This window comes from Cnephaeus nilssonii, assembly GCF_951640355.1.
Source record: "Cnephaeus nilssonii genome assembly, chromosome: X".
NCBI classification, from domain to species: Eukaryota; Metazoa; Chordata; class Mammalia; order Chiroptera; family Vespertilionidae; genus Cnephaeus; species Cnephaeus nilssonii.
The window spans coordinates 48,116,212-48,259,169 of NC_137071.1; the positions used below are offsets into that span (position 1 = coordinate 48,116,212).

A 142,958-nucleotide genomic window follows, 5' to 3' on the forward strand; every position below is an offset into this window, starting at 1 on the left:
AAGGCTTGGTCTTGTTTAAACCTCGCCTCGTGATGCGTCCTGTGCCACTATCCTACCTAGTCCTTTGCCTTCAGAAGCTGCCGTCAAGCACTGTGACCCCCAAGCAGGGTCTCCCTGAGACTTGCTTAGAAACTGATGAGGCCCTCCAAGCTGGTGTCTCTCTGGTTGAAGGAGAATAGTGATTCTATAACCCTGGGAACTGAATTTCTAATAGCCTGTCTGCTTGATTCTCAGGAAAGCTTGGGAACTGTTGAGAGGACCCAGGATTCTGAAGGTTCCTTCCAACTGGAGGATCCCACAGAAGTGACCCCAGGATTAAGCTTCTTCAACCCTGTCTGTGCCACTCCAAACAGCAAGGTAGGTAGGCTAAAAGGCAGGCATTTCCAGCTATATTATGGTCCATCTCTGCCTTAGCTCTGACCGACAGTGGTGGGGGAAAGGGGAAAAAGTGCCAATGTGCTTGTTGGGAACGGGGAATGGAGCATAGAGTCTGTTTCTTCCTGCTTCCTGCAGAGCAATCTTATGGAACACCTCATACTATTGGAAGTGTCCTTGGCCTCTGTGGGGGCTAAGTTGGGCTGAGCCTCTGCCCCCACCTGAAATGTAGTCATATCTGTTTCTGTCCTTCCTAGATCCTGAAAGATATGTGTGAAGTAAAGCAGGTTCTGTTCAAGACTTCTCCAGACACCTCCTCCCTTGGCCTCCCAGAGTTGAAACATGTAGCCACAGAATCCCAAGAAAATAAAGCTCCAGGGAAGAAAAAGAAACGAGCTCTGGCCAGCAATGTCAGCTTCTTCTCTGGCCGCTCCCCTATTGAAGAAGAAGCCCCCTAAAGTTGGACTCATCTCTGCCCTAGTCTGGTTTACAAGACGCCTTCTGGTTACAGCCAGAGGAGGTTTTTTAATGACTCCTCTAGATTTCAGGTTTCTTGCTGTTGATAAAAGGGACAGCATGTTACTGAAAAGGAAGGAATTTTTTTGGCTCTCAGTCCTCAGTCTCTAGCCCTCCAGCCCCAGATTATTGATTGCTCTCTCCTCTCTAGAAGGGTGCTAAGCCGCCTGCTGAAGACAGAACCAGCTGACCTTCCTGCTGACTCTTTGGGAACCAGTCCCCAGTATAGTCTAGCTCTTCCTGATTTGCCAGCAGTTCAGGCTGCCTCCCAGAGCTGTCTTATCTCTAGGCTCTCTCAGCTGAATGACAGAGCCTGCCCTGGGTGGGACGCCTGACACCCATCTTTCAACCCACCTCAGGAAGGGGCTCTCCATGGTGCTGAGGTAAATGAAATATTTTAAAATGTCAATGTTTTTTTTAAAAGAAATAAAGCTTAGTGCTTCTATTGTTTGGAAAGATCCTTCTCTGCTATACTTTCAACCCATGTTCCTCTGCCCCTGGAATGCCAGGCAAGTAGCCAGGTCCCACTGCCTTGTCGTGGCCCCTATCCCCTGAGGGCCATATGGAGCAGTACATCATGTCTTCACATCACTCTGCTATCTCAGGAAACTGGAATAAAACTAGCAAGGCCAGTGGCTCGATCTCCACTGTACAGCCTGCCCAGCCTCTAGATTTATGAGGAAGGGACATATTTACTAGGCATCCCCATGCACCTGCCACAGTTTTATTTGAAGTCACAAAGTAAGTGAGTAATAGAGCTAGAACTTGAACCCAGGTCTAACACCAAAGCTTCGTGTGTTACTAGAGTGGCAGTGGTGGCAATCCCTAAAGCCCTGCATCCTGGCTTCTTACATGAGCATGGGCGTGGGGCCACACTGCTGCCTGCTTTCTCCTTTGAAAGGGGAGCAGAGGGCTGTGGCTTACTCCTTACTGGGCATCAGAATTCTCCATCTCTGCTTAAAACTGCAAGGGGGCCAGCCCTAAAACGCCAAACACAGGTTGCCGACTGGCCTTACAGCCTTCTGAAGAGTTTTCAAGCCCTGGGCCTCTCATATCCATGCATTCTGAATCCCAGCCTCCCCCTCCCCCCCCAGTAAAAGCTTCCAGAGTTCCCCCCAGAACTCAGCACATGAAAGCCCAGACTCCTCTAAAATCCACCAGAGCCAAGCAAAGGAAACTGAAGGATGGCCTGCTGGGAATGAAGCCTGCAGGAGGACTAACTGCCCTGCAGCCCTCTCTGGCCTTCTGCCAGCAGGCAGCCCTACTTCTCTGCATTTTAATGTCCAGGAAGCAAGAGAGCCTCTTCCATTGCCAACTAGAGGCCCTGGATACAATGAGAAGGCAGAGAGGGAGGAGGGCTGTCTCTTGGCATAAGAGAGCCAGTCGTCTCTCCCAAACCCAGTGTGTGGGGGATAATGGGTAAGCAAGCTATCCCCAGAGAGGCATCCTTTCCCACCAACACTGCATTAACCTACAGGCTTTGAGCCATCACATCATAGAGGGAAGGTCAGTCCCACCCAGAGCCCTACATTTTAGCGCTAAGCTGACTACAAGTGCTAGCCAGTGCTGTCTGCTGATGGTGTAGTAACAGTATCTTTTGTACGTTGTGGACAAAAAAGGCCACATAGTAAACCTGACAAGCTCAAGGGAGGCCTGCGTGGTGGCCTTACAGACTCCGAGACCTAAAGTAACCACATAGGATGGTCTGAACATAAAAATTCCTAACTAAAACCAGTTTATGAGGGGAGTCACATTCTAGGCCTGTATATCTTCTTTGACATAGTTCAGTCTTTACCCTAAGTGAGCCTGTATATTGTCTTTGCATCTAAGATAACATACCCTTGGAATGTCAGAGTAATCTCATCCAGACCCTTCAGGGCACACCAGAGCAGAGACTATGAACCCTTCATTGTTATCTTGTTGCCTACATACCATCTCTATGTGCTGTAAATGCTAACTGTCCTGTACCCACCAATGTAAAAGAGTCTGAAGTCTCTCCATTTCACTCTTTATCCAATCTTAGAGATTTTCCTTCTTTTCTTTCTCCTGACCCCTTAATCTACCACCAATGGATTTCATGTAACCCTCTTTAAGTCTCCTCCTTTGATTCTAGTGTGTAAACTAGGCTGTGAAACTGCCATTCTCCAGAGCATTTTCTCAATCCCTTCAGATTTTGCTTCCCAGCAATTGTCGGTTTGGCTCAAATAAACTCATAAAAATTATCTACAGGTTTGAACATTTCTTACGTCAACAATGTGTTCATCTTTCACAATCCAGTGACCCTAACACCCGACACTCCTCAAATGATTCTTGGAAGGATACTTTAGATGCCTTGGAGATAAAGCAGCTGGAATGATGCGAGTCTCAGCCATCCTGAATGAGCATATACTGTCTGGGGTGATGGATGGGAAGGGTAGGAGCCACAAAGCCCATGGGGACCTCTGGCCTAGAAACAGGGTGATCTGCTATCCAGATACCAGAAAGTAACTTGCAATTCTCTCTTCTTGGTGCACTTTGCAAAAGTGGAAGTAGACTCCCAAGAGGGAAGGGAGGCTGATGAACGAAGGCTGTCCTCCCATGAAGCTTGAGACCAAATGCTGGACTCCCTCACACACACCCCTTCCCAGGGGGCTGGCTGGGCCCCTTCTCTGGCAAGTTGCAAAGTTGTGTAGTCACCTCCCCCCAGCTTCCCTCCCGCCTGCCAGTGCCCTAAGCCCCCGCCTCCCAGAGGCAGGACAAAGCCCTGGCAGTGACTGAGGGGAGCAGGAGGAGGGAGAGAGGGACCGGGAAGGCTGCACAAAAGAATTCCTCACCCCAAAGCGGCAGCGAGTAAAGAAGCAGATCTCTCCCTCCCATCTTCCCACCCTGAAGGCACAAGCCAGAGAGCAGCTGCAGGCCTTCGGAGAGGACCCACACAGCCTCCTGTAGGTGGCAACAGTGCCACCTGTTTGACTGGTGGGGCTGAGCGGTGGACTGAAAGAGAGGAGACAGACAACTCCGAGAGGATCTGGGAAGCAGTGCAGTGCAGAGCCGAGAGCAGAGCTGCCGCTGAGAAAAGGTGTGAGGGTTGGGAAGGCTGGGGGCTACAGGCGGGAGCAGCGGGGCAGAGGCCGGCTCCAACCAGCAGGGATCGGGCAGCACCCCTGCTCAGCTTCCCTGAGGGGTTTTCAGGCTGCTCAGACCTGACCCCATCCTCTAGACAGCTCCTGGAGGGAGGTGGGGCTCTGGCAGGCAGTGCCTGGGGTATGGGGCCTGAGGGGAGGCAGGAGGTGCTGATGGAGCCCAGGGCAGGCTACCATAACCCAGTCCCAGGGTGGGAAGAGGCAGAGCCTCCCTTTGGGATGACTTTTTCCTGGGAGGCAGCTCAGGAAGCAGAGACGTTTCCTTCCCCCAGCCTCAGGCCCCCACCCCTCCACAGCCTACCCTAACCTCCTTTCCCAAGGCAAGCATACTGTAAGGAGGGCAGTTTCAGGAGTAGCTACACCCTCCCTCCTTTCAGGGGCCCAGCCACTGTGCACCCCTCTAAGACTCCACAGCCTCAGGAGAGCCCAAATGACAAGGGGTTGTGTCCCATAGACCACACATACTTTGGGTATATTTAGGAGCTCCTTTACACACCAAAGTCATCAACAAACCCATTTGTACTGCCAGCCACTAGTACACACGCACAGACAAGTGCTGACACAAATCGCACCCCTTCTTTGGAGAATCACCATCACACACCCAGCCTAGTTTGGGATCAGTTAAACCAGCTCAGTCTCAGCCTGACCCAAAAGCACAAGGTACAGGGATCGCCTGCCCCAGGACAACCACACCCCCCATACCTTTGGCCTGTATTTGTTGCACTTTCACCTAAGGGACCTCAGAGGGTGGGGCCCTGGAAAGGAGGAAGTGGAGACTGGGTTACTGAATGGGGTGGGAAGCGGGGGGATGACTGGGCGGCAAGTGATCAGACTGGGGCAAGAGGGCTTGGATTTTCCAGGTGTGCCGACAGGAAAAGAGCCCCTTAACAAATCTGGGAGTGACCCAGACTGCCTGTTCCCCTGGCTTCCTCTTATTGGCCGTGCCCCCTGCCCCCTGGAAGGTGGAGACAGAGGATCTTTCAGTCAGGGCTTTGTGATGTGTGTAATCTGTATCCATAGTAACTGGCCCATTAGCTAGGCCTCCCTTTAGCTCCAGGTCAGAACTGGAACTTCAACCTCATGTTACTCCTGATTCCTGGGGCTGCCCGAAGCTTGGTTAAATCTGCCTCAACTTGTTGAATTGAGTTTGCCCCACCCCAGGCAGTTTCTCCTGTTAAATGGGCATGCTGTTAAGTAGGAGAGATTGCGTGTTCATCCTGCAGGCCAACAGAGTGGATGTCCCAGGTGTCCCAGACTGACCAGGTATCCAGATTAAAGGGAAAGACCCTGGAGATTGTCGTCCTTTGCTCACCTCCTTATCCACTCTGGCACACGGGGCCTGCTCCATGACCTCCATTGCTGGGCAGCAGCCCAGGCCTTTGCTTCTCCATCAGGCTCCTCAGATACACTGGGAGGAAGGCTGGGATCTGCCTTCACCAGGGTCCCTGATGGCAGAGTATCTCTTCCCCCAGGTCCTCACCATGGCCAAGTACCCCAACTGCTGCTCCGTCTGGGCCCGCAGCGTCCACTGCCTGTATAGCTGCCACTGGAGGAAGTGCCCCAAAGACAGGATGAAAACCAGCCAGGTGGAGTAGGGATGGGGGCACCTGAAGTCCAAGGCAGAGGCCTCATGAAGGGGAGAAGGAGGCTAAGGAGGCCACTGCGCTCAGAGGCAGCTGGGGGTGGAGGGAAGGGGCTTTCTCTCCCCAGGAAGAAAATCTCTCTCAAATATGGCAAGAGCTTCTGGCAAAGCAAAGCAGCCCAACACCTGGCAGGAAGTCCTTTGAGCTGCCATCTGTTGGGGACTTTGAGCTGAAAGTGGGAATCGGCTGTGAGCTTCTCTCCTGCTCCTTTACAGTGTGAATATATGTGGTTTGGCCTGCTCTTCTTCACTGTCCTCCTCTCCTTGGCCTGGCTGTACATCGGGCTCATCCTTCTCAATGACCTGCACAACTTCAATGAGTGTGTCATGGACCCCCTGCCTCAGCAAACATGTCAACCTATTCCCCACCCTGGACCCCTGGGTGCTCAGTCATCCCCAGCCCTGCCCATCTCTCCTGCTGCCCAACATCCTTAGAAGACCCCTCCACAAAGGCTCCCCAGTCCTTGGAGTCCCTGGCCCTGTGAAAGGCTGCCCCTCACTACCTTGTCCTCCTTCTGGGTCCACCCACCCCAACTTCCCTCAGGCCCCTGCTAACACCCCTTCCTGCACTCGGGTGCCACCCTCTCCCCTCCCACAGATTCCTGTTCCGCCACTGGGGACACTGGATGGACTGGTCCCTGGCATTTATGCTTTTTGTCTCTCTACTGGTCACATATGCATCCCTGCTATTGGTGGGTACAGGGGGACATTTGCCTAGCCCCCGCCTCGGCCCTTCTTTCTGGTTCAGCTCTACCCTGCCCCACTGTGGGGAGGGGAGGAGGGAGGTGTCAGCCTGGGAAGCCCACCTCAGTGGTCCTCCTCTTTTGGTGCCTCATTACTTCCAACACCCTCTACCCCCAGCTCCTGGCTGTGCTCCTGTGGTTCTGTGGCCAGCCTCTACACCTGCACAGTGTCCACAAGGTAGAGTGGGAATGGGAGTGAGCAGGAAAAGGGGCCCCTGAGCCCAGCATTTGGTTGGCTATTTGTCGAAAACCTCACTATTCTAACCCCGGGCTCAAACTCGAGACCCGAAGCCCAGTAGATATTTGTTAACTGAAAGAAGGAAAGTAGAGGAGTCAGAGGAAGAGAATGGTTCTGTTTTCATGGAATGAGGAGCAGCCCAGGTAGCCTCTTCACCCCGGGTCCTCCAGGTGCTGCTGCTCCTCATTGTGCTTCTTGTGCTCGCTGGCCTTGTGGTACTGGACATCCAATGGCAGGAGGAGTGGCTTAGCTTACGTCTGTCACTGTGGGTGAGTGGCTGATATCCACTCCCTGGTTGGGAGCCTGGGCCTGTGGCCAACCCCAGGACCTATCTTGCTCCCTCGTCCCCCAAAACTGCAAGTAGCTCTAAATTCTAAAAGTCAGGTCCTCAGAGGAGAAAGGGAGGACAGAGCCCTCCTCACCAACTCTCCTCCATAGGCCACAGCCCCGTTCCTTCACGTTGGAGCTGTTGCTTTCATCACCATCCTGGCCTGGCCTGTGGCTGATAACTTCTACCATATCCGCAAAAGAGGTGCCAACTCCACTCCCACACACACCCTCGCTGGCCATCCATGCTTCAGCCTCCTGCTGCCTGATTCCCTGCACCTGCACTCTGCTTTCTGCCCCCAGAGCTTGCCCACTGCCCTTTCTCCACAGCTGGTCCTCCACTCCTCACAGGTCACAAGATTGTGATACTGTTCATGTATTTTACAATTGTACTGGCCATCTACCTGGCCCCCCTATGCATCTCCTCAACCTGTATCATGGAACCCGGAGACTTATCCCCCAAGCCTGGGCTGGTTGGACACCGAGGAGCCCCCATGGTGAGTGTGGGCAGAATGCTGGCAAGGCAGGGAGGGTCTGCAGTGGTTAGGCCTATGGGTTCCCAGGCTCCTACCCTTCCCTGTGACCTCTTCACCAATTCCCTCTTCCAGCTGGCCCCCGAGAATACCCTGATGTCCCTGCGGAAGACAGCAGAATGTGGAGCCGATGTGTTTGAGACTGATGTGATGGTCAGGTGAGGGAAGCTGGGGGCTGACAGACATAGCAGGGGAGCTCCGAAAATGAGAGCAGCCCCAGAGCTTGGCCCTCTGACATCCCTTGTGCCCTCAGCTCCGATGGGATCCCTTTCCTCATGCATGATGAGCACCTAAGCAGAACCACAGATGTGGCCTCTGTGTTCCCAACCCGAATCACCGCCCACAGCAGCGACTTCTCCTGGGCTGAACTGAAGAGACTCAATGCCGGAGCCTGGTTCCTAGAGGTGAGGACAGCATCCTGGAAGAGATAGCCACCTGCAGGGGCCCTCGGTGCAGAGTTCATTCATTGATAAGCACGTGCTGAGAGCTGTGCTGGGCAATAGGAATACAGTCTCTGCCCTCAGGTCATAACCTCCTAGTATAAATGAGAGCTTGGGCAACAGGCTAACAGAATATGAAACCCAGAGCGGTAACAGCATCGTTACTGAGTAGAGAGGTCACTGTTTGCAGGGTGTGTGTGGGAGAGGATCAGGCGTAGTTTCACAGGAGAGGACACTTGAGTTGTTTTTAAGATGGACAAGGCAGGAAATGGAAATTCTAGTCAGAGGCAAGAGCATGGGTAAAGCCCAGAAGTATGAAGAAGTGTTTCCAGGGAACACAAAGTGGCTGGCACCAGGAGATAAGAGCAGTGGGAGGGGAGACTGGCGAGGGGAGCAAAGGCTTGGTCTTAGAAAGCTTCAAATGCTAGGCCCAGGTGTGTGGACTCAATCCTGCAGGTGATGGAATACATTGCAAAGGATACTTAGTTTTTTCAGTTCCTCTTTTCCTGATTATGAAAGTAATACATGTTCCTTGTAAAAAAGTAAAACATCAGAGAAATAACTTAAAAATTGAAAACTCTCTCATAATCCAATCCCTCCTGAGATAGTCACTGTTAACAATTGGGTACATATTCTATATATACATATGTATACATACATACAGATATATGCACACACACATATATTTTTCATTTTGCACAAATAGGACCACTTCACATATTCTTTTGCAACTTTCTTTTTTTCCCCATTTAACTATATATTTACATATCAGAGTGTTAAGAACAAGGGATATCTGGGTCGAATCCTGGTTTCACCACTTCCTAGCCTTGTGAGCCTGGGCTACATTCCTTAGTCTCTCTGTGCTTCATTTTTTCTCATCTGTGAAATGGGAATAATAAGCGTACCTTGCAGGATTATTGGAAGGATTAAATAAATTAATACACATAAAGTACTTCTTTTATCTCACATTTATTTTTGTATTCATTTATTTGCTCATGTAAATATGGGCATATCTGTTCTTATTTTACACAATGAGTAATATTTATTATGACTATGCTCCAATTTCCTGCTGGTGACAAATCCACCCAATAATCACTTATCTGGAAAAGTCTTTTTTTGCACCATTATTTTTTTTATTAGGACTTTATTTGAAAATGTGAAAGTATGTATTAAGAGAACACGTGTATTATCACTTAACTTTTTTATTGAGTTTATTGGGTGACATTGGTTACTAAAATTATAGAGGTTTCAGGTGTACAATTCTATAATACACCATCTGTATATTGTATTGTGTGTTCATCATCCTAAGTCAAGTTTCCTTCCATCACCATTTATCCTCCCTTTGCCGTCTTCTATCTTCCTCCACCCCCTTTCTCTCTGATAATCATCATATTGTTGTCTGTGTCTATGAGTTTTTGTTGTTTTTTTAAAATATTTTTATTGATTTTTAGAAAAAAAGGAAGGGAGAGGGGGTGAGATAGAAACATCAATTATGAGAGAAAATCATCATCGATCAGCTGCCTCCCATGCCCTGACTGGGAATCGAACTGGTGACCTCTTGGTTCATGGGTCGACACTCAACCACTGAGCAACACTAGCCAGGCATTTTTTGGTTGTTTTTTGTTTGTTTGTTTTATGCTTAATACTTTCACCTTTTTCACCCAGCCCTGCAACCCCCATCCACTCTGACAGCTGTCAGTCTGTCCTCTATGAATGTGTTGTTGGTTTATTTTATTCATTAGACTCCACATATAAGTGAAATCATATGGTACTTATCTTTCTCTGACTGGCTTATTTCACTTAGCTCTCTAGGTCCATCCATGCTGTTGCAAAAGTAAGATTTCTTTCTCTCTTTTTTTTATGGCTGAGCAGTTTTTCATTGTGTAAATGTACAACTGCTTTTTTTATCCACTCAGCTACTGATGGGCTCTTAGCTATTGTAAATAATGCTGAAATGAACATAGGAGTGCATATATTCTTTTAAATTAGTGTTTCGGGTTTCTTCAGGTATATTCCTGGAAGTGGAATCGCTGGGTCATAAGGCAATTCCCTTTTTAATATTTTGAGGAAACTCCATACTGCTTTCTACAGTAGCTGTACCAGTCTGCATTCCCACCAGCAGTGTACTAGGGTTCCCTTTTCTCCACATCTCTGCAAGCACTTGTTTGTTGATTTATTGATGGTAGGCATTGTGAGGTTATATCTCATTGTGGTTTTAATTTGTATCTGTCTGATGATTAGTGACCTTGAACATTTTTTCATGTCTATTGGCCATCTGTATGTCCTCTTTGGAGAAGTGTCTATTCTGGTCCTTTGCCCATTTTTAATTGGATTGTTTGTCTTCATTTTGTTGAGTTGTATAAGTTCTTTATATTTTTTGGAAATTAGCCCCTTATCAGATGTATCACTGGCAAATACGTTCTCTCATTTGATGCGCTGTTTTTTTCTTTTTGTTAATGGTTTCCTTTGCTGTGAAAAACCTTTTTAGTTCAATGTAGTCCTATTTATTTATTTTTCTTTTGTTTCCCTTGCCAATATGGCAAGGGATATATTAGAAAAAATATTGCTAAGAGCACTGTCCAGGATTTTACTGCTATGTTTTCTTCTAGGGGTTTTATATTTTCAAGTCTAACATTTCAATCTTTAATCCATTTTCAGTTTATTCTTATGTGTAGTATAAAATGGTCCAGTTTCTTTCTTTCTTTCTTTCTTTCTTTCTTTCTTTCTTTCTTTCTTTCTTTCTTTCTTTCTTTCTTTCTTTCTTTTGCACCTATATGTCCAATTTTCCCAACACATTTATTGAGTAGGCTATCTTTACCCCATTGTATGTTTTTGTTTCCTTTGTCAAATAATAATTGACCATAAAAGTGTGGGTTTATTTCTGGACTCCCTATTCAGTTCCATTGATCTACATGCCTGTTTTTATGCCACTGCCATGCTGTTTTGATTACTGTGACCTTGTAGTATAGTTTGATATCAGGTAGTATGATACCTACAACTTTATTTTTCTTTTTTTTAAAATATATTTTATTGATTTTAGAGAGGAAGGGAGAGGGGGAGAGAGAGAAACATCAATGATGAGAGAGAATCATTGATTGGCTGCCCCCTGCATGCCCCCTACTGGGGATGGAGCCCGCAACCCAGGCATGTTCCCTTGGCTGGAATCGAACCTGGGACCCTTCAGTCTGGAGGCCGATGCTCTATCCACTGAGCCAAACCAGCTAGGGCTACAAGTTTGTTTTTCTTTCTCAAGATTGCTGTGGCTATTCGGGGTCTTTTGTGGTTCCATATAAATTTTTGGAATATTGTTCTAGTTCTGTGAAATAAGCCATTGGAATATTTTTTAAAGTATATTTTTATTGATTTCAGAGATGAAGAGAGAGAGAGAGAGAGAGAGAGAGAGAGAGAGAGAGAGAGAGAGAGAGAGAGAACATCAATGATGAGAGAGGATAATTGATTGGCTGCCTCCTGCACACCCCACACTGGGGATTGAGCCCACAATCTGGGCATGTGCCCTGACCAGGGATTGCACCATGACCTCCTGGTTCATAGGTCGACACTCAACCACTGAGCCATGCCAGCTGGGCGCATTGGAATCTTGATAGGAATGGTATTGATTCTATAGATTGCTTTGGGTAGCATGGACATTTTAATGATGTTAATTCTTCCTATCTATGAGCATGATATATGCTTCCACTTGTTTGTATCTTCTTCAGTTCTTTCTTCAGTGTGTTATAATTTTCCAAGTACAGGTCTTTTATATCCTTGGTTAAATTTATTCCTAGGTATTTTATTTTGGCTGCAATTGTAAATGGATTTTTTTTTTTAGTTTCCCTTTTGTTGTTGTTGTTGTTAATCCACACCTGAAGATATTTTTTCCATTGCTTCTTTTAGAGAGTGGAAGGGAGGAAAGGAGGGAGAGGGAGAGAGAAACATTGATATGTAAGAGACACATTGATTGGTTGCTTCCTGCACGCACCTGACCAGGGCCAGAAATTAAACCTGCAACCCTGGTAGGTGCCCTTGACTGGGAATTGAACCAGAGATCCTTCAGTGTGCAGGCTGATGCTCTAACCACTAAGCAAGCTGGCCATGGCAAGTTTCCCTTTCTGATAGTTCATTGTTAGTGTATAAAAACACAACCAATTTCTGAATATTTATTTTGTATCCTACTTTACTAAATTCGTTTATCAGATCTAGGAGATTTTTAGTGGAATATTTAGGGTTTTCTATATACAATATCATGTCATCTGTAAAAAATGAGTTTTACTGCCTCCTTTCTAATTTGGATGGCTTTTATTTCCTCTTCTTGTCTGATCGCTGTGGCTAGGATTTCCAGTACTATGTTGAACAGGAATGGTGAAAGCGGACATCCCTGTCTTGTTCCTGTTCTTAGGGGAAATGGATTTAGTTTTTGCACATTGAGTATGATGTTGGCTGTAGGTTTGTCATATATGGTCTTTATTATGTTGAGATATGTTACCTCTATTTCCACTTTGAGGAAAGTTTTTATCTCAAATGGGTGCTGGGTTTTATCAAATGCCTTTTCTGAGTCTATTGATTGATCATGTGCTTTTTATCCTTTATTTTGTTTATGTGGCATTTCACGTTCATTGATTTGCAAATATGGTACCAAACTTGCATCCCCAGAATAAATCCCACTTGATCATGGTGTATGATCTTTTTAATGTATTGTGGGATCTGGTTGCTAATATTTTGTTAAGGGTTTTAGCATCTATGTTTATCAGGGATATTGGCCTATACTTTTCTTTCTTTGTAGTGTCTTTATCTGGTTTGGGGGATAATGCTGGCTTCATAAAATGAGCTTGTGTCCACCATTATTTTTTATTCCTTTTTAAAAATCCTCGCCTTAGGATGTTTTTAAAAATTGATTTTAGAAAGAGAGGAAGGGAGAGAGAAAGAAACATTGATGTGATGTGAGAGAGAAACATCAACAGGCTGCCTCCCATATGTGCCCCAACTGGGGATCAAACCTGTAACCTAGATATGTGCTCTGACCGGGAATTGAACTGCAACCCTTTTGGTACACCACAACCTTTTGGTACACTAGATGATGCTCCAACCAATCAAGACACCGGCCATGGCCGACATTATTTTTGAAGGATATTTTCACTGGATATAAAATTCATCAATGATATTTTCCCTATAACTTTAAAGATGTCATACTTGACATCTTTATTATATTCAAGAAATCAATCATAATTTTTACCTTTTTTTGCCATGTTCTTGTTGCTTTTGTGGAAATGTGGATATATGGAAGTCCTTACTATGACATTCCAGAGTGCTTCTTGTCTACCTAATCTTGCAACATTCAAAGAGGAAATTTTCACCTGCCTCCTAGACAGGGTCTATTGCATAAAGTACTTCTAACGCTACCTGGTACATAGTAAATACTTAATAAGTGCTAGGTGGCTTGCTTTTTCCAGGTCAGTGATTAGGAGGTAATTTGTTCATTACAAAAGGAGGAGAGGAGAGTGACCCAGGTTTGGAATAGCCTCTAGGAGAAATGGGAGAGAGAGTATACCAAGGACAAGTAAACAGATGGCTAAGTGGCACCAAAGAGAAAAACAGGACTGCAGTGCCAAAAGTCCACATAGTGTGCTCTGCCCACTAGGGGCAATTGTAAAATTGAATCAAAATTTGGGATCTGTAGAACAGGTGGGTTAAGAAAGCTGTTGATGGTGCTGTGAAAGAGTAGTTCAAGCTGTGGAGGGACCATGGGAAGGGGATGTAGGTGTAGCCAGAAAGCTGCTGATATTGGGAGAAAACCAAGGGGTCACAATCCCAGAGATCTTCATGAAACCAAAGAGAAAGTGACGTGGGAGAGAGGAAATTAGGAAACTGGGGAGGTAGGAGGGTGGGTTAAAAGATTAAGGCATTAGAAGGTCTGGAAAAGGCCATAGTTTGAGGAAAGAAAGACCCCGGCAACGATGTGGGCAGAAGCTGGACCCCAAGTCAGGGAATGAGTGAGATAATGGGGATGGGGGAATGACCCAGAGGCTTCTTCTGGTCTTGAAATAATTTTTCTATTCTTATAGAGGCCACCCTTCTGGGAGGCCACACAGCTATCGGGCCTTGATCGGAAAGAGGCTGAGAATCAGACAGTACCAACATTGGAAGAGTTATTGAAGGAAGCTGCAGTCCTCAACCTTTCCATTATGTTTGATTTACGCCGCCCACCACGAAACCACACATACTATGACACTTATGTGAACCTGACATTGGAGACTGTGCTGAATTCAAGGGTCCCTCAAGCCACGGTGATATTGCCAGGATCCCAAGTGCCCCTCACCACCCCCCACACTGCCTTCCCTAGGCCACGGTGACAATCTTGAGCTGTCCCTGCCCCAGGGCCCCACCCAGCTCATTTACCCCATTCTGTGGTCAAATCTTTCTGCTTTGCCCCTGCCCCTGGAATCCCCAGGCCTTCCCCAGCTTCACATCCATCCTCCCTGAACCACAGGTCCTTTGGCTCCCGGATGAAGATCGGGCTAATGTCCAACAACGGGCACCCAGAATGCGCCAGATATATGGACAGCTGGGAGTCAACAGAACTGAGAGGCCCCTGTTTCTCAACCTCCCCTATCACGACCTACCACAGTTGGATATGAAGTAAGTGCCAGAGGAAAGGAGCTGAGGTTATCACATGCAGCTTAATGGTGGGGAAGAGCCAATGAGGGGAGGGCAAAGACCATTCATTCATTCATTCACTCATACAACAAATATTTATCAAATGCTACTGTATGTCAGGCACTATTTGTTGCAGTCTTTGGGCATACAAGTGAAAGAAAAACAATAAACCATTGAACAAAATGTATGCATATTGGACACTGATAAATGATATGAAGGTGATAAAATGGGGAAATGCAATAGAGCAATTGGAGTTGGGAAGGAGGGGTTAGGGAAGGGCCACATTAGGAAGAATGGTTAAAGAAGTGGTGCCTAGGTTGAGACCTGATGCATCACAGGAGTGAACAATGAGGAGAGCTGCAGAAGAGTAGGAACAGCAGCCTAATGAGCAAGGTGGAGGTGAGGCTGGAGAGTTAGGCAGGGAACAAATTGGATAGGACCTTGTAGGTCAAGAGAAGCGTTTTAGCTTTCATTCTACACCAAGGAGATAAGTGCTAGAGAGGATGAATGCAAGGGAGAGAGGTGATAGAGTCACTGATGTGAGCTAGGCCCTCAAAGCTGACCCATCCAGTAAACATGATCAACCTCAAAACATTCGGCCGCCAAGATCTCTTCTAATGTTCTTCTGGTCAGATAGGGGAAAAATGTGTACTGAATGATAGATAGCCCAGTTATGATAAATATTTCAAAGACCTTTCCTCAAGTTGTCACCATGGAGGGAGACAACATTGGGGTGGCCCTCACCTTAGTCTTGTCCTGGTCAGCACTGACTGCTGATCACATTTCCAAAACATGTGAATTGGTAATGAATACACCAATGATGAAATCAAGGCCCTGAAACGTCTAAACACTCTGAGATGATAGGCCAAAGGTACCAAGATGAAATGCAACAGGGATAGATGTAAAAACCTATATTTGGGGCCCAAAAGAAGCTCAGTTGCCCAAAGACAAGATAGGAGACACTGGCATCAGCAGAAATGTGTGCAAAAGACCAGGGCTTTGATTGAACACTGTGCATAATGAGTCATTAGTGCACATCATATTGCTGAAACTAACCTGACCCTGAGCTGCCTTCATACAGGCATAGTGCCGAGAAGGCAAGAAGAGTTTTGTTCTACTCAAAGCTTATGCAAGCCACCTGGATATCATGTGCAGATGCAGACCCCATACTTTGAAAGGAACATTGATAAACTGGAGTAAGATTAAGTTAAATGGGTTTGTATAGTGAAGGATATGATAAGCCAGGGTCCAAGCCCCAGCTAAAAGGACAGTGACTGTTGGGCCTACAAAAGAGAAGACTCAGGGGGACATGATCAATGTTCCTCAGACCACTGAAGGGCTGTCATGGGACAAAGAGGAGAGATACATTTGTGTGACCCCAGACAGCAAAATTAGGAATCCACCAAAAGACAGAGTTCAGCTATGCAAAGAAAATCACTTTTGGTCAGGGGCTGACAAGCAAAGGTTGAACTGATAGCTCCTTTGCAGTGACACTGGAGATTCAAGCCAGACAGGAGCTGCCTCCGGTGCCTTGTGCCCCACGGTTCTGGATGTCACCTGTTTCTTTTTTGCCTCCATAGGGCACTGCATGAGGATAATGTCTCAGTGAACCTATTTGTCGTGAACAAGCCCTGGCTCTTCTCCATACTCTGGTGTGCAGGGGTGAATTCGGTCACTACCAATGACTGCCAGCTGCTGCAGCAGATGCGTTACCCCGTCTGGCTTATTGTGAGGACTCTAAGACTGTCACCCTCCTCCTATTTCCCCTTCCCTGATTCTCCTTAACCCTGTCCCTCTCTTCCTTTCTCCCCATATACTACCTTTGGGGCTCTGGCCACCAACAGGGGCCTTTTTTAAATTCTCACAGCCCCCTAAAACCTACCTAATGATATGGCTCCTCATTGATTGTGTCTCCACCCTGCTGATTTTGTGGCTGTTCCTCCTCCGTGGGTGAGTGTTTTGTGCCTTAGCTTTCTGGATCTTTATTCTCCCCAGGGTCCTAGTGATGGGACTGATTCAGACTCTTGCTGCCTGGAGTTTGGGGTTGGGTCTGTTTGGTTCCTTTGAGATTCTTAGACCCTTCCTTGGACACCAAATTGGCTTGAACCTGGGAAAAGCAGTTTGGGGGAACCCAGGTTCAAAAGGTCATGCTTGAAGGTGGCTGACCTCACCATGGGAAGCTTTTCTCCCTGTAGGAGATGTGCTGAGAAGAGAGAGATAACAGGTAAGAACTTTCTTCCTTCACCTCATTTTTCTTTTCCACTAGCATTCCCATTACTCACTCTTGCCATGTCCCCCTCCTCTCTCCAGGCTTAGAAACAGCTGTGCTGCTGACCAGGATCAACAATTTCATAATGGAGTGAATGCCCTGCTCTAGGCCCCCACCAGCCAGAGTCTGAGGCCTGTCTACATCTGTCAAGAGCAAGGAAGGGAGCATGGCTACAGTGGAATGTTGGTGGGGTGAGGGTGGAGTGAACTTTGAACTATGAGGGAAATGGTGGATATGCCCCAAGCTTCTATGGAATCTTCTTCCCTTTGGGTTTTGACCTGAGGTGGTGGTGGAAGACAGTAAATCATGAGAAATTTCTCCCAAAATAAAACGTTCTAGAACAGGGGAGATTGCCAAGAAAATGTTTCAGACTTGTGTGCACATGTTCTTGTGTAGAAGGCACAGGGTGTGTCAGGGATGGAACAGCTGGGAACAGTGACTGAAGGAGAGATGAAAACGGCCTTCCTGGAGAACCCACCCCACTCCATTCACTGTGTCGCCCCGACCACAGCAATTTAGCTGCTTTCCTGCGTAGAGGCTGGGGGCTAAAGAGCCCATCTAACCATGTAGTTCTTTGCCTACGGGTGGCTTTTTACTGCGTACAGCCTTTGTCTTCAGGACACCTTGGTTCGTGTTTCTTGTCTATTAATCCTTTTATGAATGAATTTAATTTCCATTTGTCCACAGTCTTATCTTTTCAGCACTGGTGCTAGGGGGAGGATACACCCTCCATCTAGGGTTGTATGTGACGTGACAATGAGGGGTCGTCGTGAGGAGATGTATGGGTTGGAGGTGGGAGGAGGACCACTTGAGGCAATGAAGGACTGCAAGAGGGGAGTGAGGGAGTCACTGCCAAGGGAGGGGGTCAGGTGGCCCAAGGAGCGCAGTATAGAGTTGTTTTGTAGCTCCACCTTGTGGTCACCTTCCCCAAGAGGAGGGCCGCGTCGGTCATCGCTGTGACGTGTTTGCTGAATGACACTTGTTTCCCCTGCCAGCTGGGGATCTGTGTCCTTGACTCCAAACCCTGAGGGCATAGTCGTAGTTCCACACGTTTTCGCTTATCTGGGCTGCGCGCAGGGTCTGGGTCCCCGGCCTGTCTTTCCCTCGAAGAGCAAGTTTCCAGTGTGTTTTCTGCTTGTGAGTTCCCGGGTGACTAGCGCGGAGCTGGCCTAGGATAAGCAGTCAGATAGAAGGGGTGGGACTAAGGCAAAAAGATGAACAGGAGGGGCTCTATGGCTGACTCTTCGGTACCCCACCGCACCAACATTCGCCCCAATTTGTGTCTCCACACGAAGCCAAATCGAATTGAGGCTTTGGCAAAGGAGGTTCGATTCTCCATTCCTCCCCTCTACCCAGACTGGAACCTGGGAGCGCACTAGCACCTTGAGACAAGCCCCTACTCGGTCGCAAGGAAGCCCCTGAAACTATATTTCCCAGAATCCCCGGCCACTTCCGGCCTCAGATTTAGATTAGGACGAATTTGAATTTTTGTTCCCACCCCGACTCCTCCCAGACCTCGTCCCTTCCCCCTCTCCCCGCCCCTCTCCTCGCCCCGCCCCTACATACACACTCACATAGGCAGCTGTGCGCGCCAACATACCTGGCCTGCAGCTGGCGCGGTGGGCAGGGCACGGCGTGCTGCGCGCTCGCAGCCACAGGCGCCCCGGGAGCGCGCGCCGCGGCTGTTGCAGTCCCGGTCCTTTCGGGTCCACGCCTCCTGCTACCCAGCAGATCTCCTTCACACAGTACCTTTCTGGGCTGCATATCCTCCCTAAGTTTTGCCCGTTCCAGATCCCGCCCCTCAATCAGGCCGACTGCCCGCCTCAGCTCTGGGGCGCCAAGCCTGTCAGGTACTGCAGGCTCTCACCTCTCAGCATGTACCTCTGCTTCCCATCCCTACTTTTCTTTTCTCCTCCCAGTAGCCCAGCCTCACAGCCCAGCAGCTTCTTCCTCCCCTCCTCCTTCCTACCTAGCCCTGACAACCTCCAGGGTCTCCAGTCCCCGCCTGCTAAACCACCAGCTCCCAGACTCTCAGCTTCCAGACCCCCAACAGAATGCAGAACCCAGCCCCAGGCCCTAACCCCTTGCCCCTAGCCTTGGGTACTCAGCTCTGAGTCTGCCACCACAAATCCTTACTGCCTTTCCAGAACTGGACAGCACACTTAAGCTCTGTGAGGCTCCGGACTGGAGACTGAAACTGATAAAACCTTGAGGGCGGAGGGTCAGGGGGAGCTGCTCATTGGAGTTCGGGTGCAGTTGCTCTCCTTTATTTTTAACTGCTGACTCACAGCTTCTAGCATCCGGGTTTGGGGCAACCAGAATGGGTTAGGGGGGTTATTAATAGAGCTGAGGCCCAGTCCCGACCCAGTTCAGTGTGGAAGCATATAGAGCAAGGAGCCTCCCCCTGCCATCATGCCTTGTGGAGGTGTGGTGGATTGGGGCAGTAGCTGGACCAGTACCTCTTTGGCTGCTAGTATCTTAGCATGGTGTCTATACCTTGAAACTCTTGAGTAAAAGCCCACCATGAGACTCCTGGGCACAACTCTCCACCAAATTTGCAGTGGTTTGGGGCTCCACCACAATGACATTCCTGTTTTACTAGAAATGAGTCCCAAGTGGAGGGGTTTTTGTGGCCCCAGCCTTGGACTGCCTAGACCTACTCCTGGGCCAGAATGCTAGGTTACTAGTAGAAAAAGCTCTGGTCCTCAAAAGCTCTCATGAAGACAGGGTGTGCCGCATGCTGGTAGCAGAGAGGAAAGGCACAGAGCCAGGAATTTGCTAGCCCCAAACCAGACACAGCACTGGAAAGCTGCCTAATTCTTTGTTTACCATCCTTCCATTCTTTTTATTTTTCTCCTCTTATTGGGCTCTGTACCTACTCACAGGGGTCAACAGACCTCAGAATCTTTCTCTACTCCATAGAGAAAACTAGTTCAGGAAAGCTCGTGAGAAACTTGTCTCCACCAAGGTAAGAATGATCCTTTGTATACTGCCATTCCTATGAGGCCTTTTATTTTTAACTAGAGGCCCGGTGCATGAAATTCATGCATGGGTGTGTGTGTCCCTCAGCTCACCCTGAACCCTCTCCAATCTGGGACCCCTCAAAGGATGTCACAATCCAGGACTGCTGGCTCCTTTCTGGGCTGCATATCCTCCCTAAGTTTTGCCCGTTCCAGATCCCAACTGCTCGCCTGCCTGCCTTCCTGATTGCCCCTAACCGCTTCTGCCTGCCAGCCTGATCACCCCCTAACCACTCTCCTGCCAGCCTGATTGATGCCTAACTGCCCCCCTGCCAGCCTGATTGGCCCTAACTGCCCTCCCCTGCAGGCCTGGTCACCCCTAACTGCCCTCCCCTGCAGGCCTGGTCCCCCCGAAACTGCCCTTCCCTGCAGGCCCGCTCGCCCCCAACTTCCCTCCTCTGCCGGCCTGGTCACCCCTAACTGCCCTCCCCTGCAGGCCTAGTCACCCCTAACTGCCCTCCCCTGCAGGCTTGATCACCCCCAACTGCCCTCCCTTGCAGGCCTGGTCCCTCCCAATTGCCCTCCCCTGCTGGCCATCTTGTGGCAGCCATCTTGTGTCCACATGGGGACAGCCATCTTTGACCACATGGGGGCAGCCATCTTGTGTGTCGGAGTGATGGTCAATTTGCATATTACTCTTTTATTAGATAGGATGAGCTAAAGTAGGAGTTCCCTAATTTATACATGGGGAATGATGGGGAAATCTTGATATCTTACTGGACTAATCACCCAAATTATTCACACCCATGCCCGATTTGCTAGAATTCCCATTGACCAAGGATGTACACTCACAGCAGTGCCCTCTACTTGCAAACCAGAAACTTCTGCATTCAGCGACCCCAGACTCTGGTTCCCAGGTGAAACCAGATGGCTTTGGGGAAAGGGTGATTATTTTTCCACATACAGAGACTGAGGTCACTCAACGAAGCTCTACTTTTAAGAATGAGCCAAGATTATCAGACAGCAATGGGCTGTGCTGCCCCAACTCCATCAATTTACTTGAGGGTGCCAGAGAGAAGGTGAATGGGTTGAGAAATGGTCTCACTCTTCCGAAATCCCTTCCCCATTCATTCATTGCCTCAGTCTGAGCAGCCTACCAATCATAGTGCCTGCCAGTGCTCAGGGCTTCTTTGGACCTGTAGGGAACTCCTATCTTCCTGGTGCCCCAGGCTCTAGCAGTTGGGAGGGAGTTCCAATATCAAAGCATTTCAGGGTTGCAACCCAGTCCAGTCTGAGTCTCAGAGAGCCTGTGGAGTGGGGAGAAGTTCACTATGAATCTCAAGGGATTTTACTCAGATTCATTAAAAAAGAAAAGATGAGAGAGAGAGAGAACCAGTCAATGGGGATGGGGTGTGGGAAGGATAGTTTGACCCTCTCCACTCACTCCAGGCTTAGCAATGCTTATTGCTCAATCAGAGCAATTCAGAGGGCCCAGGCTATATATAGCCCCTGCCCCAGCCACTTTGTATTGACAAACTGCTGAGTATATAAAAGACTTTAATCTCCTGGGTTATCAGTCTAGCATGAAGGAAGATATTCACTCGTTTGTTCATTTAACAATAATAATTAACTCTAACCCACTGTATACCAGGTATTGTGTTAAGGGTTTTACGGGTGTACCAGTTCATAATGTGGATTTTGTAATCAAAGAAAACACGATAATGTCAAGGGAAACATCAAAAGTGCTTTATTCAAAGTAATGTCCATCGCTAGCTACACATTTCCCCCATTTTTCAGGTAATTTGTGGATACTGTCCCAATAGAACTTTTCTTGTTTTGAAGCAAACCATTCAGAGACCCAATTTTCCACTTCTTCGTACGTTTTGAAGTGCTTCTCAGAAAGTGCCTGCGCCATCTATCGGAACAAGTGGTAATCTGAAGGAGCAATGTCTGGTGGATACGGTGGGTGGGTTAATACTTCCCAGGCAAGATCTCTTTAAAAATATATATTTTATTGATTTTTTACATAGAGGAAGGGAGAGGGATACAGAGTTAGAAACATCGATCATCTGCCTCCTGCACACCCCCTACTGGGGATGTGCCCACAACCAAGGTACATGCTCTTGACCGGAATCGAACCTGGGACTCTTCAATCCGCAGGCCGACACTCTATCCATTGAGCTAAACCAGTTAGGGCCAGGCAAAATCTTTGAACGTGTCTTTAACTGGTTTTGAAGTGTGTGATGGTGCATTATCAGGAAGCAAAATTACTTTGCCATGTATTCTGGCCCATTCTGGTTGTTTTACAATCAAACATGGTTCAAATCAATTATTTGTTGTCAGTAGTGATCAGTATTAATGGTTTCACCTGGTTTTAGAAGCTCATAATACACCACACCTTCCTGATCCCACCAAACGCAGAGCATTGTCTTCTTTCCGAAGTGATTTGGCCTTGCAGTCGATGTTGATGGTTGACCTGGATCAACCCATGATTTTGTGCATTTGGGATTCTCAAAATAAATCCACTTTTCATCGCCAGTCACAATTTGATGCAAAAAAGACTTTCTTTCGTGCTGTTGAAGCAACATTTTACTGATCACTTTTCAGTTTTCCATTTGTCTTTCATTCAGTTGATGTGGCACCCATTTCCTTCCTTTAAAATTTTTCCCATTGCTTGTAAATGATTGGAAATTGTTTGCTGAGCAACGTTTAATCTTTCTGCAAGTTGTTTTTGAGTTTGACACGCATCTTCATCCAATAATGCTTGTAATTGTTGGTCTTCAAACTTTTTCAGTTGACCTGGATGTTCTTTGTCTTTCACATTGAAATCATCACTTCTAAATCATTTAAACCAGCATTCACAAGTATCTTGAGATGGAGCATATTCACCATAAGCTTCCCAAAGTATACGATAACTTTCAGCAGCACTTTTCTTCAAAATAAAGTAATAAATTAAAACTTCCCTCAAATGCTCTTTTTTTGGCATGAAATTTGACATTTTTAAGCGTAAAAAGTATCTATAATGCTAACACCTTCAGAAAATTGGACATATGAAGTTTTGAAGCTTGCTGTCAATATATCAAAATAGCAAATATATCAAGTTGCATATACATCAACATATGTGTAACTCCAGCTATTAAAAAAATCCACATTATTAACCGGTACACCCGTACATTTAGTCCTTACAAAAACCCTATGATTATTCCATTTCACAGATAAAGAAACTGAAGCTCAGAGAAGTAAAATAACATCCAAGGTTGCCCTAGCCGGTTTGGCTCAATGGATAGAGCATTGACCTGGTGACCAAAGGGTCCCAAGTTTGATTCTGCTTAAGGGCACATACCTTGGTTGCAGGCTCCTTCCTGGCCTGTGTCCTGGTCAGTCCTCATGCAGGAGGCAACCAATTGATGTGCTTCTCTCACATAGATGTTTCTATCTTTCCCTCTCTCTTCCACTCTCCCAAAAAAATCAATGAGCCGAAACCGGTTTGGCTCAGTGGATGGAGCGTCGGCCTGCGGACTCAAGGGTCCCAGGTTCGATTCCGGTCGAGGGCATGTACCTTGGTTGCGGGCACATCCCCAATAGGGAGTGTGCAGGAGGCAGCTGATCAGTGTTTCTCTCTCATCGATGTTTCTAGCTCTCTATCCCTCTCTCTTCCTCTCTGTAAAAAATCAATAAAATATATTAAAAAATCAATGAAAAAATATCCTTGGATGAGGATTAACAAAAAATAAAATAACATCTAAGTTCACAAAACTAGTGACTAGGTTGGGTCTGACTGCAACCACTGTGTGCCAGGGTCTAAGAATGTAGAAAACAAGGCACTTCTCTCTTTCTTCTACCTAATGAACACCTAGTCACCCTTCAGGATCAAATAACAAATGTCATCTCCTTTGTAAAACTTTTCTTACATTCTCTCCTCACAAGTAGAGTTGATAACTTGCTTTTCTATACACTCCTCTGAGATAGCACTTTTCACAGGTATTGTAAAAATTGGCTTCCATATTTCTATTTCTCTAACTTTGAGCACCTCAGCAGCAGGACCTGTTTACTATTCATTTTCACTTGGAAGTATAATAGGCATCTCAAAATCAGCATATCCAAATCTGAACACCTGATCTTTTCCCCCAAAATGACCCCTCCTAAAGCTGTCATCATCTCAGTTGATGGCAATTTCATCTTCCAAGTTGCTCTGACCAAAAACCTTGGAGCCACACCTCATGTCCAATTCGTCAGCAAATCCTGTTGACTCTCTCTTCAAAATACCTCTGAAATCCAACCACTTCTCATCACCTCCAGTGCTGCCATCATGATCCAAATTACCATCACCTGTCATCTAGATCAATGCAGTAGTCTCCTGACTGGCCTCACTGTTTCCACCCTTGTCCACTATGACCTATTATCCATACAGGAGCCAGAGATATCCTGGTAAACCCAAGTCATGTCATGTCAGTTCTCTGCACAAAACCCTGCAATGGTTCACCATCCCCTTAAGAGTAAAGCCAAAATCTTTACAATGGCCTACAAGCCCTACACAATTTGGTCCCTACTAAATCTCTGATCTCAGTTCTTAGTACTATCCTCCCTCACTCTGTTCCAGCTACTTGGACCTCCTTGCTGTTCCTTGAACAAGCCAGGTGCACTGCTTACCCAGGACCTTTGCACTGACTGTTCCCTGGCTAGGTTTACTTTTCTGCATGGCTTATTTCCTCACCTCCCTCAAGTCTTTGCTCAAATGTCACCTTCTCAGTGAGGCTGACTTTGATAAACCTATTTAAGATTGCCTCTATTCTAATTTCCAGTGTACAGTACATACAGGGCATAGAGCAGTGATAGCGAACCTATGACACGCGTGTCAGCACTGACACACGTAGCCATTTCTGATGACATGCGGCCACTGAGGCGGCCGCATGCCGAGGATGAAACATTTGCTGCTCCTGAGGATGAAACATTTGCGAAATAATGTTTTTTTCCTCAAAGTGACACACTACCCGAGTGCTCAGTTTTTTGGCGAAGTTTGACACACCAAGCTCAAAAGGTTGCCCATCACTGGCATAGAGGAATGAGATAAATGACACCATGGGGGGGGGGGGGGGTGGGCAGACAAATCAAGAACATAGGCTATTCTACAAAACAGCTGATTTGTAAACTTCAGAAAGCTAATTAAAAGAAAAAAGATGAGACTTCTAGTTCTTGGCCAAGCTGGAGTAGACACACTTCTCCCTATCCCTCCTGCTAAAACCCTCGACATTATATATGAAACAGACATAAGATTCTGAAAGAACGAGAAAAAGGCAGACTGAGTAGGAACTCCAGTGATCTGAACTCATGGTGGTGAGTTCCCTGGGTTTTCTTGATGCCTCTTATATCCCAGACTGGGTACCAGAGAAGTCAGCAGCCTGGAAATACCAGTGATCACAGACCAAGAAAGGCCTCAATAAAAGCCTGCTCTCTCTAGCTAAAAGACTAGGAAATGGGTAGCATAGCCAGACAGAAAACTCTTAGACAGTAACCATTTTACTGCAACTGAACATCACAGAAAAAACTTCAGCCCCACCTATACCAGAAAAGGCTAAGTAGAAACCCAGACTTCCACTCTCATCAGACTCTCCCAAACACTCTCTGGGGTGGTGCCAGAGAAGGCTGAATAGGGAGTCTGGGCTTCTATCACCACAAAGTACAAGGCTTCTCCTCCCCACCAGGTGGTAGCAGAGTGCCAGAGGAGGCCTAGGGGAGCACCAGGACTTCTGCCCCTGACATATCCCTCCTTTCCTCCCCACCCCATTTCTCTACCACCCTCACACCTACCATGGTCAGTGGAAGTCCCCTGGAGATCAGGAAGAAGGCACTTCAACCACTTCCAGACAGAGAGGTGTCACTAGAGAGCTGGAACTTCTACCCCTGCCCAACAGTAAGGAGGAGCCCCCGTTTTGGAGTACCAACTGGTGCCATGGGGGGGGGGGGGGGGAAGGACACTTGAACTTCTATCCCTACCTGGCAACAGTGTCAGAAGAAGCATATCAAAAAACAAACATTTAGCCCTAACCGGTTTGGCTCAGTGGATGGAGCGTCAGCCTGTGGACTGAAGGGTCCCAGTTTCGATTCCGGTCAAGGGCATGTACCTTGGTTGCGGGCACATCCCCAGTAGGGAGTGTGCAGGAGGCAGCTGAATCAATGTTTCTCTCTCATTGATGTTTCTAACTCTCTATCCCTCTCCTTTCCTCTCTGTAAAAAATCAATAAAATATATTTAAAAATAATAAAAAGTTGTAACTACTTTGCAGAAGTAAACTTTCTAAAAAAACATTTAAATAAGTTTCAGAGTCTCATAACATAATATCCAAAAATATCTGGAATGCAATAAAAAAATCACTTATCATACCAGGGATCAGGAGATTTTCAAGTTGAATGAGAAATAATCAACAGATAGCAACACCAAGATGACAGAGAACTTTAAATGATCTGACAAGGATCCTAAATTGTCCAATATAAACCAAAAAATACTTCAGTAAACAGTTACAAACAAGATTAAGACAAATGAAAAATAAATAGAAAGTCTGAGCAAAGAAACAGGAGATACAATAAAGAATCAAATAGAAACTTTAGAACAGAAGGATACAATAACCAAACTAAAAATTTCAGTGGATGGGGTCATCAACAGGATGGAAAAGGACAGAGGAAAGAATCAGTGAACTTGAAAGTAGAACATTAGAAATTATCAAATCTGAACAACAACAGAAAGATAGACAGAGAAAAAGACAACAACAAAGACGACGAAGAAGAAGAAGAAGAAGAAGAAGAAGAAGAAGAAGAAGAAGAAGAAGAAGGAGAAGAAGGAGAAGAAGAGCCTCAGAGAAATGTAGGATTATAACAAAAGACCTAACATTTGTGTCATCAGAGTCCCAGGAGAAGAGAAAGCAGGTGGGGCTGAAAAAGTTCTCAAGAAGTAATGGCTGAAGATTTCCCAAATTTGGCAAAAGGCATAAACCTACCTATTTAAGAAGCTGAACAAATCTCAAATTGGATAAACTCAAAGAAATCCATGTCAAGACACATTACAATCAAACATCTATAATAATAAAAGCATAATATGCAAATTGACTGAACGGCCAAACAGTGGAATGACCTTCCGGACGACCATGCTATGATACCCACTGGCGCCAGGCCAGCCAAGGCAGGTGCAATGCGATTGGTTGGGGGGGGGCCCACCATCACCCCATGATCACCCCACAGAGAGAAGCCCAGGCCACTGGCCAGTGGGGCGATCAATTGAGGGGCTCTGTGATCGCCGCAAAGAGAGAGGCCCAGGCCACCAACCGGCGGGCTGCAGCGGGTGGGTGGGGCCTCTCTCTGCAGGGGCAATCCATCACAGGGCTCCTGGACTGCGAGAGGGTGCAGGCTGGGCTGAGGGACCACCCCCCCCCCCGAGCGCATGAATTTCGTGCACCGGGCTTCTAGTCCTATATAATAAAGAGCTAATATGCTAATTAGACTGAACAGCAGAACGACCATCCGGATGACATTCCAGACGACCATCCGGATGACCTTTTGGACGAAGCCAGGGCTGTGAGGGCCAGCTGGGCTGCAAGGGCCAAGTCCCTTTCATGAATTTTGTGCATCGAGCCTCTAGTTTGAAAATAAGACAAAGAAAAAATTGTTAAGTAGCAAGTTACCTACAGGGGAAAAACAAATGTCAGTGGATTCTCACCAGAAACCATAGAGGCCAGCAGGAAGTGGCACAACATATTTCAAGTGTTGAAAGAAAAGAATTGCCAACCTTGAATGCTATGTCTAGTGAATGTATCCTTCAGAAATGAGGGGGGAAATCAAGATATCCTCAGACAAAGGAAAGCAAAGAGAATGTTGCTGGTAGATCCACCATAAAAATGGTTAAAGGTAGTTCTGAAAACAGAAAGGAAACGATAAAAGAAGAAAACTTGGAACATCAGGAAGGAAGAAATAATAGAATAAGTAAAAATGTAAGTACATAGACTTTCCTTTTCCTCTTGAGTTGTCTAATTCGGTTTGATGGTTGAAGCAATAAATATAACATCATCTGATGTGGAGTTCAATATATGTAGAGGAAATATTTAAGATAATCATACTATAAATGGGACAGGAGAAAGGGACTTAAAGGGAGGTAGGGTTTCAATACTTCCCTCAACCTGTTGAAATTATGACATTACTAGATCTTGTGGCGACAAAATAGTTCTGTATCTTGATTGCAGTGGTTGTTACAGGAATCTCCACAGGTGGTAAAATGGCATAGAATTATGCACACATTGTACCAGTGTCAATTTCCTGGTTTTGATATCCTATATAATAAAAGGGTAATTTGCAAATTGACCCTAATGATGGAACAACCAGGAACAACCAGTCGCTATAACATGCACTGACCACCAGGGTGCAGTCACTCAATGCAGGAGCTGCCCCCTGGTGGTCAGTGTGCTTCCACAGGGGGAGCGCTGCTCAGCCAGAAGCTGGCTCATGGCTGACCAGTGCAGTGGTGGTGGTGGGAGCCTCTCCCGCCTCCGAGGCAGCGCTAAGGATGTCCGACTGGGAGAGGGCCTAATCCGTCAGTTGGACATCCCCTCAGGGCTCCTGGACTGTGAGAGGACACAGGCCGGGCTGAGGGACCGCCCCCCCCCCCCCCCCCCCGCCGGCAGTGCATACATTTTTGTGCACAGGGCCTCTAGTTGTACTATAACTAAGTAAGTAAGATGTAATCATTGAGGGAAACTGGGTGAAGGGTACACAGGCCCTCTCTGTACTATCTATGCAACTTCCTTGCAAATCTATAATTATTTCAAAATAAAGTTTTTTTTTTTAAATTGGGGTTGTTCTAGATTAAAAGTGGCTAAAGATACAAATGCAATGTGAGAAACTTACTTAGATTCTTGATGTTAAAAATATAAAAGGCAAGTGGGGGAAATTTGAATACAGAACTGGACATTATATGATATTAGATTATATAAAATATTGTTAATTTTCTTTGATGGCATAATAATATTGTGGTATGTAGGTCTTTATTCTTACAACATGCCTGCTGGAGTATTTAGAGGAGAAGTGAAATGAAATCTGTAACTTACATTTGAATGGGTCAGAAAAAAAGTGTTGGTAGATTCATAGAGCAAATGTCACAAGACATTATTTCAACATTTCTTTTTTTATTGAATTTATTGGGGTGACATTGGTTAAAAGTATACAGTTTTCAGGTATACAATTCTACAATACATCATCTGTGTATTGTATTGTGTGTTTTCCACCCCAAGTCAAGTCTCCTTCCATCACTATTGATCCCCCCTTTACCTTCTACCTCTTCCCCCACTCTGGCAATCACCATACTGTTGTCTGTATCCACGGCTCTTTATTTTTCCTTTGCTTAATCCTTTCACTCTTCTTGCCCAGCTCTCAACCCCCTACCCTCTGACAGCTGTCAGTCTTTCTCTGTATCCATGAATCTACCTCCACTTTGTTAATTTATTTATTTTTTAAATTTATATTTATTGTGGAAAGTATTACAGTTTCTCACATTGCATTTGTAACTTTAGCCACTTTTAATTTATCCCCCTTATCCCCCATTGACCTCCTCCTTCCCCTTCTGCCCCCTCCCCAGGCCTTCACTGCACTATTGTCCGTGTCCTTAGGTTATGCATATATGCATATAAGTTCTTTGACTAATCTCCTCTTGACCACCCCCCCCCCCCCCGTTCCCTCTGAGAATTGTCAGTTTGTTGCATGCTTCCATGTCTCTGGATCTATTTTGTTTGTCAGTTTATTTTGTTCATTAGATTCCACATTATAAGTGAGATTGTGTGATATTTGTCTTTCTCTGAATGGCTTATTTTGCTTAGCATAATAGTCTACAGCTCCATCTATGCTGTCCTTCTTTTTTATGGCCGCATATAATTCCATTGTGTAATTGTCCCACAGCTTTTTTTATCCACTCATCTACTCTGATGGGCACGTGGGCTGTTTCTAGACCTTGACTATCCTATATAATAAAAGCCTAATATGCAAAACAACCAAACAGCAGAATGACCGGTGGAATGACCAGTCACTATGACGTGCACTGACCATGAGGGGGCAGATGCTCAATGCAGGAGCTGCCCCCAGCCCGCAGGCCTCAGGCCCCCCAAGGTGGGTGCTGGCAGGGGCCCCCCAATAGCTTCCACCGGTTGCCCCACAGAGGGAGGTGACCAGCAGCAGCAGTGGGGGCGGGGCTGGCCAGTGGGCGGTGCCAGCAGGCCCCCCCCCCCCATCACCCCGCCAATAACCCCACAGATCAGCCCTGATCGCCGGCCAGGCCTAGGGACACTACCCGTGCATGAATTTTGTGCACTGGGCCTCTAGTTGTAAATAATGCTGCAATGAACATAGAGGTTAATATATTCTTTCAAATTAGTGTTTCTGGTTTCTTCAGATATATTCCTAGAAGTGGAATTGCTGGGTCATAATTCAGTTTCATTTTTAATTTTTGAGGAAACTCCATACTGTTTTCCACAGTCTGCCTTCCCACAAACAGTGCACTGCATTCCCACAAACTGCACTGATTAAGGTTCCTTCTTCTCCACATCCTCACCAACACTTGTTTGTTGATTTATTTATGGCTAGAGGCATGGTGCACAAAATTCATGCATGGTGGGGGTGTCCCACAGCCCAGCCTGCACCCTCTCCAATCTGGGACCCCTCAAGGGATGTCCGACTGCCCGTTTAGGCTCGATCCCATCGGGCCTAAACGGGCAGTCGGACATCCCTCTCACAATCCAGGACTGCTGGCTCCTCCCAACCGCTCGCCTGCCTGCCTGCCTGATTGCCCCTAACCGCTTCTGCCTGCCAGCCTGATTACCCCCTAACCACTCCCCTGCCAGCCTGATCAAAGCCTAACTGCTCCCCTGCTAGCCCAATTGCCCCTAACTGCCCTCCCCTGCAGGCCTGGTTCTCCCCAACTGCCCTCCCCTGTAGGCCTGGTCCCCCCCAACTGCCCTCCCCTACCGGCCTGATTGCCCCCAATTGTCCTCCCTTGCAGGTCTGGTCCCTCCCAACTGCCCTCCCCTGAAGGCCATCTGTGGTGGCCATCTTGTGTCCACATGGGGGCAGCCATCTTTGACCACATGGGGGTGGCCATCTTATATGTTGGAGTGATGGTCAATTTGCATATTACCTCTTTATTATATAGGAGGATAGCCATTCTGACAGGTGTTAGGTGATGCCTCATTGTGGTTTTAATGTGTATTTCTCTGACAATGAGTAACATTGAGCATGTTTTCATATGTCTATTGGCCATCTGCAATGTCTTCTTTGGATAAATAGCTATTCAGGTCTTTTGCCCACTTTTTAAACTGGATTGTTTGTGGGGTTGGTTTATTTTTGTGTGTGTGTGTTGAGTTTTATAAATTCTTTATAAATTTTGGATATTATCCCCTTATCAGATGTATCACTGGCAAATATGTTCTCTCATTCAGTGAGTTATCTTTTCATTTTTCAGCATTTCTGTATTTTTGCAAATTTTCATTTTTAAAAAAGTTGGAGAGGCTATGTGGAGGATTGATACGTGATAAATGCAAGTGTAGTAAAATGCTAATAAGAATCCTGATGGCAGCCCTACTGGTTTGGCTCAGTGGATAGAGCATCAGCCTGCGGACCAAAGGGTCCCGAGTTCAATTCTGGTCAAGGGCATGTACCTTGGTTGCAGGCTTCTCCCCGGCTGGGGCCCTGGTCAGGGCTCCTGCAGGAGGCAACCAGTTGATATGTTTCTCTCTGTCTTTCCCGCTCTCTCCCATTCTCTCTAAAAATCAATGGGAAAATATCCTTGTGTGAGGATTAACAAAAACAAACAAACAAAAAATAAAGGTGATTAAATGTTTGTTTGTTTTTTAAAAAAGAATCTAGATGGCAATTTGGTGTTTGTTCCCTGTAAATTTCTTTCAATTTTTCTGTATGTTTAAAATTTTTCACATTAAAAATGTGGGGGGTAGCTCAACTGGTGTTGCTCAGTTGGTTGAGCATCATCCCGTGCACCAGGAGGTTGACAGTTCAATTCCTGGTTAGGTCACATGCTGGGGTTTTGGACTCAATCCCCAGTGGGGATTGTGTAGAAGGCAGCAGATTGATGTTTTTCTCATCAATATTTCTATCTCCCTCTTCCTTTCTCTCTCTGAAATTTATAAAACATATTTTTTTAAAAACGTGAGGGTAAAAAACTCTAACAAAAATTATCACAACTAGCACTCCCAATCCCACTTTCTCTACTCTATTTTTTTCACAGCACTTATCATTATATAGATTATATAATTCATTTCTTTATTTTGCTAATTTTTGTCTGTCCTCTCACTAGAATGTAAGCTCCCCAAGGATAGGCATTTGTTGTGTTTTGTTCTGTGTGTGTGTGTGTGTTTTTTTCTGTATCCTCAAATCCCAGAACTGTGTCTAGTACATGGGAGGTGCTTGATGAATATTTGCTGAATTAAGAATGACTTTCTGTATCCCTAGGACCTAGGTCAATGTCTTGCACAGAGTTAGTGTGCAATGATTATCTGTTGAACTGAGATCCAAGTTCTGCAGAAAAACCTTAGAATGGACCTGTTGAACTGGAGTGGTTCAGAGCATAGACTCTTGAGGCAAATGGCCAGGTTTTGCATTCTGATTCTGTCACTTCCAACTGTGGTACCTGCCCGAATTAACACCTCTGAGCCTCAATTTCTCATTGGTGAAATTAAAATAATAACAACCTTGGTAGGGTTTTTGTCTGCATGTGAAAGGCACTTAGGATTTTGTAAAGATTCAATACTTGGAAGCTAATGACAAAACAAGAACAGGAAAAAGATAGTCTTTTGGACATGTCATCCTACTTCCATCCTCCAGCAGGCTGAGCCAGGAGAGGCTAAGGAGATTACCAAGTTCCTCAGACCTCTGAAATAGTTTCTCTTACTTCATATCTCTTCTTGCTTTTCCTTCTGCTCTGTACTCTCTTTCCTCTTGCACCCTGAAGCTCTTTCCCCCATCATAACCATGCGGAAGTTGGGTGGAGGACACAGGAGGAGTCTGTGGACCAGGGACAATAAGTTAGAGCTTTCTTTTCCTCCTGTTCTAGGCTTAAGTGCCGCACTGGTAATGGAAGCAGGTCAAGTAGGAGGGTACTGGAATTTCAGGGCCTAGAGATTGAGAGAACAATAGTACTGGAGAGGAGGCACTCACAGGAGAGAGGCCTCATAAGCTGCCCTCTGCCCTGATCCCCTGTTAGGAGAGAGCACTTCCCCAGTATCCCTTCAGTCCGTTCTTCTACCTCAAGTCTTTATTCCTGGTGGAACCCAGCTCTGAGCAAGCCTGGGGACCCATTGGGTATCTTTCTGCAACTCCCTCTTGGAAGTGGGGTGGGGTGGACTGGGCGAAGAATGGGCTGAAACTGGGAACATGGGGGCACGAGATTGGGGGCTGAACTCACCTATGGCCCAAGTCCTCCGCCTCGGCCCTACGGTTGGCAGTACCCCAGATATCTGGGGAGCTGGTGCTGAACCTGGGGGTGACACTGCTTCTGTTCCTTTAAGGAGCCGCTGTTTAGCATTCCTGCCGCTGCCGCTGCCTGACTCTGCACGCTGATTGGCTGGAATCAACTGAGAAGGGAGCCAGGGAGAGATGCTCTTGACTCCACTCAGATCCATCCTGGGGACCAGTGCAGGAGCGGTCCTCGCAGCACCCAACCTCTGCCCGGGCTCCCGCTTCTTCTTTGCCGCTGGGCCTAGGCCCAGGAGCCACTACGGGCGACACGGAGCCACCAGTGCTGGAGGGGGAGCCGTGGGTGCGGGGCAGCGTGGGGGCAGAGGCCCCGGGACGCCCGCCCGGCCCCAGGCCCCGCTCCGCCCGGGCGCCCCCACGGGTGCCCCCCCCTTCCTGGTCTGAGCCGTGTGAGTGTGCCCGGGAACCTGGCGGCGGCGGCGGTGGCGGCGGCGGCGGCGGTGGCGGCAGTGGCGGCGGCGGCGGCGGCGGCGGCGGCAGCGTGGAAACCGGCGTTGGCTGGGGGGTCCGGGCCGCGGGGGGCAGTGCCATGCACAAGCACCAGCACTGCTGTAAGTGCCCCGAGTGCTACGAGGTGACCCGCCTGGCCGCCCTGCGGCGCCTCGAGCCTCCGGGCTATGGGGACTGGCAGGTGCCAGACCCTTACGGGCCAGGTGGGGGAAATGGAGCCAGTACGGCATATGGGGGCTACAGCTCGCAGACCCTGCCTTCGCAGGCGGGGGCCACCCCCACCCCACGCACCAAGGCCAAGCTCATCCCCACCGGCCGGGATGTGGGGCCAGTAACCCCTAAGCCAGTCCCAGGCAAGAGCACTCCCAAACTCAACGGCAGCGGCCCCAGTTGGTGGCCTGAGTGCACCTGTACCAACCGGGACTGGTATGAGCAGGTATGAACCAGTGGCGGGTGGGAGGGGGAGACGGCGGTGGGGCAACTGGGGGGGGGGGGGCGGCTGGGGAGTGAGGGCCTAGAGGCCTGGGGTGCAGCACGGGTTCGTGGGGCTCCAAGCCAGTGGACCCTAAGCCCTAGCATTGCAGCTTGGCCAGGAGAGGCGATAGGAAATGTGTGCTTCACAGTGTGTCTGTTTGGGGGCCTCCGTTTGGAGGGGGGTTGTGAGGAGCTGTGTGTGTCAGGGGGTGAAGGTATGGCGGAGGAGCACATTTTCCTGTGTGGGGAATTGGGTTTGACTCAGTGCGGGGGCTCAGCAGTGTCTCTGTGTCTGGCAGGGGCGGGAGGTTCTGCGGGGGCTGTGTGTGGTGTGTGTCTCCGCGGGAGGGGAGGAGGGGGCATGGTGCTCTGCGTAGGGGGGACATGTGTGATGTGTGTGTGTGATGTGTGTGTGTGTGTGTGTGTGTGTGTGTGTGTGTGTGTGTGTGTTGAGGTTTGTGAAGAAAGGCAATGAAGCTCCTGTGAATCTATGTAAAGCCCATGTGCCCAGCTCGCTGAGCTTCATCCCTCGATGCCATGAGTCCCTCTCCGTCCCAGTCCCTTTGTGTGTGAATGTGCACATGGACGTATGAGAATGTCTGACCGCGGAGGTGGTTCTGTATATGAGGCTTCAGGGACGGCTGTGTTTCCCCATGTGTGGCTACATGTATATGTGTGTGAGCATATGGCTGCAAGTATGTGCACACATGTGCGTGTGTGTGTGTGTGTGGTGTCCCTTTGAAGAGGTGCTTGACAGGCAAGGGAGGGGAGGGGGTGCGGAGAGAGAGACATGTCCCAAGCAAGGCTGAGAGGATGGCGAGAAGGACAGACTCTTTTGTCCAAGCAGCTCTGAAGTGTGTGTGTATGCTGGAGGGGGGGACTGAAGCAAGCTTCCTCGCTCCAGAACAGGCATGATGCCTGGAGCCGGGCACAGGGCATCTGCTCTGGTGTAAGAACTGGCCCCAGTGGGGCATGCCTCATTGGATACCCCCAGACATGGGAGAACTTGGCCCCCCAGGTCTGACTTACAGCTTGGGAACCCCTGGGTGCAAGGCACAACTCTGGTTTCCACTCAGCCTAAACTGCCAGCTTAGAAAATGGAAGGAGCATCTGTGGGAGAAGCAGCAAAATGGAGGCTGGACCGGCAGAGCCAGGTCCCTGGCACACATGGCGGAGGGCCTGCCTGGTTATTTGGCTCTGCAGTCCCCAGGGTAGGGAGAGAGGAGGAGGTTTTGCTGTCGAGAGCAGGTAGTGACCATTCTGGCCACTTCTGTCCTTCTCTGGGGATAGGATGTGCTCTCACTCAGAAGCAATGATGGGGACTTCCTGGGGAGAGGAGTCCTTCCTTGGTTCTGGCCTTCTGTCTGTCTACACTTACTATTTCTTGTGTCTCTTTCCTTGGCCCCTTGCCTTCTCCAGTGAGTCCACCTCTCTCCTTTTCCTCTCTATCCAGGGGCCCTATACTTGCAAACACTCTTATGCTTGTCCTGCTCAACTAGGAGATGGGTGACAGTTGGCAATGTTTCTTTGCTGGGGCTGATCCCTGGATGCCTTTTGGCCCTGGGAGCAGGGTCCCTGAGGGGGGCAGTGGGAGGGTGGGCCAGTTGGGAGCAGGAGCCTCTGAATCTCACTGGAGCTGGGCTTGAAGCATGGCTTATCATATGTGGGCACACATGTACCCCAGATGCATGCAAGAGCTGCATGGGTGTTCTTTTCCCTGCGTTTCTGTCACATGGTACTTCAGGCAGCTCTGTTGGTTTGGGGCCTCTGAAGAACCATCAGTTCCTCCTGGGATCAGGGACCAGAGTGGGGCTGCAGCTGGAGTCCTCCCACCAACTCCTAAAGCTGCAGGGCATAAAATCTTGGGGTCAGGCCCAGAAAAGGTAGAGGCATGACTAGCCAGCCCTCTCCTCATCTCCTCCTCTCTACTTCTGAAAGCCAAAGGTGTGTGGGATGAAGGTGGGAGAGAGAAGCAGAACAGGGCATGTGGAGGAGCCGCCACCCTGGGTTCCCAGGTCCCCTTTTCAGAGGAGGAGACTAGGGGTAAGGCAAGAGGTAACACAGCCAGAGAAAGATGGGGAAGGAGTGTCAGGTTACCTGGAGAGAGAGGCAAGAGGGTTTCTCCATTTGGGGGAATGATGAGAGTGGGAGCCAGAAAGCAGATGCTACTTGTCTGTCCAGAATCAGATTTTCACTTGACAATGGTTACTAGTATGTGCTGTCTGGGAGGCCACCTATCTGGGCTGGTCAGACTAACCCTAAGTTTCTCTCCCCTTCCCTTGTGTCTCCTCCCATGGCTATTGCATGTTGAAGGCCATGGACTCTGCTGCCATTCGGCCCGTGGTCATCAGCTTCTCCCTCCTGGGGAATCTTGTCCATTCTGCTCCTGTAGTGTCCCTGGCTTTGCCTCTGACTCCCGGCCAGATCCTACCCTGGCCCTTTCTGCTGGGAAACACAAAGGGTTCTGTACTAAACACCTCTTGGTAGAAAATGGATTAGGACTTTCACTCCTTCTACCCATGTAGACTTGGGTTCCTGGGGACACATTAGGAGATGTAGAATGAGGGTTTATAAGGTACTCTGAAGGAGGCAACTTCCCTTTTTTCCATGAGCTCTGCTGGGGGAGGGGATGAGTGGCCAACACATCAGTGGCCTTGGCAGCTTGCTTTAATACAGATTCCAGTCTCTGCTCTGCCACTAACTCCCAGTGTGCCCTTAGCACCACCTGTGTCCTCTCTGGGCCTCGGTGTCACCATTTATCACATGAGGGAGATTGGACAAGATGGTATCTGCTGTCTTTCTACCTCTGACACAGTGGGAGTCTATGATCTCCACCATGGAGAGCTGTGGTTAGGAAGGCAAGCAGGTCCTGGGTACCCCCATGGATGCTGGGCGTGGCTTGGTTTTTCTGCCATGTTCCATTTTTGCCACCCGCCTCAGGCCAGCTCCACATCCCTCCTAGTGAACCACAAGGCCCTGGAGCCCAGTCTCTCCTTGAGTGCACCACTGGCTGGCTCAGTCCCAGACCATTGATCTGAGCTAAATAAACAGCTGGGTTTGGCATGATATGGCTAGAAGCAAGGGGAGGGGCGTGGACTCCTCAGGGTCAGCCTGTCCCCATCTGTGGCCAATAGGTGTCTAGGATCTATTTGGGCTCTTCCACTCTGTGGGGAGTGTGGAGGAGCAGGTTGACCAGGGGGCATCTGGCTGGGGGTGTACAGGAGGCATTTAGGGAACTGCCTGTGTCTTCCCCTAGGTAAATGGCAGCGATGGCATGTTCAAGTATGAGGAGATAGTGCTCGAGCGGGTGAGTTTGCCAGTGGGGCGGGATGAAAATGGAGGGGAGGGATTGAGCCAAGAGAGGGGAGGGCCTTGAACCTGAGTCTTAAGACTCAGAGGGGGGCCTGCATTGAAAGGATGGGGAAACAGTGGCCCTCAGAGGCCGCATCACTGCATCAATCAGTCAACCGACTAACAAATATTAATTGACCTTGCTTGCTGAAGCCTGGGGAATTGGGGAGGGGGTGGCTTTACTGAGGCCTTTATGCTAAAATGATCAGCACAGGCTGGGAAGCCACCAGGTTTCTGACGAATGTGACCTGGTCTGCCCTGGCCCCTTCTGAGGCCTGGAGCACCTGGCCTGGGGATTAGGGGAGGTCGGGGGACCAGGAACCCCTCCTCATGCCCTCTGAGTGAGCAGACTGTGCCCCTCCACTCCTTTCTGCAGGGCAATTCTGGCCTGGGCTTCAGCATCGCAGGTGGCATTGACAACCCCCATGTCCCTGATGACCCTGGCATCTTTATTACCAAGATCATTCCTGGTGGAGCAGCTGCCATGGACGGGAGGCTGGGGTGAGGTGGCCTGGAAGCAGGGCTGGGGGAGGCAGGGGAGGATGGAGATGAGGGGAGGAGGACTGCCTGGCAGGATGACCCTTCGGTTCAATCTGAGAGGAGGAGGGGGAAAGGAAGGAGGAAGAGGAGGGTGGGGGAGGGGAGCAGTAGGAGGCGAGAGAGGGGATGGAGGGGCTGTGTCACAGTGTCACGCCTTTTGGACTTCCCCCACAGGGTGAATGACTGTGTGCTGCGGGTGAATGAGGTGGACGTGTCAGAGGTGGTGCACAGCCGAGCTGTGGAGGCGCTGAAGGAGGCAGGCCCTGTGGTGCGGTTGGTGGTGCGGAGGCGACAACCCCCACCTGAGACCATCATGGAGGTCAACCTGCTCAAAGGGCCCAAAGGTGCGGCCCTCTGGGTTCCTTTGCTCTGGCCAGAGGTCCCTGGTTGGCTATGTAGGAAATGGAAGGAAATAGCCTTACTCCTTGCCTGACTCCCCATAGCAGCTCACAGCTTTCTTTCTTGACCTCCTGTTTCACCCTACTGACCTCGGGATGGCAGCCTAGTGTTTGGGATCCCTAGGGAAGTGTGTTGGCTGGGGGCGGGTGTTGGGTTTTGCATTGAATTGGCTGAGCACTCGAATTTCTGTGGCCCTCTCCCACTCCCTGCTGCAGGCCTGGGTTTCAGCATTGCTGGGGGCATTGGAAACCAGCACATCCCAGGAGACAACAGCATCTACATCACCAAGATCATTGAGGGGGGTGCTGCTCAGAAGGATGGCCGCCTACAGATCGGGGACCGGCTGCTGGCGGTGAGACAGTCTTCACGGAAATGCCCAAATGGTAGGGTGGGAAGGTGGAGCTCTAGCAGCCTCTCACTCCACCTGAACCTCATTCAGGTATTAGGCATTGTGGGGAATTTCAAGAGCATCATTGGAGTTGGGTGTATCAGATACCAAGGCCCTACTTCTTTTCATGGCTGGGAGTCCCTTAGCTACCCTACCCCTATCTCAGGCTTCTCTGCTCTTCACAGCACTGTCCTTGGGCCTCTGTGAGAGCACTGTTGAACTTCACTGAAAGGGCCCCTCTCAGGGGTCCCTGAGAGGCCCTTCCTTCTCTCAAGTGCCAGCCTGAAGGCCTTTCCTCTTCTAGGTGAACAACACCAATCTGCAGGATGTGAGGCATGAGGAAGCTGTGGCCTCGCTGAAGAACACCTCTGATATGGTCTATCTGAAGGTGGCCAAGCCAGGCAGCCTTCACCTCAACGACATGTACGCACCCCCTGACTACGCCAGCAGTACGTACCCATCTGCCCTGTCCCTGGGCTGAAGCTCCTGCCCCTGGTTTCTGAAGGGGAAGAAGTGCATACCCCTTGTTAAGGCGGAGAGAGAGCGGAGGACTAGTGTTCAGGAGAACTGAGTCCACACCTTATAGCTGGTCCCTTGGACAAGTCCCTTTCACCTGTCTTTAGTTTCCTCTTTGGCAAAAAGGAGCTAAGCTAGTGATATATGTGCTGCCTTCTTCATAGGCCTGCTGCAAGGTTCAAATGAGATCATGAATGAGAAAGCCCTTGGAAAACTGTATTAGACTATAAAGATGTGAGTGATTATTATTAGTTACACCTCCAGTCATGCCTTTCTTTGTAGACTGCCTTGACTTCAGCTCTTTCTAAGACTCACAGGATTGAGCCCAGGATTCAGAAAGGGACTGTGGAAGAGGAACCCTTGGGGTGGAGTGGGGCAGAGAGGCCTGAGAAATCAGCAGCCCTTGGTGCTGAGGTGCATCTGAGGTGGGGTGTGAGGGACAGTCCTTGGGGAGGGGAGGAAGGTACCTACGTGGAATGGTCTCTGAAATGTTCTCGCCCTTTCTTGATTCCAGCTTTTACTGCCTTGGCTGACAACCACATAAGCCATAATTCCAGCCTGGGTTATCTGGGGGCTGTGGAGAGCAAGGTCAGCTACCCAGCTCCTCCTCAGGTTCCCCCCGCCCGCTACTCTCCTATTCCGAGGCACATGCTGGCTGAGGAGGACTTCACCAGGTGAGACTATCCCACCCCCTATATAGGGGTGGGGAGGAGAGGAATCCGCTTCTGGCTGGCCACAGGCCTAGTGTAGTGTGGCAAAGAAGAGGACAAGGCCCTCATTGCTCCCATCTTTGGGGTCTGAGGCCCTCTTGCAACCCTTGGGGTCCTAAGGGACAGAATAGACTGCAGGGACACGTTCTACCATCAGGGGGAGTGCCAAGTGTGTGGCCCAGATCCAAAGTGCAGAGAAAGGGTGGGGTGGAGTGTTTTGGGGACTGAGGAGGTGTAGGCTGCAGGGGTTCCTGCCCCGAGACAGTTGCCGCCCCCTCTGCTGCAATCATTCCGAATTACAGAAGAAAGCCGTGCAGCCAGTGGGGTTGGGTGGGAAGCAGGAGGCTGGCGGGCCGGGTGGTTTCATAGGGACCCGCCCCGCCCCACTCTGGCGTCGCCTCCGTGGAACTGGTCAAGCCGGCCGGGGTTCCGGGGGACAGGTTTGCCCTAGGGTGGGGCCTGCTAGGCTGCTAGGCTGGCTGCAGTGGGGCCCGGAAGGATAGGCGGACGGGGGAGAACCGCAGGAGCCATGGAGAGGGCGCTCAAGTTCTCGGGCTCGGGCTTGGCCCAGGGCTTGGGCTCGGCCTCAGCCTCGGCCTGGAGGAGGGCTTCGCAGAGGTGGGCTTGGCCGCTCCGCTCCCTACGACCTGGAGGGGATGCCAGGTAGGAGGAGAGGAGGGCTTCGAGCAAGAATATCCGGGACTCACTGAGGAAGCCTAGGGCCTAGACCTGGAGCAAGAAAGGAGGAATCTTGGACTTGGGGCTCCTCTGATGAAAGATGCTTAAAAGTGAATGTGGTGGGCCTGAAAATGTGCTGGGAGTCCCGTAATGGATATACCTGAGTGGCTGTTGTCCTCACCTGATGACACTGTGACCATTTACTGAGGGATTTCTTACACATGGTTAGTTGTAGTCCAGGTTTTCTATGTATTTGTTCCCTTGCTTCAGTTAGGCTTCTGTGCCCCCTTGGGGGACCTGGGAACTCTTTATCTCTATCTCTCACATCACCTAGCCAGGGCGCAGAGTAATTGGTGACTACATCTGTTATTGGGGAAAGTAGGAGGGGTCAGAGTCGGGGGTGGAATTTTGAAATAGCAGAGGAGCATGTGGAAAGTAAGTATGCACATTTTATGGATGGAGAGTGTAATCAACTCCAGAGTGATTCCACTGCTCCTAACTGGCTCCCCTTCTGTGGCCCCAGCACCATCACACCAGTTGGTAGGATAGGAGAATCTGGGGAGGAAGAGGACCAGTGAATGGGCTCTGAACTATGGTGTTTAGAGTCCAGGCTAGGGCTTTGCTGACCTGAGAGAGCAGGGGACTGTCCACTGGAGAGCTGATTCTAAGCCCTCAGGAATAAGGGAGGGAAGAGGAACTGAAACTTGGACCTGGCAGAAAATAGCAGCCAAGCCGTTTCTAGGAGAGAAAGGGAGGAACAGGGTATCATATACAGGGACCCAAGTCCTTCTGCAGTGATAGGGACTCTTGTTTCAGACAGGCCCTCATAGGGATGCCAGTTCATATCTACCTTGTTCTGACCCTTCCACTGCTTTCCCACCAGAGAGCCCCGCAAGATCATCCTGCACAAGGGCTCCACAGGCCTGGGCTTCAACATCGTGGGAGGAGAGGATGGAGAAGGCATTTTTGTCTCCTTCATCCTGGCAGGAGGCCCAGCTGACCTGAGTGGGGAACTGCGCAGGGGAGACCGGATCTTATCGGTGAGGAGACAAAGGCGAGGTGGGAGGATGGGAGGCATGCCAGTCTAAAAGGGAGGAGAGGAGACCTTGCTTTCTCTAAGGAATACTTCTTGAGGTGGATGAAGGGCTAAGAGCTGGAGAAAACATATTTTCTTTTGGATGTCTTTAGTGAGGGACATGGACTGAGATGAGACTTATCCTTGAGGAGGAAATGAATGTTTCTTTTATCTTAACCCTGGTTGGCATTTGACCTCATAAAGATAATTACTACACTAGGGATGCCATATACTTTATGTCTCCTCTTAGGGGCAAGGGTGGGATATTGAGAAAGGCTTAGGGATGGGTACCTATCTCCCTCTCCTAACTGCTATGACATAGGACCCCCTTTCTTGCATTAGGGGTGTCTCATAGCTCCTCTCTTTCAACAGGTGAATGGCGTCAACCTGAGGAATGCAACTCATGAGCAGGCTGCAGCTGCTCTGAAACGGGCTGGCCAGTCAGTCACCATTGTGGCCCAGTACAGACCGGAAGGTAGGAGAAGGAAGGAGGGGCAAGATGATTTGAGGAGTTTACACTTTTAAGTGTTGGCTTTTTGCCATCATAGGCATCAAAGCCACTAGACCAGGTCCTTTCTATTTTAGTGCAGTAACCTCTTGCTCTCTGTACAGGGGTAGGTTTGGGCAAGTCAAGGAGCATCTATGAAGGCTATACTCAGAACCTGCTGATCAGGGCTGCAGTACAACAGAAGGCCAGTAGTGGGCAGCAGCCTATGGGAGGAAGCACAGAGATTAAGGAGGCTGTAAAAAGGGGAGGGGAAGGAATGGGGCTCAGAGGGCTCAGAGACTAAGACGCAGAACTGTGTGCCCAGGAACAGGAGGAGGGTAGCTTGGTTAGAAGTATCTCAGGGAGAAGTGATCCGACTTCTTAAGACAACTTGGGCCAAAGCTCTATGACCCCCCCACCCCCCGCCCATTTCCCTTCCCATAACAGGGTGATCATGAAAAACCCATAAACGAGTCGAAAAGGTGATGCCAAACCCTCGGGGTAGGGAACCTGGAGTGGACCTCTACCCAGACGAGGGGCCTTCTTTGTGTTCTCCGAGAGCGTCCGTGGGCTGGGGCGAGGGGGAGGGGCCGGTTATGCAAATTAAGGCCTTTGATTGGCTGGGACCCACGGAGGCCCAGGTGCGGAGGTGAGCCTCCGGCCGGCAGGCGCGCCTGCCGGCCGGCAGAGTGTCCATTGGCTGGCCAAGCGAGGCCTCCAGCCGCACGCCCCTCCCCCTGACCCAGGCGGCGGGCGCCCCTCCTACCCCCTCGGGCGCCTCAGGCGTCTCCTCCTCCTCCCTGCCGTCCCTCTCCCCCTCCTCCCCTCCTCCAGCTCGCCCCGCTTTGTGTCCGTGGTCTCCCGCGCGGGACGTAGGGGCGGCTGGAGCTGGCGCTTTCTCAGCACTAGACCTGGACTCGGACCGGCGCCAGGTGAGGTGGGGCGGACGAGGGCGGGGGTCAGGTCCCCTCCTTGTCCGCCTGAGCCTCTCTCTAAGATTCTGTTCTCAGACTCTCTTTTCCAACACTGCCCCCCCCCCACCTTTGTCTCTTCCCCCAGCCCCTGTGGGCACAGCTTGGATCCCCTCTTGGGGGACCCTCCCGGGTCCAGGGAGCGACCCTCTCCCGTTCCCGGGCCCCTTCTGCGGCATCTCTTTGCCATCACCTCTCCCAGCCAGTTCTGCCCGCTTTGTGCCCCAGGGCCTAGGCCCTCCCGTAGCAGCTCCCTAATCTCTAACCTCAGAGGAATTTTCTAAAGCGCTCCTCCCCCACGCTTTTGAATCCACCAAATCCGGCTACCTCTGGGAACACCAGAGATAGACTTGGCCTTTTCAGAGCCCCCAACCCACGCTTTTGTTTGCACCGACTTCTTTTGCCTCCCCCTCCTCTTTGTTAGCCCAGCTTTTGTCTCTGAGGGCTGCAACTCTCAGGCTCTTCGGACATTTAGGCCCCATGGGCCAGTTACTAAGGTGGAGGAAGGGACCTCTCCCGGGCAGGTGCGCTGGTTCCTTGAAAAGAAAGAGAAAGGCTGGGAGCCCTACCCTCAAGCCCTAAGGGCTCTAAAGCGCCTACCTTTGTCCTTTCCGCCCTCCCCCACTCTGGTTCAGTACCTCCAGGCAAGAGCCTGAAGGGAAAGAAGAGAAGGGCCTGCACCTTCTGCACTAGTGTAGGGAGGTAACTAACAGGAGAGCTGACTGGGCTGAGGTAATGGGAGAGATGAAGATGGACACTGAGTCATTTCTCTCCATGTTTGGTGTTCAGCTTAAAGATAAGAAACACACCTAGGGTTATTGTTTTTATGATTTCTGCATTTGCTGTTGGCTTCTTAGTGTAGAGCTAACCATCTGATTTTTATTAGCAGCCAGTGTGTATCCATTTCATGCCCACAACCTTGATAATGTAGGTTCTGCAAAGAAAATGGTTTCTGTCGTGTGTGTGTGTGTGTGTGTGTGTGTGTGTGTGTGTGTAGGTAGGAGACATTGATGTGTTTCTTTCGGTTTTGCTCTCTGATGTTGGGGCACATGGAAACAATACTGTGAATTTGTCTGGTGGTAGGGTGTTGGAAACTGGTGACTACATATTTTTGTGAGTTTTGTTGGGGGAATGTAATTGGTTTCCATACAAAGCTGCAAGTTGTCCAGGGTAAAAGGATTCCTGAAGTGTTCATTGCTCTCAGACTATTTCTGAGAGTGTATAATGTATGTTGAGGTGCTGTCTTATGTTAGGTCTCTCTACCACTTGCTACACAAAGCCTTTCTTTTCTTAAGATTCAGTTGGGCCACTGCTGTTAAAGCTCTGCCACCCCAATCTTCTTTCTTTGGTTTGGTAAATCCAACAGGATCCCAACATGCAAAAGCTCTTTTTTTTTCTCATTCAAAAATGGACCCTTGGAGATAGGTCTATAGGGACTATCAAGCATTCCGTGTTGGGCTCTGAATTTCCTTTGATAAAGTGATAGTTTTTAAAAATATGGACTACATGTTGATAATTTTATAAATATATTAAACTAGAGGCCCAGTGCACGGATTCGTGCACTGGTGGGGCACCTCGGCCTGGCCTGCACACTCTCGCAATCCGGGACTCCTCAGGGGATGTCAGACTGCGGTTTCGGCCTGATCCCCGCAGGCCAGGCTGAGGGACCCCACTGGTGCAAGAATCCGTGCATTGGGTCTCTGGTCTGCATATAAGATCTTTAGTTAATCCCTTCCCGCCCTCCCCTCTCTGAGATTCATCAGTCTGTTCCATGTTTTCATGCCTGTGCATTGAGCATCTGCCCCCTAGTGGTCAGTGCGCATCATAGCTACCGGTCGAACAAACAGTTGCTTAGGCTTTTATATATATAGATACTGTTCGTTAAAAGATTGTATCACATGGGCATTTACAAAATGAATAATCCAAACATATGTCTGTTGGCTAAAATGGCAGAGACCACATGTTATTGGCCAATTAAGTGTTTATTTTTTTACATGGAATATGGAAGCTGGAAAGGATTATATAGTCCAACCCCTCATTGTGCAAACCAAAACAGCGACAGGAGCAGAGGGATTTGACTTGCCTAAGGTCTTGAGAGGAAAGTTGCTGAGGGTCTGCAGTTGGTTTAATCCTGAGGTCCACCAGTTGGGACCAATTGTGCTTGGGAATACCTGAGAGACATAAGACCTAGCTAGAGCTCAGGAACACCTGGAAAGGAACTAGGGAAAGAGAGACTAGGGAAAGAGAATGGGGGAAAGAGAGATGTATGTGCAAGGGAAGATTAATCTCCATTGTGGCTACTGAAGCAGCATTGCCAAATCAGTGCAGCCTTTAGCTAGATATTCTTTAGTATGAGAGCTTTGAAAAATAGCTTTGACTAATTAGAACAGAATAAGAACAGTTGTTCCTTTTTAAATGGCTTAACTGAAATATAATTCATATACCATAAAATTCACCCATTTAGGTGTACAACTCAGTGGCTTTTAGTGCATTCACAGAATTGTGCATCCATGGTCAGTCAATTATAGAACATTTTCATTAATCATCTCCTTTTAATACATAGAGAGGGTGCAATTATTGGAAGAGTGATAGGTATATCTCCCCTGGACACTTAGAGGCTGGATGGCAGCTCGGTGGGAATGCTCTAACTTTGAGATTTTTTCATATATCTGTTTTGCTTAATGTAAACCCATAATGAAGATAGAAACTGTGGCTATCTATTTGAACTTTGTACTGTGCCTAGCATGGGTGCTTTACACATATTTTTATGATGGAGCTTTGGAAAATATTAAAATAGAAGTACTAAGTGATAAAGGTGCCACAGTGAGAGATGCTGTTTAATAGTTTCACTCCTGATTGCTCTAAACTTTTGTGGACACAGCAATCCTACCTATTAGCTAAAAATAGCATGATGTTCTTGGGCATGTATAATCCTGCTTTAAATTCAAATTGAAAATTTAAACAACTGGCTCTTGGCAAAGGCTCTTTTTCAATCTATTCTAAAATGAAAAATATTTTTCTGTGACTTGTGGACTTGCTCCACCAAGGGAAGGATGTGTTTCATGCTAATACATCTTGATTTAGAAACTATTTCCTACATTTTCTCCTCTAGTTACTTTGTGATAGCCTCTGTTTATAAACTGAACTAGTGTTTTTCTGGAAAGCCCTTTGTTTATAGAGTAGAACCTGAACCCTAAATCAGGAGGTGAGCCAGAAATTGGTCACTAAGTTAGCTAAACTGGGAACTGATTCTTTGTGACCAGTCTTTTCAACTGGAATATAAATCCAGAAAGGCGGGGATTTCAGGGAGTAAGAGAGAATGAGAGTTTTCCATACTTATTTTAAAGTGCTGAATAAGCACACGTTCACAGTGGAAACATCTTCAGGTAAGGCCTGGAAGAGTTAAGAATCAGTGTTCATAATAACTTGAAAGTATAAAAGGGATATTTCCCCATAACTAAGTAACTTTCAAGGATGTAAACATAGCTGCTACCCTATCAGTGAGATCTCTCTTGGGAGCACAGAGATGAAAGTTTATAAAGGCAAAGAATAAAGTCCTGAACTGCCTGTTGCCATCCTAAAAGAAGGCTAATATAGGGAAGGAAGAAAATGAATGCCTGTTAACAGCGTTTCTATACTGAACAATTTGAAGGCAGCTGGTACTGTATTTATCTGTATCCCCAGCACCTAGTCCAGAGCATGGCATGTGTTTTGTTGAATTGAATTATTGAGTATCTCTATGTTCCAGATGACTTTGTAAGCATTTCGGATATCCCTGTGGGATAGACAGTATTATCCCCATTTTACAGATGAGGAAAATGAAGCTTAGAAAGGTTGAGAGACTTGCTCAAGGCCACACGGTCAGTAAGGGGCAGAATCAAAAATTGAAGTCAGGTTTTCTGAGAACTTCGGGTCCCAGGCTTTTGCTACTAGGTCACAACTACCACCCACCATAGCAGAGAAGCTGTGAGCCTCCCCCTCTCTCTACCTAAATACTTCTGAACATAGCAAAATATACTGCTCTGAGACTCTTCAGGTGCCAGAAGCTGTTAGCAAATGGAGTAAAACCAACTCGCAAATGTCAGCGAGTGTTGATGGCTACAAACTCCTGCACCAAAGGAAAAAGTAACCTGGAGTTAGAGGGGCTACTGGAAGCCTGAGGGAGACCCCCCTCTCCTTCAAAAGGAAAGTGGGATTAGGAAGACTACCACAGAATAATATGTGGGGGGAACCGCAGAAGGAGCCAAAAATTGGGAGTTGGCTTGTTTGACTTAATGGCAAATGTGTGCAGGCTTAAGAATGTTAATGCAGTAAGTAGGCATTTCTAATTTCTTCAAGTGAAATGGAGTTGTATTTGTCACTCAATTGTTATGACCTAACAATTCACTCATTAAGGGTGCAATTTGGTGGTGTTTAGAATGTTTATAGAAATGTGCAACCGTCACCACAATCAATTTTAGAACATTTCCACCACCCCCAAAAGAAACTGCACCATTTAAGTGTCATGCTCCCATCCCCCTCAGCACTAAGCAACCACTAATCTACTTCCTGTCTCTTTGGATTTGCCTATTCTGGACATTTTGTGTAATATACAGGGGTGGGCAAAAGTAGATTTACAGTTGTGAGTATGGGAAACATAATTTATTCTTGTATTATTGTTTATTAATCATTGTATTATTTTCCATACAAACAACTGTAAAACTGCTTTTGCCCCACCCTGTATAGTCTTTGTGACTGACTTCTTTCACTTAACAGTGTTTTCAAGGTTTATCCATGTTGTAGCATAGATAAATACTTCATTTCTTTTTATAGCTGAATAATATTCGATTATATGGATATATCACAGTTGTCTACCGATCATTCATCAGTTGATGGTCATTTGCCTTTTTCCCTCTTTTGGGCTATTATGAATAATGCTTCTTATGAACATCTGTATGCAAGTTTCTGCATGGACATTTGTTTTCATGTTCCTGGAGATATGTATATATAATCATAGGCCTGTTGAGGGAGGAATGGCCAGGCTGTTTTCCACAGAGCTTGCACCATTTCACCATCCCACCAGCAGTGGTGAGGTTTCCAGTTTGTCCACATCCTTACCAACCCTTCCTTGTCAATGTCAGTCTTTTTTATTGTAGCCATCCTTGTGGGTGTGAAGTGATATCTCATTGTGGTTTTCACTTGCATTTCCCTGATGGCTAAGATGTTGAGCATCTTTTTATGTGCTTATTGTTTGTCATTCAATTTTGTTTTGCTTGGTCCCCTAATTTGATTCTCACAGTTTCCAAATTGACTTGAGCCCAGAGCAGGCCAACTATGTTATTATTCAGGTGATTAGAGGGAACCAAGAGGATAAGGGACTAAGTTTTACTGTTAACACTGTGCTGGAAGGGCTTAAAGATTGGGTATAGATGACTTTAGCTATGAATGCTTACCTGATAAAAATGATTAAGGCTCACCTTTTTTGTTTTTTAAAAACAGCTTATTCACATACCTTACAACTCACCCATTTAAAGTGTACTACAATTCATTGGTTTTTAGATTGTTTAGAGTGGTGCATCTAGCTCCACAATCAATTTTAGAACATTTTCCTTACCCTAAAAGGAAACCCTGTCCCATTAGCAGTCACTCCCTATCTCCTAATCCCTCCCCTCCCCTAGCCCCAGGCAACCACTAATCTTTTGTTTCTATAAAGTTACCTTTTCTGGATGGTTCATATAATTGGAATCCTACAACATGTGATCTTTTGTATCTGGCTTCGTCACTTGGCATACTATTTTGAATGTGCCAGTACTTAATTCATTTTTAAGGCTAAATAATACTCCATGCTATGGATACACCACATTTTGTTTATCCATTCATCTGTTGATGGACTTTAGGGTTGTTTTCACCTTTTGAATATTGTGAATACTGCTTCTATGAACATTCATGGGCAAGTTTTTGTGTGGGCATATGTTTTCAATTCTTTTGGGTATATATACCTAGGAGTGGAATTGCTGAGTCATGAGGTAACGACATTTTCAAACTGTCAGACTTTTTTCCAAAGTGGCTGCACTGTTTTAGGCCCACCCTGTTTTTTAAACTTAAAAGAGAAAAAAAGTGTTAACCTTTTGTCCAGTTTTGCCTCCTGGGACTGAACTTCATATAAGTGGGTGAGCTGGCCTTTTATGTCTTCCATGTAGCCCAAGGACATAGTAGCTAGCGTTGACAATGATTTCTGAACCTAACTACACAGGTGCTTTCTTGTCCTTGTTAGATGGTTTGAGGCAAAATCCTAAGGAGCTTTGGTGTCTGCAAAACATTGGTTCTCCTGAATGGTTAGAATAATATATGACCAGGAGAATGAGTTATTTCTTATGTAGTTAGAGCTTTTGGGGATTTCTTTTTACTCTAATATGTTGCTTGTTGAAAACTACCCTGTTGCTTTGTTTAAAGCTTTAGACTTCTTTTCCACAATTCTATGTTAGATAAGTGGAAGTGAGTTGTGAATTCAGTTTATAAGTGCCTATTTGTACCTAAACTCTTACTGAATCACATAATCTTGAACTAATAATAGTCTTGGTTTAAGAGGGTCTTGTCTTCTTTCTTCCTATGATAAGGCTTTCATCCTCTTGAAATGGACCTTTGTTTACTTTTCACTGAATTTAGATATCTTAAAAAAGCAAAGGCCTTAGAGATTTGGGGATTTTTCCACTTGATGAAATTAAATGATAAAAAATTTTAATATACTCATAGAAGAAGAGTAACATAATTTATATAAACTTGTACATTAGGAATCTGGATACATGTCATTCAAAAAGGATAAAGAGAATTTTTCAAATCCAGACTATATGATTAGGAGTTGTTTGTAAACACTGAGAAAAAGAAGTGGTGAGCACAGGAACCAGTATAGGTTCACCAATGTCAAACAAATCATGTCAGACTGAGCAGATTGCTTTCATGGACTGGCAGATTAGGGAAATATGGTAGATGTGGTATATTTTGATTCCAATAAGGCACTGCAAGGCTTCTTTGATCCACTCTTGGATCAGATGACCGAGTGACAATAGTGTTGTCTGTAACTGGTTGAATGTTCAATCCCAGAAGAAAATGCTGAATGATCCAGGAATAGTGTGGAGGGGAGTTTCTAGTGCATGTGTGTCCTGTCTTTGTCCATGGACCTTTCTTGTTCATTTTGCCTCCCTATTCCCCTCAAATTGTATTTATTTATCCCTGGATGGAAAAGTATTACATTTAGATTTGTATAAAATTGGAAAATACAGAAAAATACACAGTAAAAAAATTCAAATCACCTGTAATAATCTCCAGAAATAACCACTATGTGTATATTTTCCGCCAAATTTGTGTAGCATATAATATTAATATGTATGTCTGTATCTCTTTCAAGATTGGGATCATTGTATTTAAACAGTTTTATATTCCTTTTTTAACATATATTTTTATTGATTTCAGAGAGGAAGGGAGAGGGGAGAGAGAAACATCAATGATGAGAGAGAATTATTGATCGTTGCCTCCTGCACACCCCCTAATGGGCATCAAGCCCACAACCCGGGCATGTGCCCTTGACCGGAATTGAACCGGGGACCCTTCAGTCTGCAGGCTGACGCTCTATCCACTGAGCCAAACCAGCTAGGGCTCCCTTTTTTTTTTTTTAACTTAACATATGCCATAATTAAAATGGTTTTTAAGCCTGGCCAGTGCGGCTCAGTGGTTGAGCATCAACCTGTGAACCAGGAGGTCATGGTTCGATTCCTGGTCAGGACACATGCTCTGATTGCAGGCTTAATCACCAGTGGGGTTCGTGCAGGAGGCAGCTGATCAATGATCCTCTCTCATCATTGATGTTTCTATCTCTCCCTTTCCCTTCCTTTCCAAAATCAATAAAAATATATTTTAAAACATGGTGTTTAATAGTTAAGTAATATTGCATTGTGTGTATCATAATTAATGTAACTATTCCCTTATTGGTGGACATTTAGGCATTTCCATTTTTTTAAAATCTTAACTCTTTGATGGATGTTCTTGTATGAAACTTTTTGTGACTCTGATTGTTTGCTCAGAATGAATTCCTTGGAGTGGAATTTTTGGGTCAAAGGGTATAAAAATGTTTAAGACTTAAATTTTTAAAATTGATTTTTAAAGAGAGAAGGAGGGAGAGGGAGGGAGGGAGAGAGAGAGAAACATTGAGGTGAAAGTAAAACATCGATGGGCTGCCTCCTTTACTGGGGATTGAGCCTGTAACCCGGCCATGTGCCCTGACTAGGATTTGGGGGAAGGAGGGCAACAATGCCCAACCAACTGACCCACACTAGCCAGGGTGTTTAAGGCTTTTGATATATTTTGTTAAATTATTCTCCACTTCCACCAACAGTATAAGAGTGTATATTTTGAGATTCTTGCTAACACAGCATTCTTTTTCAAAATCTTTACAAATTTGATAGGTAAAAATGTTATTTAATTTGTATTTCTTTGGTTCATAATCCAATTGAACATTTATGTGTGTTTGTGTGTATATGTCATTGGTGATTTTTTGTGTGAATTGCCTGATTATGTCCTTTCCCTGTTTCTCTGTTAAGGTGTGTTCATCAGTTCATTTTTTTAAAAATATATTTTTATTGATTTCATAGAGGAAGGGAGAGAGAGAGAGAGAGAGAGAGAGAGAGAGAGAGAGAGAGAGAAAGAAACATCAATGATGAGAGAGAATCATTGATCAGCTGTCTCCTGCACACCCCACACTGAGGATTGAGCCCGCAAAAGAGAGAGAGAGAGAGAGAGAGAGAGAGAGAGAGAGAGAGAGAGAGAGAGAGAACATCAATGATGAGAGAGAATCATTGATCAGCTGTCTCCTGCACACCCCACACTGAGGATTGAGCCCGCAACCTGGGCATGTGCCCTGACTGGGAATCGAACTGCGATCTCCTGGTTCATAGGTTGGTGTTCAACCACTGAGCCACACCAGTCGGCCTGTTCATCAGTTCTATTTGATGTGTAAAAGTTTTAATGCAGTTAGAATATTAAGTCTTGGTGAAATATACTGCAAAGATTTTCCCCAGTTTGTAGTTTGCTTTAAAAAAATGTTTTTATCTAGTCAAATCTATCATTGTTTTCTTTTGTGTATTATGCCTCTGCCCATAGGTTTGGAAGGGTCTGCCCTACTGTGGGAGCAAATAAATATCTATCTTTATTTTATGCTAGTTATTTAATGTTTTTATTTTGCATTTAAAAGCTTTACCTGCCTGGAGTTTATTTATGATGTAAGGTAGGATACTATCTTATTTTTGCTCCAAATGTTTAATGAATCACCTCAGTAACATTTATTAAATAATTCCTTTTCCTATCGTTTTGAAGTGTCACCTTTATAACACACACACAAATTGGATTTTGTGTTTCTTTTTCATTTCAGTAATATTTTACTCTGGGATTGTCAGTTACTGAAAAATGACCACAGATATTTGGGCAAATAACAAGAAGAGTATTTTCTTTCTGTAGGACCCATTTTCTGGGTTCCTTCCATGAAACTTTATTCAAAAGAGATTCAGTTGATACCCTAATAAAGATTGTCAGAGAATATGTGATCCTATTGGAGTGAAGAACATTTGAATCTAGACTTTCAATTGATGTGATAAAACATAGAAATTACATTAACTCAAGTTAGCAAGCTTAGTCATAAGATGTTTCAGTCACTATATTGCTGCATCTCTGTTAAATGAAAACGATTGTTAGGAATAAGAGTACCCACTACCTTGAGAGCAGAGAAAGGTATAATTCTATGTTCATTTCCATGTTTTCTGAATGAGCTGTTTTGTCTTGGGGTGGTTCTTACATATATTTTGGCTTATGGGTTAAAGATGCTAAATGCTTTGTTAATCTTGCATATGAATATGCTATATGGAATTCCTTTGAAATAGAGAAAAGGCCCAATTTGAGGCTTTTACTCTGATCTACTTGGTGATCTGGAATGGGTGAGAAGAACCAATAGCAAGTCCTGTGGATAACTTTTTCTTAGCTTGATATGAGATCAAAATATTTTTCATTTTACTTATTTTCAGACCAGGTGGCTGAGTGTAATGAAATCTTTATATACTATAGTACTTTTGCTCAGTAGTTCTTCCTGCATCCTCACTGAGCTCTTTGGGGGACAGAAATATCTCCTCAATAGGAGTAAACTGGAATATTTTATGGCATGCTAATCTGGCATGTCTTGTTTTCTGTTTCATTCCCAGTATCAGGGTGCTATCCAGAACCCAGGCTATGTGTGTATGGCTGAGGAAGCACATTGTGACAGTGCAGGGACCAGAACAATGACACTGTTTCTCTTCTGGGTTAGTCAGAATTCCAAGCCTATTGTTCTAAAAGTAGAGCTGGCATTATTTTTCTTCAAGCAGTATTTGCCCATGTTGAGCCCTGTTTGTCACTTTTCTGCCCTCTCACATAGCCTTTAGAAATGTTTTTTTTGCAATTTGTGCTCATTGATTTGGTATTATTTTGACCCAAAGAGCTTAGGATTATTTGCAGATGTGAGGATTTCCCTCTTCTAGATCATATTTTTAAAAAATTAAGTTACCCCTGGCTGGTTTTTCTCAGTGGTTAGAGGGTTGGCTCATGGACCCAAGGGTCACAGGTTCGAATCCCAGTCAAGGGCACATACCTCAGTTGCAGGTTTGATCCCGGCCCCAGAATGTGTAGGAAGCAACCAATTGATGTGTCTCTCTCACATCGATGTTTCTCTTTCTTTCTCCTCCTCCTCCCTTTCACTCTCTCTAAAAATCAATAGAAAAAATATTGTCGGTGAGGATTAAAATTTTTTTTAAATTAAAGCAGTCCTAGGTTTGATACCTTATGGAACTCGTTGATTTGGTCATGAAATTTGAAGGGGCCTGAGAAATTGTCCAGTTTTAGAGGTGTCAGAGTCTTTAAATTGTGGGCCCCATAATTAGAAACTAACCCAAGTGATACACTTCATATTGTTTTTATACAGACAAGTTTGTGATATTTAGAAATGTTGTGCTATTTGGTGATTCATATACATATCTCCACACTGACAGGTATCTTCTTGATGGACTCATTTTTCTTTTATCTCCATCCATTTCTTTTGAAAACCTGAGCTATACTGTTGGGACAGATGCTTGTAATTCAAACACATCCTAAGGGTTTGCACTCCAAAAGGAACTATAGAAACATAAAACACAATTCATACTCATAAAAATCTGTGACTCTCGCATGAGGTTGTCACTTCATTTCCACCAGAGTTCTATATACATTTTCACAATGGTTGACTCCTTTGAGTTCAGGGCAGCTCAGCAATGGCAAATGAGGGCTGTATGGGTTTGAGATTGGAACACCTGCACTTCTGTGAGAACAAATGAGTCTTTGGGCAGCTATTGACTTCTTTTGCGTTTATAAGCCAACCCAGATGTGCTATTATTCAGGCCTGTCTTCCCTACTCAGTATTTGTGTGGGGACTCAAGGTCAAGAAATTATATCTCTCTTTCTTACTTTATTTTTATTTGTGTTTTTCCATTGTTTCTCCCTGTCACAATCTGTGTCTGAATTCTGTGACCCAGTTGTCTCCTCAGCTTCATTGTCATTTCCAAATTTGGTAAGCAAAGCTTTCAGTTTATTTTGTAGCATTTCCCTTTTTTATCTTTATTCAAATCATTGGTAATCTATATAGCACACAGAATACGTATCCTTTGTTGCTACCATTTGTTTCCTATCTCTACAACATTTTCCTACCCGGAATTAAATAGGATCAAATAAACTTTATATGGGTTGAGAACCTGATTCTCTTTCAGCCTTGTCAAAAATGACTGAGAAGTGTCACTTTTAATTCTGAGGAGACAGTTTTTTTTCTGTCATTAGGAAGGTATATAGATTTGAAAGGGGAGATGAATTTGGAGGCTTGGATGAGTGCCCAGTTTTTAATTTTTATTAATTGGGAGAGGAAGAGAGAGAGAGAGAGAGAGAGAGAGAGAGAGAGAGAGAGAGAGAAACATCAATGATGAGAGAGAATCATTGACCACATGCCTTCTGCATGCCCCATACTGGGGCTCGAGCCCGCATGTGTGCTGACCGGGAATTGAACCGTGACCCCAGGTTCATAGGTTGATGCTCAACCACTGAGCCACGCTGGCCTGGGTGAGTGTCCAGTTTTTATTAGTGGACATTATAGTTTCAGGCCCCTTTGATACATTAGGCTATTGAGTGGTTTGTGGTTTTTTCTTGGTCAGTTTTTAGCATTTTGGGGAGTGGGTGGAAGGAGAAAGTTTTATATTATTTTTTCTTACATTAGTTCATGATGAAGCAGAACTTGAGAATTGCAGTGTCCAGGTTTGTCTTGTAGGATCTTTATAGCAAGTTAACAGAGTCAATAAAAGTTCATTGACTCAATGGGGGTGCCATGCTAAACTTCGAGAAAGAAACAAAAACCACATCAAGGAGCTAATAGTTTTGTAAAGGAAATGACATCACCACAAATGCTGGGCACTAGATTTTAAAAGGGTGAGGCAGTGGAGGACCTGGAAACCATGTTAGATGAAGAATGATTAAGGAAGTAGGAATATTTAGTCTGGAGAAGAGATAACTTATTTTGAGGATATGATTGCCATTCTGGCTAATCCTCACCCGAGGATATCTTTCCATTGATTTTTAGAGAGAGTGGAGAAGGGAGAGGGAGAAACAGAGAGAAACATCAATGTAAGAGAGACACATGGATTGGTTGTCTCCTGTGAACCTAGGACCCTTCAGTCCGTGGGCTGACGGTCTATCCAATGAGCCAAACCGGCTAGGGCATGATGGCCATTCTGTATCATGGCTGATATTATCCTGCCTTTTCCTGGTCTTTTAGGAAAAACCTTAGAAGTTGCTTTTAGTCCTTTTTCACCCTACATCCAATCAGATATAAAATTTTGTCTATTTCTGCCAAAACCGGTTTGGCTCAGTGGATAGAGTGTCGGCCTGCGGACTCAAGGGTCCCAGGTTCGATTCCGGTCAAGGGCATGTACCTTGGTTGCGGGCACATCCCCAGTAGGGGGTGTGCAAGAGGCAGCTGATCGATGTTTCTCTCTCATCGATGTTTCTAACTCTCTATCCCTCTCTCTTCCTCTCTGTAAAAAATCAATAAAATATATTAAAAACAAAATTTTGTCTATTTCTAGATCTAACATATTTCTTGATTTTTGTCTCTTCTTTCTATTCTCAGTTGCTCCCATACTATGTCAGGCATTTGAAATCATTGTCTGTAGGAGAATTGGTTCCTAGTCTCTATTTTCTTCATCTATGTCCTCCATTACATTCTCAGAATAATCTTCCCCCAAACAGTTTTAATTGTATCACTTCCCTATTTAAACACTTCAGTGGTTCTATCTCAAACTCTTATAATCTTGCCCCCTCCCCTTACCCTGTTCATACTTTACCTTTTAGTCAATCTTATTCAGTAGTCTTAGAACCTGCTCAAGGCTTTCTTAGCTTTTTAACCTTCTTTAAACTATTTCTTCACACTATTATGAAAAAGAGAACTGATCATGTTTTACTAGTATGTTGCTTTAGATACCAAAATTGGGATCAGCTGGCAAAAGAGCCCATGAATTTTCTCTTGAATAGTGTTGTCTAATAATTAAAGGATGGAGAGCTTCCAAACATTGGACATACTTTAGTAGAGGCTAGGGAGCTAGCTGGTTTGGATGCAGTAGAAGCAGGGGTTACTTATATTGGGGGCTGTAGGGCCCAGACAGAAAGAGAAAGCATGGTTCTCTGCTGTCAAGAAACTTAAGTTTACATGTAAGGTAGGTACCACACTTATTTGGCCAACAATAGCCAAAGTGACACACACACACACACACACACACACACACACACACACACACCCCCTGATCAGGTCACTCCTTTACTTACAGTCTTTCAATGACTTTTTTAGGATAGAAGTAAAAATCCTTACCATAGTTCATAATCCCTTGCATGATCTGACACCCGCCTACCTCCCTAGTATGATCTGCCAGTATCCCTTTTACTTGCCCATGATCCAAATATTTTATACCCTCACTGTGCTGTTCCTTGTGTCTGGAATGCTTTATCCACGCCTCTTCCCCTTGCTAACTCTTCATCCTCAAAGGCTCAGCTTAAATGTCACTTCCTCAGGGAAACCTTTGTTAACATCTCCTTCATGCCCCACCCCCCACCCCACAGTAGGTTAGGCTACTCCGTTAGTTTCTCTTAGCATTTTTTTTTCATAGCATTTGTCATAGTTATAATTAAGATTGTAATTAAAGAGTTGTTTGTTTCATGATTGTAATTTCTAGGAACTGTTTTGATTACCATTATATATCCAGCCATTCTCACAATGCCTGGCACACAGTGGACATTCAATAAATGTTTGAATAAATAAATAAATGAATGAATGAATAAAACTTCTAGGATGAAAAAGGTGGTTCAGTGTCAGGCGGGGAACAGGTAGGAATGGACGCGTTGTGTTCAAGAGTTCCAGCCAAAAAAAAAAAAAAAAAAGAGTTCCAGCCAGGCTAGCTCACAAGAGGATCTGTGTAATGAGAGATGGGATACATAGGCTGGGAGTGAGGGGAGGATGGTTGTAGCCATCTTTAAAAGTTTAGTTGAGATATTAAAGTAAAATACTTTAGTTGCTATTATTATAGAAACTTGAACAGGGAGGCTACAAGTTGAAGTTTTCGGAAGGCTTTCCAAATAAGAATCTAAGCTGTACTGGAATTTGGAGAGCCTGGGGGCAGATGCCCAGTTCGGGCAGTACAGCAGTGGTCCAGAGAAGAGATGACACAATGTGACATAGATGAAGGCAAGAGAGAAAATGAAGAGGCAAAATCAACAGTAAGTCAAGGAGATAAAGTTAGAAATAGATGGATTGAGGAAGCAATTAGGATGTGCTGCAGCAAAACTTGAAGAAACACTCGTTGTGCCGGGGGAAATGGGATGGGAGAGAGAAGAAAGTGTCATTTACAGTAGCAGGGAGGTTTGGCCTGAGGTTATCAAGTAGGGGGAGGCAGAGTGGTCAGATCTAGAGGTAGATATTTCTGGAGGAAGATGGAGTTAAGTTTTAGGACAAGCCCTTTGAACCAGCACCTCCACCCACAGAAGGACCACCTTTTCTGTGCTTATGCAGAGAGAACATTTGAGGCTCCTCTTTGTCTTTGTCTATTCCAGAATGCAATCTTGACTTGACTTTGGCATAATTAGAAGGCTCATTAAAGTGTTTTTCCCCAAACAAAAGATCAATCTGTCCTCAAAGGTAAATAAATTCTGCCTCCACTTCCTCAGAAATTCTAGGAGAAGGTAACAACAGGTAGGAATGAACAAGTTGTGTTCAAGAGTACTGGAAGCTTTAGAATATCAGTTTATCCTCACTTCCAGTCATAAAGGTTACAGAATGTTGGGGTTCAATGTGGTAATGCCAATCAAATATTTTCATGTGAATATAATTTGACCCTGCAGTTTCACTTCTAGGAATCCATGCTATGGTAATACTCATAGAAATATATAGTGCAGCATTGATAGTAATATTAAAACATTATAAACAATTTAAATGTGTATCAGTTGGGATATAACTGAATAAATTATGGTCTATCCATAATATGGAATAAATACTATGCAGCTATTAAAAAGAATGAGGTAGATCTCTATGTCCTGACATGGATGGGTTTCCATGACATACCAGAGTATAGAAAAAAGTTAGATACATGTTGATCCTTGAACAATGCAGGGGTTAAGGACATATAACTTTTGACTCTCACCAAACTTAATAGCCTTACTGATAACATAGTCGATGAACATGTTTTGTATGTTATATGTTTTATATACTGCATTCTTACAATAAAGTAAACTAGAGAAAAGGTTATTAAGAAATCATAAGGAGCCCTAGCCAGTTTGGCTCAGTGGATAGAGCGTCGGCCTGCGGTCTGAAGGGTCCCAGGTTCGATTCCAGCCAAGGGCACATACCTGAGTTGCGGGCTCGATCCCCAGTAGGGGCATGCAGGAGGCAACTGATCAATGATTCTCTCTCATCATTGATGTTTCTATATCTTTCTCCCTCTTCCTTCCTCTCTGAAATCAATAAAGAAACATATTTTTAAAAAATGAAATCATAAGGAAGACAAAATACACTTATAGTATTCTTTGGAAAAAAACTGTGCAAGTGGACCTGCGCAGTTCAAACCTGTGTTGTTCAAGGCCAACTACTAGTATATATGGAAGTAATTCTGGAAGGATGCATATGAAAAATACTAACTCATTACTTTTGGGTAGTGGGATGGGGAAATGATACAGGCGTTTCTAAAGAAAAAAGTTAAAGATTTGTAAAAATCATATGCTACTTTTATAATTAAAAAATTGTAAACTCATTAACTTTCTTTGCAGGCACATTGGACAGGGGCCTCTTTAGCACTTTCCTTTCCTGTGGGATTTACAATTATATTGTCGGGGTGTATGTGTTTTTTTTGTTTTTATTTATTTATTTATTTATTTTTTGAGAGGGTAGGGCAACTCTCTTACCTTCCCTTCCCTTTTTTTTTAAAATAAACATTGTGATTTTTCCATTGTTTTTATTTTTTTTAATTGAAAGTTTTTTTTTAATTTCTTTATTGATTAAGGTATTACATATGTGTCCTCATCCCTCCATTAACCCCCCAACCCCCTCCCACTCTTGCCCTCACCCCCGTGGTGTTCGTGTCCATTGGTTAGGCTTATATTCATGCATACAAGTCCTTTGGTTGATCTCTCCTCCTTTCTCCCACCCTCCCCTATCTTCCCTCTGAGATCTGGCAGTCTGATCAATGCTTCTCTGTCTCTGGATCTATCCCTGTTCATCAGTTCATGTTGTTCATTATATTCCACAAATGAGTGAGATCATGTGGTATGTATCTTTCTCTGACTGGCTTATTTCACTTAGCATAATGCTCTCCAGCTCCATCCATGCTGTTGCAAATGGTAAGAACTCCTTCTTTTTTACTGCAGCATAGTATTCCATTCTGTAGATGTACCATAGTTTTTTAATCCACTCATCTGCTGATGGGCACTTAGCCTGTTTCCAAATCTTAGCTATGGTAAATTGTGCTGCTCTGAACATAGGGGTGCATATATCCTTTCTGATGGGTGTTTCTAGTTTCTTGGGATATATTCCTAGAAGTGGGATCACTGGGTCAAATGGGAGTTCCATTTTTAGTTTTTTGAGGAAACTTCATACTGTTCTCCACAGTGGCTGCACCAGTCTGCATTCCCACCAGCAGTGCAAAAGAGTTCCTTTTTCTCCACATCTTCGCCAACACTTGTCGTTTGTTGATTTGTTGATGATAGCCATTCTGACAGGTGTGAGATGGTACCGCATTGTTGTTTTGATTTACATCTCTCGGATAATTAGTGACTTTGAGCATGTTTTCATATGTCTCTTGGCCTTCCTTCTGTCCTTCTTCGAAAAGTGTCTATTTAGGTCCTTTGCACATTTTTTGTTTGGGTTGTTTATCTTCCTTTTGTTAAGTTGTGTGAGTTCCCTGTAAATGTTGGAGATTAAACCCTTATCGGTGATGACATTGGCAAATATGTTCTCCCATGCAGTGGGCTTTCTTGTTGTTTTGTTGATGGTTTCTTTTGCTGTGCAGAAGCTTTTTATTTTGATGTAGTCCCATTTGTTTATTTTCTCTTTAGTTTCCATTGCTCTAGGAGCAGTATTGGTGAAGAAGTTCCTTCGGCATATGTCTGAGATTTCACTGCCTGTGGATTCCTCTAGTATTTTTATGGTTTCCCGTCTTATCTTTAAGTCCTTTATCCATTTTGAGTTTATTTTTGTGTATAGTGTAAGATGGTGGCCTAGTTTCATTTTTTTGCATGTAAATGTCCAATTTTCCCAACACCATTTGTTGAAGAAACTCTCTTGACTCCATTGTATGTTCATGCCTCCTTTGTCAAATATTAATTGGGCATAGTGGTTTGGGTTGATTTCTGGGTTCTCTATTTTTTTAAAAAATATATTTTTATTGATTTTTTACAGAGAGGAAGGGAGAGGTAGAGAGAGTTAGAAACATCGATGAGAGAGAAACATCAATCAGCTGCCATCCTGCACGCCCCCTACTGAGGATGTGCCCAAAACCAAGGTACATGCCCTTGACTGGAATCGAACCTGGGACCCTTTAGTCCACAGGCCGACGCTCTATCCACTAAGCCAAACCGGTCAGGGCTGGGTTCTCTATTCTATTCAATTGATCTATTTGTCTGTTCTTGTGCCAGCACCAGGCTGTTTTAAGAACAGTGGCTTTGTAATACAGCTTGATATCTGGTATTGAGATCCCACCTACTTTGTTCTTCTTTCTCAGGATTGCTGCAGCTATTTGGGGTCTTTTTTTATTCCAGATGAATTTTTGGAAAGTTCGTTGTAGGTCTGTGAAATATGCCGTTGGTATTTTAATGGGGATTGCATTGAATCTATAGATTGCTTTGGGTAGTATGGACATTTTGATGATGTTGATTCTACCAATCCATGAACACCGTATGTTCTTCCATCTGTTTATGTCTTCCTCTATCTCTTTTTTCAGTGTCCTGTAGTTTTTCGCATATAGGTCTTTTACCTCCTTAGCTAAATTTATTCCTAGGTATCTTAATTTTTTTGGTGCGATGGTAAATGGGATTGCTTTTTTAGTCTCTCTATAAGTTCACTATTGGTGTAAAGAAATGCCATAGATTTATTGACATTAATTTTGTATCTTGCTACATTGCCAAATTCATTTATTAATTCTAATAATTTTTTGATGGAGTCTTTAGGGTTTTTCTATGTACAATATCGTGTCATCTGTGAATAAGAACAGTTTTACTTCTTCTTTTCCAATTTGGATGCCTTTTATTTCTTCTTCTTGTCTGATAGCAATGGCTAGTACTTCCAGTACTATGTCAAACAGGAGTGGTGAGAGTGGGCATCCCTGTCTTGTTCCTGTTCTTAGGGGAAATGTTTTATTTTTTGTCCATTGAATATGATGTCGGCTGTGGGTTTTTCATATATGACTTCTATTATGTTTAGGTATGATCCTTCTATTCCCACCTTGCTGAGAGTTTTTATCAAGAAGGGGTGTTGGATTTTGTCAAATGCTTTTTCTGCGTCAATTGAAATGATTATGTGATTTTTATCTCTCAATTTATTTATGTGATGTATCACGTTTATTGATTTGCAGATATTGTACCATCCTTGCATCCCCGGGATTAATCCTACTTGGTCATGGTGTATGATCTTTCTGATATATTGCTGGATCCGATTTGCTAGAATTTTGTTGAGGATTTTGGCATCTATGTTCATGAGGGATATTGGTCTGTAATTCTCTTTCATTGTGTTGTCTTTATCTGGTTTTGGTATTAGGGTGATGCTGGCTTCATAGAAGGAGCTTGGAAGTGTTCCTTCTTCTTGAATTTTTTTGAATAGTTTGAGGAGGATAGGTTTTAGTTCTTCCTTGAATGTTTGGTATAACTCCCCTGTGAAGCCATCTGGCCCCAGGCTTTTGTTTGCTGGAAGCTTTTTGATGACTGCTTCAATTTCCTCCATAGTTATTGGCCTATTGAGATTTTTAGAATCTTCCTGATTGAGTTTTGGAAGGTTGTATTTTTCTAGGAATATGTCCATTTCCTCCAGGTTGTCTAGTTTGTTGGAGTAGAGTTGTTCATAGTATTTTTTAACAATCCTTTATATTTCTGTGGGGCCTGTTGTTATTTCTCCTCTCTCATTTCTGATTTTGTTTATTTGAGTCCTCTCTCTTTGCTTCTTGGTGAGCCTGGCTAGAGGTTCATCAATCTTGTTTATTCTTTCAAAGAACCAGCTCTTGGTTTCATTGATCTTTTGTATTGTTTTTTTGGTCTCTATGTCATTTATTTCTGCTCTGATCTTTATTACTCCTTCCTTCTGCTCATTCTGGGCTTTTCTTGTTGCTCTCTTTCTATTTCTTTGAGTTGTAGAGTTAGATGATTTACTACCATTTTTTTCTTTTTTATTGAGTTAGGCCTGAAGAGCTATGAACTTCCCTCTCAGGACTGCTGTCATTGTGTCCCATAGATTTTGGATTGTTGTGTTTTTGTTGTCATTAGTTTCCAGGATGCTTTTAATTTCTTCTTTGATCTCATTGGTAACCCAGTCATTATTTAATAGCATGCTATTCAGCTTCCAAGTGTTTGAGATTTTTGGATTGTTTTTATTGTAGTGTATTTCTAATATTATGCCATTGTGGTCTGAGAAGATGCTTGGTATGATTTCAATCCTCTTGAATTTGGGAAGACTTTGCTTGTGACCCAATATGTGGTCTATTTTTGAAACTGTCCCATGTGCACTTGAGAAGAACATATATTCCGTGGCTTTGGGATGCAATGTTCTGAAGATGTTATCTAAGTCCATCTGATCTAGTGAGTCATTTAGGATTGCTGTTTCTTTGCTGATTTTTTTGTCTAGAGGATTTATCCACTGATGTCAGTGGTGTATTAAAGTCCCCTACTATGATTGTATTGTTGTCGATCTCTCCCTTGATATCTTCCAGGAGTTTTGTTATGTATTTGGGTGCTCCTGCGTTGGGTGCATATATATTTATCAGGGTTATATCCTGTTGTATCAATCCCTTTAGTATTATGAAGTGGCCTTCCTTATCTCTTGTTATGGCCTTCACTTTGAGGTCTATTTTGTCAGATGTAAGTATTGCTACCCCAGCTTTTGTTTCATTTCCATTTGCCTGAAAGATATTTTTCCATCCCTTTACTTTCTTTTTTTAAAAATATATTTTATTGATTTTAGAGAGAAAGGGAGAGGGAGAGAGAGATAGAAACATCAATGATGAGAGAGAATCATTGATTGGCTGCCTCCTGCACGCCCCCTACTGGGGACCGAGCCCGCAACCCAGGCATGTGCCCTTGGCCGGTATCAAACTGGGGACCCTTCAGTCCGCAGGCTGACGCTCTATCCACTGAGCCAAACCAGCTAGGGCCATCCCTTTACTTTCAATCTGTGTGAGTCCCTTGTTCTGAGGTGGGTCTCTTGTAGATAGCATATATATGGGTCGTGTGTTTTTTTTTTGTTGTTGTTGTTGTTCAAATTAGTATTTTGGGTTTCTTTTTTTAAATTTCTTTATTGATTAAGGTATTACATATGTGTCCTCATCCCTCCATTAATCCCCCAACCCCCTCTCATTCATGCCCTCACCCCCCTGGTGTTCATGTCCATTGGTTAGGCTTATATTCATGCATATAAGTCCTTTGGTTGATCTCTCCTCCTTTCCCCGCAGAGGCAGAGAAGTATGTTTTTTTTTTATCCATTCAGCCACTCGATGTCTTTTGATTGGAGCATTTAGTCCATTTACGTTTAAAGTTATTACTGAAAGGTTCTTGTTTGTAGTCATATCTATTTTTGTGTCTTCTTACCTTTTTATTTCTTCTTTTTACAGTATTCTCTTTAGCATTTCTTGCATTGCTGGTTTGGTGATGATAAACTCCCTTAGCCTTTTTTTGTCTGCGAAGCTCCTGATTTCCCCTTCAATTTTGATTGATAGTCTTGCTGGATAGAGTATTCTTGGATTCAGTCCTTTGCTTTGCAACACTTTGTATACCTCCTTCCATTCCCTTCTAGCTTGATGTGTTTCTGTTGAGAAATCATTTGATAATCTGATGGGGGGATCCTTTGTAGGTAACCCTCTGTCTCTCTCTTGCTGCCTTTAAGATTCTCTCTTTGTCGTTAATATTTGCCATTGAAATTATGACGTGTCTTGGTGTGGGTCTTTTGGGATTGATCCTGTTTGGGACTCTCTGTACTTGTGTAACTTTTTTCTTTCCCATATCTGGAAAGTTTTCTGTCATTATTTCTTCAAATAGATTTTCTAATCCTTGCTGTTCTTCTTGTCCTTCTGGCAGCCCTATTATACGTATGTTACTTTGTTTCATGTTGTCCCAAAGCTCCATTAGGCTTTCCTCCTGCTTTTTAATTTTTTTCTCCAGTTGCTGATCAGATTGGGCTTGTTTCTCTACCTGATCTTCTAACTCACTAATTCGGTCCTCTGCTTCTTCTAGTCTACTGTTGAAACTTTCCATGGTGTTTTTAATTGTAGCTATATCACTTTTCATTTCTTCCTGATTCTTGCATAGGTTATTGATTTTCTCATCCATCCGATGTATGAATTCCACGACCATTACTCTGAATTCTTTTTCTGTCATGTTGCATGCTTCAATTTCACTAATTTCCTTTCTTGGTGACTCCTCCTTTTCTTTCCTCTGGGGATTGTGTCATCTCCCCATTCTGACTATCACCAGAAGTTTCAAACTCCGAGTTGTGTGGACCTGGGCTGTGTGCTGTGGGGACTTCGCTCCACCCGAGTGTCATTGAAGAGCTCTGACACTAGGACGTGTGGCTGCTGTGGGTTGGTGGGAACCAGGCTCGCACAGGGTCAGTGTTACCAGCGTTCAGTGTGGTCTCATGTGCGCACCTAGAATCATGGACCCCGCCTGCACTGCGCTGTTGGTGTGTGCCAAAAATGAGTCCCCTAGCACATGCCAGGAGTCATAGTTTCCCTGTGTCTGCACCAAGAATCGATTATCAAAGTCTCTGTTGCCCTGTGTGGCTTCTCGCTGAGAATCAGGGTTCCCGTGTGCACATGCACCAAGAATTGGAGTCACTGGCTCTTAGTGTGAATGTGCTGTGAGTCAGGGATCCTGAAGTCAGTGGTGGTCAGTGCTGCCTCTTGCCAGGAGAATCTGGGTCCCAGTCACCATGGAGGACTGGGTTGCACAGTAGCACTGTGGCGTGCCTGCACTGCCCTTACCTTCCTTTTGAGACACAATGTACCTTATCTTTTCTCTGAATAAAACAAAACTCAATTTTGTAATTCAAGACCAGCAGTTTCAAGCTTTATTGGGCATCAGAGTCACCATCCTACCTAATAATAGACAAATATGCAAATTGACCGTACCTTCGCTATGCCCGCGATTGGCCAGGAGGCGCAGGGTGGCGGGACTCGGGGTGGCCGGGGTGGCCGATCGGGCCGGCGGGACGCTGAGCTCGCGTCGTCAGCAGCGGCTCGAGCTCAGCGTCTGCGCCATGGCTGTGCTGCGGCATAGAAGGGGCCTCTGGGGCAGCGAGCTCACGTCCCACCGCGGACCATCAAAAGCGGGGGAGCTGGGTGCCTGTCCGCTCAGGCACCAGGCCTTTCAGAAGCCTCCGCCGCGCCGGAGGCTTCTGAAAGGCCTGGTGCACCAGTGGACAGATACCCAGCTCCCCTGCGATCGAAAGCAAAAGCGTGGGAGCTGGGTGCCTGTCGGCTCAGGCACCAGCGGACAGGCACCCAGCTCCCCCGTGATCGAAAGCGAAAGCGTGTAGGGGACCCTACACGTGCATGATTCAATCAAGCACTGGACCTCTAATATTTAATAACAATTGATGCTTGGTAAAAATGCAGATTCCTGAGCCTGCTCAATAGGTTTTGAGTCAGTGTCTGTGGTGGAGTCCATGATCTTTCAGAGGCACCCCAGTTGATCAGTGAGAAACCCTGTGTTTGGGGAAATGATCACTGATTGTGCCCCCTCCCTCTCATTATTCTCTGTGATAAGCAAAGGGAACAAGGGATGCGATGATTCAACATGGACATCTTTGTGGGTCACAAATGGTTGGGTTCATCTGAATGGGAAAAATGAATAAAACACAGTTAAGTAGATGAGATTTTAGTAATAAGTGTTGTTTTAAAGTAGCATATTTGAAGTGGGCCATTTGAGTTGAGGCTGGTCATGTGGGCTTCCTTGGCAGTGACTTTCACATAATTATTAGTTATGAGTGGAAAGGGACCTTGGCAAATTGTGAGGCCTTAGAATTCAGATGATTTTTTAAAAAATCCTCACCTGAGGATATGTTTTCCATTGGTTTTCAGAGTGGAAGAAAGGAAGATAGGAAGGAAAAGGGAGAGGAAGAGGGAGAGAGGGAGAGAAAAAGAGGGATGGAGGGAGGGAGAGGGAGAGAGAGAGAGAGAGAGAAGAGAGAGAAAGAAACATCAATGTAAGAGAAACATTAATCAGTTGCCTCCCATATGCGTCCTGACTGGGGATGCAACCCACAACCCAGGCCTGTGCCCTGACCAAGAATCAAACTGTAACCTTTTTGGTGTACTGGACCCAGCTCCAACCAGCTGAGCCACCTGACCAGGCCGAATTCAAATGATTTTTTAAAAATATGTTGTTATTGATTTCAGAGAGGAAGGGAGAGGGAGAGGGAGAGAGAGTTAGAAACATCCATGATGAGAGAGAATCTTTCATCAGCTGCCTCCCGCTTGCTCCCTACTGGGGATGGAGCCCGCAACCCAAGCACGTGCCCTGACTGGGAATCAAACCGTGACCTCCTGGTTCATGGGTTGACACTTAACCACTGAGCAACACTGGCTGGGCGAAATTCAGATAATTTTTAAGTGAAGCTTCTGTTCTTGGAAAATGGTGCCTCTAAATATTAAGATGAGGTACTATGTATCTTAAGACTATTTTAACAGTTTTTATGTTAGAATTAGTTTTTTTCTTTATTATAAACAAAATCTCTTAATCAGATGCCCACTGTGGGTTATTAACATATCAGAAGGGTGTTTAGAAAACATATCCCAATTGCTTCCAACAGTTAACCTTGGTAAGGAAGTAAATGGGAATACTTCTTAACTACCTTTCCAAGCCCTCAGTGAAGCTGGCAGCCATCAGTTAAATAAACCATTAGGTTTATTAGTTTGAGAACAGAAGTGTCGACTTGGGCACAGTTTTCTAATTTGCTCATTTACCCAACAATCATTTATTCAGAGGCTACTCTGTGCCTAGTAGATGTTAGATAACTCTACAAATAAAAGCTGAGAACTAACTATTGAGCATCTGAAACTCAAGGGGATCATCTGAATAGGAAAAAAAATGAATAAAACACAATTTAATAGACTTGAAAACTTAGTAGCAAGTAGAAAACAGAAAGTGGATTCCTTAAAGCAATAGCCTTGTTCTCTTTCTGTAGTCTATTTTAAGTGGGCCCTCTGGCCCAGTATTATCAACCTTGGATTAGGAGCTTTGAGGAAATGGTGGTTTGGTGGTTGTTTTTTTAAAGGATTTTTTAAGTAACGTAGTTACTAAGCAACTTCCATGACCTGCTACTAAGTTGGAGTTCAGCAGGCAAGTCAATTCCAAAGAAGGGAATATATAAACAAGTTGTGAGAGGGGGGAAACGTATTAAGGATAGGTTTGGTGTGTTTTTTTCTGGGTTTAATGCATATTTCTGCCTTTTACTTATCTTCCCCAAGAAAGGGCTGCCTTGTCAAAAATCTCTTTGTCTCACCTGGTTCTCCTCTTAGCCCATGAGTGAGAAGCACGGCCAGAAAGGAGTCAACTAGAGAGGGCCAGGATGGAGGGCCAAACCCTGGGATGGGGTCAGTGCCCAGGCCGGCTCTAGAAGTATACAGTCCTACTGTTGTGCTCTTGGGCAGTCCGGGGCTTCTGACAGATCAGTCACCACCCTCTACCTTTAGATTGGGATGCCTCATTGATATTGTGTTGCCAGGTAACCCTCAGAACAGGGACATTGTCCTGCTGCTGTTTCTCTTCCCCCGGCCCCCGCCCACAACATTTAATGGGTGAGTCAGTGACTTAACTACTTCCTGTAGGATTTCAGAGATCGGAGTAGGTAATAAGGACAAATCACTATAACACCAGTGCATGAAGAATGAAAGCACATGAATCTAAGCTGTTGGCTTCATTGGTACCAGCGTGAACAAAAAGAAACTGTTGAGAAGAGGTTACTTTGTGAGTTAAAACCTCATTCCCTCCCCTTTAGGCTTTTTAGCATTTCACCTTAATACCCAGCTGAAGGTCAGGTTGCTTTGCTGAGAGAAGGGGGGTGTCAGGTGTTGGAACAGGTGTTTTGTTTTCTGCCGGTACAATCACACAGACTACATGGGGATGCTTCTTGCCAGCCCTCCATGGTGCATGAAAATGCTTTTGTGGAATTTTTTCCCCCTGGAAATGTGTTTATTTTTTAGAGCAGTTCCCCACCTTCAACCCCTAGAATAATTTTTTTTTATCATTATTGATTTCAGAGAGGAAGGGAGAGGGAAAGAGAGATAGAAACATCAATGATGAGAGAGAATCATTGATTGGCTGCCTTCTGCACGTCCCCCAATGGGGATCAAGCCCACAACCCAGGCATGTGCCCTTTACCGGAATCGAACCTGGGGCCCTTCAGTCCACAGGCTGATGCTCTGTCCACTGAGCCAAACCAGCTAGAGCCCTAGAATAAATTTTGACTTCTTTTAAATTTAGCTAGTCATATGAAGCATGCCTGTTTTCTACCATTTCCACAGCCTGTGCTTTAGATATATCCATTCCATGTGGCAATTATAGACTTGAAAAATGTTGTGGAATTGTGTGTGTGTAATGAGTATCATATTTTAAATGTATTAGGACAATGTCACAGTAAGGCAGTACTATAAAAAAAGGCTTTTATAATAAAGTTATAATGGATATAGTTAGTTTTCCTAATCAGGTTTTCTTAAATTTGGTGTAAACCTATAGTTACACAGAGTGTGATAAGGTAGTTCAGTTGGTTACGATGGTGTCAGCGGGCCTTCAAGATGGGCCTGTATTTTGATCCTACTGACTAGATGATTTTGGAGGAGGGAGGTATTAGCAGACTTCTAGGTTTGAGAGAATTTAGTTTTAATGTTTAATTGATACTGAAGCCAAAGCCTCTGTTTGTTAAAAGGGAAATAACTAGAGAATTTGTTTTAATGTTTAATTGATACTGAGGCCAAAGACCCTGTTTGTTAAAATGGAGATAACTCAGGAGAGCTTTGTGATCTCCTTATCTGATTGTGAGGTTTGTTTGTTTATACCTTGGCACAGGGTTCCAATATTCCCCTTCAAAAAAGACACCTAGAAACAAATTGGCTTCCTTGCCTAACAATCATTTAATGGCCTCGGGTCCTTTCTAGCCCCTCCACCCTGCTCTCAGGGCCATCTGTTCTCTGCAATCCTCTTTTTGGGGAATTCTTTCCCATCGGCTCTCCTTGGGCCTTAGCGCCTGCTCTAAAGATTTATGAAGGCCACACTGGAACCTCTTTTCAGTTTTCATTTAAGGATTTCAAGGCAGATAAAAGCCTTTTCCATTTGATACATAAAAATGTTACTTCTTTTCTGGGTGTGTTCTTTCCTTCTATGAGTGTGTGGGGTGGAGAGAAGTCTGCCTTTTTGTGCCTGGAGGAGGGACTCTTCCTATCCATGCAAAGATTGACTGGGCTGGCTCTGGCTGCATGAAGCCAAGTGTCCTCTGGCTCTGGGGCCACTGGCGTGCAGGTTCGGTGTCTCTCCTTGGCTTCATTCTTTCATTACCCTTTCCTTTGTCTTCTTGACAGAGTACAGTCGCTTTGAATCGAAGATACATGACTTGCGAGAACAAATGATGAACAGCAGCATGAGCTCTGGGTCTGGGTCCCTCCGAACAAGTGAGAAGAGGTCCTTGTATGTCAGGTAAGTCCCACTTCCAAGCCGTAGGCCTTGTGCTACACAAGGGGCGTCTAGTCCAACCCAGCCCTTGTTTACCTAGTGGGGTAGGGAGTGTGTACTCCCAGCACTACAACACTTCCAACTGTATGCTCAGGTTGTGTACTTTCTGGCAGGTACTATCTCCTCCTGGTCAGGAGCTGGCTTGGCTTCTTCTTTTTTGTTCATGAATGACTCAGTATGGGAACATTTTAGTGTGCTCCAATCAGAAAAGGCTACTGGGTGATTGTTGCTAGTCAGCATTCAAATAGCACTGGTATGTTCAAAGTATTTTGCTTGCAATTTGTGATTTGAGGGGGAAACTTTGCATCCCTTCCCCCTTTCATGTGTGCATAATACACCCCAGGCTTTGTATCCAAGCGTATCAACTACCTCTGTGTTCTTAAGAGACCAAGAAACTGACAGGTTGCTGCATTCTTTTTTTTTTTAAATTGTGTTTGTTTGCTCCCTACTGCACTGGTCTACTGTATTTGAGTCATAGGACATGGGGCAGGATGGTGTGCATTCCCCAGGAAGGGCGGGTGGATGTGCAGCTTTGCGTGTATTGCTGCTCAAAATTATTCCAAGATATTGTCCAAGGTTGAGCTTCTGACCCTCAAGGCATATTGTCATACTTTGTCAGGTCAAAGTACAAACCTCCTGGGGAGTTGGACTGCGAAATGAACACTATGACCTCCTGGTAGAATTAATTTCCTTCTTCCTGCCTGGGCTTCTTGGCAAAACTCCAATAGTTGGTGCAAATATGTTGTATCTCTCCAAGGTTAAACTCCTTAGAGAAAGAGGTGGTGGGATTACTCCCCTGAGCCAGTGGCCTCCCTCCTCCCTCTCTGGGTGTTTAATACTTACATATGGGGTTGTATAAAACTCTTGGGTTGAACTTTTTCTAGTGGCTTCTGATACCAGCTGGGGGGTTAGGAGGTGAGGTTGCATATGCTAGTTGCCGGGCAACATGACAAACTGTTCTGTGCTTGGGGTTGGAAATGAAGATAGCCAACTGACAGAAAGGCTCATTGCAGCTCTTCTCAGGGTAGTTGATATTTTTTTCTTTACTTGGTCATTTGTCCGTGACCCTACTACTGGGAGTGGGGCCGAGGGAGCCCCATTTTGAGCCTGAAGCCCACTAAACCCTTCATGGTTCTTTTCTAAAATAAGCACTCACTTCCACTCCTTGTGTTTTGAGAGCAGCTTTCTTCACATGTGCTGTGCTTACCTCCCGCTGAGAAAGGAGGAGAGCAGGAAGGCTGGAGTAGTCTCGGTGATCTTTTCAGTCTCCTAACACTGGGGCACTGATGGGGAGGATCAGCAATGCACTGTGGCCCCCCTGCTAAAGAGTGATACTTATGTGACTTGGTCAGGATTGTTCCGTTCTGTGCTTTCAGCCCCCACAGATGTGGCACTACAGAGTGCGTGGGAAGCTACTCTTGAGGCAAAACAGTTTCTTCAGAGAGCTTTATTTTTAGATTTTCCCTCTCTGTCTATCTTGTGCTAGAGCTCCCCCTGCCTGGGCAGAAGCAGTGGGGCGTTAGCTCCCAACCTGGAAGACTTGGAGCCCTCTTCTCTGGCTCCGGCCAGGAAAACTCTGGGGAGGAGGGTAGAGATGCACTCTGGTTCTAGCTAAGCAGTTTATCCAGTTTACACAATCTGTCCTTACCCTTATCTTGATAACATTGTATCATATGAGCAAAGCAAATATGGTTTAGAATAGTGGACATTTGTGATCACTAGACTTAATTAAAAAATAATGTTTCCTGGCCGAAGCAGTGACCTGAGGTCCTTCGCTCAGCTAACCCCTCTCCCAGAGCCAGGCTTGCTCTATTCCTTTTGTGCTTGTTTTGGGCCTTTCACTCTACACTTGGTTCCCTTTCTTCCACATGTAAACATATTCAACTTTCATCCATTCTTAAAAGAAAATAAAAAAATTCCCTTGATACCAGTCATTCCTTAAACTCTCGTCTTGTCTCTCTTCTGCTCCCTACATTTATTTGCCCAATTCTGTGCTGGGAAACACTAGTTCTGGAGAGGTTGATAGTATTATGTAAAAAAAAAATCAGTGTTTCAGGAAGTTAAGCAAGTGCAGGAATAAACAGGAAAATAGATTTCTTCTCTGTGATAAATCTCCAGGACAGACTTACTAGGCAATTTCCTCAATAGATAGGAGGGAGCATGGGAACCTTATTTGGAGAAACCCATGTTGACATGCAGGTTGGGAAATATTAGAGTTATCTGTCCTTGCTGCTGCTATTTCTCCAAATTACCTCTCTTTCAGTAGGAGGGGAAGTGCATCTGCTTTTCAGTTTGGTGGTGTAGATCCCAGCAGCTCCAGAGGAGCAGATGCCCAAGTCTGCCAGGGAGCAGTGGTGACCTCTTAGTCGTCAAATTCAATGACTGATTTACTGATCCTCTGCCTTCTTCTTCTTCACCACATTTGTTTCCATGGCTTACTTCCGTGGTCGGCAAACTGTGGCTCGTGAGCCACATGCAGCTCTTTGGCCCCTTGAGTGTGGCTCTTCCACAAAATACCATGGCCTGGGCGAGTCTATTTTGAAGAAGTGGTGTTAGAAGAAGTTTAAGTTTAAAAAATTTGGCTCTCAAAAGGAATTTCCATCAACGTTGTACTGTTGATATTTGGCCCTGTTGACTAATGAGTTTGCCGACCACTGGCTTACTTGTTTTTGTTTTATTTTCTTTAAAGGCTCTCTTCCTACCTTGCTGAGCATTCCTCAATCCTGTTCATTACATCTGCCCCTAAATGGCAATGTCATTTACTTTCACAACTTCAAATCATGTCATTTTGTAAGTGATGCCCCTGATCTCTTTACTGAACTGCAGACATGCATAGCAACTACTTGCTGGACATGGGCCTGAACTGGCCCTCCCAGTGCAGGGTGTTCAAAATGGACCCCCCAAACACATATCTACTACTACTCATTTCCCTTATCTAAGTTAATTGCATCAGCCTATCATGTGGAAAAGGGATTAGATTTGTTCTGTCACCCAAAGCAGATCTCAGCTCAACAAGAGGAAGAAATTGCTAATGATTAAAGTTGTCTGCAAATGAATGGCCTGCTTCTAGAGATAGTAAGTTTGATCTTTTGTCACTGGAGGTGTTATGGAATAGGCTGGGCAGCCATTTGCCTGGGTGTCCCAGAGGGACTTGAAGGTAAAGCAACAATCTGGACGTGATCTGCTCAGAAGCTTTCAGTAGTTCCCTAGTGTTTTCCGGATAAAGGGGAACGGACCTTTAGAAAAAACCCACTACACATCAGGACCTTTGTTATTCTCTTGAAATTGCTTTTAAAATCCTTTTAATGATGTTACAAAATAGACATCATTATTATCATTTTGCAGATGAGAAAACTGAGATTCCAGTTAGCCAAGCCCAGCCAGCATGACTCAGTGGTCGACCTATGAACCAGGAGGTCACGGTTAGATTCCTGGTCAGGGCACATGCCCAGGTTGCAGGGTCAATCCCCAGTGGGGAGCATGCAGAGGCAGCCAATCAATGATGCTCCAAGTTAGACAGCCAAGAAGTCCCCAAACTGGAATTTGCCCCTGGTTGTTCAGACTACAGAGGGTGGTTCTCCCAGCATTTCCCAAACTTGCTGATAGGAGTCAGCTGTCATGCTATTGAAAGTACAGATTCACAGGCTCCTCTTCTGTCAATTGGGTTCACCAGTTTGAGGAAATGTATCTTTTTAACAAGCAATCAGGACACTCAGGAATGATTACTTGTGTGTCATAAGAGACATTTGTCTCACTCAAACTATTACACTTTCTTTAGCTCCTAAAAAGTAGTAAAGCACAGGGCTAAGAATATGGGCCTGGTTGCGGGGGTAGATTCTAGGAGGCAGAAGCTGTGGTTTGTGCCCTTCGGCAGCTTGCTGTCTACACAGAAGGCACTGAGCTGCAGGTGGTTTAAGTGAAGGAACCCTTTTCAGGTGAGGTTTCACCTCATTCTTCTTGCTGTTGTTTCAAACCCTTGTGATATGTTTCTCCTACCTTCCCTTCCCCTGAGTCTCTATCTTCCTCTGGTGTGTAATCTGTTTTGATGCAAGTAACACCCTGCACTGAGACAGGTGAAAGCCTAGGGAGCTGTAGCTGTATGAACCACAGGGAAGACAGGGAGAAGAAGGAAGAAGGAAAGAAGATATAACGGTGTTTGCAAAACAAAACTTGGTTTTAAAGTCACTAGTGACTTAATGGAAAGGCCTTCCCTACCCTTTACTATACTAGGATCATCTATTAAATGGTATAGCAGATGAGCAGAGCCCCTCTTTCTGCGCAGTGTAGGACCTTTGGTGAATTTACCTTCCACACTGTAAAAGCCCACAGGAATATGCCTCTCTTGAGCCTCTTGCTCAGCAGTGGGGTGGCTAGGTGTCAACTCAGGGACTTCCAGGGACTTCCAAGTTCTATACTCATATTTTAATTTATCTATAGAAGGAAGGAATGAAAGACCTTGTACTCCAAAGGTTGCCAAGAAGCTTGGTAGTACATTTGTAGAAATAGCTTTTGAAAGTCTGTTCTGGCTAGCATGCCTGCATTTTTGCAGCCACAGGACATCATCAGGCATTTTGGGAATCCCAGCTGGCCATCAGCCATCCCAGTCTTCTTTCTACTCTGGGAAGGAAATCATGTTGGGGCACCTGTAGTCTCAAGTCAAGAAATAATAATGTCAGAAATATTGGCTCGATCATCAAAGGCAGCTGGAGAATGCTGCTTCTTGTCAACAAGCAGACATGACTTGTGCAACTACCCCGTGCTTTAGCCCAGGGTGGTGCTTGGGGGAGACTGACTTGGTGTTACTCATTAATGAGTTTCCATAGTGGATTAAGATGATAACAAGGTAATATTGGCAGGCTTCACTTTCAGATAGGATTTTTGGGGTGATGGTGATATGCATCTGAAAAAGCCATAACAATTTAAGATGTACATGATTTTGAAATGTATTAAATGTCAAAGATAATAATTTAAACTCTTCTTTTGAGTTCTTTTTAGGGGGAGGCAACCCATTATCTAAATACATCGAAGAGGCAAAACTGGCTGTTTACTAGTATGTAGAGTGATTCAGACAACATCAGCTGCCAGAGGGCAGGGCAAAGTTTCCACTATCAGCGATTCTGGAACTGCCTGTTGCTAAGTCATATACCCTAAATGCCGGTCCTGGACCTCTGTTCAGAATCCCCTTAGCTGAATGCCCCTGTAACTTCAGAATTGCCCTCAGAGGTCTGACACTTTGAGACAGACTAAGGAGGTGTCCTTCCATGTTGTCCTTCCTCAGGGTGCGCAGGAAGGTGTGGTGTGCTGTCAGCTGCACTTGCACCTCTTATGATGACCCATCTTGTGTCTACTTGAGTAGTCAAGTTTGGCCTTTTTGGTGTTGTTCAGAAGCTGCTGGAAATTTTAACTCTAAACACTGAGGTCAGGGATTGATGAGTTATTGCTGCTTTATAGCTATCTGCATATTTTATATTGAACAGGCAAGTGAGGGGCTGCTCAGTTTTCAAATAATATGTGCCTATTATCTGGTACTTTCTGTCTCGGGTAGCTCAGGCCACTTTAACAAAATACCACAGATGGGTGGCTTAGACAACAGACATTTATTTCTCACAGCTCTGGAGGCTGGGAAGTCCAAGATCTAGGTGCTGGCAGATTCAGTGTAAGGTTTGTAGATGGCCATTTTCTTGTTGTCTTCATGTGGCCTTTCCTGGGTGTGTGTGAAGAGAGGGGGGAAATGGAGGGAGGTGGGCGGTGAAGAGAGAGAGAAAAATTCTTCTGTTTTTTCCTATAAGGACACTAATATCATGATGAGAGCCCCTCCCTCATAACCTCATCTAAACCTAATCACCTCCCAAAGGCCCCACCTCCTAATACCATCACATTAGGGATTGGGGACTTCAGCATTTGAATTTGGGGGGTACACACTCAGCCCATGATACTGACCAAAGGAAGAAAGCAATGTCTTAGACCCCAACTGATATGAGAGGGAAATACAGTGGGAGAACACTGGGAGGTTGTTCTGTGCCCCCCACCTCAGTCTGGTCTCACCTGCCATTTGGGAGCAGCAGATGTGGCCTTGGTCCTCAAAGGGCTTCTCCCTTGGTGATAAATATAAAAGATTAAAAAGCTGCAAGAGTTAAATAGCAATAAATGGAAAATAGGAAGGTCACTGCTAAATATATATTATGAATTTGGAAGAAGGAAATTTGTAGTGGTCAGAATCACAGAGAAAGGTGGGACTTGGGTTGGGCCTCAGAGAAGTTGCCAAGGGCATGAGGGGACAGGCAGAGCCTCCCAGGCCAGGCAGATGGCTAGAGCCACAGGCAGAGAGCTGGGTATTGTAGTGCATTTGAAGTAGCCACTTAGCCTTTGAGGCTGAAGGGCTCTTGTTTACTTTGCTTTGAGAAACCTGCCTGACCAGTTTTCTTGAGAATTCCCATTTTCTTGGCATTCCTGTTCACTAAGATACTAGGCTGTGCTTGAAACTTGTGATTTCTCTGGATCTTGCATATCCATCCCTCACAATTTAGGATTGGAAGTGTAGAGACTGTGGCCTGGTAATCTGTTTACTTTGAGCTGATTATATTCCTGCTTTCCCATCAGGCAGTGGGGTCCCAGTTAAAAGGAAGATTAGGACATGTGCCCCAGAGCACGTGCATCAGCCCTGTGAGCAGGCACGCAGCTCTTAGCGGATACTGTTTGAAGGTCACAACTTCAACATGTCTTGCAAGACCTTTGGCAATGCTTTCTCCTTGCGAAGACAGATGGCAATATTTACACCTGCCATGCTGAAGCTTACTAGGTGTACCAGTTAATAATGCGGATTTTGTAATCAAAGAAAACAGGATAATTTCAAGAGAAACATCAAAAGTGCTTTATTCAAAGTAATATCTATCGCTAGCTACACATTTCCCCATCTTTCAGGTAATTTGTGGATACTGTCCCAATAGAACTTTTCTTTTTTTTATTGTTTAAAGTATTACAAATAGTAGTACATATGTCTCCTTTTTTTCCCCCATTCACCTTCCTCCGGCCTCCCCTACCCCTCGGCACATGCCCTCACACCCCCTATCCCCCCAGTGTCTTGCGTCCATTGGTTATGCTTATATGCATGCATACAAGTCCTTCAGTTGATCTCTTACCCCCCGCCAACACTCTCCAGCCTTCCCGCTGTAATTTGACAGTCTGTTCGATGCTTCTCTGCCTCTGTACCTATCTTTTTGTTCATCAGGTTCTAATGTTCTTTATTATCCATAAATGAGTGAGATCATGTGGTATTTTTCTTTCACTGACTGGCTTATTTCACTTAGCATAATGTTCTCCAGTTCCATCCATGCTGCTGCAAATGGTAAGAATTCCTTCTTTTTTATAGCAGCGTAGTATTCCATTGTGTAGATGTACCATAGTTTTCTAATCCACTCATCTGCTGATGGGCATTTAGGCTGTTTCCAAATCTTAGCTATTGTAAATTGTGCAGCTATGAACATAGGGGTGCATATATCATTTCTGGTTGGTGTTTCTGTTTTCTTGGGATATATTCCTAGAAGTGGTATTACTGGGTGAAATGGCAGTTCCATTTTTAAATTTTTGAGGAAACGCCATACTGTTTTCTACAATGGCTGTACCAGTCTGCATTCCCACCAACAGTGAAGGAGGGTTCCTTTTTCTCTGCATCCTATCCAGTACTTGTCGTTTGTTGATTTGTTAATGATAGCCATTCTGACAGGTGTGAGGTGGTACCTCATTGTTGTTTTGATTTGCATCTCTCAGATGATTAGTGACTTTGAACATCTATACTAATAATAGAGGAATATGCAAATTGTCTGAAACGCCGTCACAGTAACAGTAACAACCAAACAGCAGGCTGCATGGGGTGACAAGGCCAGCAGAGGTGTTAGTGAGGGACAATCAAATGACTGAACAGCAGGCTGCGTGGGGCGACCAGGATGGCAGGGGGGTTAGTGGGGGACGACCAAACCACTGAACAGCAGGCTGCATGGAGCAACCAGGCTGGCGGGGGGGGGGGGGGCAGTTGGGGATGACCAGGCCGGCAAGGGGAGGGAGTGAGGGGTGACCAGGCCGGTAGGGGGGGGCAGTTGGGGGCGACCATGCCAGCTGGGCTGGGCAGTTGGGGGTGACCAGGCTGGCAGAGGGAGGGGGCAGGTGTGACCAGGCCAGTGTGTGTGGGGGGGGAGCTGAGGGCGACCAGGCTGCCAGGGAAGCAGTAAGGGGCAACCAGGTCAGCCAGGGGGCAGTTAGGGGAGACCAGGCAGGCAGGGGGATCAGTAAGGGGCGACCAGGCTGGTGGGGGGGGCAGTTAGGGGCGACCAGGCTGGCGGGGTGGAGGCAGTTTGTGGCGACCCGGTCGGCGGGGGGGCATTTGAGGGAGACCAGTCCGGTGGCAGGGGGAGGGCAGTGAGGGCCGATCAGGCTGGCAGGCAGAGGTGGTTAGGGGTGACCAGGCTGGCAGGGGGGGGGGCAGTTAGGGGCAATCAGGTAGGCAAGCAGGCAGGTGAGCAGTTAGGAGCCAGCAGTCCCTGGTTGTGAGAGGGATGTCCAACAGCCCATGTAGGCAGTCAGACATCCTCTGAGGGGTCCTAGATTGGAGAGGATACAGGCTGGGCTGAGGGGACACCCATCTGTACATGAATTTCATGCACCAGGCCTCTAGTGTTTTCATATGTCTCTTGGCTTTCTGAATGTCCTCTTTTGAAAAGAGTCTATTTAGATCCTTTGCCCATTTTTTGATTGAATTGTTTATCTTCCTTTTGTTAAGTTGTATGAGTTCCCTGTAAATGTTGGAGATTAAACCTTTATCAGAGATAACATTGGCAAATATGTTCTCCCATGCAGTGGGCTTTCTTGTTTTTTTGTTGATGGTTTCTATTGCTGTGCAGAAGCTTTTAATTTTGATGTAGTCCCATTTGTTTATTTTCTCCTTAGTCTCTCTTGCCCTAGGATCTGTGTCTGTAAAGATATTGCTACGACATATGTCTGCAATTTTGCTGCCTATGGAGTCTTGTAGGATTTTAATGGTTTCCCATCTTACATTCAAGTCCTTTAGCCATTTGAGTTTGTTTTTGTGTATGGTGTAAGTTGGTGATCTAGTTACATTTTTTTTGCATGTATCTGACCAAATTTCCCAGCACCATTTATTAAAGAGACTGTTTTGACTCCATTGTCAAATACTAATTGAGCATAATGGCGTGGGTCAATTTCCGGATTCTCTATTCTGTTTCATTGGTCTGTATGTCTGTTCTTGTGCCAGTACCAGGCAGTTTTGAGAACCAAGGCTTGAATATAGCTTGATGTCTGGTATTGTGATCCCTGTAACTTTGTTCTTTCTCAGGATAGCTGTGGCTATTCGGGATCGTTTTTTATTCCAGATGAATTTTTGGACAATTTGTTCTAGATCCTTGAAATATGCCATTGGTATTTTGATAGGTATTGCATTGAATCTATAGATTGCTTTTAGTATGGACATTTTAATGATGTTGATTCTACCAATCCATGAACATGGTATGTTGTTCCATTTGTTTATGTCTTCCTCCAACTCTTTTTTCAACATCCTGTAGTTTTCCGAGTACAGGTCTTTTACGTCCTTAGTTAAGTTTATTCCTAGGCATCTTAATTTTTTTGGTGCAATGGTAAATGGGATTGTTTTTTTCATTACTCTTTCTGTGAGTTCATTATTGATGTATAAAAGGCCATAGATTTCTGGGTGTTAGTTTTGTGCCCTGCTACATTGCCAAATTCATTTATTAGGTCTAGTAGTTTTTTGATGGAGTCTTTGGGCTTTTCTATGTATAGTATCATGTCATCTGTGAATAAGGACAGTTTTACTTCTTCTTTTCCAATTTGGGTGCTTTTATTTCTTCTTGTCTGATCACTATGGCTAGTACTTCTAGTACTATGTCGAACAGGAGTGGTGAAAGTGGGCATCCTTGTCTTGTTCCTGTTCTTTGGGGAAATGAGTTTAGTTTTTGCGTACTGAGTATGATGATGGCTGTAGGTTTGTCATATAGGGCTTTTATTATGTTAAGGTATGAGCCCTCTATTCCCACTTAGCTGAGAGTTTTTATCAAGAAAGGGTGTTGGATTTTGTCAAATGCTTTTTCTGCATCAATTGATATGAATATGTGATTTTTGTCTCTTAGTTTGTTTATGTGATGTATCACATTTATTGATTTGCGGATTTTGTACCATCCTTGCATCCCTGGTATAAATTCCACTTGGTCATGGTGTATGATCTTTCTAATATATTGCTGAATCCGATTTGCTAGAATTTTGTTGAGGATTTTAGCATTTATGTTCATCAAGGATATTGGCCTGTACTCTTTTTTTGGTGATGTTGTTATCTGGTTTTGGGATTAGGGTAATGCTTTGATTCATAGAAAGAGCTTGGAATTGTGCCTTCCTCTTGAATTTTTTGAAATAGTCTGAGGAGGATAGGTTTTAGTTCTTCTTTGAATGCTTGGTAGAACTTCCCTGTAAAGCCATCCGGACCAGGGCTTTTGTTTGCTGGAAGATTTTTGATCGCTGTTTCAATTTCTTTGGTAGTTATCGGCCTATTCAGGTTTTTTGATTCTTCTTGGTTGAGTTTTGGTAGCTTGTATTTTTCTAGGAATATGTCCATTTCATCTAGGTTGTCCATTTTGTTGGAATCGAGTTGTTCATAGTATTTTTTCATAATAGCTTGTATTACTGTGGGATCGGTTGTTATTTCACCTCTTTCATTTCTGATTTTGTTTATTTGGGTCCTCTCTCTTTGCTTCTTGGTGAGCATGGCTAGAGGTTAATCAATCTTGTTTATCCTTTCAAAGAACCAGCTCTTGGTTTTGTTGATCTTATGTATTGTTTTTTGGTCTCTCATTTATTTCTGCTCTCATCTTTATTATTTCCTTCCTTCTGCTTACGCTGGGCTTTTCCCGTTGCTTTCTTTCTAACTCTTTTGAGTTGTAGGGTTAGGTAATTTATTACCATTGTTTCTTGTTTTTGCTGTAGGCTTGTAGAGCTATGAGCTTCCCTCTCAACACTGCTTTCATTGTGTCCCATAGATTTTGGATTGTTGTTTTTCATTGTCATTTGTTGCCATGATGCTTTTTATTTCTTCTTTGATCTCTCTGGTAACCCAGTCATTGTTTAATAGCATTCTATTTAGTCTCCAGGTGTTTGATTTTTTTAAATTGTTTTTATTGTAGTTGATTTCTAGTTTTATGCCATAGTGATCTGAGAAGATGCTTGATATGATTTCTATCTTCTTGAATTTGAAGAGACTTTGCCCATGACCCAATATATGGTCTATCTTTGAAAATGACCCATGTGTACTTGAGAAGAATGTATATTCTGTGGTTTGGTGTGAAATGTTCTGAAGATGTCAATTAATTCCATCTGATCTATTGAGTCATTTAGGATTGATGTTTCTTTGCTGATTTTTTGTTTAGAGGATTTTCCCAGTGGTGTTAGTGGGGTATTAAAGTCCCGTACTATGACTGTATTGCTGTAAATTTCTCCCTTGATATCTTCCAGATGTTTTTTAATGTATTTGGGTGCTCCTGTATTGGGTGCATATATGTTTACCAGTGTTATTTCTTCTTGTTGGATTTCTCCCTTTAGTATAATGAAGTGTCCTTCCTTATCTCTTGTTATGTCCTTGACTTTGAGATCTAATTTGTCATATAGAAGTATTGCTACCCCCGCTTTTTTTTTTTTCATTTCCATTCGCCTGAAAAACCCTTTTCCATCCCTTCACCATCTGTCTGTGTGAGTCCTTTTTTCTGAGGTGGGTTTCCTATAGATAGCAGTTATATTGTTCATGTTCTCTTATCTACTGAGCTACCCTATGTCTTTTGGTTGGGGCATTTACTCCATTTAAACTTAAAGTTATTGTTGATAGGTACTTGTTTGTCGCCAATTTTATTTTTTATGCCTGTGTTCCTTCTTTTCTTCCTATTTCTTCTTTTTACAGCAGATCCTTTAGCATTTCTTGCACTGCTGGTTTGGTGGTGATAAACTCCCTTAGTCCTTTTTTGTCTGTGAAGCTCCTGATTTCACCCTCAATTTTGATTGATAGCCTTGCTAGGTAAAATATTCTTGGATTCAGACCCTTCCTTTGCATGACTTTGTATATTTCATTCCATTCCCTTCTGGCCTGATGTGTTTCTGTTGAGAAATCAGTCGCTAGTCTGATGGGGGATCATTTGTAGGTAACTTTCTGTCTCTCTCTGGCTGCTTTTAATATTCTTACTTTGTCATTGTTGTTTGCCAATTTAATTATAATGTGCCTTGGGTTTGGTCTTTTGGGTTTCATTTTGTTTGGGACTCTGTGAGCTTCTTGGATTTGTGTGAGTTTTGTTTTTCTTTATATCAGGGAAGTTTTCTGTCATTATTTCTTCAAACAGGTTTTCTATTTCTTGCTCAGTTTCCTCTCCTACTGGCACCTCTATTATGTGGATGTTGTTTTGTTTTGTGTTGTCCCAAAGTTCCCTTAGGCTCTCCTCCTGTTTTTTAAATTTTTTTTTTAGTAGATCCTGCTCTGCTTGGGTATTTTTTTCTACCTTGTCTTCTAGTTCACTTATGCAGTCCTCTGCTTCTAGTCTACTGTTGATGCTTTCTATTGAGTTCTTTATAGCGGTGATGTCATTTTTCATTTCTTCTTGGTTCTTCTTCATTTCCTCTTTGTTCTTACACATATTGTTGAATTTGTCTTCCATTCTTTTCAGCGTCCTTAAGACCATTTCTCTGAATTCTTTCTCTGACATGTTGCTTGCCTCCATTTCGTATACTTCCTTTTCTGGTGATGCCTCCTTTTCTATTATATGCAGGCCGTTTCTTTGTTTCCCCATGATCTCTCTTCTCCGGTTATCTGGTGATGTAGTTCCCTCTCTCCTGCGTTGATTTAAAGGCACAAAATACAATACAACCAGGTACAACGCACAAGGCACTGAACACCAATGTATTCATGATACTAATAACCCCAAATAAATGTGATCACCAGAGAAAAGAGAATTAGGGGATAAAAAATAGTGCAAAAATGATATTGAGAAAAGGAAAAAAAGTAAGAGAGAAAAGAAAGAGAATAAAAAGGGTGGAAACTATTTATATGGGGAGAAAACTCTAATAGAACAACCACTAATCCCAAAAAATGCAAACAGCAAACACCCAGAGATGAATGCAAACTACAAGCAACAACTAATAACAAGCGAGGAGAGGAAAAACAGAAGCAAAGAACAAAGAAAAACAAAAACAAAAAAAGAGTAACAATCTCACCAATAAGGACAACAATAACCAATCTAATCAACTATCAAGTAAACAACAATAGGACAGAGAGAAAGCAAGACAAAACAAAAAAATTAAAAAACAAAACAAAACAGAACAAAACAACAAAATACAGACAAACAAAAAAAGGGCAGAGAAAAAAATTTGGATAGTGAAGAAATAGGAGAGAGAGTTGTGTATACTTAGAGCAGGGGATCAGGAGTTAGTTATATAAATAGGGTGAATTTTTAACAGGGCATAAAAAGAAAGAATAGGGAAAATCTAAAGCAGGAATAGGGTAAGAGAAACAGGATAACAAATGGGGAAAAGTGAGGAAGAGAGTGTTGGTATAAAGGTAAAGTTGAGATACAGTAAAATGATTCTAATGGAAAAATTAAAATAAAATGTAGAACAGTAATCCCAAAATAAAATAAAATAAAATAAAGAGAAAATAAAATGACTTTTTTTTTTAAAAAAAAGGTAAAATAGTAGTAGTCATAATACTGATTAAAAATAAAAATATAATAATTAAAAAGGTAAAATCAATAAAAAATTCAGTTTCTTTTTTTTAAATTTAATAAACCTTAATTGTTCAGATTATTACAATTCTTCCTCTTTTTTCACCCCATAGCTCCCCTCCACCCGGTTCCCACCCCACCCTCTGCCCTTACCTCCCCGCCCCACTGTCCTCATCCATAGGTGCACAATTTTTGTCCAGTCTCTTCCCGCACCCCCCACACCCTTTTCCCCCTGAGAATTGTCAGTCCACTCCCTTTCTATGCCCCTGATTCTATTATATTCACCAGTTTATTTGCTTCATCAGATTTTTAATTCACTTGATTTTTAGATTCATTTGTTGATAGATAAGTATTTGTTGTTCATAATTTCTATCTTTACCTTTTTCTTTTACTTCCTCTTCTTAAACAGTACCTTTCAGCATCTATACTAATAAAAGGTTAATATGCTAATTAGACTGGGAGACCTTCTGAACGTCCTTCCGGACAAAGCCATGGTGGTGGGGCCAAGGCAGGTTAGGGGCAATCAGGCCAGCGGGGGGGGGGGGGGGGGGAAGAGGGTGAGAAAGTTGGGGCAAGCAGGCCAGCGGGAGGGGGGGCAGTTGGGGGCGAGAAGGCTGGCAGGGGGGGGCAGTTGGCAATCAGGCCGGCAGGCAGAGTGGTTAGGAACGATCAGGCAGGCAGGCAGGTGAGCGGTTAGGAGCCATCGGTCCCAGATTGCGAGAGGGATGTCCAACTGCCGGTTTAGGCCCGATTCCACAGGGATCGGGCCTAAATCAGCAGTCGGACATGCCCCGAGGGGTCCCAGATTGGAGAGGGTGCAGGCCGGGCTGAGGGACACCCCCTGTGCACAAATTTCGTGCACCGGGCCACTAGTTTCATATAATACTGGTTTGGTGTTGATGAACTCCTTTAGCTTTTTCTTATCTGTGAAGCTCTTTATCTGACCTTCAATTCTGAATGATAGCTTTGCTGGGTAGAGTAATCTTGGTTGTAGGTTCTTGCTATTCATCACTTTGAATATTTCTTGCCATTCCCGTCTGGCCTGCATAGTTTCTGTTGAGAAATCAGCTGACAGTCGTATGGGTGCTCCCTTGTAGGTAATTAACTGTTTTTCTCTTGCTGCTTTTAATATTCTCTCTTTGTCTTTTGCCCTTGGCATTTTAATTATGATGTGTCTTGGTGTGGTCCTCTTTGGATTCCTTTTGTTTGGGGTTCTGTGCACTTCCTGGACTTGTAAGTCTATTTCTTTCACCAGGTGGGGGAAGTTTTCAGTCATTATTTCTTCAAATAGGTTTTCAGTATCTTGCTCTCTCTCTTCTTCTGGCACCCCCATAATTCTGATGTTGCTACGCTTGAAGTTGTCCTAGAGGCTCCTTACACTATCTTCAAATTTTTGTATTCTTTTTTCTTTTTGCTTTTCCAGTTGAGTGTTTTTTGCTTCTTTGTATTTCAAATCTTTGACTTGATTCTTGCATTCCTCTAGTCTGCTGTTAGGTCTCTGTATAATATTTTTTATTTCAGTCAGTGTATGTTTCATTTCTAGTTGGTCCTTTTTCATATCCTCGAGGGTCTCGCTAAATTTATCGGTCTTTTCTAGGAAACTCTTGAAAAACCTTATAACCATGGTTTTGAACTCTATATCCAATATAAATGTTTTCCTCCATTTTTTTCGTTTGTGATCTGTTTCTTTGTCTCCGCATTTTCGCTGTTTCCCTGAGTTAGTAGGGTAGCTTTGTGTGCTAGGTTTCCTATAGGGCCCAGTGGCTCAGCCTCCCCAGTTACCTGAGGTGGACACTCTTGGTGCACCCCTTTGTGGACTGTGTGGAGAGCCTTGTTGTAGTTAAGTCTTGATTGTTGTTGGTATCACTTGGAGGAATTGACCTTCAGGCCAGTTGGCTGTTAGGATCAGCTGTGTCTACGCTGGGAGAACTTCTGTGCTGGAGACAGCCTTATGAGACAAAACTTGCAAAATTGCAAAAGTGTCTTTGCTCAGCTTGGATAGGGCGGAGTCTCAGGGTTGAGCAGACAGCCTTGGTTTCCTGTCAGCCCTGCCCTATGAGGCCCCTGGGTCTCAGTGTCCCTCGGTATTCGCTGCAGTCCTCTCTGCGCTCACTCATGGGCGCCTCCAGACCTCTGCCTTTCATGGATCCCCTGAGTTTCCGTGCGCTCCTCTCTTTTCCCGACAGTCCAGACTCCCCCCGTATGAGTCTGGGTTCCCAGGGTCTTGCCCGAAACTGGAGTTCAGTGCAGTCGGGAGCTTCTGTCTTCCTCCCGCTAGAGAAAGTCAGTGGCACACTCAGCAGTCAGTCCTTTCTGTGCGCACTCACGCGCACGCCTCCAGACCTCTGCCTTTCACGGCTCCCCTGAGTTTCCGTGCACTCCTCTCTTTTCCCAACAGTCCAGACTCCCCCTGTATGAGTCTGGGTCCCCAGGGTCTCGCCCAAAACTGGGGTTCAGTGCAGTTGGAACTGGGGTTCAGTGCAGTTGGAAGCTTCTGTCTCCCTCCCGCTAGAGAAAGCCAGCCAGGCACTCAGTCGCCCGTCCTCTCCACGCGCGTGTGTCCGTACCTCAGCCTTTTGCAGCTCCTCTGAGTCTCCGTGTGCCCCTCTCTTTCCTTCTAGTTGTAGAATTTCTACTCAGCCAGCTTTCCTGTGGTTCTGGATGATGTCCGTTCTGTCTTTTAGCTGTACTTTTGAAATTGTTGTGCGAGGCAGCAGTTTAGGTGTTCACCTATGCTGCCATCTTGGTTTCTCCATCAAAAAATTCAGTTTCTTAAGTAAAAGATGAAAAAATAAAAATGTGCAATAGTGAAGGTCATTCACTTCCTCTGCTGTTCTGTTTGGTACGCCTGTTTCCTGTCTGGTAATCAGGACAGTATTGAAGTTCCCTGCGTTCCACTGCTCCTCTGTGTTGTAGGCCACAGTCCTGATTTTCCAGCAGGCAGTATTTCTTTGTTTCTTAGACTCTTTTATTTGTGTTTACACAAGAGTCAATTTGTGATTCAACCCCTAGGTGGCATTGTTTCTGGATTGACCTCCGGGGCTATAAGTCCTCTCTGGCCAGTATTTAGATAATACTGGTTTGGGAGTATGGACTGCCCCAGAATTGGTTGTCTGATCATTACTCCCCACTCTGATCCCCAGTTTCCACAAAAACAACTTTCCCCTGCAGTCTCTTAGAGTGTCCCCAATTGGTTGGTCCTATGTACTGGGCTTAGTAATCAAAAGCAATGATTTAAAGAGCCAGAGTAAGTGCGCGAACTCACGACTTTTTCCCTCTGGCGCTGCACGCAAGTCTGTGCAGTCTCTTTTCCCCCCTGGCTCTAAGCAGCCAGCACACTGTTAAAATTTTTGGCTGCCCTTTTGCACCCAGTCCAGCTATGAGTTGCTTTTTAGAGTTCCCTTCTGTTAGCAGCCCTGCGGATCCCCTTTCACATTTGCAGATCACACGAGCCCCAATGGCTGCGGATTTTGTGGGGCGCAGACTTCCCCGGAACCTCTAGCTCCCGTTGTGCGTGTTTCTCTCTCCTGCCTGGATTGCAGACCTCACCTTGTCCTAGCAAAATCTGATCTTTCAGTGAGAAGGTGCAGAGCTCATCCGAGTCCGCATATTTGTGCTGCTTGAGGTCTGGTGTTCCTGGGTTTGCAGGTGTTCCCTGGGTGTTGTTGTTTTAGATTCCCGGGATTTTTAGGCATCCGATAACAGCCACTCTCCTTTTCAAGATGGCGCAGTCTCCGAGTCAGAGCCAGTTGCTCCGGGAGAGATTTCAGCAGCAGTGGATGCTGCCCGGTCAGGGGAACCCGGTCCGGCAGTCCCCAACAGTCCTTTGAAGTATAGCTGTCCCTCAACCCACAAATATATACTCCTCGTGTGACCACACACTCTCCTTTCTTTCTCTCACTCACGCATTATCTTGCAGTCTGCCTTCCCATCAGAAGCCATCTTCCTTCCTCTCTTTGTACGTTTTGAAGTGCTGCTCAGAAAGTGCGTGTGCCTTAGATCAGAACAAGTGGTAATCAGAAGGAGCAAGGTCTGGTGAATACAGCGGTTGGATTAATACTTCCCAGGCAAGATCTTTTAACATGTCTTTAACTGGTTTTGAAATGTCTGATGGTGTGTCATCATGAAGCAAAATTACTTTGCCGTGTCTTCTGGAATATTCTGGTCATTTCAAAATCAAAGGGTGGTTCAAATTGATTATTTGTTGTCAGTAGTGATCAGTATTAATGGTTTCACCTGGTTTTAGAAGCTCATAATACACCACACCTTCCTGATCCCACCAAACGCACATCATTGTCTTCTTTCCGAAGTGATTTGGCCTTGCAGTCGATGTTGATGGTTGACCTGGATGAACACACCATTTTGTGCATTTGGGATCCTCAAAATAAATCCACTTTAATCTCCAGTCACAGTTCAATGCAAAAAAGACTTTCTTTCATGCTGTTGAAGCAACATTTTACTGATCACTTTTCAGTTTTCCATTTGTCTTTCATTCAGTTGATGTGGCACCCATTTTCCTTCCTTTAAAATCTTTCCCATTGCTTTTAAATGATTGGAAATTGTTTGCTGAGCAACGTTTAATCTTTCTGCAAGTTGTTTTTGAGTTTGACACGCATCTTCATCCAATAATGCTTGTAATTGTTGGTCTTCAAACTTGTTCAGTTGACCTGGACGTTCTTTGTCTTTCACTTTTAAATCATTTAAACCAGCATTCACAAGTATCTTGAGATGGAGCATGTTCACCATAAGCTCCCCGAATTATTCAGCAGCACTTTTCTTCAAAATAAAGTAATGAATTAAGACTTCCTGCAAATGCTCTTTTTTAGGCACGAAATTCGACATTTTTAAGTATAAAAATATCTATGCTGTTAACACCTTCATCAAATTTGACATGATGTTTTGAAGCTTGCTGTCAATATAACAAAATAGCAAACATATCAAATCGCATACATATCAACATACGTGTAACTCCATCTATTGAAAAAAATCCGCATTATTAATCGGTATACCTAGTAGCTTGGGACCTCCAACCTGCAGACCCTGGGAAGAGCACATCTGCTCTTAGTGCTGCTGTGACTCAGCTCCATATTGCCCCCTTTCTCTTTGTTTTGACGTGCCACATGTTCCAAGAATTTCTTGGAGGACTGCTTAGGTCTGAGGGAGCACTGTGTCAGGACAGAACAAACCTTATGGAAATATTACCATCGACAGCCTAAGGGCACGGTGAGCAGTTACATGAAAGATGATTGTCTAACCCTGAATATGTTCCTCCTTGGTTATGGCCATGCACCTCGGTGAAGCTAGGGAGAGTCAGATCCTGGGTTTTTCTGCCACTTCTCAAACATAGTGGCTAGATCAGAAAAATACGAACTTATCTTAACAGCTGGTAATGATTTAAAAAAAAAGCCGAGGCAATGAAACCAGTCACACAAGGTCTACTACATGAATGCCAGACTACTCAGGGGACTGAGGCTATCCAGGTCCAGCTCGCCACTCTCTTGAGTGCCCTTCAGTGCGGTCAAGTGCGGGCAGTGCTGGCCCTGCCAGCACGCCACACACACTGGCTGCTTGCCTTTGTTCACTCTGTTCACTGTAACCGGAAGGGCCTCTCCCTATCTCTATCTTTTGAAACCCTGAACCTTCATTCAGCCTCAGTTCAAAAGTCAGCACCTCCTATAGCATCCCCAAGCTAGACATGATCTGTGTTCCTAAATGCTTTTTGTGCCTCTCGCTACAATATGCTCTGCCAGATAGCATACTGGGCAGGCCAGAGTCACTTTGTTTCTGAATCTCCCATCTGGATGGAACACAGTGTCCCCCCACAGAGGGGACTCATTTAAATAATGGAAGAAAGGTATTTTCTAGACATAGCCAAGTGGAGCATTAGCTTTATTTTTTAATTTTTTAATTTTTTTTAGTGTAATTGTGACTGAGACCTCATGACATTTTTGAGATTTAAGGGCCCAGGACTGAAAATAATCTACCATCCAATTCCCCATGAACTCTCTGGGCCTGATTTTCATCATCTGTGAGGAAGTTTTCTAGCTCATCAAACAAAATTTCAGCAGGAAAAGAGACAAAGTAGGTTTAGAGAGAATCCACATCATGGATTTGAAAACAAATCAAAATCATGACAAAGGAAGGACCAGTGAGGGAATTGGCAATGTTTAGCCTGATTGAGAAGAGCTAGGAAAGACTCGGAGACATTAAATGCTAGAACTGGAAAGAAAATCAGAGAAGTTTAAAGGATTTCCTTTAATATATAGGAAGTGGGACAGGAATGACCTCCGAGGCTCCAATGTTCTACAAAACTCTTTTCCCATTTGCAGTTCTGATTGACAGAAAAGGAACATCTTGTTGTTCATCTTTCACATTCTCAACTGAGAATGATTTTATAGTTCAGAATTTTAATTTTAAATATTACGCTGCTATGTCTTTGACAAAATCACAGTATAAAAACCATTGTCGCCCTGGCTGGTTTGGCTCAGTGGATAGAGCATCGGCCTGTGAACTAAAGGGTCCCAGGTTCGATTCTGGTCAAGGGCACGTGCCTGGGTTGCAGGCATGAGCCCCAGTGGGGGATGTGCAGGAGGCAGCCAATCAATGATTCTCTCTCAACTTTGATGTTTCTCTCTTTCACTCTCCTTTCCTCTCTGAAATCAATAAAGATATATTTTTTAAAAAAGCATTGTCAATTCTATTGTTCAGTATTTCTTTTTTTCCCCCCAAAGATACGAAGAAGTGCTTTTTTTGATGTGTTATCACTGCAGTAGTTACACGCAAGACATTGGAGTCTCACCACATAAGCATTCTTTTTTTTTTAAATATATCATTATTGTTCAGACTAGAGGCCCAATGCATGAAGATTCGTGCAAGAATGGGCCTTCCTTCCCCTGGCTGCCAGCACCGCCTTCGCTCTGGCCAAGAGCCGCATTTCTGCCTTCCCATGCTGCCCAGAGGTCCGGAGCAGTTGGGGCGGGTTAATTTGGTCTGAGCCTGCATATGCAAATTAACCTGCCATCTTTTTGGGTTAATTTGCATACTCCTGATTGGCTGGTGGTCGTCATGAAGGTATGGTCAATTTGCATCTTACTCTTTTATTAGTGTAGATTATTACAGATGTTCCTCTTTCCCCCCCCAATAGCTCCCCTCCACCCCACCCCATGCCCTTACCCCCTCCCACTGACCTCATCCATAGGTGTAAGAAGTTTGTTCAATCTCTTCCCACATCACCCACACCCCCTTCCCCCGACCTGAGGATTGTCAGTCCACTCCCTTTCTATGCCCCTGATTCTGTTATATTCACCAGTTTATTCTGTTCATCAGATTTTTTATTCACTTGTTGATAGATATGTATTTGTTGTCACTTGGTTGTTCATAATTTTTTATCTTTACCTTTTTCTTCTTCTTCCTCTTCTTAAAGAATGCCCGTCAGTATTTCATATAATACTGGTTTGGTGGTGATGAACTCCTTTAGCTTTTTCTTGTCTGTGAAGCTCTTTATCTGACCTTGAATTCTAAATGATAGCTTTGCTGGGCAGAGTAATCTTGATTGTAGGTTCTTGCTATTCATCACTTTAAATATTTCTTGCCACTCCCTTCTGGCCTGCATAGTTTCTGTTCAGAAATCAGTTGACAGTCATATGGGTACTCCCTTGTAGGTAACTAACTGTTTTTCTCTTGCTGCTTTCAAGATTCTCTCTTTGTCTTTTGCCCTTGGCATTTTAGTTATAATGTGTCTTGGTGTGGTCCTCTTTGGATTCCTCTTATTTGGGGTTCTCTGTGCTTCCTGGACTTGTAAGTCTATTTCTTTCACCAGGTAGGGGAAGTTTTCAGTCATTATTTCTTCAAATATGTTTTCAATATCTTGCTCTCTCTCTCTCCTTCTGGCACCCCCATAATTCGGATGTTGGTATGCTTGAAGTTGTCCCAGAGGCTCCTTACACTATCTTCATATTTTTGGATTCTTTTTTCTTTTTGCTCTTCCGGTTGGGTGTTTTTTGCTTCCTCATATTTCAAATCTTTGACTTGATTCTTGGGATCCTCTAGTCTACTGTTGAATTTCTGTATATTATTCTTTATTTCAGTCAGTGTACTCTTAATTTCTGACTGGTCCTTTTCCATTGTTTTGGCATTCTCACTAAGAATCTTGAAGGTCTCACTAAGTTCCTCGGAGGTTTCTAGAAGATTCTTAAGTAACCTTATAACTTTTTTTTTGAACTCTATATGCAGTAGTTTGCTTTCCTCCATTTCTTTCATTTGTGACATGTTTCTTTGTCTCCGCATTTTGGCTGCTTCCCTGTCTTGATAGAGTGGCCTTGTGTGCTAGGTGTCCTATAGGGCCCAGTGGCTCAGCCTCCCCAATCACCTGAGGTGGACACTCTTGGTGCACCCCTTTGTGGGCTGTGTGCACAGTCTTGTTGTAGTTAAGCCTTGATCGCTGTTGGTATCACTAGGAGGAATTGACCTCCAGGCCAATTGGCTGTGAGGACCAGCTGTGTCTACAATGGAAGAACTGCTGTGCTGGAGACACCCTTATGGGGCAGGACTTGCTTCCATGGCTTTGGTGCTCATTGAGTCTGCCCCTTGAGTGTGTTGCTTATGGATGTGAAGAGTTATAATCTGGTATGGTCTCACACTGACCACTGGGTACACTAGCTCTTGGATCTCCAAGGAGGTGCAAAGTCACCCACTGCCTGAGGCCACCCAGCCGGAGCTACAGAGAGATCTGCAGATTCTTCCTCCTTGTTTGGGGTTTGGAAGTGCCCAGATGAGGCCCATCTGTGAAGCAAGGCAGGCTGCTGCTGCCAGGCCTTGGGCCTTCTTTTGGAAGTATTGGGTCTCTCTGACTCAGTTGTAGTCTGTCAGATTTTAGGCTGCAAAAGGACAGGCCATTCATATGCAAAAGCTGCTGCGCACAGCTTGGGTGGGGTTGTAAATCGGGTGGGGCAGGGTCTCAGGGAATCATCAGGTGGAGCAAACAGCAATGGCTGCCAGTCAGCCCTGCACCAGAGAGGTCCCCGGGTGTCTGTGTTCCACGGCCCCGTGCAGGAACAATGATCACTGCGAGCACCTCTTGATAGAAAGCCGCCCTCGTGTTCCTGTCCTGATGACAGACAGTCCAGTTGCTCCTTGTATGAGTCTGGGTCACCAGAGTCTCACCTGGAACTGGAGTTCAGAGCAATTGGGAGCTTGTATCTTCCTCCCGATTGAAAAAAACAACTGTGCACCCAGTTGCCAGTCTGTTTTGCGCACACCTCCGTACCTCTGTACCTCCTACTAGTCTCAATGCACTTTTTTCTTTCCTTCTAGTTGTAGAACTTCCACTCAGCCACCTTTCCCATGGTTCTGGATGATATTTGTTTTGTCTTTTTGTTGTAGTTTTGATGTGGTTGTGAGAGGCAGCAAGTACAGGTGTTTACCTATGCCGTCATCTTGGTTCTCTCCCACATAAGCCTTGTTCAGTATTTCTTATTCACAAATTTGTTAGGTAAAATCCACACAGATTTGGGTACCACATTTTTTTAATGTTTTTTTTTTTTTAATTTATCTCAGAGAGGAAAGGAGAGGGAGAGATAGAAACATCAATGAGAAGAGAATCATTGATCAGCTGCCTCCTGCACGCCCCCTACTGGGGATCGAGCCCACAACCCCAGTCATGTTCCCTTGACTGGAATCAAACCTAGGACCTTTCAGTCCACAGGCCAGTGCTCTATCCATTGAGCCAAACCAGCTAGGGCTTGGGTACCACTTTTTATTAGGAAACTAGAGCCCCAGCACGCATTTGAAATTGCACGAGGAGGCACCCCGCCTCCTGCCATGCAAGGAGGCACCCCATGGGTGGCCGGGACCTGAGTCTGACTTTCGCAGCACCGTCCTCTGCGGGAGTCAGGCCAGACAGGCGCTGCGGGGGTCCGTATCTGCACCTGGCTCACAGCGTCCCCTGGCCGCCCTGCCTGTGTCCACTCCAGGGCCGCCCGAGCCACCACACCAGCTCGGGCAAGTCCCCGTCTCTGTCTCCACTCCAGGCCTCACCTGTGCATGCAACCTCCTCCTGTCCGGTCGTGACCCATTACAGGGTCCCGGCCTAATTTGCATATTACCTCCCTCTCTCTCTCTCTCTCTCTCTCTCTCTATATATATATATATATATATATATATATATATATATATATACACACACACACACACACACATAGACATATATAGACATATATGTGTATATATATTGCCTTTTTTGCCTTGTTTGCCAGGGAACTTAGACCGAGACTTATTTTTCATCTGAAGTAAATGGCTCAAGCCAGGTGTTTGGTATATCAATTTCCCCACTTTGTTTAAGTGCCTAGGAGAGTGCCTGGTCATATTAGATGCTCATAAATAATTATTTGATTAATGAAGATCCTTAAGAATTGAATATTGTATCAATATTAAAAATATTAGTTTTAAAGAATATTCAATTATATGTGAAATATTAATGATATAATTTCAAGTGACAACTAATGTTGCAAAATTATGCATACACACCATGTTTCCAACTTAGTGAAATATGTATTTTTTGTTTGTGTGTTTATTACACACTATTATACAATACCACAACAATATGAAGAGTGGTTATTTTTTTTTAACTTAAAAAATTATTTATTGTCTAAAGTTTTACATATGTCTCCTATTCCCCCTCTTGACTCCCCCTCCCCCAAGCCATTCCCACCCTGGGCAAGCCCCCACTGCCCCAGTGTCTGTGTCCATTGGTTATGCTAATATGCATGCATACAAGTCCTTTGGTTGCTCTCTAACCCCTTAACTATTTTTTTATTGTTTAAAGTATTACTTATGTCCCCTTTTTCCCCGATTGACCCCCCCCACCGCAGCCACTCCCACCTCTGAGGGCAAGTCCCCACTGCTCCAGTGTCTGTGTCCATTGGTTATGCTAATATGCATGCATACAAGTCATTTGGTTGATCTCTGCCATCCCCCCCCCCCCACCCCTGCCATTTGTCTCTGGATCTATTTTTGTTCATCAGTTTATGTTGATCATTATATCCCACATATGAGTGAGATCATGTGATATTTCTCTTTCTCCGACTGGCTTATTTTGCTTAGCATAATGTTCTCCAGGTCCATCCATCCTGTTGCAAATGGTAAAAGTTCCTTCTTTTTTATAGTGGCGTAATTTTCCATTGTGTAGATGTACCACAGTTTTTTAATCCACTCATCTGCTGATGGGCATTTAGCCTGTTTCCAAATCTTAGCTATTTGTAAATTGTGCTGCTATGAACATAGGGGTGTCATATATCCTCTCTGATTGGTGTTTCTGGTTTCCTGGGATATATTCCTAGAAGTGGGATCACTGGGTCAAATGGGAGTTACATTTTTTATTTTTTTGAGGAAACTCCATACTGTTCTCCACAGTGGTTGCACCAGTCTGCATTCCCACCAGCAGTGAAGAGGGTTCCTTTTTCTCCGCATCCTCTCCAGCACTTGTCGTTTGTTGATTTGTTGATGATAGCCATTCTGACAGGTGTGAGATGGTACCTCATTGTTGTCTTGATTTGCATTTCTTGGATGATTAGTGACTTTGAGCATGCTTTCATATGTCTCGCGGCTTTCTGTATGTCCTCTTTCGACAAGTGTCCATTTAGGTCCTTTGCCCATTTTTTGATAGGATTGTTTATCTTCTTTTTGTTAAGTTGTATGAGTTCTCTGAGAAAGAAGAACAAAGTTGGAGCGATCACAATACCAGATATCAAGCTATATTACCAAGCCACGGTTCTCAAAACTGCCTGGTACTGACACAAGAACAGACATATAGACCAATGGAACAGATCAGAGAACCCAGAAATTGATCCAAGCCATTATGCTCAATTAATATTTGACAAAGGAGGCAAGAGCATACAATGAGTCAAGACAGTCTTCAATAAATGGTGCTGGGAAGTTTGGTCAGATACATGCAAAAAAATGAAACTAGATTACCAACTTACACCATACACAAAAACAAACTCAAAATGGCTAAAGGACTTGAACGTAAGATGGGAAACCATAAAACTCTTAGAAGACTCCATAGGCAGCAAAATATCAGACATATGTCATAGCAATGTCTTTACCTGATACAACTCCTAGGGCAATGGAGACTAAGGAGAAAATAAACAAATGGGACTACATTAAAATTAAAAGCTTCTGCACAGCAAAAGCAACCATCAACAAAGCAACAAGAAAGCCCACTGCATGGGAGAACATATTTGCCAAAGAGTGGTTATTTCTAAGTAATATTAAATGTGATTTTTCTTTTCTTAGACCTGATATTTTCCTTACCTTTTGCAACAGTATGGATGGACCTGCAGAGTATTATGCTAAATGAAACAAGCCAGTCAGAGAAAGACAAATACTACATGATTTCACTTATATGTGGAATCTAATGGACAAACTAAAACAAAATATGAACAGATTCTAGATACAGATAATAGACTGACAGCTGTCAGAGAGAAGGTTGTTAGGGGCTGGGTGAAAATCTGACACTGATTTCTTTTTTAAAAATGTTTTTTATTGATTTTAGAGAGGAAGGAAGAGGGAGAGAGAGAGAGAAACATCATCAATCTCTGCCTCTGGCACCCCCTAGTGGGGATTGAGCCTGCAGCCCGAGTATGTGACCTGACCAGGAATCAAACCAGTGACCTCTTGATGCATGAATGATGCTCACCCAACTGCGTCACACCAGCTGGGCCTGACACTGATTTCTTAAGGATTCTGTTTCAAGAAGTTTCAAAAGTCAATGGGTATTTCAGTATCCACAGTTTTTTACTATATTCTGTATTCCATTTGGGCCTGCACGTGAGTAAATAGTGTGTTTTCCTTGGCAGCTTCCATCTGAGCCCTAGCACACCTTATTGCAGGTAGTTGTCTAAGTCTTGGACTAGTTCTGGGAAATCCACCAGGCTGTGTGTGCAGAGGTGTTAATGGGAAAATGAAGAAGACAACCAGAACCTAGGTTGCAAGTAGAAAAATACAAACTTCTCACTGAAGTCACCCATTTGTGGGAACGCCATATGAGGAGAGATGCAGTGGAGGCTAAAAGGAGACACTTGCATGCAGGTGAATTGTTCCTTGGGCAGGAGCTCTGGTGTAAAGGACCAGCTTCACCAGAGCCCAAGTCAGTTGTGCATCCTCCAAGATTGAGCCTTGCAGCTTCAGTCTAAATTTGCCTTCAAATCCACCCCTACCCTGTTATCCCATTACATATGAAGTCAGCTTTATGTTCCTAAGTCTGTCTTAAAGTATCACTTCCCTACTCTCAAATCTTCAGAGGCCTTCTAAAATGTGCCTTCGACCTTTATTTCCAACCTCATTTTGTATGACTCCCGGCTGCACCTCCTTTTTCTCAAGCCTGCATGGTATAGCTCCCTCCCCACCTTCTCCCACTGTCCCCTTTATCTCTTCGCTCTACATGGCTTGTCACAGGACCTGACTTCTGTCCCACGTTAGTTAGCTGTGTGATCTATATCAAATTATTCTTCCTCTCTGAGCCTCTACACTGAGTGGCCAGATTATTATGATCTCTGAACGCATAATAATCTGGCTACTCAGTGTGTGTGTGTGTGTGTGTGTGTGTGTGTGTGTGTGTGTGTGTATGTATGTGTGTGTGTATATATATATGTGTGTGTGTGTGTGTGTGTGTGTGTGTGTGTATATATATATATGTATCTAATCTAATAATAGACAAATATGCAAATTGACTGCACCTTTGCTACGCCCAAGCCACGCCCACCAGCCAAGCCACACCCACCAACCAATCAGGACGAGTATGCACATTACCCCAACAAAGATGGCGGCTAATTTGCATATCAAGACAGCGTCAAAGAACCCAAGAGCTGCAGAAGGGAGTAAAGCTTCGGAGAAGCAAGCAAGCCGGGGGGAGGAGAAGGGAGGAGCAAAGGCAGGGCCGGGGGTGAAGGGAAAAGCAGGCGGGCTGGCGGAGAAGGCGAGACGGGCGACAAGGGAGGAGTGGAGGCGGGGCGGGGGGCGAAGGGAAAAGCAGGCGGGCTGGCCGAGAAGGCGGGGCGGGCGACAAGGGAGGAGCGGAGGCGGGGTAGAGTGCAGCAGGAAGTCCTATTGCAGGATTTTTCCTGCAACGGGAACGCTAGTATATATATATATATATATATATATATATATATATATATATATATGTATATGTATATGTATAGTAGAGGCCTGGTGCATGAATTCATTCATGGGTCCAGACAGCCTGGCCAGGGGGATGGGACATGGGCAGTTGGCCGGCCTGCCTGCTGGTCGAACTCCTGGTCGAGGGGACAATTTGCATATTAGCCTTTTATTATATAGGATATACACTGAGTGGCCAGATTATTATGTGTTCAGAGATTATAATAATCTGGCACTCAGTGTATTTACTTATATGTATACTAGAGGCCAAGTGCACGAAATTCATGCACAGTGGGGGGGTTGTCCCTCAGCCCAGCCTGCACCCTCTCCAATCTGGGACCCCTCTAGGGATGTCCGACTGCCCGTTTAGGATCGGTGGGGTCCTGGCCTAAACAGGCAGTCAGATATCCCTCTTACAATCCAGGACTGCTGGCTCCCAACTGCTCGCCTGCCTGCCTTCCTGATTGCCCCTAACCACTTCTGCCTGCCAACCTGATCACCCCCTAACCACTCCCCTGCCAGCCTGATTGATGTCTAACTGCTCCCCTGCCAGCCTGTTTGCCCCCAACTTCCCTCCTCTGCCGGCCTGGTCACCCCTAACTGCCCTCCCCTGCTGGCCTGATCGCCCACAACTGCCCTCCCTTGCAGGCCTGGTCCCTCCCAACTGCCCTCCCCTGCTGACCATCTTGTGGTAGCCATCTTGTGTCCACATGGGGGCAGGATCTTTGACCACATGGGGGCAGCCATCTTGTGTGTTGGAGTGATGGTCAATCTGCATATTACTCTTTTATTAGATAGGATAGAGTCCTGGTGCATGGTGGGAGCCAGCTGGTTTGCCCTGAAGGGTGTCCCGGATCAGGATGGGGGTTCCCTTGGGGCGTGGGGCAGCCTGGGCGAGGGGCCTGTGGTGGTTTGCAGGCCAGCCATGCCCCCCGGCGACCCAAGTGGAGGCCCTGGTATCTGGGATTTATTTATCTTCTACAATTGAAACTTTGTAGCCTGGAGCGGAGCCAAGCCTCCTGCTCGCTCTGTGGCAGCAGCCATTTCTGTTTGGCTTTATTTATCTTCTATAATTGAAACTTTGTAGCCTTAAGCGGAGGCCAAGCCAGGCCAGGGTGTGTGGAAAGCTTGGCTTCCTCCATCGCCAGGGGCAACCCTAGCCTCCTGCTCTCTCCAGCTCCATGGCTGCCGCCATTTCTGTTGAGGTTTATTTATCTTCTATAATTGAAACTTTGTAGCCTTAAGCAGAGGCCTAGGCCCAGGGTGTGCGGAAAGCTTGGCTTCCTCTATCACCGGGGAAACCCAAGCCTCCCTCCTGCTCTCTCCGTGGCTGCAGCCATCTTGGTTGGGTTAATTTGCATACTCGCTCCTGATTGGCTGGTGGGCCTGGCTTGTGGGTGTAGCGGAGTTATGTTTAATTTGCATATTACTCTTTTATTAGATAGGATATCAGACAGACAGATAGACAGACTGAACTAGGAGACTTCTTCTTAGAGTCCCTTTTAACTTTATCATCATGTGGGTCAGCATCAGCCTTAACTTTTTCCTTGGCAGCCCCAGGACACAGGGCCCTTTTCTCTTTTGTGTTTCTAAAGCATTGAATACCATTCTGTGCCATTCATTGTTTTGGGTTGTAGTTAACATTTTTATGTCCTTTCTTCAACTGCTTTTTGAGGATACATTTGTAAATTGAGAAAGCCCATTGGTAGAGCTAATTTGTTTCCCTAGGACAGTGATGGCGAACCTATGACACGCGTGTCAGCACTGACACGCGTAGCCATTTCTGATGACACGCGGCCGCTGAGGCGGCCGCATGCTGAGGATGAAACATTTGCTGCTCCTGAGGATGAAACATTTGCGAAATAATGTTTTTCCTCAAAGTGACACACTACCCGAGTTATGCTCAGTTTTTTGGCAAAGTTTGACACACCAAGCTCAAAAGGTTGCCCATCACTGCCCTAGGATGTGGGTGAGGGAGAGGTCTATTGAGTGTCTTCTTGTGTCTGGAAGCTGGGAAGAGATGGGAGTCAGAAAGATTGTTTCTTGATGGGGAATAAAATGTTTGAGAACCTGGAACATATTAATTTCGGGCTGACAAAAGAATTTTTTTCTGGGCTGCTGTGAGGCTGTTGGATCTGTGCTGACTCTGTGGGTTGGTCTTCCAATGCCATCCTTTCAGAGTGCCAGCCACCTGGCATTGAGGGTTACAATGATCACTTCATCTTCCACTGCGTTTCAGGGCCCTGTTTGATTATGACCGGACACGGGACAGCTGCCTGCCAAGCCAGGGGCTCAGCTTCTCCTATGGTGACATTCTGCATGTTATTAATGCCTCTGATGATGAGTGGTGGCAGGCAAGACTGGTGACCCCACATGGAGAAAGCGAGCAAATTGGTGTGATCCCCAGTAAGAAGAGGTGAGTTGTCATGATCACGAGAGAGGCCTTTCTCATCCTCTCCTTGGTACTGATTTCTTTTTTGCTGATTATACTGTAAGTTGCTTGCAGGAGGTTCACTTTATTATTCCTTTTTGGTAGAGAGTTGGTACTCAGGACATGGTTATGACTCAATGAGCCAAAAAATGGCTGCTGTGTCTGTTGCAATCCACTGCTGAAACTATGCACTGGCAGTAATAGGATTTGTTTTTGTCTCCAAAACAGAGTGGAAAAGAAAGAAAGAGCTCGATTGAAAACCGTGAAGTTCCATGCCAGGACGGGCATGATTGAGTCTAACAGGGTAAGTGGGGATCCCCAAGGGAGTCAGCCAATATGTGAAGAGGAGTAAGAAGCTTGGTGTCTGTGTGGTGGATAAGAGAACTGGGGACAACAAAAGAATCCCTTTTTGTCAGGGGATGGCTCTGTCCTATCAGCATACTGACTGCTTTTCTGAGAACAGAGAGAGGGCCCTCAAACTCCCTGGCCCGTGTGTGTGCTCCTTCCCCCGGGGAACTGGCTCTTGACGTGGTGGAGTCGGAGTGTCTGCAAGGCTGACTGGCTCGGGGCACGTGAAACCACTGTGGGTGCCTCCCTGGCTGCAGACACTGTTGGAGCTGTGGGGACCCTGAACAGAATCTGGCGTCATCATCTAGCCGGGGAGGTGACTGCCCTTCAGACCAAATGAGGCTCGAGGACTCTTTCCATTCACTCCTGTTCTTCTATGAGCTTCACAGGCCAAAGAAGTTTCGATGGTAGTGGTAGAGGGAAGTTATCAGTGGCATCTTAGGGCATGTGTCCAGGTGGCTACAGTGACCTTTGTACTTTTGGAAGTACCAGTGAGTGCTGTGAGTCTGGATTAGGTAGAAACGTCTAACACCCCTACATTTTCCTGTAAACATAATTTTCCTCTTACATCAACTTTCATTTAATCTCATAGACTCCATTTGTGAAAAATGGTCTTTTATTTAGCTCACCATTGTCTCCATTTTAGTTTTTCTTGCATGCTTTAAAATCCATTGTTTTGTTTTGTTTTTCTTCTGTCCTTCCCCTCCATCTTCATGTTCTTTCACAGTCGATCAAAACGAAACGTAAAAAGAGTTTCCGCCTCTCTCGAAAGTTCCCATTTTACAAGAGCAAAGAAAACATGGCCCAGGAGAGCAGCATACAGGAACGTAAGTAGCAGCAGGGTACAGAGAGCAGCTGGCGTGCAGCCCCGCCCTCTTTCTCATTTTCACCTCCCCTTGTGAGAGGACTGGGAACGTGAGTGTGCTGGCGTGTGCATGCGTGTGCATGTGTACCTGCTTGTTGGCAGAGTCAAGGTAGCAGTTGGTCTGCACAGTGAGACATTGGGTCTTTTTGTCCAGCTCGTCACTCTAAAGGAATGTTGGAGGCTCTGAGTGGAACTGGTTCTGGGGCTGGCCTCCTAGAAAGTCCTGGCGCTGGTATTGGGAGTGCCAGGCTGAGCTCTGTTGTGGTGGCAATGAGCAGTTCTCAGCCACGGTGCCAGCTTTGGAAAACTGGATTTTCAAGAGAACCAGGTCTAGGGACTCAATGTTGCTCTCCTGGCTTCCTCCTCTTGTGTTTTCTTTCCCTTAACTTCACTCACCTATGTCAAGAGAAGAGCCTTTTCTTCACTGGAATCGGGCCTACCTCTTGAATCACACACAGGATGTCCATGTGGCTCTAACAGACCCATATTGTCCCAGAATGATTACAGAGCCAGCTTTCAGAATAAAATCCTTCTTCCTGAAGGAATTGACATGGAAGGGGGACTACTCAGCATTGTCAAAATAAAGATTTATTGAGAAATATGAAGCTGCTTTGGTAGAAAATACCATATAGCTGAAGTAAATGAACTTTAATAAAAATCCTCACATGAGGATATGTGTGTGTGTGTTTTTTTTAATTTCTAGAGGGAGAAGAAGGGAGGGAGGGAGAAAGAGAAACATCGATGTGAGAGAGAAACATTGATAGGTTGCCTGCACGTGCCTCGATCAGGGATTGAGCCCGCACCCTTTTGGTGTAGAGGATGACGTTCCAACCAACTGGGCCACCTGGCCAGGGCTAACTGAACTTTTTATGAACAAATTTAATCCTGAGAATATTCATATTCTGACATATGCCTTAGAAATTAATTGTTCTGACCTGTCAGGCTGGTGAAATATTTCTCATGTGGTTCATGGAATTATAAACTTCTCTTCTACCTCACAAGGAGGGGTCTTGGGGTCCTGGGCTCTTGGGACTGGCTAGTTCAGATAGGGAATGCCCTTTTTCTAGGCCAACCTGATTCATGGTCATGGTAGATGTAGGTCATTGATATCTAGGGTAGTTGCTAGGAGAGACAAGGACACCTTCATCCAGATGAAGGATATGGCTCACAATCCCAGGGAGCTCAGTAAGAGCACTAGGTGTAGTTGGTTCTGCTTGTGAGCAGTAGGAGACAGTCACCACAGTTCACCGGATGAGTTCCAGAACCTCTGCACTGAGCCTGGAGGGGTGTACTGTTGAGTGGCCCAGCTGATTGGTAGTTTACCTGTCGGGTGAGAGATGAAGCTGCCTAGTGCTTATCCTCTGAAAGCTGAGCTCAACCCCCATGGTCTACACAACTCAGGTCAGCTTTGAAGTCCACTCAAACTGCATGAAGCTTTCCCTGAAGGCTTTGGGCAGAGGGAATCAGTATTGGGGGAATGCTCCTTGGGACGATGACAATTCTGCCTGCCTACCTGCCAAACATAGGTGTTTGCTCTTCATGCACTGCAGAGGGAAATGGTGATTTCAGGAGCAAAGCAAAGATCTGACTCTATAAAGACAAATTTAGTCAAGGCATGTCCTCCAAGCCTTGGAATGTCACCTGCCCTGATGGCCTGTAGGCTGTAGACCACCTGAGATAGTCCCCTCCAAGTCCCTCTAGCACCAAATGAAATCCAGGTATCTTATTTGACCTGGGACATTCTTTCTATAGCAAAGGTCTTAACCTCGCTATAGCTATAGGTCTTCATAGTGTTTCATACTTCTGTCACTAATGCTCACCTGGCTCTGTATTCTTCCTTCCCCTGTCTTTTTTCTCTATTTTCTCTCTTCTCCCTCCCTCCCGCCCTCCCTCCCTCCCTTTTCCCACTCTCTTTTTCCTTGCTGTCTATGAAATCAGGACTTCCCTGGGTTAAGTGACGATTATTATGGAGCAAAGAACCTGAGTAAGTCAAACGTACACACCGTATTCTGGGCATGAATGGAGATGCTGGGGTTGGGGGTGTAGGGGACGTGGGTATGGGTAAGGATGAAGGGTGAGGGGAGGGCAGTATTTGTGAGAACTCTGATGCCACAGTAGGAGGAAGAGTAGAAGTGGTGGTGAATGTCATACTTCTGCTCTGGGTTCCTGGTACCCTAATAAAAGCCTGTCATTCATGTCTGTGTTTTCCTTTTATACCTTGAAGTGGTGGGGAGCCCAACCCTTGTCATCCCACCTTATAAGTGAGGTGGGCAAAAGTACTTCTCCAGGGTGACTACTCAGCTCATCTCTAGCCTATTGTTGAGGTGAGGGGTGCCTGCTGGTTGGAGTCTTCTCCCAGTGACCCAGCACTAAAGTATTGGACTTGAGAATGAACTGATTCACTCTATTTGACTAGGGGCAGGAGCACTGTGAAGCCCTTTACCCAGCGTGCATCTTGGATCTCCCAGCTGGTCCAGGAATTCAGCAAACAGATGCAGGCTGGCTTTCTACAGAGCATTTTGAAGGGGCTGAGCTGGAGGGGGGTTCAGCGGCATTTGTGACCATATATATTTAGTGCTTTAACTTGGGAGAACCCTGACTGGCCTCTCCTCTCTGAAAATAATCCTAGAGTAGAAAATGAAGGGACACAGATGGCAGGGCCATAGCGCCCCCACTGTGCACCAAGGAGCACATACATGCGGCTGTGCCAGGCAGCTTCCGCGAGCATACCCTCTCCCTCTGTAAGCCCTAAAAGGCGAGAAGGTTGGAGGAGCTTCCTCAGGATTGCTCAGGAACTAGCCATGGCTGCTGAGTCAGCCAGTCCTTCCTGGAGGCCACAGCATATCACGGTCTGGAACAGTGTCATCTTGGCTGAAATGAGCAATGTCTCTCTCCATAGTTTGTTGTGTCCTTGTTTCTTCATCTTCATTCGCCTGTTGTCTGGGGAGTGGTGAGTGGGCTTTGTTTGGGCCAGACTGTGCCTTGTGCCTCCTGTGAGTGTGCCTGTTCGCCCACACCCGGATGTGGGCAGTTTCCAAGGCTCTGAGACAGGAGAGCCGTCTTGTCCTCCAGGTGTTCTTTGTTGTCTGTCTTTTGCCAAGTCTGTTGTCTGTCGGGTGGATGGGGAAGCACCCCTCACTGCTGAGGCCACACCCTCCCTTCTAGGTAGTGGTGGCAGGAAAGCTGTTGGTCCCACCAAGCGGTCAAAACATTGTTACCTGGTGACTGCGCAGCCTGCCCAGTGCTTAGCCTTATCGTTTAGGAGCACCATGCAGTTCTGTATTTTTGGGCCTCTATCTGGGAGGAAAATTTAAGAGCAGCCTGGTCCCTGGACTTTTCTTTGCTACCATCACTGCCTTTCCTTTCCTATTGGTAGCCTTGGGAGATACATTTTGACATAGGAGTTGGAAGCCATCCATTGTCAGTTCTTTGTATTCAGGTGAAGAGGAAGCTGCCAAAGAATGGAGGGCTTGTGGTGGAGAGGGAGGGACTTGGCAGACTTAGAGGCTCCGTGGACTAGTACGAGGTAGCCAGGTTCAGAGGTAGCCAGGTTCAGCGTTGGAGCTGTGCCTCCCAGTTGGTAGCCTGGACGTGGCAAGTCTCCTGTGGCCTGACTAGGCTGACTGCTGTGTCTTGCTCCTGGAGCATTTGAGTGTTGTGCCGCGTGTGACCTGTCAGGGGTGTGTTCTGAATCGGAGTCTCTTTCTTGTTGGCTTGCAGAGGGAGTGACATCCAACACCAGTGACAGCGAAAGCAGCTCCAGTAAGTGTGTGTCATTCTCCCCCATGTCGTGTTGCTCCACCATGTGTCCCAGCCACCCTCATTCCAGCGTCACAAGGCTGCCATTTCTTTTGAGAGGCTAGTGCTTCTTTCAGCCATGTGCACTTTCAGATCCTGGACATGCTGTGGCCAGTTTGTTCTTCTGGGATGGGCTTCAGGCCGTGGATTAAGCCTGCATCCTGCCTGGGACCCCACTTAAAGCATCCCTGAGGCCCTGGGAAGGGTGAGCTGCCAGTGAGGAAATCCCTGCCACGGGACATTATGGGCTGTAGATGCTGCCAATTTTACAGATTTGCTCAAAGACACACACACACACACACACACACACACACACACACACACCAAAAAAGATGGCTTCAGTGGGATAATGTCCTGAATTGCCTTGCCAGGTCACCAGGCCCTCCTGGGTTAAGGCTTGGTGTCCTTGCCTTTTAGTGGGTTAAATGGTCAGGTAACTGTCCCATTTGCCTTCAGAGATCCTGTGACTAAGCTAGAGAAGCCACAAACCAAACTCATGAACTTTGGGTGCACTGGCCTCTTGGCAGTTGTGGCTAGAGGCCTTGGAAAATCTGCCCAGGAGTCTTTGGCTCAGAGGAAGCCTGTGAGCAGTCATCCTGGGCTTGATGCAAGCTTTGCTGCATTCCCTGGCACTGCCGCCAGCTGCTTTGGCACCTCCGGGCACTCAGCACCCAGTGGCTTGGCAACTGTTTTGGGAAAAGCTCATTACTAGGATACATGGAGCTCTACGGTGAGGAGAGTACAGGCCTCAGCATGGTCTTAAAGGACACTGGGGACCTTACCCCAGTCTTGTGCCATTTTTCTGGGTGCTTATTCCAGTGAATGGGGCAATAGATAGACCCTTAAAAGGCCAAAGTTAGGCTGCAGCTCTGGGGACCTGCAGACACGGGGACAGGAGTAGTGTGTCTTATCCAGTTGAAGCTTCCCTGTAATTCTTATCAGAGCAAGAGGGCAACTGAGCACAGGTGACTGTCCTTAAGAACAGTTCCTGAAAACTTGGGGTGGTTTCTGGTGGAGGCTTCATGATTTCTGGGTCACGCCTCTGCTCAGCTATATTTTGTTGAACAAGAGGACTCCAGCTCCTGCTCTGGGTGGTGGGGGCTTCCTGTGCTTTTTTGCCAGCGGGAAGCAGACAGACCCATGGGGCAGGTATGAGCAGGCACGACTTGACCAGGTTGTTTTGACACAGGTAGGAGTGAGGTGAGTGTTGTAGGAAGATGAGGATGCGGGGAAGCAGATTAGGGAGTGCTAACACGTCTCCTTTTTTGTTGCAGAAGGACAAGAGGATGCTATTTTGTCATATGAGCCAGTAACTCGGCAAGAAAGTAAGCTATTTTCTGAGAATCTTGCCTTCCAACCAGTCTTGGCAGATATGGGGCCCAACACAATGGTGGCCGTGGTGGCAGGAGAGTGTGGGGGAGCTGGAGGGCACATGCAGCCCCCGGGGTCTCGTCCTCTTCCCCTTCTTCCTTTGTTAGAGACAGGGTGGCCTCCCAGTGTGCACACCCCCCTGCCTCACCTGTGCTTGCTGCCAGGGTGCCTTCCAAAAGGTAGGGTGGATTTATAAGGATGGCAGAGGGAGATTTCAGTGGCTGTGGCCACTGCTAAAATGGAGGTCCTGGTCATGTCCCTTTGGTGGCTGCTCTGAAAGAGCCCTGCTCAGCTGCTGGCGCCCATGCAGAGATTTCTCCTGAATCTGATGGAAGGGGAGGTGCCTCGGACTTAGATATTCTCAAAGTAAAGGCTCTTTGATGTCTTTGTAGTTAAAAGCCAGTGAATGGCTGTGGACACTGCCCTGCCTGAGTGGTGGCTCCAAGCCTCAGTGTTCTGGGCAGACTTGCAGGTAGAACAGGCTGTCCAGTTGGGGCCTTGCTCACTATCTCCATGCGCTTTCTCTCCAGTTCACTATGCAAGGCCTGTAATCATCCTGGGCCCAATGAAGGACAGAGTCAACGATGACCTGATCTCAGAGTTCCCGCATAAGTTTGGATCCTGTGTGCCACGTAAGAGCCCAGGAAGACCGTGGGTATTGGTGTTGATGCCCTGTGATTTGTTGCTCTGCTATATTATGGAAAGGGTGCATTGAATACCCTAGCAGAGATTAAGCAGCACTAGATTCCCCCAAAGCTTATGGGGTTGGGAGGACTAAGATATCAGAGTGGCCTGCTCGCTCCTTTGGGAAGTGGTTGAGTGCCAATGGTTAGGAATGATTGGACCAGCCCTGGGCCCAGCCCAAGTGGGTCAGTGTGGCCACTGGACAGCTCATCATGTTCGTTGGCTCCTGTATCACCTTTGGCATCCCTGTCGAGCCTTGGTCTGGGAAACCCCACCTTTCTGGTCCAGTTGAACCTGAAAGAAATAGCCCCTTCTGTGTGAGAGTTGAGGTTAGGGGAGAAGTAGGCAAGACAAACTTCTTCCCACCTCCTTTCCCCATTCATCTCGCCACGGCAGTGGCCTCAGCACCCAGGTGAGAGAGGAGCATGTCATTCTCCTTGGGCTGCCCAGCATTTCCTTTTTTCCTTCAGATACTACGCGGCCTCGGCGTGAGAATGAGGTGGATGGGCAGGACTACCACTTCGTGGTATCTCGAGAACAAATGGAGAAGGACATTCAGGACAACAAGTTCATCGAGGCAGGCCAATTCAATGATAATCTCTACGGGACCAGCATCCAGTCAGTGCGGGCAGTGGCAGAGAGGGTAAGGGCAGGAGATGGCCCTGCTAGTGAAGTACCGCACAGAGGGCACACAGAAGGCTTCCCGCCACAGGTCCACTGGATCTTCCTCCTCCTGGCACAGGGCCCACCATGTGGCACTGTGACCAAAGCCATGCCCACCCTGTACATTCCCATCCCCTAGATGGTGGGTCTGCCTGCCTCATCCATGCAACTCACTCTATAGTGTCACCCACCTGAATAGGACCCCCTCTGTGGACCTGGCCTTTTTTGGGTAGTAGTAGAAAATGTGGCGCCTGGGTACCTCTGGGGTAGAATCTTCTAGGCTAGAATCTCCTGTCTCCCCCAGGGGGATGTTGGGGTTGCTAACTGGATAAGTACTTGGGTTGGGCTGAGACAGGGATCAGGAGTGCTGATGCAAGTCGTTGCTTTTCCAGGGCAAGCACTGCATCTTAGATGTTTCTGGCAATGCTATCAAGAGGCTGCAGCAAGCACAACTTTATCCCATTGCCATTTTCATCAAGCCCAAGTCCATTGAAGCACTTATGTAAGTATTCGCTGAGACTCACTCCTGGCTGGGAGAGGGCCCTGGAAAGGAAACAGAAAATGAAGTGATTGGTTGGGCCAATGGGTGCCCCAGTGGAAGCACAAAGGGAGACCTGCACCCCAGCTCTGGTCCCTGAGGGCTCCTGGTGTGAGTGCCCACATGCGCATTCTTGGGTGCACTTTTAGACCTGGAAGGTTTGAGGAAGAAGTGGAGCCATGGGCCGTGCTGCTCTCAGAGGGCAGCTGAGCAGGTGTTCAAGGAGCCTGGAATAATCCTTTGTGTTAATCAGAACATGGACTTTAGTTCGGCACTATATTTCTTCTGTCATTGGCAGGGAAATGAACCGACGGCAGACATACGAACAAGCAAATAAGATCTATGACAAAGCCATGAAGCTGGATCAGGAGTTCGGAGAGTACTTCACAGGTAAGGACCAGTCCTGCTCATGTGGGACCAGCCAACGCCTGTTCTAGAAGGGTCTCTCTGAGGCTTAGTCACCTCGCACAGTTTCTGGGGGCTTTTGAGCTTATACCTTTCCAAAGTACTCAAGTGCCCTGCAGCTCACCAGAGCAGTTAGCCAGTTTATAGTATCTACCACTATCACCAGTGCTGCCTTAGATCATTTTGTTCTTTTTGTCTTCGTGTGCCAACTAGAGTGGATGCTCCTTACAGTGCTATGCTGCTCTCCCCCCACTTCCAGGACTTGGCCTTGCATGTTTTAGGTCCTGAAGAAATGTTTGTTGTTGCTGATGATTCCATGGTGTGGTGTTCAAGTTGTCTGTCAGTGTGTGTGTGCATGTGACCATAGAGGTCAGTTTCTCAGAGGTTGGCAGGGTGTCTGTAGCATGTTGCTTACCTTTTCACGTGCACTGACATGTATGTGCAGGTTCATGCAGAGTAAACTCTAGCAGGAGCGCTACTAGATGGACCAGGACAGGATCTGTAACTGTCCTGTCATCTCTTGGGTTTTGGAGCTCGCTTTACGGTGAGCATCTGTGTCCTGTGTGCTGTGCTGACCTCTGAAAAAGCAGATGTAACGGCTCCAGGAGCACTTTCTCTTGCCAGAAATTGTGGCTTCCAGCTCTTTCTCTAGATAACTGGAATTTCCCCAGTCTTCTGCTTATGGCTGCTTGAGAACTGCCAGCTGCTGGCCTCATGTGGCCAAGGGCAGCATGAACTGCAACGTCTGGCATCTAATGGGCGTGCAATAAAAGTTTGTAAGCAATACATTTTCCTATTCATTGCTACTTAGTCTCACGTCTCAGCAAATTTACTTCAAGCCCTGGGCTTGGAGCACCTGCCAGTTCCTCTTGCTGCACTAGGCTCACAGACAGCAACATAGTGACACCAATCCCATGGCCATGTGGTCGCTGCATGCCAGACCGAGCTGTAGACCTATTGGCACAGGCCATATTGCTGGGGTTTGGGGGTGCTGTGGACCACGGTAATAATTGTGTTTTCTCTTCACTTCAGCCATTGTACAGGGTGACTCACTGGAAGAGATTTATAACAAAATCAAGCAAATCATTGAGGACCAGTCTGGGCACTACATTTGGGTCCCATCCCCTGAAAAACTCTGAAGAAGCCCCTCCATCCTTTCTCTTGTGAACAGAAGAAGTCAAGCCCCTCTTCCCTCCTCCCTCTTCATTCCTGACCCCACGGGGAGAACAAATGACTACTGTTCTTGTCCCCTTTTTTAGATATGTCAAAAAAAATTGAGTTTTCTAGTCCTGTTCTGTTTTTTAAATTTTTGTTTGGTTTGAGTTTATTTTGGGGGGACGATGCCATCTCACTCATCATGTGACTGTGCCCATTCCTGCATGGACCTTTCCCAAGCGCTAGCACAGGTGCAAATCCTTCAGAGTCATTGTTTTCATAAAAACCGAGCAGACACGAAGAGAAGAGAGGAGAGGAGGACCGATGGAAAGACAGACTCTGGACAGCCGCACAGCTTTGACGTGAGCTCAGCGCGCCTCGCGATGAGGTGCTTCCGGCATCTCTGCCTATCTGTACTGCTGCATGCAGTTCCGTATGGTGTGACATCATGATGATAGAAAGTACCTTATTTATATACAGATATATATATATATATATATATATATATATATATATATATATATGTAATTTATCTAAAATATATAGAAATTATTATATATATATTATACACTTGGATATAATATATATATATATATATATATATATATATATATATATTCACTCACACCTTTGGACTAGAAAACCTATGGAAACTTCAGCAATGGTACTGTGCTGTTAAGAGAAATGCTTTAATTTTCATATTCCAATCAGATGGTATCTTATACCCCAACTGGTTGGGGAGGGATTGAAAGTGGTAGTAAATGCTGTACCAAGGGCCCTCACACTTGGTCATTCTCTTGAGAGCTGGGGTTTTCTCTGCAGGGGACCAGGTGGAGGCCTGCAAGAGAGGGCTTGGCCTGGGCCGAGAGGCCTGGAGACTTGACCAGGAAGCAGCTGCTGCCCCTGAGTAACAGTCAGCACTGTGTATGGAAAGAGAGAGAATGGCTAATGATACTCCATATTAAATTGCCTATTGTTTTTGCCACCTGATGTGTCTGCATGAGAGATTTCCTTTTTGTTCATTTTTAAGCTGCTGTTAAACCAAAACCATGTTGTGCTACTGTGTCAGCCTTTTCATTATTCCAAATTTTGCTTTTACTATTTAAGTGAATGCGTAGAATCCAGTTTGACAGTGTTCTAATGGCTCATGATGTTGTAGAGTCGCCGGGGCCTTGTGACAGAGAAGGTGACTGGGCCATCGAATCAGCAGGACAGGAAGTGGGGGCTGGTGAGAAGGGAGAGTAGGACCTGGTGCTCTGCATTGCAATGTGGCCCTTTACTCACCTGCCTGGGACATGCTGGGCTCAGCTGAGACCCCCTCATGGGGCCACTGACAGGGCTGGAGTCGCTTGCCTTCCTGTTCTGTGCTGGGACAGCACTGGCCTTGGCCAGCCTTGTAAGGAGAAGTTTGATTTGGTTTTCTTTTGCAGCTGCTTCATATGCCCTACCCTGGCCCCCTCACCCACAGCTGGTAGCTTACTGTTATTTCAAGGAGGAAGCCCACTATCATGCTGTCACTTTGAGCTGGAGAGCCAAGATTCATTTACTGGCAACACGTGAAACCTTGTTGCCCTTTCCCAGAATCAGACGGCAGTGATTGTGGTCAAGTTTTTCTTTGACCACAAATGCAGGTGACAGGTGTGGCTCAGGCCCCTTCCCACCGTGCTCCTTTGAAGCCACCGTGCCTCAGTCACCTCCACGCTGGAGGCATGACACGGAGAAGAGAGTGAATGTTCTTGGCCCCTTAGGGTCTTGTTTCCAGGCCATTGTGTTATGAGCAGTGCAAGTGACACCATGTTGAAGACACTTTGAGTGCTACCAGCCAAATTTAGGAAATCTGGTAACAGTTTTCCTACCAGCATAATGAGGGTAACTGTAAAGTGTGGGGCCCAGATGAGGGTAAAGAAAGGGCAGCAGCTTTACTTGGGCTGTACACTGGATGGAAGGCAGAGAGGGGATAGTGATGGCCGATTATGACTGAGGAGGAGGGGTGAGCAGGGAGTGTTGATTTCCCTGATGTTAAGTAACTGATGTAAGTTTGAATGATACTCAACCCTCTACCCCTCCCAGGGAAGAAAAGCAAAGATTCAAAGTAAGCATGACACTAGTTGGTTTACCAGTGTTCCTTCCAAGGAGACATATATTTTTTAATAAACGATAGTTGCAATGAACTGTGGCTCAGAGACCTTCTTGGAGTAGTTGGGAAGGAAGGGTTGGGTCACAGCAGTGGGAAAAATATCTCAAACCTTTCTTTGGGGGCCAAAAGGTTCTCTACTTAGTAATCATCAGCGGAATGAGTCGGGTGTTCCTCTGGATGGTTCTAGACCCCAGTGGCCATAGCAGGTCCTTTGTGAAAGTTATATTCTCAGTCCTCCACCCAGGCCCCCAAATACTGCTTCAAATAGCACCGCCATTGGTAGTGAAATGCTGACATTTCCCCCAAAGTACACAAGATTGGAGATGCCTGCTGCAGCAAAGAGGTTTGTTAGAGAAAACAAGGGCCAAGTTAGCAGAAAACTCAGTAATATGCTGAGAAAAAGCTGGCCTACCAGTTACCAGTGTGCCCAGAAAGCATTGACAGCTCAGGAGAAAATGAGGGGGAGGTGGGCCCAGAGGAGGTCCCAGCTGGCAGAGCAGGGTGGCTCTCATCCCTATAGCTCCAAAGAGAGGATGGGTGCTTAGATCACATATTTTTAAATACGTTTTTTATTGACTTCAGAGGGAGGGAGGAAGGGAGTGAGAGAGAAACATCAATGATGAGAGAATCATTGACCGGCTGCCTCCTGCATGCCCCCTACTAGGGATTGAGCCCATAACCCGGTCATGTGCCCTGACCGGGAATCCAACTGTGACCTCCTGGTTCATGGGTTGAATCAGCTCAACTGCTGAGCCATGACGGCTGGGCTAGATCACCTATTTATGACATGGTTGATGTCACTGCAACTTGTGGTGAGAAGCCTGAGGAAATACTGTCTTAAGGTCAAGAGAGATGACTGACTGACTGAGCAGCCCTGGTATGTGTGGGCTGGACCCACACTAAGGATGATGATCCTTACCAGTTTGTGGTGCTTTACAATTTGCAGGGTGCTTCCTTCCACACATTCTCTCATTTGCTAGAAGGCAGCCTGACAAAAGGGAGTCCCCAAAGTGCTCTGTGGGATCTAAGGAAATCCTGATCCTAAGTGCAAAGGGAACAAAGAGCTGGCCTGTAGCCATACTGTGCTGAGACTCTTCACAGCTGCTGATCCCTCCTAGAGGAGGCACAGGTGAGGAAAATATGCCCCAGCATTTTAGAACATTGAAGGCAGACATCCTCTGATTGGAAGCTCTGCTGTGACCTGATGGCTGGAGTCCCATCTTCACATGACATCCACAGTGGGGTCTCTCCCCAGTTTTGCTGCTGACAGCACAGCTCATGGCACTTCAGTTTCTTCCTCTGTAACAGACCTTAACACGTTAAGTGCCCTGTCAGTCACCAGTGACTGACACTATACTTTCCATCCGGAAGACAAAACAGGCTGGGCACTTAACGTGTTAAATTACAGGATTCATAGGATGATACTCGTAACTACATAACCCGGTCATGTGCCCTGACCGGGAATCCAACTGTGACCTCCTGGTTCATGGGTTGTATGTATTGTATGTATTCATACAATACATACAACGAATATTATATGTATTGAATACATACAATATTCGTTCAGGGGCAAATGTTCAACTTTATCTTAAGGTGGGAGTGCTTTGAGAAATTAGCTAATGAATGCAAAATCTTTACCCAAAACAAGTGTGGAAGATCTGCTCAAGGATGACCCTCACAATGGATGCAGGAGAAAGTGGGAGTTGAGCTAAAGGGCTGGGAAGAGACTAGAGCAAAAAGGATGGGGATCCAGCAAAGGGGTCAGTACTGAAGACAAAGGAGCCCTTTCCATGGGGACAAGGCTTGCCTGTTAGCAACCACTAGAAGCCCAAGATGTCAGAAAACCTTGTAGAAATGAGCTCAGTGGGTGTTGGGAGAGCTGTTAGCTTTCTCAAGGCCACCCAGCAGGAGTGCTGGGGTGCCTGGCCAGACATCTGGGTCTTGGCAGTGCTCAGTCACACTGTCTCCTCAAGTTTTGTCTTTCATCTTTTTTGGTATTGATTAAGGTATTACATATGTCCTTATCCCCCATGTCATTCATCTTTGTTCTTACCTATGATTGTATGGCTTTGATTCTATTAATCTATCCATTCAGACATTTCCTTGTTACCTCTCGGACATTTTATTATCACTGCAAATAACTTTCTGAAGCTCAAAATCCAATTTCCTCAAAAGCCTCTTTCCCCATCTCTTCCAAGAAATAGAAGAACTGGCTCCTGTAGACATCAGTTCCTCCCCAATGAACACGAGTGCACGAGCCTTGCCAGAGCACAGAAGGACCTCAGCAGTGAAGCCCAAATGGGACTTGCTCTGCAGAGCTTTGCCCAGTGTCAGGATGATACCACTGGTACTTTGCACATTTGGCTGGATGAACTACCTGCCTGCCCTATCCCTCCCCTGTCACTGGCACTCTAACCAGAAGTATCTAGCATACTTTGAAGGACTAGAAAGGGGGTTGTTTGAGGAGAAGGGTTCAGACCTGCCTGCTCACAGTGAAGAGCATGAGCAAGAGGATGTTTCCTTTTTTTTAAAAAAAAATAAATCTTTATTGTTCAGATTATTACAGGTGTTCCTCTTTCCCCTCCCCCCCCATAGCTCCCCTCCACCTGATTCCCTACCCCCCCATGCCCTTACCCCCCGCCACTGTCTTCATCCATAGGTGTAGGATTTTTGTCCAATCTCTTCCTACAACCCTCAGACCCCCTTCCCCCTGATAATTGTCCATCCCCTCCCTTTCTATGTCCCTGATTCTATTGTATTCACCAGTCCATTCTGTTCTTCAGATTTTTTATTCACTTGATTTTTAGATTCACTTGTTGGTAGGTATGTATTTGATGTCTTTTTGTTGTTCATCATTTTTACCTTTACCTTTTTTTTCTTCTTCCTCTTCTTAAAGAATACCCTTCAGCATTTCATGTAATCCTGGTTTGGTGGTGATGAACTCCTTTAGCTTTTTCTTGTCTGTGAAGCTCTTTGTCTGACCTTCAATTCTGAATGATAGCTTTGCTGGGTAGAGTAATCTTGGTTGTAGGTTCTTGCTGTTCATCACTTTGAATATTTCTTGCCACTCCCTTCTGGCCTGCATAGTTTCTGTTGAGAAATCAGCTGACAGTTGTATGGGTACTTCCTTGTAGGTAACTAACTGTTTTTCTCTTGCTGCTTTCAAGATTCTCTCTTTGTCTTTTGCCCTTGGCATTTTAATTATGATGTGTGTTGGTGTGGTCCTCTTTGGATTCCTCTTGTTTGGGGTTCTGTGCGCTTCCTGAACTTGTAAGTCTATTTCTTTCACCAGGTGGGGTAAGTTTTCTGTCATTATTTCTTCAAATAGGTTTTCAGTATCTTGCTCTCTCTCTTCTTCTGGAACCCCCAAAATTCGGATGTTGGTACGCTTAAAGCCATCCCAGAGGCTCCTTACGCTATCCTCACACTTTTGGATTCTTCTTTCTTTCCGCCTCTCTGGTTGGGTGTTTTTTGCTTCCTCATATTCCAGATCTTTGGTTTGACTCTTGGGGTACGGTGGTCTACAGTTGAGTTTCTGTATATTCTTTATTTCAGACAGTGTATGCATAATTTCTGACTGGTCCTTTTCCATTTTTTGGTATTCTCATTAAGGTCCTTGAAGGTCTCTTCAAGTTTCTCAGCAGTTTTTAGAAGATTCTTGAGTAACCTTATAAATGTGGTTCTGAACACTGTGTCGTCCAGTAGTTTACTTTCCTCCATCTCTCCTATTCGTGACATACTTCGGTGTTTCTGCATTTTGGCTGCCTCCCTGTGTTGATGGAGTGGCTTTGTGTGGTCAGTGACCTATAGGGGCCGGTAGCTCAGCTTCCCCAATCACCCTACATGGTCGCTCTTGGTACACCCCTTTGTGGGCTGAGTGGAAAGTCTTGGTGTAGTTAAAAGCCTTGATTGCTATTGCTACACTGGGAGGAATTGATCTCCAGGCCAATTGGCTGTGAGGACCTGCTGTGTCTATAATGGAAGCGCTGGTGCGCTGGAGACACGCTTGTGGTACAGGGCTTGTTTGAGTGTGGCTTTGGTGCTCACTGAGTCCGCCTCCCGAATGTGTCACTTATGGATGTGAGGAGTTGAAATCTGGTGTCTCACGCTGACCACTAGGTGCATTGGCTAGTTCAGCTGCTGTCTGAGGCTACCCTGCAGGAGCTACAGCGAGAACTGCCTTCTTCTCCTCCCTGCTTGGAGATTGGAGGCCTTGGAGCTGTCTGTAGCGGGTTGCAAGTTTACTAGTTTAAACTGCAATAGAGAAGGCCATTCATATGCAAAAGCCGCTGCTAGGAGCTTGGGTGTGTTTGTAGATTGTGCAGGCCGGAGTCTCAGGGCATCACTAGGCTAGGGCGTGGCCAACAGCAATGGCTGGCAGCCGCCTCCAACCACGTCCCCGCAACTGCGTCCCCGCAGTCTTGCACCCCGGCACAGCCAACAATTCTACCTCCACGCAGCTCTGCTAGTAAGCCACCCTCACTCTCCGACCCGCTGGCAGACAGCCCAGTCTCTTCCCAGAAACTGGATTTCAGAGAGATTGGAGGCTTGTCTCTCTTCAGATTGAAGAAAGCAACGCCCGCCTCCAGCTGGGCTCCGCCGCCAGTTTGTATCATGCGCACTCCCCTGTACCTCAGTTTTTCAGCGTTTGTGCCCTGATTGCTCCCGTCTCTTTCGGTCTAGTTGTAGAGGTTCCACTCAGCCAGCTTTCCCGTGGTTCTGGGTGATAGACGTTCTGTCTTTTAGTTGTAGTTTTGGAAATTGTTGTGGGCTGCAGCAGCCCAGATGTTTATCTATGCCGCCATCTTGGATCCCGACACAGGAAGTTCAAGAGGATGTTTCTTGACTGGCCTTCTGATGCCCACAATCATCCTCCACATAGCCAACAGAATCCGCTATCTAAAGTGCTCTCCCCCTCCCAGGTCCCTGTTACCTATAGGAAAAAAGTCCAAGCTCCTTAGGCTGGCCCTTCTACCATCAGGCCTTGGCCTTTCTCTCTTGCTCATCTTTTGCTGTCTCCCCGTGTGCTCCTGCCATGAGTTTCCTGAATGCACCACAACCCTGTGTCTTTGCTCACACTTTTTTTTCTGCCCATAAATACTCTCACTGCCACCCCATCTTGCTTACCTGGAAGACTCCTCTCAATATTTTAAGACTCGATTCAAGAATTCTCCCTCCTGCATAGATGGAGCTGGAGAGCATTATGCTAAGCAAAATAAGCCAGTCAGAGAAAGATAAATATCACATGATATCACTCATTTGTGGATTATAATGAACAACATAAACCAATGAACAAAAACAGATCCAGAGACAGAGAAGTATTGATCAGATGCTCAAACCTCAGAGGGAAGGTAAGGGAAGGTGGGGGTAAGGGGGAGAGATCAACCAAAGGACTTGTATGCATGCATATAAGCATAACCAATGGACACAGACAACAGGGGGGTGAGGGCATGAGTGGGCGGATAGGGGGTAATGGGGGGATAAGGACACATGTAATACCTTAATCAATAATGAAAGGGAAAAAAAAGAATTCTCCCTCTTTAAAGGCTGCCTTTCCTGAAACACCGATTATTTTCTCTCCCACCCCAGAGGTTGAACTGGCATTTCCCTCCCTTGTGCTCTATTAGACCATGTAAGAATGCTTGTAATTGTTATTGTCAAAACAGCCCTATGATGTAGGTGCTCTTATTATTTTCATGTTGTAGATGAAGAAACTGAAGCACAAGGAGGTCACAGCTAAAAGCAGGCTGTCTGTCAAACACAGGCTGTCTGACTGCAGCAGCTGTGCTCTTAATGGCTACACTGTGCTGCCTCTCACGCTGCCACTCTTGGAGCTTTTTATTCCCCATCTCTTCATGTGTCTTCCCCTCCTTGACTCCTCTGAGAGCAGAGACTATGTCTTATTCATCTTTGTGTCTCCATCATTTAGCACAATATCTGTCACATAGTAGATGACTAGTAAAATGGAAGAGATGTGCTAGTCTTTGGCTCAAGCTTGGAGGGCAGAGATTTGGTGAGGTCTAAACCTGTGGTTAATATGACCTTTTATTTTATGGAGAGCTTCCATTCTAGAGTTCCTGCTATTTCCTCTGGGATCTTGCTCCATCAATTATGCCTCCTTTTCATCACCAGCCACTTCCTTTTGCTTCTTCTTCTTATTTTCACTCTGCTGTCTTCTCACCAGGAATTATTTTGTTCCCACTCACTAACCATCCATTTGTTCATTCAACACAAGTTTATTGAATGCCCAAAGCTCTCAAGCATGATGTCCCAAGCATGACATTCAAAGACCCATTTCTCAGCCTTAACGGCATAGAAAGATGAAAAGGCCATGTCTCTGCTCTCCCTATTGACTTCATTTCTCTTTGGGACACAAGCTTTTCCTTGACTCCTTCACTCATTCTTCTCTCAACTCCCAAGGGTCACCATTTCCTAGTCTCTTAGGCCCCAAACCTGATTCCTCTCCTTTGGTCATCATATCCAACCTCCTACCAAAGTTGGTTGATTATTTATATTGTCTGTTCAGTTTAGTCCTTTGTTTTCCTTATCACTGCCCCTACCCTCGTTATCACAAGAGCATGGCTTGGTGAGCACTTAGTGATAGACATTGTGCTTGGTTTCAGAAACACAATAGCATATCGAATGAAGACAGTCCCTGTTCTCGAGGACCTTACAATCTAATGGCAGAAGGCAACAACCTAGTAAATGACTGAGTATATAATTGCACATTCTGCTACATGTTATGAAGGAAATAAATAGGATGCAGTGATAAAGGATGACATTATGAGGGGACCTGCTTAGAGAAGGTGCTCACGGAAGGCTTCTATGAGGAGGTGACATTCAGGTTGAAGCCAGTAAGGTCAGCTTGGTGGAGGAGCGGGTATGGGATATGGGGGAAGGAAGTATTTAACACCCTCCACTGGCCTCAATTTTCTTTTCCAGTCCACTTGCCTTTTACCTGTGACCAAGGCCTCTGTGTGGGATGTTTCCAGTCCTCATCTCTATGAAGCCCTTCAAGCTCCAACTTACATGTCATTTTCCATGATGTCACAGGTCATTCCCTTCCCTTCTTTGAACCGCTCTAGCAGTTCATGCTGAACTTTCTCAGTTCTTCCTGGCATGGTAGCTATTTGTCCATAAGGTACTTCAACTAGATGAAAAGCTCCTAGAAGGTTGGAATTGCATCCAGTGGATCTTTGAATCCTTCAAAGCAGCTAATACATGCCAGATGCTCAATAAATGATTATGGAATGATCTTCCCCTTTCTGGACTTCACAGTTTTAATCTAAAACATGAGGAAGTTGCACAGATGATCTCTAAGGCGTCTCCCATTGATGAGAAAATCTAATGAAGCCATGTACTATTGTGAATCTGCATAAACAAAGACAGTTCATGCCTTTTGTAAAATTTCAGTTAAAAAAACACACAGTGATGGTGATGACATAGAAGGCTTAAATGCAGCTGTCAAAGAACATGGCGCATGATCAAGCCACATTATGTTTATACACAATTAAACATTACTTGCGGACAGGGGCTAGGTTCCTGCTGTGAGGGAGCAAAGGATCCACAGGAGACATTTCTGTTTCCCAGTTTGGCAGAAGGGTAGGATTCTAGGACAACTTAATAAAATAGAAAATGTGATAAGAAGAGCTTGCTGGTTCTGATGACTTACAGTTGGACAAAGAAATGGTGCTAGGGAAATATGGGAATGGATGTGCCAAATATAACACCAGATGTCCTCAGAAGGAGAGTTCAGGTGCACTGCTGTGGCAAATAGTAGGTCCTGGTGGTAGTTCCCAGCGAGAGCTGTGTGAGGGACGAGGGGGCCATGGAAGAGCAGTGGGAACATGAACCAGGAGGCATGGAAACTGGCCTGCACCCTGCAGAAGATGATGTACCATGTTTATCTTTCAGAGCAATTGCTAGCTTTGTGTTTGTTAAATGAAATTCAAGCTTTTCAACTTTCAACTTTTCTTGAGAAAGTAAGTAGGGTCATGAAGTACCTCTCTATTCTGGCTTATCGGAGAGATTGAGGGTATTATTCCTAAGAAGAATATGGGGGAAAATGAAAAAGAAATCAGGAGGTAAAGGTTAAAAGATCCTAAAAAGTTCAAAGGGGAAACCTGCTGTTGTTCAGTAGAGCAATGTCAAAGAAGGAGACAAAAAGGGCACGCTGCGGGCTCCACCTGAGAGCACTCCACAGGGGGAAATTGATCATTCTAGAGAAGAAACAACAGAGAAGGTAAAAGGGAATAAAAATCAGGGTCATGTCAGTGATGAGTAGAAGAATGGAAAATAACAACAAGAATAGAAAAAAGACCCTCATCCCTAGAAGCCTTTCCAGGAGGGGGAACACAGGCCTCCTGCAGAATGACAAGAGGGGTCAAGACTTAGTGGCCGTAGGAAAACAACCCTGCCAGAGAGCAAGAGCTGAATAATAATAGCAAAGTTTCCAAAAGCACTTACTATGTATCAGACATCACTCTAAGAGCTTTGCATGTATTTACTCATTTACTCTTTACAACTCTGTGACTGCTGTTACGGACTTTATATAGATGGAGAAACTGAGGCATGGAGAGGTTAAGCAACTTAGCCAAGTTTGTACAGCTAAGTGGAAGAGCAAGGACGTGAACCCAGTGGCTACAGGGTATAGGCCACTGTGCTGTGCTGCCTCTATTGGTTCCCACTTTCCTCCTTGGCATTTCTTTGCTGTCTGGCTTTTCCCTCACTATTCCATTGAAATGTGCTCTCAGACATCAATATAGCTTCCAAGTCACCAGATTTTATACTTTCACAGGCCTCATACTCATCAACCTCTCTGCCACATTTGATACTATTAAAACATCTCCACACCCAGACTTGAAACCTTTGAATCATCTCTAATTATGTCTCTATAGTAGTCCTCATTTTCATCATCACTGTTTTCACTCCTGTTATCCCAATTAACTTATTATTTTCATTCATTCAACAAACACATTATTCTATGTGTCAGTCCCTCAGGATATAATAGTGAGCAAAACAGATCTCTGTCCTTATAGAGCTTACTGTTGAGGAGAGGGTCAGCCATTAAACAAACAAGTATGTATTTACAAATTGATAAGTGCTATTTTTTTTGATTTTTTTTTGATAAGTGCTATTAATGAAAATGTGGAACTTTATAAAAGGATGAAATATGGAAATTATAATGGCCTCCAAATTAATCTTTCTTCCTCTAGACTCTCCCTTTTCCAATCCAATTTACCCACTGTTGCCAGGTTAATGTTCCTGGTGTCTGCCTCTGACCTCACCACTCCCCAGCTCAAATCCTTTCAATGGCTTACAGAATGAAGTGCAAACTCCTTAGCCAGATATCTGAAATCCTCTGTAATCTGGTTCCAACCAACCTTTTTCAGCTTCCCCCGCTACTCCCCCTTCAAGCACTCTATCTGAAAATTAATGGAAAAGACCACCATGCCTTTGCCTTGCTGTTATTTATTTATTTTTTGGCCTGGAATACCCTTCCCCTCATCCCTTATGTCCAAATCCTATACATCATTAAAGGCTAGTTCAACCTTCTTCACATAGCATCTCCTGATCCCCTACTTTGGAATCTTAGCACTTCCCCCAAACTTTTTTGGCATTCATGTTGTATCTTTAATATTGTAATCACTCTAATACAATAAATGTAAACCTAACCTCTTCCTTCATTAGACTACTAGAGGCCCGGTGCATGAAATTTTTGCACCAGTGGGGTCCCTTGGCCTGGCCTACAGGATTAGGCTGAAACAGGCTCTCTCATCCCTCAAGGGGTCCAGGATTGCGAGAGGGTGCCGGCCAGACTGAGGGACCCATCAGTGGATGATCAGGGCCGAGGAGGGATGTAGAAGGTTAGCCAGTTGGGGAGGGACTGAGGGAGGGCTCCAGGGCATGTCCAGCCCATTTTACTCAGTCCTGATCAGCTGGACCCCAGCAGCAAGCTACCCTACCAGTTGGAACATCTGCCCCCTGGTGGTCAGTGCACGTCATAGCAACTGGTTGACCTGTCAACTGTCTGCCCCTTGGTGGTCAGTGCATGTTATAGCGAGCAGTTGAGTGGCCTTAGCCTATCATTAGCATATTACGCTTTGATTGGTTGAACAGACGACCGGACGACTATACACTTAGCATATTAGGGTTTTATTATATAGGGCTAGAGGCCCAGTGCACAAAAATTTGTGCACTGGGTGGGGGGGAGCCTTCAGCCCAGCCTGCCCCCTCTCACAATTCGGGAGCCCTCAGGGGATGTCCTACTGACGGCTTAGGGGAGCGGGCCTAAGCTGAAGTTTAGCCTCCCTCTGCAGGAGGCAACCAGTCCATCAGGGGAAGGCACCGCCCCCATCACTCTGCTGCTGCTGCCACTGCCGATTGCCACGGCTGCGAGGCCTGAGGGATAAGCCAGAACCCTAATATGCTCACTGATCCCTGGGCCTCGCAGATGCCGGGGCTCACAGCCACTGAGGATTACAGCTCACTGAGCCCCGGGCTTCACAGCCGCCGGGGTTCACGGCTCACTGATTCCCAGGCCTCGCAGCCACTGGGGCTCACGGCTGCCAGAGCACCGGGCCTTGCAGCCACCAGGGCTCATGGCTGCCTGAGCCTTGGGCCTCAAAGCCGCCAGGGATCACAGCTCACTGAGCCCCGGGCCTCGCAGCCGCCGGGGCTCATGGCTCACTGATACCCCGGCCTCGCAGCCACTGGGGCTTACAGCTGCCTGAGCCCTGGGCCTTGCAGCCGCTGAGCTGCTGCGGCTTTGTCCGGAAGTATGTCTGGAAGGACGTCTGGAAGACATCTGGTCTAATTAGCATATTACCCTTTTATTAGTATAGATAAGCTCATTGAGGGTAGGATGTGGTCTAAACCAGTTATTCATGTGCTGGATGGACAGATGAATGAATGAATGCATGAACAGATGAATGTATGGTTGATGGCTTCCTGATTGACAACATTGAGGGGGCCATCAGTATGCAGAGGTAATATTAATACTTTCTTTGATCATGTATTTTCATTGCAGTTTAACAGAGAGCCATGGGAAAGCTCTCAAACAAACAAAAGTTGCCCATCTCCACCTTCTCCACCTCTTATTCTATCAGGTGCATCTCTGTAGAGTTGAGGGCCCCACCACAAGAGACATGGTAATCATCTCCAAGGACTATGAAGTTTTGGGCAGAAAATTCAACGACTTGGGTACCAGTTGATGTTTTCTTCTTACAAAAGAAAACTGGTGGTTTGGAATAAAAAATAATATATGGAAGATGAAATTGCTGCCTATAGAGATGGGATTTTTGAATAGGATCTGTTTTGTCTAGACCATAGTTTAAAATACAGAGGAACCTTGTTGCTCTAACTTAATTTGTCCCAGAAGGCTGTTTGAGAAGCGATTTGTTCGAAAACCAAATCATTTTTTCTCATTAGAAATCATGTAAATTGAATTAATCAGTTCCAGATTCCCCCAATGATGCCCTGTTTTAAAGACATAATCTTTCTTATGTCTAATGTACTGTTTAATTTATAAATTAACACTTCTTTTCTTAAATTCATCAAAACACCCCCTACTAGCTTTAAAGGAATTTTTCATATATCACTGCTAGCACTAGCTAACTGCTTTTCCTTTATCAAATCAACAACAGTTTTTGTACCATACTTAATTGCCTGTGATTGTTATTTTGTGAGCACTTTCACAGCCATAGCAACATTAGCACTCTTGACGGCCTCTTTATATTTTAAAATTGTTGATTTTGCCAGCAACAAAAGCATTCTCTCCTTTTTTTAAAATTTTTTTTATTGATTTCAGAGAGAAAGGAAGAGGGAGAGAGAGATAGAAACATCAATGATGAGAGAGAATCATTGATCAGCTGCCTCCTGCATGCCCCTCACTGGGGATCGAGCCTGCAACCCAGGCATGTGCCTTCATCGGGAATCGAATCGTGAACTCCTGGTTCATAGGTCGATGCTCAACCACTGAGCCACACCAGCTGGGCTCCCCTTTGTTTTTTTGCCTGAGAAACACTTTTTGTCATGCTGAGGTATCAGAATGAAAGGGCTGTCAGGTCGAAAACGGAAGGTTTGGTCGACAACCGAGACATTTCTCTGTGAACAACTTGGTCGAGAACTGAATTATTTGAGATGAGAGACATATAAGAACTGAGGTTTGACTGTACTGGTTTGCTGGGCTCTTGGCTAGGGACAGAGTTCTCTATGATAACTAGAAATATGTGTTTATCCAGAGCCTTGCTGATTTGATAGAGTGAACTTTAAATTGAAAATGGAGGGGAAAGGGGGAAAATAACCTGATAATATTATAAAATAATTTACTATGGATGATATCAGATATGACAGCAAGAACAGCAGTGGAAGAGGTACCTATTCAGTCATAGAAGAATACATATGGGGAAAGAATAAGAAATAGAATGTATGGCTTAAGCTGTTTCTGTATTAATGCACAGCACATGCATTGGGTTGAACCAACGAAATTGCCAATATTCAACTGTCTTTGACCAACAGAAAGGGCAACTTTAATTTGGTTCAACCTAATGTTATGAGGTAAACTTGAAATATTTTTTTCTTAACCCTCACTGAGGACATGCTTTTATTTATTTGAGAGAGAGATAGAGATATATCAAGATCAATTGGTTGCCTCCTGCATGTGCCCCAACCAGAGGTCAAACCGTCAACCTGGGCATGTGCCCTGACTAGGAATGGAACCTATGACCTTTCAGTGCACTGTACAATGCTTCTACTAACCGAGCCACACTGGCCAGGGCTGAACTTGAAATCTCAACTCAAGGCAATAAATATCAGCCAAAAGGATCATTAAAACTGGGAGGAATGAAACATAGACCTAGAACTTGGCATCAGGAAGAGCACATTGTGAAGAAGAAAGATCCTCTTGAGAATGGGAGGTGACACTGTGCTATATGCTTAGAAATCCATGAACTTGAGGACAGAGCTCTTTGCAGAGTTTTGGTGAAGTTAAAGTAGAAAGAAACATTAGGTAGCTCCTCAAAATGTTGTTCTATGCACAATGGCATTTAGCAGACGGAGCAGAGTCCATCATCTCGCCAGATTCACACAGACGGGTCTCATTTGAGAATGATACGCTAAATAGCTGGTACTTAGAGACGAAAGTGCTCCTAGCCTGAGTTTCTTAACCACCGATATGGACTTCTTACTTCTGAGGGCCTGTCTTCTCAGCCACATTATACCTAAGCTTTTAAATGCTGTAAACATAGTAGCTAAAATTAAATGTCACTTCACTTTTTCAAAGATGAATTAATAGTCTGGTCAAGTTCAAAGCTTTTCGATGTATAAAATTTTATAAATGGAACTATTGCATCAATAAACAAAGTGTAATAAAGAACCTATCTAGATGGGCAGTATGTAATTTCTGCAAAGGTATCTGTTTAGTAAATACATCACTGTATAATGGTTATGAATCTTGGTCCAAAAAAGGAAAATAAAGATTAAAGAAAAGGTAGAAAGAAACAGGAGTACTAGAGTGAAAATACATCACACAGTAACCTATACAATGGGGGAAATGGATGATGTGTTCCTGGTGCAGATCATACTGGTAAAAGTGGCACAGGGCAAGACCCAGCAGCAATAAGGGATTCTGTGCAGGGGTGCTATCAGTTTCACTTGCCTAGAAGCAGAACATTTAGAAATTCTTTACTTGTCTTGCTGACAGTATTACTGCTCAGAAAGTAAAGAAATCAACAAGAGGGAGGTTTTGCTTGTAATGACCTAATTCTGGCCAATAATGACGAACTGATTGGCTTGACATTTTTCTTGGGTTGAGCAATCCCCTCCATACAGCATCAGACTGGGGAAGTACACTACCCCACCCTGGAAAGCTCACACAATGCAGAGGAGTCTGGTGCCTGGGTCCCTGGTGTAAAGGGCCGGGCAGACTCAGGAGGTGTCAGAATTTCTGAGAACGTAAGACTAGAAATTAGGTATTTTGCCCTAGAGTTAAAGAAAGCACACTTCGAACAGTTCAGAGAAAAGAAATATAGCATGAGGGCAAAAAAGAAAGAGCAGGAGTTAAATAGATCTGGCTTTATTTGTTTAGTTTTCAATTACAGTTGGCATTCAATATTATTTTGTACTAGAGGCCTGATGCACGAAATTCGCAGCCCCAGTGCCTGCCAGCTGCCTGGATCCCTCACAGCCATGGTGGCTGCCTTGATCCCTTGCAGCCCCGGCTTTGTCAGGAAGGTCGTCTGGATGGTGGTTCTACTGTTTGGTCATTCAGTCAATTTGAATATTATGCTTTTATTATCATAGATTAGTTTCAGTTGTATAGCATAGTACTTAGATAATCATATACTTTACAAAGTGTTCCCCTCAATATTTCAAGTACCCACCACACATAATTATTACAATCTTATTGAGTACTATAGGCCCAGTGCACGAATTCGTGCATGGGTGGGGTCCAGCTGACCCGGCCTCAATCGGGGCAGATCAGGGCCAGACTTGTTGGGAGGAGGAGATGGCAGGAGGTTGGCTGGTGGGCCCACCCCTATCAGGGCCCAATCAGGGCTGGGCCAGTTGGGGGGAGGAGCCTTGGGCCATTGGCTGGTGGGCCCCACCCCCAATTGGGGTAGGGGGCCTATTAGGGGTGGGGCCGGCCATGAGGAGGGGCTGTGGGCTGGTTGGCCATGTCCCTGAATGGGGTGGGGGGGACCGATCCAGGATAAGCAGCTGGAGGAGGGGCTGGGAGAGGTTGGCCAGCCATCTCTGCCCCTGATTGGAGTGGAGGGGCTGATTGGGGGCAGAGCTAGCTGGGGGGAGGGGCCACAGGCTGATCAGGGTGGTGGGGGCCCCTCAGGGGCGGGGCTGGCCAAGGGGAGGGGCTGAGAGTGGTTGGCTGGCTGGCCCTACCCCTGATCAGGGTGGGGGAACCAATCTAGGGTGGGGCTGGGTGGGGGGAGGGGCTGCAGGAGGTTGGCCAGCTGGCCCCACCCTCTATTAGGGTATGGGGGCGATCAGGGGTGGGGCTGGCCAGGGGGAGGGTTTGCAGGCTGATCAGGGTGGTGAGGGCCCATTGCGGGTGAGGTTGGCTGTGGGGAGGAGCTGCAGGAGGTTGGCCGGATGGCCCTGCCCCCTATTGGGGTGGGGGAAAGATCAGGGGCAGGGCCAGCTGGGGGGAAGGGCCACGGTGGGTTGGCCAGCTTCCCTGACCTCAATCAGGGTGGGAGAGGCTGATCAGGGGCGGGGCCGGCCAGGGGGAGGGGCTGCAAGAGGTTGGCCGCCATCCACACCCCCTGATCTGGCTGGTTCACTGGCCACAGTGGGCATCATAGTGACCAGTCATTCTGGTCATTATGGCATTCTAGTCACTGCCTTTTTATATATATAGATATTCCCTATGCTGTACTTTATTAACTATTCTGTAACTGACAATTTGCACTTCTCAATCCCTTCAGATCTAGCTTTAAATCATGGCTCTGCAATTTTCCAGCTGTGTGACCTTGTTTAAATTACTTAAACTCTCTAAGCTTCAGTTTTACACAGGAACAAGGGAGGGAGGGAGGAAGAAAGAAGGAAGGAAGGAATAATAGACACCTTCTACTTGCTGGGTTTGTTAAGACAATTACGTGAGGTAGCACATGCAAATTGGTTAGCACTTAGTAGGTATGCATTATTTTTTAGTTTTCTTGTACTTTCTACTTGGCAACCCTCCCAAAAGGGTTGAAAGGCTCTTAGAAACTAAATTCTGACCACATACGGTAACTGTAAAGTGTTTTAATGAAGAAATAAAAGGAAAGGTATCTAAAGAAAATAATGTAAATATACAGAGAGTTCTTTGATAATGAGATATTAAAAAGGTAGAAAGAAGGTCATCTGCCCTGGCCAGTGTGACTTAGTTGGTTAGGTGTCAGCCCATGCACTAAAAAGTTGCTGGTTTGATTCCCAGTCAAGGCACATGCCTGGGTTGCAGCTGGATCCCCAGCAGGGGGCGTGCAGGAGGCAAGGCAGCTGATTGATGTTCCATTCTCACATCAATGTTTCTCTTCCTCTCTCCTTCCTTCCTCTCTCTCTAAAAAGAATAACCATAAAAATAACATTTTTTAGTCTTTTAATTGTTTTTATTACTAAAAAAAAGCTTCATTTAAAAAATTTAGGAGAAACCAAGATGGCTGCATAGGTAATCACCTATACTTGCTGCCTCTCACAACCACATCAAAACCACAACTAAAAGGCAGAACAACAACCACCCAGAACCGCAGGAAAGCTGGCTGAGTGAAAGTTCCACAACTAGAGATGTGAAGAAAGTGCAGTGAGACTGGTAGGAGGTGCGGAGGCATGGAAAGTGCTGGCACCTGGATGTGCTGCTCTATAAACTGGGAGGGAGATACAAGCTCCTGCTTGCTCTGAACTCCAGTTCCGGGCGAGACTCTGGGGGACCCAGACACATACGGGGAGACACTGGACTGTCTGGCATCGGGACAGGAACGCAAGGGCATCTTACTCTTAGAGGTGCTCACAGTGATCATTGTTCCTGCATGGGGGTGTGGGACACAGAGAAAAAGGGACTTCTCTGGTTCAGGGCAGTCATTGCTATTTGCTCCACCCTGGTGATTCCCAGAGACCCCACCCCACCCAATTTACAACCCCACCCAAGCTGTGCGCATTGACTTTTGCATATGAATGGTCTGTTCTTTCGCCTAAAACAAACTGCATCTGGGTCAAAGAGCCCCAGAGACTCCAAAAGAAGGCCCACTACCTGGCAGCAGCAGCCTGCCTTGCTTCACAGGTAGGCCTCATCTGGGCACTTCCAAACTTCATACAAAGAGGAATGAATCTGAAGATCTCTCTGTAGCTCCTGCTGGGCGGCCCCAGACAGTGGCTGACCTTGCACCTCCTTGGAGATCCAAGAGACAGTGTACACAGGGGTCAGAGTGAGACCATACCGGATTACAACTCTTCACATCCATAAGAGACACACTCAAGGGGCAGAATCAGTGAGCACCAAAGCCCCACTGAAGCAAGTCTTGCCCCATAAGGGTGTCTCCTGTGCAATAGATCTTCCAGTGTAGACACAGCTGGTCATCACAGCCAATTGGCCTGGAGGTCAATTCCTCCCAGTGATACTAACAGCAATCAAGGCTTAACTACAACAAGACTGTGCACACAGCCCACAAAGGGGTGCACCAAGAGTGTGCGGTGATGGGGGAGGCTGAGCCACTGGGCCCTATAGGACATCAACCACACAAGGCCACTCTATCAACTCAAGGAGACTTAGCAGCTACCCAGTACGTATAAACAAACACAGGGAAGCAGCCAAAATGCGGAGACAAAGACACAAGTCACAAATGAAAGAAATGGATAAAAGCAAAATATTGGATATAGAGTTCAAAACCACAGTTACAAGGTTACTCAAGAATCTTCTAGAAACCTCCAAGAAATTTAGTGAGACCTTCAAGGATATGAAAAAGGACCAATCAGAAATTAAGCATACACTGACTGAAATAAAGAATAATATACAGAGATCCAACAGCAGACTAGAGGATCCCAACCATCAAGTCAAAGATTTGAAATACGAGGAAGCAAAAAACACCCAACTGGAAAAGCAAAAAGAAAAAAGAATCCAAAAATATGAATGAAGATGGTGTAAGGAGCCTCTGGGACAACTTCAAGCGTACCAACATCCGAATTATGGGGGTGCCAGAAGAAGAGAGAGAGCAAGATATTGAAAACATATTTGAAGAAAAAATGACAGAAAACTTCCCCTACCTGGTGAAAGAAATAGACTTACAAGTCCAGGAAGCACAGAGAACCCCAAACAAGAGGAATCCAAGGAGGACCACACCAAGACACATCATAACGAAAATGCCAAGGGCAAAAGACAAAGAGAGAATATTAAAAGCAGCAAGAGAAAAACAGTTAGTTACCTACAAGGGAGTACCCATATGACTGTCAGCTGATTTCTGAACAGAAACTATGCAGGCCAGAAAAGAGTGGCAAGAAATATACAAAGTGATGAATAGCAAGAACCTACAAGCAAGATTACCCAGCAAAGCTATTATTCAGAACTGGAGATCAGATAAAGAGCTTCACAGACAAGAAAAAAACTAAAGGAGTTCATCACCACCAAACCAGTATTATATGAAATGCTTAAGGGTATTCTTTAAGAAGAGGAAGAAGAAAAAGGTAAAGATAAAAATTATGAACAACCAAGTGACAACAAATACATATCTATCAACAAGTGAATCTAAAATTCAAGTGAATAAAAAATCTGAAGAACAAACTGGTGAATATAATAGAATCAGGGGCATAGAAAGGGAGTAGACTGACAATTTTTTGGGGGGAAGGGGGTGTGGGGGTACAGGAAGAGATTGGACAAAAATCTTACATCTATGCATGAAGACAATGGGGGCGGTAAGGGCATGGGGTGGGGTGGGAACCTAGTGGGGGGGAGCTATGGGGGGGGGGGAGAAGAACAACTGTAATCTGAACAACAACTATTTAAAAAATTTATTTAACTTTCTGACTCTGTGTGTGTTGCCTTCAACACTTTCACAACGATTTTCTGCTCCTCAATAAGGAAAGCACACTTGATCCTGTCACAGACACATTTAGCACCATAGGCCCTGCTGACATGTTGTTTCATTTTAGACGATCTCATTAGAACTTTAGGTCTCACAGCATGAACCTTTCCATGAAGTCAGCCTGGGCATATGCCACATGCAGATTTTGGTGCTTTCCCAACCATCTTGGCATAAAGGTAAACAATTCTATTGCCAGGGTTTTGGGACAGCCTAGTTTTTTTTGTTTGTTTGTTTGTTTGTTTTTTTTAATCTCAGAGAGGGAGGGAGAGATAGAAACATCAATAATGAGAGAGAATCATTGATCGGCTGCCTCCTGCACACCCCCTATTGGGGATCGAGCCTGCAACCTGGGCATGTGCCCTTGACTGGAATCAAACCTGGGACCCTTCAATCCGCAGGCTGACACTTTATCCACTGAGCTAAACAGACTAGGGTTGGGACAGCTTAGTTTTGTTAGAGGCTGTATTGCAGGACAGTCACAGATGGTATGTCAAACACTGGACCATGATGAATGCTTGAAGTCACCGTCCCTGGAAGAACAATAAAAATATATTTAAGTCCCCTCAAGCTTTACCCGCCCAGAGCTCCTCTGCTCCCAGCAGCCAGAACCCAGGGAGTAGAGCAGCCCTTGGTGGCCCTGTCCTGGCGCCACACAAAGCACAGACACCACAAGGGGGAAGAAATCTTTAAAAAAAGAAGAAGTAGGGCATCTGACCAAGGATGAATATAAAATAGTAACATGGACCTGCCAAAATCCTATCAGGAAGGCCTGACCTTAAATTAACTAATTCTAAGAGTAAGAAAGAGAGGCTTTTTTTTTTTTCTTCTCAGTTTTATTTGCATCAAGAAGCAAATGAAGGAGGTCTTAAATCCTGCATGTTGGGGCATATATATATTTTTAAATTCTTCATTGTTGAAAGTATTACATATTTCCCCTTTTCTCCCCAATGTTGTCTCCCAGCCCGCCCCCGCCCAACAGTCTTGGCCTTCACGGGCCCCATTGTCTGTATCCATTGGTTATGCCCATATGCATACAAGTTCTTTGATTAATATCTTTCCCCCACTCTCCATCCCCCATCCCACCACCACCCATCCTGCCCTGCCTTGCCTCTGAGGTTTGACAGTCTGTGTGATGATTCTATGTCTCTGTATCTGTTTATATTATTCATTATTTTCCACAAATGAGTGAGATCATGTGACACTTATTTTTCTCTGACTGGCTTATTTTGCTTAGCATAATGCTCACCAGGTCCATCCATGCTGTTGCAAATGGTAAGAGTTCTTTTGTTTTTACAGCTCCACAGTATTCTGTTCCAAACGGTAGATGTACCACAGTTTTTAATCCACTCATCTGCTGATGGGCACTTAGTTAAGTTTTTTCATAGGTATCTTAATTTTTTTGTTGCAAATGGTAAATGGGATTGTTTTATTAGATTCTCTTTCTGTGAGTTCATAATCCTAATATATAAAAAGCCAGGGGCCATCACGACCGAAACAACTGGACAGACTGCTGAACAGCAGGCTGTGTGGGATGACCAGGCCGGCAGGGGGTTAGTGAGGGATGACCAAACAATTGAATAGCAGTCTGCATGGGGCAACCAGGCCAGAAGGGGGGGGGTTAGTGAGGGATGACCAAACGACTGAACAGAAGGCTGTGTGGGGCGACCAGGCTGGCAGGGGGGGGCAGTTAGGGGCGACCAGGCCAGCAGGGGGGGCAGTAAGGGGTGACCAGGCCGGTGGGGGGGACAGTTAGGGGCAACCAGGCCGGCAGGGGTGCAGTTAGGGGTGATCAGGCCAGCAGGTAGAGGCAGTTAGGGGTGATCAGGCTGACAGGGGGGCAGATAGGGGCAATCAGGCATGCAGGCAGGTGAGCAGTTAGGAGCCAGTAGTCCAGGATTGTGAGAGGGATGTCTGACTGCCGGCTTAGGCCCAATCCCAGGAATTGGGCCTAAACTGGCAGTAAGACCTTCTCCGAGGGGTCCAGGATTGGAGAGGGTGCAAGCTGGGCTGAGGGGACTCTCACCCCATGCACGAATTTCATGCACCAGGCCTCTAGTTGATGTATAAAATGCCATAGATTTATGGGGGTTAATTTTGTATCCTGCTACATTGCCAAATACATTTATTAAATCTAGTAGTTTTTTGATGGAGGCTTTAGGGTTTTTTCTATGTGCAATATTATGTCATCTGTGAGTAATGACAGTTTTATTTCTTCTTTTCCAATTTGGATGCCTTTTATTTCTCCTTCTAATAGTCTGAGGAGGGTAGGTTTTATTTCTTCTTTGAGTTTTTGGTAAAACTCTCCCGTGAAGGCATCTGGACAAGGGCTTTTGTTTGCTGGAATTTTTAAAATTACTGCTTAAATTTCCTCAGTAGTTATCAATATATTCAGATTTTATGATTTTTCCTGATTGAGTTTTGGAAGACTATATTTTTCTAGGAATATGTCCATTTCATCTAGGTTGTCCATGTTGTTGGATTAGAATTGTTCATAGAATTTTTTTTTTTTTTACAAATCTTTGTATTTCTGTGTAGTCAATTGTTACTTTACCTCTTTCATTTCTGATTTTGTTTATTTGGGTCCACTCTCTTTGTTTCTTGGTGAGCCTGGCTAGAGGTTATCCTTTCAAAGAACCAGCTCTTGGTTTTATTGATCTTTTGTATTGTTTTCTTTTGTCTCTATGTCATTTATTTCTGCTCTGATCTTTATTATTTCCTTTCTTCTACTTATGCTGGGTTTTTCTTGTTGCTCTCTTTCTAATTCTTTAAGTTGTAGGGTTATATAACTTATTACAATTTTTCTTTTTCTTTTTTTTAGGTAGGCCTGTAATGCTATGAACTCCCCCCCCCCCTGCACCCCAGCACTGCTTTCACTGTGTCCCATAGATTTTGGATTGTTGTGTTTCCATTGTCATTTGTTTCCAGGATGTTTTTTATTTGTTCTTTGATCGCTTTGGTAACCCAATCATTGTTTAATAGCATGCTATTTACCTTCAAATGTTTTTTTATTGTAGTTGATTTCTAATTTTATGCCACTGTGATAGGAGAAGATGCTTGATATGATTTAAATCTTCTTGCGTTTGAAGATACTTTTCCTGTGTCCCAATTTGTGGTCTATCTTTGAGAATGTCCCATGTGCACTTGAGAAGAATGTATATTCTGTAGCTTTGGGGCAAATGTTCTGAAGATGTCAATTAAGTCTATCTGATCTAGTGAGTCCTTTAAGATTGCCATTTCTTTGTTGATTTTTTGTCTAGAAGATTTATCCAGTGATGTCTATGGGGTAGCAAAGTCCCTTACTATGATTGTATTGCTGTCAATCTCTCCCTTGATATATTCCAGAAGGTGTTTTTATGTATTTGGTTGCTCCTATATTGGGTGCATATAAGTTTTTCAGAGTTACATCCTCTTGTATTGTTCCCTTTAGTATTATGAAGTGGTCTTTATCTCTTGTTATTGCCTTCATTTTGAGGTCTATTTTGTTAGATATAAGTATTGCTACCCCAGCTTTTTAAAAATTTTCATTTGCCTGAAAAAAAAATTTCCATCTCTTCACTTTCAGTTTGTGTGAGTCCTTTGTTCTCAGGTGGGTTTCTTGTAGACAGCAGATATATGGGTCATGTTTTCTTATCCATTCATCCACCCTATGTCTTTTCATTGGATCATTTAATCTATTTACATTTAAAGTTATTATTAATAGGTTCTTGTTTGTAGCCGTTTTTATTCTTTATGTCTGTGTTCCTTCTTCCCTTTCTATTTCTGATTTTTACACCAGTCCCTTTAGCATTGCTGGCTTGGTGGTAATAAATTCCCTTAGCCTTCTTCTGTCTGCGAAGCTCTTGGTTTCCCCTTCACGTTTGAATGATAGCCTTGCTGGATAGAGTATTCTTGGATGCAGTCCCTTGCTTTGCATGACTTTTTATATTTCATTCCATTCCCTTTTGGCCTGATGTGTTTCTGTTGAGAAATCAGTTGATAGTCTAATGGGAGATCCCTTGTAGTTAACTTTCTGTCTCTATCCTGCAACCCTTAAGATTCTCTCTTTGTCCTGAACATTTGCCATCATAATTATGAAGTGTCTTGGTGTGGGTCTTTTTGGATTCATCTTGTTTGGGACTCTCTGTGCTTGTGTGACTTTTTTCTTCCCCAAACCAGAGAAGTTTTCTGTCATTATTTCTTAAAACTAGAGGCCCAGAGCATGAAATTCATGCATGGGGTGTGTGTGTCCCTCAGCCCAGCCTGCACCCTCTCCAATCTGGGACCCCTTGAGGGCAGTCGACATCCCTCTCACAATCCAGGACTGCTGGCTCCCAACTGCTCGCCTGCCTGCCTGTCTGATTGCCCCTAACCACTTCTGCCTGCCAGCCTGATCACCCCCTAACCATTCCGCTGCCAGCCTGATCAAAGCCTAACTGCTCCCCTGCTGGCCTGATTGCCCCTAACTGCCCTCCCCTGCCGGCTTGGTCCCCCCCAACTGCCCTCCCCTACAGGCCTGGTCCCCCCCCCCCCAACTGTCCTCCCTTGCAGGCCTGGTGCCTCCCAACTGCCCTCCCCTGCAGGCCTGGTCTCCCCCAACTGCCCTCCTCTGCTGGCCTGGTCCCCCCCAACTGCCCTCCCCTGCTGGCCTGGTCCCCCCCAACTGCCCTCACCTGCAGGCCTGGGTCGCTCCCCCAACTGCTCTCCCTTGCAGGCCTGGTCACCCCTAACTGCCCTCCCCTGCTGGTCTGATCGCCCCCAACTGCCCTCCCCTGCAGACCATCTTGTGGTGGCCATCTTATGTGCACATGGGGGCAGCCATTTTGACCACATGGGGGTGGTCATCTTGTGTGTTGGAATGATGGTCAATTTGCATATTACTCTTTTATTAGATAGTATAGGTTTTCTATTTATTTCTCTTCTTATTGTCCTTCTGGCACCACTGTTATGTGGATGTTGCTTCATTTCATGTTGTCCAAAAGCTCCCTTAAACTCTCCTCTGGCTTTCAAATTTTTCTTTCCAATGGCTGTTCAGATATTTTTGGCTACACTGTCTTCTAACTTGCTGATTCGGTCCTTCACTTCCTCTGGTCTTTTGTTGAAACCTTCCATTGTGTTCTTTATTGCAGCTATGTCATTCTTCATTTCCTCTTGGTTCTTACACATTTTTGATGAATTTCTCATTCAGACAGTTGAGCATCTTTATAACCATTACTCTGAATTCTTTCTTTGACATATTGCTTGCCTCCATTACATTTAGTTTGTTTTCTGGCAATTCCTCCTTGCCTTTCCTTTTGGGATTGTTTCTTTGTCTCCCAATTTTTTAAATATATATTTGTATTGATTTTAGAGAGGAAGGGAGAGAGGGAGGGAGAGAGAGATAGAAACATCAATGGTGAGAGAGAATCATTGTTCAGCTGCTCCTACACACCCCACTCTGAGAATGGAGCCCACAACCCCTGATGGGGATTGAACTGTGACCTCCTGGTTTATAAGTCGATGCTCAACTACTGAGTCACACCGGCCAGGCTGTGTACCCATTTTTTCTGTCTATTTCTGGCCCTGAGCCCCCTACTTCAGGTCTGAGAGGTTGAAGCCCCTATCGGTACAATGGTCCAGTATTCTTTAGCCCAGTGGCTGGATCTGCCTTGAGTCTCATGCCTCTATTGTCTCTGCTCTGAGGTGTATCCCCTTCACCCACAGATATGGTCCCTCAGTTGTCTGTTTCAGATGCTCAGGGGGGCAGGGTTGCACGCACAGTTCCTCTGGTGTGAGACTCCCCATGAGGACTCACTGTGTGGCCCTGGCACCCGTGTCAGAGTGGTGCCCTAGGCCTCTCTGGAAGTGCACTTGCAGTGTGGTCCTGTGGCCCATGGCTGGGTGCACTGGGTGTTTCTGGGTCGCAACAGCAGCCTTGTCCCATGGCCTGGAGTGGGATGCATGATGAGTTGCTCCAGGTTGCCCCTTCAGCACTGTACTGTGGCTGAGAGTGGCTGGGTTGCTCCAGGTTGCAAAGACACCACTCTCCTGTGGCCCTGAGTGGAGTTCATGCTGGGTTGCTCTGGGTTGCCCCGACAGTGCTGTTCTGTGTCCCAGAGTGGGGTGTGTGCCAGTTTGCTCCTGGTCGCCCTGGTAGCACTGTCCTGGGGCCAGAATGGGGCAGGCACTGGTTCACTCTGGGTTGCAAAGACAGCATTCTCCAATGTCCTGGAGTGGAGTACATGCTGGGTTGCTCCAGATCACGTCTGCAGCACTGTCCTGGGGCCCAGGATGGAGCAGGCACCAGGTTGCTCTGGGTCATAAAGTCAGAAGTCTCCTGTGGCCTGGAGTGGGGTGTATGCTGGGCTGCTCTGTGTCAGACTGGCAGCAGTCTTGGGGCCCTGGGGGGTGCCGGGGTCCCCCTAGCTTGCACCCACAGCAGGGTCCTGGAGTGTGGGATGCTGTGTCCTGGTGTGTAGGAAAGTAGGCATGGTGTGGGAGTTCTCTCTGGTGAGCACTCACTGCAGACATCTGGGAGCCTGTGGTGAGGTACTGTGCCACTCTGACCCAGAGCAGCCCAGCACACACCCCACTCCAGGCCACAGGAGACTTCTGACTTTATGCTGGGGCAAGGTGGTCGAGATAGTTTTGTTTTACTTAAAATTAGTTTTCAAAATTATAAACATAATATAAGTACATGTAAAAAGAATCCCAATGGTATCACAGGGTAGAAAATGAAGAATGAAATGGTATGATGTTGCCAGACAATAAAGATAAAGAGGACCTCTTTATTTCCTACTTTTTTTCTTTATTGTTTAAAGTATTACATGAGTCTCCTTTTTCCCCCATTGATCTCTCCGCCACTAGCCCCTCCCCCAAGCACAAGCCCTCACCACCCCTACTGTCTGTTTCCATTGGTTTTGCTCATATACATGCATACAAGTCCTTTGGTTGATCTCTTACCCCCTCAACCCCCGCCTTCGCTCATAGGTTGTACAGTCTGTTCGATGCTTCTATATCTCTGGTTCTATTTTTGTTAATCATATTATGTTGTTCATTATATTCTTCTCTGCCATCAGACTGGAATGGGTTAAGCAGACAAGAGGGAATTGAGGATCATAATAAATAAGAAGTTGTAAGAAATCATCAAGGTTCTTTAAATGATTTTGTCTCTTGGCCCAGACAAATTATATTTCAGGATGTTAGGAGAACCTGTAGACAAGATCTATGCATTGGTGTTTGTAACCTTTGGGGAGCCATGAGGAATAAGAAAGATTCTGGAAGCTTAGAGAAAGATATGTTCCTTTTAAAAGGGAAGATGATATGTATCACAAGGTTTAGACAGGTAGATTTATGTTACTCACAGGCAAGCTTCCAGAATACATTATGGGAAGAGATGGTTTGCATGAGACCTAAAAGGAAACTAGTGATCACAAAGGGTTTATAAAACCCTTTACCTAAGAATAGTTCAAGGCAGACTAAGCTCATTTTCTTTTCTGAAATGACCTTAGTAAATATAAATGGGTAAAGCAGGGGAATGTTGTAAACGTGGTGTATCTGGATTCCAGCAAAGCATTGAGAAAGTCAATTATGATATCCTTGTGAAAAAGTTGGAAAATGTAGATAGTACAGTTATTGAATAGGTGAATGATTAGCCCAAGGTCTGCTAAGTAAGTGATCAATGTTTAATTTATTTATGCACTAGTTTAATATTTGTCACCACCAATCTAATGTAATCTCTTCAAAAGACAGACTTTGTCCTCTATTTTGCTCATAACTTTATCCCCAGTATGTATAAGAGTGTCCAGTATGTAGTAGAACATACTCAAGAAATATTTGTTGTATAAATGAATGAATTTGGAGGTAGGACTTCAATGCACGTTTCCAATTGTCTCTGGCCTCTCAGTATGGTTTATCATTTATTTGGATAAAGACATTAGATGGCATGCTGATCAAATATGCAGATAATGGGGTCTGAGAAGGATAACAAAATAGTCTATCTAAAAAGAACAACTTAATAGCAAGAGCAATTTAATAGTGATAAATGCCCTTAGAGGAAAAAAACAACAACAACTGGAAGTACAGGGGATCCAAGATGGTGGCAGAGTAGGTGGAAGCCACAAACACCTCCTCCAAGGACCAAACTGGAAATGCAACTAAATTATAGAACAATCAACCTGAATAAGACTAGTTGAACAGAAATCTTATAACCAACGATTCACACAAGAAACCACATTGAGACTGGTAGGAAGGGCAGAGATGCAAAAAGGGCTGGCCCCATACCCATGTGAGGCAGCTAAGAATCTGGAAGGATATCTCAGCTGCAAAGGACCCCCTAAGGATCGCCGGGCTTCCAAGCTCAAAGCACCAGAGCTGGAAAGAAGAGACCACATAACATTTGGCTGTGAAAATCAGCAGGGATTCTGACTGCCAGGGAGAGATGGGAATCTGCTAGAAACCCAGGCGCTCTCTTAAAGGGTAAGCACACAAAATCTCATTCACAGCCACTCACCCTGGGTTCAGGCAGAGGAAGGGTGGATTAGAGCAGACTAAAGTCCAGTAAGAACAGACTGTGTTGTGTGGCTCTAGGAAGAGAGCTGAAGGGACAACTGCCAGGGTCCTTGAGCTGAGGCCCTTTCCCACACTGCCCACAGATGCCATCTTTCCTGGGTTGAGCAATCGCCTCTACACATCATGAGACTGGGGGAATGCACTAGCCTGACCCTGACAAGCTCACACCCTGCAGATGAGTCCCCGGTATAAAGGTCCGGGTGGATACAGTGGGCGTCAGAGACTGAGTTGTGTGGCTCTGGGGTGGGAGCCATTCCCCCTTCCCATGAGTATGACTGGCCCTGCCCTGCCCCCATGGGAGACCCACTAGCCCCACCCTATGGGCTCCCAGTGACCATGCCCTGCTGACCTAGGGCTCTTGAGGTCTGGCCAGAGTTGGAGACTGAGTTGTGTGGCTCTAGGATGGGGAGCCACTTTTCCCTTCCATGCCCAACCAGTGTCACCATTCCTGTGCAAAGCCTTCCTTTCACACAGCTAAATCTTGGTCTACTTGGGCTGTTGAACTCTGCTGGCCTCACTTGACAACTCCCTGAGACCCTGTCCCACCACAAAGGTTTTTGGGTATATGGCAGGTGACAGCTGGCCTTGGTGTACCCTAGGGTTCTTGCTGAGTGGCCTCAGACCCAGCACCAGCACCAAGATTGAATCTGTATCAATTTGAGAAACACTACTCATCCCTGAGAGCCTATTTCCCACAACTCATGTATAGTCAGAGGCTCTTTCAGTGACTTAGCCTAATGGGCAGTCAGCAGGTGGATCTCAAAGTGTATTGGGCCTTTTGTTGACTTGCCCCCAGGCTCAGTGCTGGTGGAAGCCAGCCTTGGTGTGCATCTTGATGCTTCCCATGCACACCCACTTCTATCAGAGGCAGCACCACAAACTGTGGATCACCATGTAGCTCCAAACAGATGGCCCAGGGCCAGCCACAAGCAGCATCTGACATTGAACAGCATTGGAGTCCCCACAAGAGGTCCTAGAACCAACACACCTGGTGGTGGGCTTCAGATCACATCAGGACAGGATCCAATTAGTTCCACAAGCAACATATCCAAAGGGAGATCTTGGCAGGCATCACAGCCTGCTGAGGTGATTTCTACTTGTGTGGTCAGCATCTGCACAACAGTGGGTCAATCCTCACAGTGAGCCAGCCTAAGGCTAAATCCCAAGCATGCAAGGGCCAACATCAATAAAAATTTAACTACAAGAGGAAGACTCACATAACCCACACAAGGGACATTCCCAGAGCACCCAGCTCAGGTAATCAGGTAGACTTCACCACTAGGTTCCACAGGACACATATTACATAAGGCCACCCTACCAAGACAGGGAGACATAGCAGATCTACCCAATACACAAAAACAAATACAGAGAGGCAGCCAAAATGGGGAAACAAAGAAACATGCCCCAAGTGAAAGAACAGGAGAAATATCCAGAAAATGAACAAAATGAAATGGAAGCAAGCAATGAACCAGAAAACAGCTTAACACAATGATTATAAGGATGCTCAAGGAACATAGGGGAAGAATGAATGAACTCAGTGAGAACATAAACAAAGATATAATAAACACAAAAAGGACATAGAAACCATAAAAAAGAACCAGTCAGAAAAAAAGAATACAGTAATTGAAATGAAGAATACACTAGAATGAATGAGCAATTAGGTTAGCTAAAGCCTGGGTTCAAATCAGTTATTTGGAAGACAAGGTAGCAGAAAACACCCATTGAGAGCAGCAAAAAGAAAAAAGAATTAAAAAAACATGAGAATAGTCTAAGGGACCTCTGGGACATAAAGTGTAATAACATCTACGTTATAGGGGCACCAGAAGGAGTAGAGAGAGAGCAAGGGAATGAGAACATATTTGAAGAAATAATGACTGAAAATGTCACTAACCTGTTGAAGAAGACACACAAACCCAGGAAGCAGAGAGTCCCAAACAAGATGAACCCAAAGATGCCCACACTGAAATACATCACAATTAAAACACCAAAGGTTAAAGACAAAGTGAAAATTTTAAAAGAAGCAAGAGAAAGTTACCTATAAGGGAGCTCCCATAAGGCAGTTAGCTGATTTCTCATCAGAAAAATTTTAGTCCAGAAGGGACTGGCATGATATATTCAAAGTGATGAAAAGCAAGGATTTATAGCCAAGACTACTCTACCCAGCAAGGCTATTGTTTATAATTGAAGGAGAAATAAAGAACTACCCATATAAGAAAAAGCTAAAAGAGTGCATCACCATAAAACCAGTATTATAAGAAATGTTAAAGGAGTTTTTTTAAGAAGAAAGAAAAAAAAAGAGGAACATAGTTCTAAAGAATAAAATGACAATACATACCTATCAATAATCACTTTAAGTGAAAATGGCTTAAATGCTCCAATCAAACACATAGGGTTCCTGAATATATAAAAAAACCCAGATCCATATATATAGTGTCTACAAGAGACCTACCTCAGAATGAAAGACACACACTGAAAGTAAAGGGATAAAAATATAATATTTGATGCAAATGAAAATTTTAAAAAAGCTTGGATAGCAATACTGTATCTGAAAAAATGAACTTTAAAACAAAGGTTATAATAAGAGACAAAGAAGAACATTATCCTATATCATAAAAGGCTAATATGCAAATAGACCAAACATA

The 142,958-nt window shown here is 45.4% G+C and overlaps 3 protein-coding genes across 11 annotated transcripts in view; all 3 read left to right on the forward strand.

Annotated features, from left to right (window-relative positions):
* Positions 1–3,192, forward strand: part of KIF4A (kinesin family member 4A) — a 181,445-nt gene extending 178,253 nt beyond the window's left edge. For all 4 annotated transcript variants that reach the window (XM_079764681.1, XM_079764683.1, XM_079764682.1 and 1 more), the window contains 2 exons: positions 235–357; positions 633–3,192. In XM_079764681.1, coding sequence (XP_079620807.1) covers positions 235–357; positions 633–833 — 324 coding nt within the window. In that variant the 3' untranslated portion in view covers positions 834–3,192. The remainder of the gene's footprint in view (positions 1–234; positions 358–632) is intronic.
* A 333-nt stretch (positions 3,193–3,525) lies between these two features.
* GDPD2 (glycerophosphodiester phosphodiesterase domain containing 2) lies at positions 3,526–17,387 on the forward strand. Of its 3 annotated transcripts, XM_079764686.1 has the most exons (16): positions 3,527–3,949; positions 5,486–5,599; positions 5,872–5,975; positions 6,254–6,347; positions 6,517–6,576; positions 6,807–6,905; positions 7,075–7,168; positions 7,315–7,460; positions 7,572–7,654; positions 7,750–7,900; positions 13,996–14,217; positions 14,421–14,569; positions 16,168–16,315; positions 16,455–16,537; positions 16,783–16,811; positions 16,898–17,387. In XM_079764686.1, exons 2-16 carry the CDS (start codon positions 5,495–5,497, stop codon positions 16,948–16,950), a joined length of 1,620 nt encoding a protein of 539 aa, XP_079620812.1. In that variant the 5' UTR covers positions 3,527–3,949; positions 5,486–5,494; the 3' UTR covers positions 16,951–17,387. The 3 variants fall into 3 exon arrangements, with proteins under 3 accessions (XP_079620811.1, XP_079620812.1, XP_079620813.1); XM_079764685.1 differs by having other exon boundaries at positions 3,526–3,949; positions 16,783–17,387; XM_079764687.1 differs by lacking the exons at positions 5,872–5,975; positions 6,254–6,347; positions 6,517–6,576 and having other exon boundaries at positions 16,783–17,387.
* Positions 17,388–33,859: 16,472 nt separating this feature from the next.
* On the forward strand, positions 33,860–111,570 carry DLG3 (discs large MAGUK scaffold protein 3; the record flags this gene model as incomplete). 4 transcript variants are annotated; one of them, XM_079764690.1, is made up of 20 exons in its annotated part: positions 33,860–34,216; positions 37,511–37,561; positions 37,982–38,106; positions 38,320–38,489; positions 38,760–38,896; positions 39,237–39,381; positions 39,963–40,122; positions 41,720–41,876; positions 42,284–42,386; positions 70,747–70,861; positions 101,066–101,242; positions 101,486–101,561; positions 102,333–102,432; positions 106,191–106,232; positions 107,543–107,593; positions 108,170–108,271; positions 108,794–108,966; positions 109,379–109,488; positions 109,823–109,914; positions 110,962–111,570. In XM_079764690.1, the coding sequence occupies 20 exons, from the start codon at positions 33,860–33,862 to the stop codon at positions 111,066–111,068; spliced, it is 2,550 nt and encodes an 849-aa protein (XP_079620816.1). In that variant the 3' UTR covers positions 111,069–111,570. The 4 variants fall into 4 exon arrangements, with proteins under 4 accessions (XP_079620816.1, XP_079620817.1, XP_079620814.1 ...); XM_079764691.1 differs by lacking the exons at positions 33,860–34,216; positions 37,511–37,561; positions 37,982–38,106; ... (2 more) ...; positions 39,237–39,381; positions 39,963–40,122 and adding an exon at positions 40,687–40,821; XM_079764688.1 differs by lacking the exons at positions 33,860–34,216; positions 37,511–37,561; positions 37,982–38,106; ... (4 more) ...; positions 41,720–41,876; positions 42,284–42,386 and adding an exon at positions 43,196–43,330.
* Positions 111,571–142,958: the final 31,388 nt, after the last annotated feature.

Excerpts from the sequence above, each read along its gene's own strand:
- GDPD2 (XM_079764685.1), top strand. The coding sequence starts at position 5,495 with ATGGCCAAGTACCCCAACTGCTGCTCCGTCTGGGCCCGCAGCGTCCAC. Across the intron at positions 14,570-16,167 it reads CTACCACAGTTGGATATGAA|GGCACTGCATGAGGATAATG; the intron begins GTAAGTGCCAGA and ends TTGCCTCCATAG. Across the intron at positions 16,316-16,454 it reads GTTACCCCGTCTGGCTTATT|CCCCCTAAAACCTACCTAAT; the intron begins GTGAGGACTCTA and ends AAATTCTCACAG.